At 41.6% G+C, this 144,179-nt stretch overlaps 1 protein-coding gene across 1 annotated transcript; it reads left to right on the forward strand.

The window, feature by feature from the left end:
• Window positions 1–36,260: 36,260 nt before the first annotated feature.
• Window positions 36,261–106,235, forward strand: lpcat2 (lysophosphatidylcholine acyltransferase 2). The gene is made up of 14 exons (XM_060837730.1): window positions 36,261–36,445; window positions 42,986–43,128; window positions 50,697–50,917; window positions 52,552–52,664; window positions 52,778–52,838; window positions 53,958–54,016; window positions 55,008–55,042; window positions 81,968–82,022; window positions 93,827–93,909; window positions 94,544–94,669; window positions 97,841–97,994; window positions 99,709–99,807; window positions 100,970–101,111; window positions 105,779–106,235. The coding sequence occupies exons 1-14, from the start codon at window positions 36,299–36,301 to the stop codon at window positions 105,964–105,966; spliced, it is 1,626 nt and encodes a 541-aa protein (XP_060693713.1). The 5' UTR covers window positions 36,261–36,298; the 3' UTR covers window positions 105,967–106,235.
• The last annotated feature ends 37,944 nt before the right edge of the window (window positions 106,236–144,179 follow it).

Consider the following 144,179-nt stretch of genomic DNA (forward strand, 5'->3'; position numbering starts at 1 on the left):
TATCCCAGAGGATGGTAGCAGTGGGGAATTCAGTGCTGGGAATGCCATTGAATGTCAAGGGATAATGTTTAGATTCTCTGTTGTTGGAGATGGTCATTGTCTGACATTTGTGTAGCTCAGATATTAGTTGTTACTTACCAGCTCAATCCTGGATGTTGTCCAAGTTGCTGCATTTGGACATGGACTGCTTCAAACATCTGAGGAGTCTCAAGTGGTGCTGAATATTGTGCAATAAACAGCAACATCTCCACTTTGCTCCTATTATGGAGGGAAACAGCTGAAGATAGTTTAGCCCAGATCACTACCCTGAGGAGCTCCTGCAGATATGTCCTGGAGCTGAGATGACTGGTCTCCAACAATCTTTGTGCTGGGTACGAGTCCAACCAATGGAGCGATTTCTCCTGATTCCTATGGACTCCAGTGGAGATGATGTTGTCAATGAAACATCTCCCTGTTGTGAATCAGGAAATGTGATTATTTGTACTCAATACATCCTACAAAAGCAATGAGATGCCATGCAGATAACCTGTTTTAATGATGTTGTTACTTATGTTTGTGAAAAGATAAATATTAGCCTACACTCCATACAGAACTTCTATGTTCTCCTTCAAATGGTGGAATTGTATTGCAGGAGTCATAGAGTCAAAGAGATGTACAGCATGGAAACAGACCCCTTGGTTCAAACTGTCCATGCCAACCAGATATCCCAACCCAATCTAGTCTCACCTGCGAGCACCTGGCCCATATACCTCCAAACCCTTCCTATTCATATACCCATCCAAATGCCTTTTAAATGTTGCAAATGCACCAGCCTCCACCACTTCCTTTGGCAGTTCATTCCATACACGTACTACCTTCTACGTGAAAAAGTTGCCCTTTAGGTCTCTTTTATATCTATCCCCTCTCACCCTAAACCTGTGCCCTCTAGTTCTGGACTTTCCCACCCCAGGGAAAAGACTTTTCCTATTTACCCTATCCATGCCTGTCATAATTTTGTAAACCGCTATAAGGTCACCCCTCAGCCTCCAATGCTCCAAAGAAAACAGCCCCAGCCTGTTCAACCTCTCCCTATAACTTAAATCCTCCACCCCTGGCAACATCCTTGTAAATCTTTTTTGAACCCTTTCTGGTTTCACAACATTTTTTCAATAGGAAGGAGACCAGAAATGCATGCAATATTCCAGCAGTGGCCTAACTAATGTCCTGTACAGCCACAACATGACCTCCCAACTCCTGTATTCAATACTCTGACCAATAAAGGAAAGCATACCAAATGCCTTCTTTGCTGTCCTATCTATCTGCGACTCCACTTCCAAGGAGCTATGAATCCACACTCCAAGGTCTCTTTGTTCAGCAACATTAAGTGCAAAGTGCAGCACCTTGCACTTATCTGAATTAAACTCCATCTGCCACTTCATCTCAGCCCATTGGCCCATCTGACGAAGATCTTGTTGTAATCCGAGGTAACCTTCTTTGCTGCTACCTTCTCCCCACGCCCAATCCCTCCCATTAGTCTCTCCAACCTGGAGACTCCCTGCCTTCAGTCTTGATAAAGGACTTTTGCCCAAAACGTCGATTTTCCTGCTCTATGGGTACTGCCTGGCCTGCTGTGCTTTTCCAGCATCACTCTAATCTAGACTCTGATTTCCAGCATCTGCAGTCCTCACGTTTGCCTAACCTTCTTCACTGTCCACTACACATCCAATTTTAGTGTCATCTGCAAACTTACTAACTATACCTCTTATACTCGCATCCAAATCATTTATATAAATGACAAAAAGTAGAGGACCCAGTACCGATCCTTGTGGCACTCCACTGGTCACAGGCCTCCAGTCTGAAAAACAATCCTCCACCACCACCCTTTGTCTTCTACCTTTGAGCCAGTTCTGTATCCAAATTGCTAGTTCTCCCTGTATTCCGTGAGATCTAACCTTGCTAACCAGTCTCCCATGGGGAACCTTGTCGAACGCCTTACTGAAGTCCATATAGATCACATCTACCGCTCTGGCCTCATCAATCCTCTATGTTACTTCTTCAAAAAACTCAAATCAAGTTTGTGAGACATGATTTCCCGCGCACAAAGCCATGTTGAAGCAGATGGGTTTTCATTTAATATCTCAAAGGAAAACAAATAACTTATTCATCACAGTAGAGTCACATTCACACTTTGACAGTACAAGGTAGTGAGCAAATCTTTTATACCTTTAACAATTCCACCCAACGGTATGTGGAAACAATCGCAGTGTTCTCAAAATGAACCTAAATAGAAATTTAGCATGTAATGTTCTCTCCTTGAGTTGCTCAGATACTACTATTCGAGTAACATGAAAACCCTTGACAATTGCAAACACTTATTTTCTGAATAAAAATCTCAAAATTTGCATTGAAATGGTTTTATGGATCTTCTTGAGTGCTGTACTCAATAAGAATCCATAGATCCTGGCAATCACAATAAGATGACTATTCTGACTTTTTACCTTACAGTTAGACAATATTGATGTTTACTCCATAATTATGAGGTATTGCATCATGATAAGTTTGTTAATAAAACTGACAAGCTTTTATACATTGCTCCACTGAAACTTCTGTTAAATTGAAGTTAAAGGCTAACACATCATTAACTCTAAACATAATAATTACAGAAAAATTAACTCTTTGAACTCCAATTGCTCAAGAAGTAGAAGCTGAAAATAAGTTCATTGTTTGCACTACCACAACACTTGTAAATCTTTTCAGAGCGAATTTGGAATGTTGTGATTTCAATTTCTATGTAAGGAGCGGTGCTCCAAAAGCTAGTGTGCTTCCAATTAAACCTGTTGGACTATAACCTGGTGTTGTGTGAGTTTTAACAATGAAAGGATATGCTTTCTTAGGCATTGGAGGGATTCCAGAGGAGGTTTACAAAAATAATCCTGGGGATAAAGAGCTTGTCATAGGAGAGGTGGTTGAGGACCCTGGGTCTGTACTCTATGGAGTTTAGATGGATAAGAAGTGTAGAGCTTATACAACTAATGGTAGGGCCTTGGATAGTATTGTAGAACAGAGGCACGGAGGTACATAATTCTTTGAAATTTGCACAATATGTTGACATGGTAGTTTAAAAGGCATTTGGCACACTTGCCTTCATTGCTCAGCCCTTTGTGGACAGGAATTGGGAAGTCATGTTGAGCTTGTATAGGACATTGGTGAGGCCTCTTTTGCAGTCCCGTGCCCAGTTCTGGTCGCCCAGTTATAGGAGGGATATTATCAAGCTGGACAGTGTCCAGAAGAGACTTATCAGCATGTTGCTGGGTATATAAGGTTTAAGTATAAAGAAAGACTGGATAGGCTAGGACTTTTTCATTAGAGCGTGGGAGGTTGCGAGGTGACATGATAGAACTTTATGAAATAATGAGAGGTATAGACAGAGTTAATGGTGGTTGTCTTTTCCCTAGGATGGGAAATTTCAAGACTAGACGGCATATTTTTAAGATGAGAGGAGACAGATTTAAAAAACATGACAGGCAAATTTTTACACAGAGGATGGTTCATGTGTGGAATGAACTTCCTGAGGAAGTGGTGGATGTGGGGACAGTTACAACATTTAAGAGACATTTGGATTGATACATGGATAAGAATGGTTTGGAGGGGTATGGGCCAGGAGGAGGCAGATGGGAATAGTTTAGCTTGGGATTATGTTGAGAATGGACTGGCTGGACCAAAGGGTCTGTTTCCATGCTGTACGATTCAATGACACTATGAGGAGGAATCTGATTTAAACTAACAGAATACAGACAGGCCTGCACAGAGAGGATGTGGAGAAGATGTTTCAACCAGTAGAAGAGACGAGGGCCTGGGGCACAGCCTCAAGGTGATGGAATGACCCTTTAGAACTGAGATGAGGAGGAATTTCTTCAACTAGAGTGTAGTCACTCTGTAAAACACCTGACACAGATGGCTGTGGAGACCAAAGTCATTGACGGTATTTAAGACAGAGACAGATAGGTTCTTGATTAGTAAGGGGTTGGAGGGTTCAGGAGAAGGCAGGAGAATGGAGTTGAGAAACATATCCACCATGATTGAATGGCGCAGCAGACTTGATTAGCTGAATGGCCAATCTTTTAGTCTTAAAACTGGGACATTCTGGATTATGAAGTCTTTTTGCAAGACAGTGATCGAAAGTTTCCAACTGGCAATAATCCATTGACTATTTTCAGATTCATTTTCTAAGTCCACCATTAAATTGCACATGTTCTATTTAAAACACTGCAATAACAATAACAACCAGGGCATACTGCAAATATAATATTGCTCCAACAGGGGGAGAAAATAAAATCAAACTGTTTCTGCGATTAAACTGTTTATGCCCACAAGGTGGCAGAACAACTCCATAGTATGTACAAAACATTTATTGTTCAAACTCTAGCATCTCTATTCCACGAAGAACATGCTGCTCTGAGGATTTTGTACAGAGATAGGTATTAACAAAGGTGCTTCTCCCAATGGGGTCATTCATAAAATGTTCTAACAATCTCCACTCATAAAAACACATGACAAAATTGCAAGAAGCAAATAAAAACAATGCAGTGAGCCCCATCTACTGCATCACAGTTGTCAATGTTTGTGATTCTCTACTTTTTAATAAACCACATATAAATTTATTATCACTCTCAAAATAGCATAACATTAATGCAATTATTTATATGCTAGATAATAATGAGTGTAACTTATTCCTTGCCTTCCACAATCTTCCCTATGAGTGTGGGTCAGAATTGATGCAGAGTATATTTGGCCTGTTAACATTGATGGAATAATCAATGGACAAACATTTCAGACTTGCTGGTCCTGTGAGAGCTGCTTCTCACTGGGAATGTTGATTATAGAATGAGGCGTAAAACACTCAGTATCCTTTAGTTCTTGAACCTATTGCCTGCTGACGATGAAAGGTCAACAGGAAATCACCAAAAAAGCAAGAAGTGCTCTTCCAGTTATTGCTCGCAAGGTAATATTTGAGCAAAAAAAAAGCTCTTGGAGGCTATGATTCACCAAACAGATGTGCAAAACATCAAAGCAAAGGGAACTGCAGTAAAATTGCAATCAATCCCAACTGTCCTTTCAGGGTCCTGCAGAGAACATATTTGCAATCTCTTGCAATCAAGGGTGCACAGATTCAACCAGAAGCTTTTATCATCAGGCAAGATACCTTCACCCAGACAACCCAAGATTTTCAGGATTCCCAAAATATACATTGAATGCCAAAAGCACTTACTTAGGTTTCAAAATGAGATGTTAAAGGGTTCATAATTCTTTAGGAGTTCCATTATGTCTAAAACCAGGGTGCAGATAGCCAGTTAAGCAGGATCAGATAGGTCAGTATTGAAACAAACATGATTCATTTATGTTGGAAGCTGGATATGGGGAATTGCTTCTCGCAAGCAAAAGGTAGTCTTTGAATATATTGGTGCTTGTTTGATCATACACCAGGAAATCGGATCTATACAGCCTAAAGAAATACATGCCTAAACTAGTAACATATAGAGAGACTGAAATGAGCTGCTGCATTTCCATATTATAGCCTTTTCTGCTGTATGAAACTGTTTCATTTGCTTTCAACCACATTGTGATATTCTGATAAAAGCAAAATAATGTGCTTGCTGGAAATCTGAAATTAAAAAAAACCTAGAGAATTCTCAATGAACTTAGCAGGTCTGGCAAGATTGGTGATGTGAGAGAAATGTTTTTAAGAAGGCTCATTGGGCTTGGAAAATAACTGTTTCTCTCTAGAGATGCTGCCAGGCCTGCTAGGTTTCTCCAGCACTTATTGTTTTTCTTTGTGACAGTCTTAATTGTACAAGATGCTGTATTAAAACGTAACAATGCATTTTTCTCTGTTGCAGCCTGCAGTTGAGAAGTGAATACAATCACAGTGACACTTTTTCTGAGTGACAATAGAGCTCATTATAAACATCTTGAAGCATTGTTTCACTTGTCTAAACTATAAGATCTTGAGGGGGATTTAACAAGGTAAACATGGAGAGGATGTTTCCTCTTATGCCAGAATACAGAATTAGCAATCACAGTTTAAACCTCAGAGACTTCCCATTTCAAACAGAAAGGAGGCAAAACATTTTCTCCCAAAGGGTCATGGTTTGTTGGAACTCTCTTCTTGAAAAGATGGTGGAAGCAGAGTCTTTTAGTATTTTGTTAAGACAGGGGTGAATAGATTCTTGTTAACAAGGGGGTGAAAGGTAGTCAGGTTTAAATGGGAGTGTCAATTTGAGTTTACAATCAGGTCTGCAATGATCTTATTGATGGTGGAGTTAGCTTGACAGCCTTCTCCTGCTGCAATATTTGTATATTTGCATGAACAGATCAGAGGCATTATTGTAAAATCATTGCATGCTGCTAAATAATCCAAAATTCAGTCATCCTTAGACGGTTGACTCAGGGTGACATAGTTGAGGACACTCAACTGAAGCCATCAGCAAAACGTAATGTTCATATTTACCCTGAGAATGCTATGGGCCACCAATAATAGCATGTTTGGAAAACAGTCTCAACTACAAGGCAAGAAAGTGTTATTTTAATTTTCATTGATTAAGGTAGGACTTTCTTGCTCTGTATTGAGGTCTAGTATTTAACATCTGATTGAAGATTTGTAGCTCGGGTATCCGTTGTTGTGGTTCTGCTTGCCGAGCTGGAAGTTTTTGCTGCAAACGTTTCGTTCCCTGGCTAGGGAACATCATCAGTGCTGTTGGAGCCTCGTGTGAAGCGCTGCTTTGATGTTTCTTCCGGTATTTGTATTGGTTTGTTCTTGCCGCTTCCGGGTGTCAGTTTCAACTGCAATGATTTGTATGTGGGGTCCAGGTCGATGTGTCTGTTGATGGATGTTCTTGCCGTTTCCGGGTGTCAGTTTCAGCTGTAGTGGTTTGTATATGGTGTCCAGGTCAATGTGTCTGTTGATGGAGTTTGGGGATGAATGCCATGCTTCTAGGAATTCTCTGGCTGTTCTCTGTCTGGCTTGTCCTATGATAGTGGTGTTTTCCCAGTCAAATTCATGTTGCTGGTTGTCTGAGTGTATGGCTACTAGAGATAGCTGGTCGTGTCGTTTTGTGGCTAGCTGATGTTCATGGATGCGGATTGTTAGCTGTCTTCCTGTTTGTCCTATATAGTGTTTTGTGCAGTCCTTGCATGGTATTTTGTAAACTACGTTAGTTTGGCTCATGCTGGGTATTGGGTCCTTTGTTCTAGTGAGTTGTTGTCTGAGCGTGGATGTTGACTTGTGTGCTGTTATGAGTCCTAAGGGTCGCAGTAGTCTGGCTGTCAGTTCTGAGACGCTCCTGACGTATGGTAGAGTGGCTAGTCCTTTTGGTTGTGGCATGTCCTCGTTCCTCGGTCTATCTCTTAGGCATCTGGTGATAAAGTTGCGTGGGTATCCGTTTTTGGCGAATACCTTGTATAGATGTTCCTCTTCCTCTTTTCGCAGTTCTGGTGTACTGCAGTGTGTTGTGGCCCTTTTGAATAGTGTCCTGATGCAGCTTCGTTTGTGTGTGTTGGGGTGGTTACTTTCATAGTTTAAGACTTGGTCTGTGTGTGTTGGTTTCCTGTGTACCCTTGTGGTGAATTCTCCGTTGGGTGTTCTCTCTACTAACACGTCTAGGAATGGGAGTTGGCTATCCTTTTCCTCTTCTCGTGTGAATCGGATTCCTGTGAGTGTGGCGTTGATGATTCGGTGTGTTTTTTCTATATCTGTGTTTTTGATGATTACAAAGGTGTCATCAACATATCTGATCCAGAGTTTGGGTTGGATTTGTGGTATGGCTGTATGTTCTAACCTTTGCATAACTGCCTCTGCTATGAGTCCCGAGATTGGTGATCCCATGGGTGTACCGTTGATTTGTTCGTATATCTGATTGTAGAATGTAAAGTGTGTGGTGAGGCACAGGTCCAGTAGTTTAAGTATGCCGTCCTTGTTGATAGGTTCGGCCTCCTGTGTTCTGTTATGTATGTCCAGTAGGTTGGCTATTGTTTCTCTGGCTAGGGTTTTGTCAATTGAAGTGAACAGTGCCGTCACGCCGAATGATACCATGGTTTCTTCTTTGTCTATGTGTGTATACACCTGGAAACGGCAAGAACATCCATCAACAGACACATCGACCTGGACCCCACATACAAATCACTGCAGTTGAAACTGACACCCGGAAGCGGCAAGAACAAACCAATACAAATACCGGAAGAAACATCAAAGCAGTGCTTCACACGAGGCTCCAACAGCACTGATGATGATCCCTAGCCAGGGAACGAAACGTTTGCAGCAAAAACTTCCAGCTCGGCGAGCAGAACCACAACAATGAGGTCTAGTACATCAAAAGTGCACACATTTTAAATATCCCAGAAAATTGGTACACAGCTAAAAATAGGAGTGCTGCACTTGAGAGACCCTCACATGATGCAAACTACGCAGTAGATAGAAAAAGACTAATTCACACATTGCTTATAGAAAAAAAATCAGAGATTGAGTAACTGTAAATCAATAAGATCCAAAATTGTTGCAGATTACCAAAATGTGTGTAAGCTTTTGAGAATAATTATTAAACTAACATTGAAATGCCTTATAACCCACTGGTGTGGCTGATCAAATTAAATAATCATTTTGAACAAATCTCAACTCTAATGCAACCAAAGTCAACATATCATTTGGCTGCTTCGCGCATTCTGACCAGAAATTCCTAAAAGTAAACAATAACACGCTTATTTATACTTGACTCCAAGCACCTTCTAGCCTAATAAACTAGGACCATTTCACCACTCATCCATAAATAATCGATCAAACATCTAACTCCTAATTTCCCAGAATAAAGATAATGCTTTGTCACTTTTAAGGAGAGAAATAACAAATATCTTTTTAATTGTTCTTTGGGAAGAATACAATTAATATACTAAAAGTAAAGGAAGATGTGACAGCTGCACAGGGAAATCTGATCATCGTGATGAGAAACAACAGGAAGTGTAAAACTGATTCTCAGTGTTGAAGTACTATAATAATACTATAACTACAGTGAAAGCTTACTTCTGAGGAATTGAAACAAAGTTTAGAGAATGCTGAAGATCAGAAATATAAGCAGTCAGTGCTGGAGAAACTCAGCAGTTCTGGCAGCATAGAGTCATAAAGGTGTACAGCACAGGAACAGACCCTTCGGTCCAACTCGCCCAAGCCAAACAGATATCCTAAATTAATCTAGTCCAATTCACCAGCATTTTGCCCATATCCCTCTAAACTTTTGTGAAACATATACCCATCCAAATACCTTTTAAATGTTTTAATTATACCAGCCTCCATCACTTCCTGTGGCAGCTCATTCCATACACACACTACCCTCTGTGTGAAAAAGTTGCCCATAGGTTGCTTTTAATTCTTTCCCCTCTCACCTTAAACCTATGCCCTCTAGTTTTGGAATCTGCTACCCTGGGTAAAAGATGTTGGCTATTTTTAAAACTTTTATAAGTTCATCCCTCAGCCTCTGATGCTCCAGGGAAAATAACCCCAGCCTATACAGCCTCTCCTTATAGCTCAAACCCTCCAACCCTGGCAACGTCTTGTATATCTTTTCTGAACACTTTCAAGTTTCACAATGTTTGTCCTATAGCAGGGAGACCAGAATTGAATGCAGAATTCCAAAAATGGTCGAATCATTGTCCTGTACAGCCGCAACATGACCACCCAACTCCTATACTCAATCCACTTGCCAATCCGGGCAAGCATACCAACTGCCTTCTCCACTAACCTATCTACCTGCAACTCTACTTTCAAGGAACTATTAACCCGTACTCAAAGGTCTCTTTATTCAGCAACACTCCCCAGGACCTTATCAGTAAGTATATAAGCCCTGCCCTGATTTGCCTTTCCAAAATGCAACACCTCATATTTATCTAAATTAAACTCCATCTGCCACTCCTCAGCCCACCTGCCCATCTGATTAAGGTTTATTGTAATCTGAGATAACCTTCTTTGCTGTCCACTACAATACCAATTTTGATATCATCTACAAGCTTACTAAATATAACTTCTATGTTCATATCCAAATCATTCATATAAATGACAAAAAGTAGTGGACCCAGCACTGATCCTTGTGTCACAGGCCTTCAGTCTGAAAAGCAACCCTCTACCACTACCCTCTGTCTCCTACCTTCAAGCCAATTCTGTATCCAAATGGCTCGTTCTCCCTGTATCCCATGTAATCTTACCTTGCTCACCAGTCTACCATGAGGAACCTTGTTGGACATCTTACTGAAGTCCATATAGACCATATCCTGCTCTGTCTTCATCAATCCTCTGTTATTTCTTCAAAAAAAAACCCAATTAGATTAGTGAGACACGATTTCTCACACTCAAAATCATGTTGACTACCCCTAATAAGTCCTTGCCCTTCCTGTAAATCCTGTCCCTCAGGATTCCCTCCAACAACTTGCCCACCACCAGTGCCAGGTTTACCAGGAGAGCCCTGACATTTCCTTATCACCTTTCTTAAATAGCAGCACCATATTGGCCAAAATCCAGTCTTCTGGCACCTCACCTGTGGCTATCCTAACTTCCCATAAAGTTCTAGGGTACACTTGACCAAGTCCTGGGGTTATCCTCCTTAATTTGTTTTAAGATGTCCAGCATTTCCTCCTCTGTAATATGAACATTTTTAAAAATTTCACTATTTATTTCCTCAAGTCCTCTAGCTCCCATATCTTTTTCCACAGTAAACACTAATGCAAAATAACCAGTTAGTATCTCCCCCATTTCCTGTGGTTCCACACATATGCAGCCTTGCTGATCTTTAAGTGGTCCTATTTTCTCCCTAGTTACCATTTTGTCCTTAAAGTACTTGTAGAATCCCTTTGCATTCTCCTTAACCACATTTGCTAAAGAATCTCATGTCTCCTTCTTTGCCCTCTTGGATTTCCTCTTCACTATACTTCTTCTGCCTTTATACTTTTGTAGGGATTCACTTGATCCCTGCTGTCTACCTCAATTTCTCCAGTCATCCAGCATGTTCCTGTACATACCAGCCCTGACCCTTCATGCTAGTAGGAAGATGCTGTCCCTGGACTCTCATCATCTCATTTTTGATGTCTCTATGGGGAGAGAAGAAAGGGTTAACATTTCGAGTCGAGTATGACTCTGGTTTGGATTCATGATTAATTAATTGAGATTACTAGTGGAAGGATGATGACCTAAAGTAAACATTTTCTCAGGCAAAATGGAAGATCTGTGTCAGTGCACTGAACCAACTCAGTCATATTTAAATGAATGTATCAGGAAGTTCTTTGTCGAATTAGATTGTACCTGAGTTGAACAGGATATGCAAATGAAGCAGTGAAAGCTATGAATAGTTCAAAAATTTTAATCTGCTAATCCAATGTTGGATCTTTTCCAGTATTAGCTGGAAAACCTGTTCCACAAAGTAATCGTTCTGAAGAGTTTAATGTTCATGTTACAGTGGTTCTATCCATTCTACTGATCTGGAGATCAGGAGTTTGGCTCTATCATTTGGGCAGGGCATATGTTTCTGCATGAGCTCAGATGAGTTAACTTTCTGAGATAGAGTGGGGTGGAGGTTTATGGTTGTTTGGTGGTTCACAGACATGACAGGCAACAGTGTAGTTGTTCACTTGCTAATGTATTGCCTGCAAGACGTCTCCCAGATGGAATATGTGCTCTCTCCTCAAATTCTCCATGGTTTCTTCTCAAAAGTATTTCTGGTTGGGGTAGTCATTTTCAGTCAAGATTAGAGTGGTGCTGGAAAAGCAAAGCAAGTCAAGCAGCATCCGAGGAGCAGGAAAATCGAAGTTTTGGGCAGGAGTCCTTCATCAGGAATGACCCTCATTCCTAATGAAGGGCTCCTGCCTGAAACATCAATTTTCCTGCTCCTCAGATGGGCAGGTGGGATGAGGAGTGGCAGGTGGAGTTTAATTTAAATAAATGTGAGATGCTGCATTTTGGAAAGGTAAATCAGGGCAGGACTTATATACTTACTGATAAGGTCCTGGGGAGTGTTGCTGAACAAAGAGACCATTGTGTATGGGTTAATAGTTCCTTGAAAGTAGAGTTGCAGGTAGATAGGTTAGTGGAGAAGGCAGTTGGTATGCTTGCCCTTATTGGTAAGTGGATTGAGTACAGGAGTTGGGTGGTCATGTTGCCGCTGTGCAGGACAATGATTAGGCCATTTTTGGAATTCTGCGTTCAATTCTGGTCTCCCTGCTATAGGACAAATGTTGTGAAACTTGAAAGTGTTCAGAAAAGATACACAAGGCGTTGCCAGGGTTGGAGGGTTTGAGTTACAAGGAGAGGTTGAATAGGCTGGGTTTTTTTCCCCTGCAGCATCAGAGGCTGAGAGGTGAACTTACAGAAGTTTTAAAAATAGCCAATATCTTTTACCCAGGGTAGCAGATTCCAAAACTAAAGGGTTTAAGGTGAGAGGGGAAAGATTTAAAAGTGGCCTATGGGCAACTTTTTCACACAGAGGGTAGTGTGTGTATAGAATGAGCTGCCACAGGAAGTGGAGGAGGCTGATATAATTAAAACATTTAAAAGGTATCTGGATGGGTATATGTATTTTCCACTTCACTGCTACAAATCGCAATATAACTGCCCAGCAACCTCCATGACAGTTATTTACATGTATGTTCCTAAAACAGTGAACCTTTTCTCAATCACAGGATATGGGCATGAGTGGCAGAATTAGCACTTAATCCTCCTGCATCTCTTCAACTTACCCAGCGCACTTGATGGACATTCATCGACTGCTCTGCTTATCCTTGTTTGTTCTAACCTCTCGAGACCTAAATTAGTTAATGATGCCTGCCTAAGGTACAATCCTGAAAATGACTAGGTGAAAGCGAGGACTGCAGATGCTGGAGATTAGAGTCAAGATTAGAGTGGTGCTGGAAAAGCACAGCAGGTCAGGCAACATCCAAGGAGCAGGAAAATCGACATTTCAGGCAGGAGCCCTTCATTAGGAATGAGGGTCATTCCTGATGAAGGGCTCCTGCCCAAAATATTGATTTTCCTACACCTGGGGTGCTGCCTGACTTGCTTTGCTTTTCCAGCACCACTCTAATCTTAACTGAAACTGACTACCCCAACCATAAATACCTTTGAGAAGAAACCATGGAGATTTTGAAGAGAGATTAGTAGGAGGATAAAGATCATTGACTTGAGTCCTATGGCAAGCTGCAGAAGTGACAGCATCAGTGGAAGTCAGATTTTGGAAACAACAATCTGAAAAAAAATGAGCGGGCACTTGGAAAGGCTTCAATTAATTAAGGAAGCTCAGCACTGATTTGTAAAAAGCAACTAATCTTATTAAATTTATTGATGAAGTAACAGATAATGTTAAAAAGTAATAAAAAATGTAGCAGGGAAAAATGTTTTAAAAGATGAAAGAAATTTTAAGGGGAACCTAAACAGCTCAACAAAGAAAAGATGCTTGAATAATTGTGTGTTAACAGTGATAACACTGTGCAGTATGGGCAGTTGAGAAATATGTAAGATACAGAATCAATTCATTTGAATTATGTTGTTACAGAAGAATCTTAAAGTTCTGTTGGCAAAGTGAATCAGAAAGGAGCTTTGGATTGGATTAAAGAAAATCCAAACTTGCTGAAAAGCATTACGGAAAGAAAGTTATTACTTAGACACCTAATAACGGGCAAAATATTGTCATCTTCACACAAACTTCCATTAGAGTGAGAAGGGTGAAAGCAGGGCACATCTTTCCCCAGTGATTGACAGAGGAGGCCATATCACCAGATCCTGCCACTCATGTCAATGTAGTCTTGCCAATCCGGAGAAATGTCCAGCAATGCTGCAAGAGGTCACTTACCTTATCTGCTCTGCCAGGATAAGTGCTGCCATCTTCTTTCTGTTACTTCATGCTCATCTCTGCTAAATGCACCCAGTCCCACCAAGTCTCATGCTTTTTCACTCTCACTATAGCACACAGTATCCTCCATCGCTCAGTGTTACCCATTCCAACCCACCAACCTATTAACACAGTGTGGCTTCTCAGCTAATCACTCAGTCACTCGGGACATCTCATCACCATTCCTCTATGTGCAACAGCATTAACAACTGTACCAGGTAGTTTCATTGCACTCAATCCCTCCATTTGTCACATTCTAGGAGAAAATGGCCCATAATAGAGAGCCAGGATGGTTGGTGGGGTGCCCGAAATTTGGTTCCTTACTCTCTATGAGAGGATATTTGCTTTAGCGTGAAGGGACAGTGACCATTCATGTGGCAAGACTGAACCATCCATGCCCTAACAACCAAATAAGAAACATTGTCCATTACTGTATTGCTGTCCTATTACTGCTATTTTGAAAGTACTCTTAATATGCCCGAACCTCTATCCCTTGCTCAGATCATACTCTCTCTGTTGTCTCCTGCAGTCACCAGTGGCATCTGTATGGTCTCAGCATCCAAGAGGCTGGTCTAGCAAGACATCTCCTCCTCCATCTTTGATGAATGTCCCTCACAAGATAGCTCCTGCTCCTGCCACTGGGTCAGACACTGACACCACAGTGGGTATTCTTTCCAGATTAGAGTCAGGAGCTGCTGCCACTGAGCATATCCCACCACCACATCTCTGCAGCTGGCCAAGGAAAGAACACTCCCAGGCTGCTGGCACTCAGAGAACTGCTGGAGAGTAGGCACATGCTCAGACCCAGGCAGAAGACTCCATGGTGTAATAGAAATGTACAAACAGAGCAACAGACAGATTTACTGGAGGAATGGGCACATCGACAGGTTTGCATGGGCTACATCAACAATTTTTGACCATGTTGCCCCAACATGCCAGTGTTGTGATTTTCAGGGACAGGTTGGCTGCTGCTATGGAGTGCCAGATCCATCACTCTCAGAGTCACCATCTCTCCTTAGCAACCTTCTCCACCAATCCCATTGCCTTGGATCATCACCATGTTCCCACTCTGCCCATCTATCTCAACTCTTCACTGCCCCATCTTACCTGCACCCCAAGCCCAGGCATATCAATTCAACTCGCTAGCTATATTGGCCCACAAAGTGTTACTCACTGTCAATAACCTCTCCTCCTGAATTAACCTGTTCCCTTCCATGCGGTGTTATCTCCCTCTCTTCACAGTTCTAATCCTCTTTGTATCCCAACATGTTGCCTCCAATCCCCACAGTTAAGTTCACCAGCTTCTTTCCCATGGCAGTAGCCCCTGATAACAGACCTACCCTTAACTTTTAGTGAAAGGACCCCCAAAAGTATGACCATGGCCATTCTGTGCACTAACTTGAATAGACAGCCTGGCTGACCAGACCCTTATCTAGTTCAATCATGTTCTTGTCTCAGAAGGTCTGAAAACTAAGATCTGAATGTTGTAATCCATATTATGATGGACTGGAGGTAGAAAGGCTGATAATATGGAGGAGAAGGAGATAAAACTGGCCTTACCAGGCAGCTAATTGAACCAATTAAGAGCCACTTCCTGCCTCTGCTGTTATTTAGCCCCTGTGGTGAGCTTCTGAATGGATAGCTGTGTGATGTGGGCAGTCATGATTTGGAGATGCCGGTGTTGGACTGGGGTGTACAAAGTTAAAAGTCACACAACACCAGGTTATAGTCCAACAGGTTTAATTGGAAGCACACTAGCTTTCAGAGCGCCACTCCTTCATCAGGTGGTTGTGGAGTAAGCAATTGTAAAGCACAGAATTTATAGCAAAAGTTTACAGTGTGATGTAACTGAAATTATACATTGAAAAAAATACCTTGATTGTGTGTTGAGGCTATCTTAATGACTACTCTGCTGTACTGGCTGTTTTGGAGGTGAACACAAGTCCAATGAGAATCATCTTGGATGTCATGTTGCTGAATACAAAATTTAAATTGGAGTTGATGGTGGCTAGAACTCAGAAGCAAGCTGGTAATGTGATATTTAAGGGAGTGGACACAACTGGGATATTTGTTCTTCTTTTTCTGATATCCAGAAGTTCTCTTACACACAACTGAACTTCTTTATTCCCCATCATCAAATTACCTATGGCTTTGAATCCTTATTTTTAACTTATTAATTACTATCCTGAGTGACATGTTATAGCAGGAGCTAGGCCTTTTGTCTTTGATGGGTTAACCAGGTTTTACATGCAAATATCTGATAAGAAGACTGCAGGAGGAAGTTTGTTCAATAGTGATGTAACTGGAAAGCTGTCAGGAAATATTTTACTGCTTTGTTGAAATATCTGGTTTCCTTTCCAAGTAGCTGAAGTGAAATGAGATTGTGACTTTTACACAGCTATGGAGTTCAGAAATAATCTCTGTTTCCACCAGATGTGCTCGTTAGAGCTGTGAGTCACCAGGAAAAGTAAAATCTCTGATTTTTACATTTTGAATAAAGAGAGTTATTAAAAGAGAGTTTAACTGAGTATGAAAAATAAGCAACATTCAACTCGGTGTAAATCTCAACAGAACATGATTCTGGCTGACTGTTATATTTGCTGCTGACATTAAACAATTTGGAAAAGTGTTACATTTCCTTGTTGGTTATTTGAAAATTAATGCAGTTCAATTAGAATTGAATTCACTTTACCATGGCAATTAAAAGAAAGAAAGAGTGGTGCTTAAGAAGTGTGTTGCATGACTTCAGGGCAACCACAGCACTTTCCAGCTGATAAAATAAAATATTCTTGAAGTGCAGCTCCTGTTGCAATGATTAAGTTAACTAGAGGTCCACCAAATTTATTGCTGTAAAAACATGGAGTGTAAAATGGATTGAAAGCATGATACAAATATAAAGACTGTTTACAAAATACTATCTTGGTTTCAAAAAACAGGAAAGTCCTTTGCTTGCTTATGGGATTACTCAACTGTTATCTTGTTCACAGCAGTCAGCAAACAAAATGCTTACACATGTGCTATTCTGCACACCTATTTGTAATCGTAAGTAAATACTTTTATTGGATTGTCAATGATTTCACAAAATATTTCCTTTCCTTCCTACAACACGCCGTGTAATTTATACTATTCAAACTATCAGCATTTCATATTAACAGGTTACATTTTGGTGCCTTGATCAACATGTCTTTGCTGACTGACAAAAAAATGAATGCAAAGGCTCTTCTTTAGTTCACATACACTTCATCAAATAATTACCATCTTACCCAATTTAAACCTACTCAAAATTGATTGGGAATGTACCAGAAATACTAATTTCCTCCTCTTTGCACACTGCCACTGTGACCTCTCTGTTACTTCTTCAAAAGACTCCAGCAAGTTGGTTAAACCACTAGAAATTGAAGTTGCTTTAGAAATTATTAGAAAATTGTTATGACCAGATCTCGAGTGACGTTTCTCATATTTTTTAAGTTCTGGATGGGACACACCAAATTATTAAGATCCTGAATGAGGAGGGATTACCAGCTCCCCTTCTTTATTCTCTATCCCATTGGTTGCCAATGTTTTGTTAGTTTTGAAAGGATCCCTTCCCTTATAGATACCTTTCTCCCAGACCAAATGAATTCATTTTTTAAAGGGAGCCAATTTAAACAGGCACTCTTGAAATAACAAAAATAACAAGTTTATTAATCAGCAAGATTAGATCTCACGGAATACAGAGAGATCTGGTTAGTCATTTGGATATAGAACTGGCTCAAAGGTAGAAGACAGAGGGTGGTGGTGGAGGGTTGTTTTTCAGACTGGAGGCCTGTGACCAGTGGAGTGCCACAAAGATTGGTGCTGGGTCCTCTACCTTTTGTCATTTACATAAATGATTTGGACGCAAGCATAAGAGGTACAGTTAGTAAGTTTGCAGATGATACCAAAATTGGAGGTGTAGTAGATAGCGAAGAGGGTTACCTCAGATTACAACAGAATCTTGATCAGATGGACCAATGGGCTGAGAAGTGGCAGATGGAGTTTAATTCAGATAAATGCGAGGTGCTGCGTTTTGGGAAAGCAAATCTTAAGCAGGACTTATACACTTAATGGTAAGGTCCTAGGGAGTGTTGCTGAACAAAGAGACCTTGGAGTGCAGGCTCATAGCTCTTTGAAAGTGGAGTCACAGGTAGGTAGAATAGTGAAGGCGGCATTTGATATGATTTCCTTTATTGATCAGAGCATTGAGTACAGGAGTTGGGGGGGGGGAATCATGTTTTGGCTGTACAGGACATTGGTTAGGCCACTGTTAGAATGTACTAGGAGCAAGTGAGGACTGCAGATGCTGGACATCAGAGCTGAATTCCTGAAGAAGGGCTTATGCCCGAAACATCGATTCTCTTGCTCCTTGGATGCTGCCTGACCTGCTGCGCTTTTCCAGCAACACATTTTTCAGCACTGTTGGATTATTGCATGCAATTCTGGTCTCGCTCGGAAAGATGTTGTGAAGGATTCAAAAACATTTGAGCTATAGGGAGAGGCTGAACAGGCTGTGGCTGTTTTCCCTGGACCATAGGAGGCTGAGTGATGACCTTAGAGAGGTTTACACAATTATGAGGGGCATGGATAGGATAAATAGGCAAAGTCTTTTCCCTGGGGTCGGGGAGTCCAGAATTAGAGGGCATAGTTTTAGGGTGAGAGCGGAAAGATATAAAAGAGACGTAAGGGACAAGTTTTTCACACAGAGGGTGGTACATGTATGGAATGAACTGCCAGAGGATGTGGTGGAGGCTGAGACAATTGCAACATTTAAAAGGCATTTAGATGGGTATATAAATAGGAAGGGTTTGGAGTGAGATGGGCCGGGTGTTAGCAGGTGGGACTAGATTGGGTTGGGATATCTAGTTGGCATGGACAGGTTGGACTGAAGGGTCTGTTTCCATGCTGTACATCTCTATGACTCTATGATTCTACAGGCTAAAAGGGATACTAATACAACACTTCAGTTAAATATTAAAGTTAGTCCAAAAGGATAAAACTAAATGTTATATTGGTTGGTCTCTTGATTGTTTGTGAAGAACAGGTAATGAGGGATGGACAGGTAGTTGAATGTTGCAGCCATTGAACTGGAGGTTTCTAGTAGCATTGATAATGTTAGTTGAATGGTTTGTTTAAAATTTTTAAGTTTGATTGAGTTTCTGTGGTTCTGATTCTTTTCAATGATGATTGAATTCCAATATTCAGGCTGAGAGAAAATCCTTTTGTTGACCTTATTTCCTTTTGTCTGGCTGCTTGTGTAAGAAAAGATCTTTAGCTGCAATAGCAGGGTGATAAGGGGGTAATTCTTTGGGACTGTGACCTTCACAATAATCTAATGTTGGAGCCAGGCTGATGTACATAACAACATCAGTCCCACTACTAAATTCCAGTAATGTTAAAATTGGCTGTTCATTCCTTGTCCTTCTGTATACTTTAACGCGATAAACACAAAATATATTTGCAGTTTGGGTCATGATCTACATAGAGTGACCTCCTTTTGAGCAGGGTCATAACCCTTTGTTATGTTTGTATCCATAAGTGACCACAGTCCAATCTGTTGATTTGCCTGTTGCCCCCATTTGAAGAGTTGTTGTTTGAAGTTCCTTTCACCTCCATTGGCGTGACATCCTATGGTTCTCTCTTTTCAGATAGCCAGTTAAATTGCACTGTTAGCCATATTTGGCTGTAACAGTGCTCTTTCAAAAACATACTTTGGAATTACATTTAAAACTGCTCACTGTACATGCTGGGTCTTCCCAATAACTGAACTGTTTTCATAGAATGTTAAATTGATCTTAAATAATTGTCTCAAAAACCTTCCTCACCATTAAGATTAAACTTTTATTTTAATTGCTAAACCTAGCTTTACATTATTCTTTGAACAAGGCTGTAAGGTTTGCAATTCTCCAGTCTTCTGGTACCTCCCCAAGCCAAGGGAAGATTGAAAGATTATGGCAAGTGGTCCTGCAATTTCCACTCTCACCTCCAATATCTTTAGGTGCACCTCACCTGGTCTTGGTTCTCTTGTCAACTTTAAATATTGGCACTCTATCTAACATAGGGATTTGCAAGACCAGTGTGTTCCGTTATTCTTTCGTGTCACGTGGGATTAATTGAATTGTCTGATGACTAACGTTGTAATGGTGTGTGAATCAGAAGGAGACTGAGATGGGTTATCCATGTGACATGCCTGGTTGAAGATGGTTGCAAATTCTTCAGCCTTGTCTTATACTCTGATCATTGAGGATGGACTTATTTTTGGAACATTTAAATATCTACATCTGGATGCAGCAAGCCTGCAGAACTTTATCTGATCCTCTGGTTTTGGGACTGCCTAGAATGCTCCTTCTAATTTTTGGCATATTAGCACTGCAGGCAAGACACAAAGAAAAGCAAGCAAACTGTGGTAAGTACAGTCTATCACAGTCACCATGAAGATGACCTGCACTCCAAGATCTGTGCAAGTGTACAGTACAGCACTGAGCCCACCTGTGCAAGAAATATATCTCCAAAGATGCAGCCAGAGGCTACATCAGGTGACAACCAAACAGAGGACAGTCACAATGATATGATAACAACAAGAAGTGCACCAGAATCCTTTGTCATGTAAAATTCACAGCAATTCAGACTCAAGACAAGATCCAAATGGAACAACTTCCAACCAGAGGACTAACAGACTTTCCACATTTTAGAAGTAACCTGTTCTGTGAATGAAGTCAGCCAACTAGAACGTTTTGCCACAATCAACATAAAGTACCCAAAAGGACTAGCACCAGATATTTAAGAACTAGTACGTGTCCAAACAATTCAAATTCTGAATGTTGAGATTATTAGAATTCAATTGTACAACTGACAACTGACGCACTAACTGCAAACAATGGGTCACCCATTCTTACATCGGCACATTGACAAACTAGTGCAGCTGCGGCATTTCAACTTGGAAACTACCAGTACTTCACCTGACAGATTCAGATACAGATCGACCAGCAGTGACTGGAATGTACTGACCTCAACATTGTGACTATCCACAAGATCACCAATGTACCATGACAGCAGAAGGTAGCAAGAATACTTCCATTGAATCAGTCCAGGATTTAGAATTGTACACGGTCAGTTTCAATCCCACTGTGTGTTTTAAAGGCAATGATGTGTTGCACCTCAGAGAAGATGCAGTTCTGACATTGACTCTCTAAGAGCATTCAGTTCACTTTTCTAAAAAATCTTGAGTGCAAGCTGGCTGACATGTAATACAATTGCATCGTCTGTCATGTCCTTTACCGCACAGACTGGTGGTAGTTCAATTATAATATGGGATGTCAGCCATGATCACGTTATACCCAGATCTGAGACATTTAAACCACTGCCCACAAAAAATTTCCAATACGAAAGAAATGAAAAACCAAGTTCATAGAGCTCGATTCTTGTCGAAGCTGGATGCCAAACACGGATAATAATTGGTACTTTTAGTTAATGATTCTCAGGAAGTCACTACCTTCAGAACATGTTTGAAAGACATTGCTTCCAGAGATTATTTTTGGTTTATCAGTCAGTCAAAGATTTGTTCCAGCAGCATAGGATAGAATTATAGGAAGTGTGCCCAGATGCACTTATCTTCTGGTCATAGGGAAAATGAAAGAAGAACATGATCAGAATTCTTACTCACCGGTAGCGATAGCTCACCATGAAAGGCTTGTAAACAACACCGAGTACAAGATGAATGTAAGCTAGGTCAAGGTGTAAGACACATGGCTATCTCTTAGGACAAAGAATACGTACAGAAATGTCTCAGATTCTTCACCTTCTCATCATCACCCATGCTGAATTTTTCCCTCAATGCCTCACCATTGAGTGAGCTTCAAAAGAAAGACATATCATGATCAAATGTCTCAAACTAACATTGTCAGCACAAACTGCACACAACAGTACTACAGCCCATGGAAGAAAACAATCCTGAACATCAACACATCACAGAAAGAGCTAGTATCATGTGAATATTGTGCATCAGACAAGAAGGCAAACTGATTGTGTTCAGATCCAAATGCCTACCTCAATTACAACCCAATTACTCCTATATACAGCATGACATACTTGCTTTGGTAGTTAGGATCACATGCCTGTTCTGTAAATGGCTCACTGACTGCAAGCCACTAGAGATGACTTGATGCAAACAGGTGCAGTACCCCACCATCAACAACAAAAATTCAGGGGACGAATTCAATCTCTGCTATAGATCCGGTACAAAATTGGTCACCTCGGATACATTGAGCAGGTTGACAAATCTGAACAAGGATGTAGACTTTCCTGTTATTAGATTAGATTAGATTCCCTACAGTGAGGAAACAGGCTCTTCAGCCCAACCAGTCCACACCGACCCTCTGAAGAGCAACCCACCCAGACCCATTTCCCTCGGACGAATGCACCTAACACTATGGGCAATTTAGCATGGCCAATTCACCTGACCTGCACATCTTTGGACAGTGGGAGGAAACCGGAGCACCCGAAAGAAACCCACGCAGGCACAGGGAGAATGTGCAAACTCCATACAGATAGTTGCCCGAGGTGGGAATTTAACCCAGGTCCCTGGCGCTGTGAGGCAGCAGTGCTAACCACTGAGCCACCATTCCTTTGGATCAATAAATAGATGGCCTGAACATTGAATTAGAAGGTGTGCTCAAAATCGATCTATTGCATTTTGATTAATATAAATGTGATCACCTCTCATCAGCTAATGGCTCACAAAAAGTTAGTGTTCCTGAAATAAAGAAATTTATTTCATGGTGACTTAATGGTATAAAGCACTTTACAGCCAATGAAGAATTGCTGAAGTTATAATGCAAGAAATACAGCAGATAAATTGCACACTGCAAACTTTCACAAACTGCAAAGTAATAATTACTAAGTAATCTGTTTTGTTGATGTTGAATGTGCAATAAATATTGGTCAGGATATATTTATATTGAAACATTTAGTGAATCCACATACATTGTAGCAAAGTAGGTTGAGGACAAGGGTGTGGCCAAAGTGAAACCTGTGTCCATCCTGTCACCCAGACTAGATAGTACCTATATCTCAAATAGCTAAATAAGAATTTAAAATGGGAATGGGGTTAGGGAGGAAATGAAAGAGCTACGTGTTTCAAATATTTGGCGAAGTACTATACTTGAGATGGCATCATAGCTATTTGCAAGAGAAGCACTCCCTCTGGACATGGGGATACCAACAGGGATGTGGCATATGTGTGACTCCTACAATCATGATCTCATTCTCTTCCAATTCGGAATGCTCTGACATTTGGACAATCCAAAGTTCTCTCAAACATCAACAAAAATTTCAACATCACTAAATATAAGAATACCTCCCTGAATATCAATTAAGGTAAAAAAAAATCTTCCTTAAGAAAGGATAAGCAGAAATGACCTTCCTGCAGTAGATCCCAGGGATACAGGGAGAAAATTAGAGCATCTTCTCAATCAACTACAAACAGCAAATACTGAGCATCGAGTCATAGAGATGTACAGCACAGAAACAGACCCTTTGGTCCAACCCCACCATGCCAACCAGATATCCCAACCCAATCTAGTCCGACCTGTCAGCACCCGGCTCTTATCCCTCCAAACCCTTTCTATTCATACACTCATCCAAATGCCTTTTAAATGTTGCAGTTGTACTAACCTCCACCGTTTCCTCTGGCAGCTCATTCCATATATCTACCATCCTCTGCATGAAAAAGTTGACCCTTAGGTCTCTTTTATATCTTTCCCCTCTCACCCTAAACCTATGCTGTCTAGTTACCCCAGGGAAGAGACTTTGTCTATTTATCCTATCTATGCCCTTCATGATTTTGTAAACTTCTATAAGGTTATCCCTTAGCCTCCGACACTCCAGGGAAAACAGCGCCACCTAGTCACCCTCCCCATTTAGCTCAAATCATCTAACCCTGGCAACATCCTTGTAAATCATTTCTGAACCCTTTCAAGTATCACATCATCTTTCCGATAGGAAGGAGACCAGAATTGCAAGCAATTTTCCAACAGTGGCCTAACCAATGTCCTGTATAGCTGCAACATGACCCCCCCCCAACTCCTGTACTCAATACTCTGACCAATAAAGGAAATCATACCAAATGCCGCCTTCACTATCCTACCTACCTGTGACTCCACTTTCAAAGAGCCAAGAACCTGCACTCTAAGGTCTCTTTCTTCAGCAACACTCCCTATAGAACCTTACCATTAAGTGTATAAGTCCTGCTAAGATTTGTTTTCCCAAAATGCAGCACCTCACATTTATCTAAATTAAACTCCACCTGCCATTTCTCAGCCCATTGACCCACCTGATCAAGATCCTATTGTAATCTGAGGTAACCTTCTTTGCTGTCCACTACACCTTCAATTTTGGTATCATCTTCAAACTTACTAAATATATCTGTTATGCACACATCCAAATGATTTATATAAATGATGAAAAGTAGAGGACTCAGCACCGATCCTTGTGGCACTCCACTGTTCACAGGCCTCCAGTCTGGAAAACAACCCTCCACCATCACCCTTTGTCTACTACCTTTGAACCAGTTCTGTCTCCAAATGGTGAGCTTTCCCTGTATTCAGTGAGATCTAACCTTGCTCTCCAGTCTCCCATGGCGAACCTTGTCGAAGGCCTTACTGAAATCCATATAGATCACATCTACTGCTCTGCCCTCATCAATCCTCTTTGTTACTTCCTCAAAAAACTCAATCAAGTTTATGAGACATGATTTCCCATGCATAAAGTCATGTTGACTATCCCTAATCAGTCCTTGCCTTTCCAAATACATGTACATCCTGTCTCTCAGGATTCCCTCCAACAACTTGCCCACCACCGACGTCAGGCTCACCGGTCTATAGTTCCCTGGCTTGTCCTTACCACCTTTCTTAAATAGTGGCACCACGTTAGCTAATCTCCAGTCTTCCGGCACCTCACCTGTGACTATCAATGATACAAATATTTCAGTAAGAGTCCCAGCAATCACTTCCTTAGTTTCCCACAGAGTTCTAGAGTACACCTGATCAAGTCCTGGGGATTTATCCACTTTTATGCATTTCAAGACATCCAGCACTTCCTCCTCTGAAATATGGACATTTTTTCAAGATGCCACCATCTATTTCCCTACATTCTATATCTTCCATGTTCTTTTCCACTGTAAATACTGATGCAAAATACTCATTTAGTATCTCCCCCTTTTCTGCGGCTCCACACAAAGGCTGCCTTACTGATCTTTGAGGGGCCCTATTCTTTCCCTCATTACCCTTTTACCCTTAATGTATTTGTAAAAACCCTTTGGATTCTCCTGAATTCTATTTGCCAAAGCTATCCCATGTCCCCTTTTTGCCCTCCAGATTTCCCTGTTAAATATATTCCTACTGCCTTTATACTCTTTTAAGGATTCACTTGAGCTATCCTGTCTATACATGACAGTTGCTTCCTTCTTTTTCTTAACCAAAACCTTAATTTCTTTAGTCTTCCTTTCCAACTGCTGAACACTACCACAGGAAAGTATGGAACAGTGGGCTAGATGACAGTATATCCACTATAAATGATCCATACAGGTCATTCTGTTCTAATGTGTGCTTCATAAACATGAGTTCACTGTAACACGATTGATAAATTGGGAATGCTGTTTCTAAAGTGTGAAGTTTCAAAACATGTGTTGGCTGTAACACAAGTACATTGCCAAGACTTTAAACGCTGTTTCTAAAGCGCAAACTTTCTACAACGCGGGGTTGCACAAGAACACAACCATCACATTATGAAAGAGCTGACTGTACATAGATTCACCCACAATAGTATCTCTCATACTTACTTGTACATGGTGCCTTTAATATTGCAAAATGTCCCAAGGCATCTGATAAGTCAGTGAAATGAATTTGACACTAAAACATGGAGGAACATATTAGTGCCAGCATCCTGGAGCTTCGTCATAATGAAATGTGTTTTAAGGAGCATCTGAAGGAAGAGAGGGTTACAACATTAATTACAATTATTTACCTCTGGTGGTGATAATGTGGAGGAGCTGGTGTTGGACTGGGGTGGACAAAATTAAAAATCTCACAACACCAGGTTATAGTTGAGCAGGTTTATTTGGAAGCAGTAGCTTCTGGAGCACTGCTCCATCATCAGGTAGCTGTGGAGCAGGATTATAAAAACACAGAATTTGAAGCAAAAGATTACAGTGTCTTGCAACTGTAATGATGTATTGAACAAACCTATATTGCCGTTAAGTCTTTCATTATTTAGAAAGGGTTGCAAGCTTCAGTTCATTAACATGTAAATCCCAGAACTTGTTTTAAGTCACATTCTCGAGATAACTTCAGGTTTTATAACAAAAAGCTGACATCTGAGTCTAGACAATGCATTAAAGATGTGAGGTTAGAGTCCGTCTGTATCCCAATTTTGAGTCAAACTGCTTCCATTTTCAAAGTGGAACTTGTGAAATATTACGTGGATTGACTGCCTGCAGATTGTGCACTTTTTGAGCAAAATAGAATGTATCTGTGAATATAATTGTGGGCGGCACGGTGGCACAGTGGTTAGCACTGCTGCCTCACAGCGCCTGAGACCCGGGTTCAATTCCCGACTTAGGCGACTGACTGGGTGGAGTTTGCATGTTCTCCCCGTGTCTGCGTGGGTTTCCTCCGGGTGCTCCGGTTTCCTCCCACAGTCCAAAGATGTGCGGGTCAGGTGAATTGGCCATGCTAAATTGCCCCTAGTGTTAGGTAAGGGGTAAATATAGGGGTATGGGTGGGCTGCGCTTCGGCGGGTCGGTGTGGACTTGTTGGGCCGAAGGGCCTGTTTCCACACTGTAAGTAATCTAATCATAATTCTGCAAATGCAAATTCACCCCATAGACTTATGTGTATGACAGAGTGTGAGTGTGAGTGTCTGCATGTGAGGGTGAGTGCACACTTGCATGTTTGCTTGGTAAATTATGTGTGAATGTGATGGAGTATAAGCATGTGAAAGGGTGTGAATGTGGGGGGTGTATGTGTATGTGTATGCAAGAGAGTCTGTGTGAGTGTGTAAGTATGTAAGAGTGTGGGTGGAGGTGTGCATGTGCTAGAGAGAGAGAAAGGGAGAGAGAAAGAGAGAGAGAGAGGGGAAGAGAGTAAGAGAATAGTGTAGTGGGGTCACTTGTAGTGTGACATGAACCCATGTACCTGCCAGGTACATGGTGGGTGGTGTCCCCACGTGTAATGCTGGTATCCACGTCGACATTCTGACACGCTTCACAGTGATTGCCATGACAGGGGTGTACGGTGTTGTGGTTGATGTTGTCCTGAAGGCTGGGCAGTTTGCTGTGAATAATGGTCTGTTTAAGGTTTGGTGGTTGTTTAAAGGTGAGAAGTAGAGGCATAGTGAAGGCTAGTGCTGCCAAATAAACTTGTTGGACTATACCCTGATGTTATATGATTTTTAACTTTATCTCTGGTAAGTGAAGTTACCACAACTTTGACGGCCTTGTTGGAGAGATGTAGAGATGGAATTTCATAGCCTAGATGTGCAGCAACTCATTAGCACAATCATGTCAGACAACAAATCTTTGCTGAAAAGAGAATCCTTCTGGCCATAACCTATTAGGTTTAAACCATGGATCAAGAATCAACAGGCTATGATCTCATTTACATAACTGGTCAGTTGGTTGGGGGAGGATGAACCTACTAGCACTTTTTTGTGTTACAAGTGACTGATTTTCTCTAGGCTGGTCAGAAAATATCAGATCAGAAGAAGACAGACATAGAAGGAAGGGGATCAAGAGTGGGTTACAGAGAACATAGAACAATACAGCACAGAACAGGCCCTTCGGCCCACGATGTTGTGCCGAACATTTCTCCTAGCTTAAGCACCTATCCATGCACCGATCCAAAGGTCACCAATGATTCTGGATCTGCCACTCCCACAGGCAAAGTTTGTGAGAAGATTTGTAGCTCGGGTGCTCGTTGTTGTGGTTCTGTTCGCCGAGCTGGGAGTTTTTGTTGCAAACGTTTCGTCCCCTTTCTAGGTGACAGCTTCAGTGCTTGGGAGCCTCCTGTGAAGCGCTTCTGTGCTGATTCCTCCGGCATTTATACTGGTTTGAATCTGCTGCTTCTGGTTGTCAGTTGCTGTCCGCTGCAGTGGTCGGTATATAGGGTCTAGGTCGATGTGTCTGTTGATAGAATTTGTGGATGAGTGCCATGCCTCTAGGAATTCCCTGTCTGTTCTCTGTTTGGCCTGCCCTATAATAGTGGTGTTGTCCCAATCGAATTCGTGTTGTTTGTCATCTGAGTGTATGGCTATTAGGGATAGCTGGTCGTGTCGTTTCATGGCTAGTTGGTGTTCATGGATGCGGGTTGTTAGCTGTCTTCCTGTTTGTCCTACGTAGTGTTTTGTGCAGTCTTACGGCATACTTAAACTACTGGACCTGTGCCTCACAACACACTTCACATTCAATCAACGGAACACCCATGGGCTCACCGATCTCCGGACTCATAGCAGAAGCAGTAATGCAAAGGTTAGAAAAAACAATTTTAACGCAATTACAACCCAAACTCTGGGTCAGATACGTGGACGACACCTTTGTAATCATTAAAAACACAGAAATAGAGAACACACACCGGATCATCAACGCCACACTCACAGGAATCCGTTCACGAGAGAGGAAGAAAAGGACAACCAGCTCCCATTCCTAGACGTGATGGTACAAAGAACACCGAACGGAGAATTCACCATGAAAGTATACAGGAAAGCCACACACACAGACCAAGTCCTGAACTATGAAAGCAACCACCCCAACACACACAAACGAAGTTGCATCAGGACATTATTCAAAAGGGCCACAACACACTGCAGCACACCTGAACTACAAAAGGAGAAAGAAGAACACCTATACAAGGTATTCACCAAAAACGGATACCCGCACAATTTCATCAACAGATGCCTTAGGGAAAGACAACGAAATGAGGACATGCCACAACCCAAAGGACTGGCCACACTCCCATACATCAGGAGCATTTCTGAACTGACAGCCAGACTGCTGCAACCACTAGGATTCATAACAGCACACAAACCAACAGCCACCCTCAGACATCAACTCACCAGGACAAAGGACCTGATACCCAGCATGAGCAAAACCAACGTAGTGTACAAAATCCCATGCAAGGACTGCACAAAACACTACATAGGACAAACAGGAAGACAGCTAACAACCCGCATCCATGAACACCAACTAGCCACGAAACGACACTACCAGCTATCCCTAGTAGCCATACACTCAGATGACAAACAACACGAATTCGATTGGGACAACACCACTATTATAGGGCAGGCCAAAAAGAGAACAGCCAGAGAATTCCTAGAGGCATGGCACTCATCCACAAATTCTATCAACAGACACATCGACCTAGACCCTATATACCGACCACTGCAGCGGACAGCAACTGACAACCAGAAGCGGCAGATTCAAACCAGTATAAATGCCGGAGGAATCAGCACAGAAGCACTTCACAGGAGGCTCCCAAGCACTGAAGATGTCACCTAGAAAAGGGACGAAACGTTTGCAACAAAAACTCCCAGCTCGGCGAACAGAACCACAACTACTCCCACAGGCAGCGCATTCCACGCCCCGACCACTCTCCGGGTAAAGAACCTACCCCCGACATCCCCCCTATACCCTCCACCCTTCACCTTAAATTTATGTCCCCTTGAAACACACTGTCGTATACGGGGAAAAAGTCTCTGACTGTCTACTCTATCTATTCCCCTGGTCATCTTATAAACCTCTTTCAAGTCACCCCTCATCCTTCGCCGTTCCAATGAGAAAAGGCCCAGCACTCTCAACCTATCCTTGTACGACCTATTCTCCATTCAAGGCAACATCCTGACAAACCTCCTCTGCACCCTCTCTAAAGCCTCCACATCCTTCCTAAAACGAGGCAACCAGAGCTGCACACAGTACTCCAAATGTGGCCCCACCATGGTCCTATACAGCTGCAACATCACCTCACAACTCCTGAATTCAATCCCTCTGCTAATGAACACTAATACCCCGTAGGCCTTCTTACAAGCTCTATCCACCTGAGTGGCAACTTTCAAAGAGCTATGAACATAGACCCCAAGATCCCTCTGCTCCTCCACCTTACTAAGAACCCTACCGTTAACCCTGTATTCCGCATTCTTATTTGTCCTTCCAAAATGGACAACCTCACACTTGACAGGGTTGAACTCCATCTGCCACGGGTTCTCCATCTCGTACCTATCATCCTTTAAATTTAATCCTTTCCTGTTGTTTGATTATCCCAGGCAGCATTTTAAAAATCAAGCTAATAGCTACTGCGCTCGGAAAAATAATTATACATTGCCCATCCACACTTCTAAACCATCTCAACCTATTTCAGAAAGAGCTTTGAGTCTAGCCTGAAATCACTCAAGTCATCAGTCGACAAGACTAATCTACCATTGATTTTCATTGGACTTTAAAACTACGTAATCTATCCTTCACAATGTAATGTACATTTGTGTGTATGAGCTCTTGAATATGTTTGCGTCTGTGTGATTGAGAGTGTTTTATTATTTTTATTCAGCTAGGGTATAAGGTATAAGAAATACTAGTTTAAAAAAAAATCTTTTATAAAGATATAAGAGAAGCTGTTATGTGCAAACTTTACAATCAGAGCATTTTGTTATGATCAAATCTGAAGAGGTGATCAAATTCCTCTCATCATTCCTGAAGTCAATATAAAAATTCTGAACTCTTAAAGAGGTGTGTTTTGCTCAATTCAATATGGACTTCAACATGCATTAAAGCTATGAAGAACATGACAGATAGTTCTCCTTGATCTAGTTAAAAACCTGAACTGAATTCCACAACACACACACACACACACACACGCAAATAGGTCAAAGTTACAGTGTTACAGTTCTCCTCAATGTAGTTGTTGGAGCAGGTTTCCACATTTTAAAAGGTCACAATCAGTTTTCCTTGGAGCTGTTTGTTTTTGCAGAAGGGGCTCACCATTTCCAAAGGGAGAAAATTGTTCTTCTTGAGGTTCTCGGATGTTACTTTATGTCACTGCTTTTGCAGCTATCTCTGCAAGTTTATATTCATAGCTTCTCTAAAGAGATGTTGGGAACAATCCATTTTTGACAAAAAGTTTCAATTGTCCACTTTTAGAGTTCCACTGTTAACCTTTGTCAAGGTGGGGGCTAGTTTTCATCCCCTTCTTTGCATAAGAAGCTTCAGATTTCAGTCTTTGTTCCAGCAATACCTATAGGCAAAATGTCTCATCCCTCAGCCATATTTGAAAAACATTTTGTGATCTATTTTAATTTTAATTTTCAGCACAGCTATTTAAAGGTGAACAAGACCATTTCAGCCATATTATTTATACATTCCTTTGTAATTTCTCGTTGAGCATGGCTTGACTTTCATATCAAGTGACTTTGGAAGCCAGTTTAAAGTGTCTAGCTCATTTTTTTTTACTGTTTTCTTTGAAACCAAACTCCAAAGTTTTACTACATTAGTCAATGAGATTTAAAGAGTAATAGCATTTACGTTAAATTATCTAACTCTTCTTGTCAACACTGAATGTTTCTGATTATAAGATAGGAGAAGAAATAATAACAATGAGGCAATAGGCACACATTCATGTTCACTATATCATATTTTCTTTCAGTGGCCATGAAGAGCTTATATTGTATCAATTGCAATACCTGTTCTTTTGTTGCGTAGTCCCAGTTCGGCAGTGTTACAATGTGATAAACACAGACCACCAATATTCAATTTCAGTCATCTGATTTTTAATACCTGAGAGCTCATGGAGTGAACTGACTTACAAAAAAGACAAAGACTGATCTAAAAAAATTGCCATGATCACCAGACTGCAGGCTGATGCAAACATTTGTGAAACTAGGATGAAATGTACAATAAACAGCTGCACTGAGATTATTATACCAAAGATATTGAAATCAAATAATCAAGTTAACATCAAGAAATTTGTATCTTCTGTTTACTCAAACATGCATGATAAATTGCACATGTTGGATGATAAAGGATTCCTTGCAACGTAAAAGGACAATGGAGTGAGACTCGGGAATGTACAAATCGGCACAATATCAATTGCTGCCTTGAACAGCAGAAAGAAAAATATGAACTCTTAACAAGAGAACCTGGAAAATTTACTCTCTCTCTCTCTTTCTCCTTATTTCTTTTAAGCTATAAAGTCAGCGATTGTCAGTAGGAACCAACAATTTTATTTTAAATCTGCTGGCTACTACTTTGGAAGCATTTAGGGTCCCTCCCCATTTGTGTTCTGTAAATATCTTTTTTCAGGTTCAGGGACATTTCTGCTTTGCTCTTCTTTTTCTCTGGGCTATTTACTTCTCCTTTAACATTTCTGGTCTGCGCAAGGTTCCAGACCCCAGTCAACTTGAGTTCATGGGGCAGTACATTAACTCATAACCATCATCCAGGATTTTACTGTTTTTCTACAATGGTCTTGGCAGAGAGAGGTAGTGAGTGTTTGAACTCTTCAAAGAGAATTATTTCTCAGAAATTCCTATGCGGCATTGATTTGAAGCACTTGTATCTAGCAGTCAAAAGCAAATTGATTAAATCATTCAATGTATACTGCTTTGTTTTCTGAGGATAGAGAACTTCTGACAGTACACCTCCAGCACCAGTTTGTATTGATTTCCCATTTTGCCATCTCATTATTTGCCAAACTCTTATGAGGTAACAATGAGAAAATATCCTTTGCTAGTTTGTAGTAGTGTTCAGCGATCCTCTGGTCACTTTAATTATTTTGTACACCTTTCAATGGAAATGTAGAAGGCCTTTGCCATTTCCTCATCTAATTTAGAGATTTAAGTAATCATCAGCAAATAATCTGACATTGTATACAAAACTATTGGATGTATTCCTTTATCAGAATGCCTTCAGTGAGCACAATTTGTGGACCAATTCAAGAATGTTTAACTCTCTTTCCTAATATTTCTTTTCACAAATTCATTCTCTTTTCCTTCCCTGGAATTTTTCCTCCTCTCTCCATTTTTCTTTCTTTGTCTTTTATTTTCTCCCTCATTCTCATGTTTCTTTCCTGGAATTATCTTCCCTTGATTCTGAAAATAACAAATGCTGGAGGGTTTGAACTATAGGGAGAGGCTGAAGAGGCTGGGGCTGTTTTCCCTTGTGCATCTGAGGCTGAGGGGTGACCTTTTAGATGTTTATAAAATTATGAGGGGCATGGATAGGATAAATAGACAAGGTCTTTTCACTGGAGTGGGGGAGTCCAAAACTAGAGGGCACGGGTTTAGGGTGAGAAGAGAAAGTTGTTAAAGGGACCTAAGAGGCAACTTTTTCAGGCAAAGAGTGGTGCATGTATGGAATGAGCTGCCAGAGGAAATGGTGGAGACTGGTATAATTGTAACGTTTAAAAGGCATCTGAATGAGTATGTGAATAGGAAGAGTTTAGAAGGATATGGGCCAAGTACTGGCAAACAGGACTCGATTAGTTTAGGATACTTAGTTGGCATGGCAGAGTTGGACTGAAGCTTCTATTTCTGTGCTGTACATCTCTATTACTGTAAGACAGCAGGTCAGATAGCATTCTGTCTGGAATTCCCTGAATTCCAGCTTGAATCTCTGCTGCTCTATTTGGGCTTTCTCTAACAGTATCCTGACTATTCCAGTTTCTAGAATGCAAGAACTTCCTACTCAGAAGTTAATTTCTGTGGCATGAAAAGGCAGAGCAGAACTGCTTGAAGCCAATTCCTTTCTCATTCTGGAAAAGCACGGCAGGTCAGAGAGCATCTGTGGAGAGCAAAGCCAATGTTTCAGGCCAAAATCCTTCTAACCTGTTGTGCTTTTCCAGCCTCAAATCTACTGACTCTGACATGCAGCATCTGTAATCCTTACTGTCTCCCATTGTCTTCTTCCTCTGATTTTTCAGAAGGAATGTCCCACTCACCAAATTATTTCAATTTTAAGTTCATCTTTCAGTTTGTTTAAAATACTTTTATAGAATAAGTGTTAGATCCTGTGCCCATTTTGTTGCTTTTCTATAAACATCAATTTTACTTAGAACATTTTTAAAGTACTGCAATCACTTGCTTCATTATTTCTTGTAAACAAGCTTCCTTCTGAAGTAAAGAATAAGCAGTTGCTAATAATTTTGATTCATTACTTATGTCAACATGTCCTCCTTCTGTACTGTAACTTTTCTATGTTTCACATGTTGGAAGAGGAGATGCAAATATAGATCAACAAGAGAATGCTCATGGCTGATCAGGACTTGGTGTAGCTTAGATTAGAATAGCCAAAGTTTTCTCACCTGCTGAAAATGTGTTGCTGGTTAAAGCGCAGCAGGTCAGGCAGCATCCAAGGAACAGGAAATTCGATGTTTCGGGCAAAAGCCCTTCATCAGGAAGGGCTTTTGCCCGAAACGTCGAATTTCCTGTTCCTTGGATGCTGCCTGACCTGCTGCGCTTTAACCAGCAACACATTTTCAGCTCTGATCTCCAGCATCTGCAGACCTCACTTTTTATTCGAAAGTTTTCTCACCATCTGGTATCAGTCCATGGCCACACATGAGTTTCAACAGAGAGGGATCTGCCTACTACACTACTTGCAGATAAGAAAACAATGCACAGTCATGGCATTGGGTCCTGTTAACACCTTTGCCCTGCACTATCCTTCATCCCTAATGTTTGCTTCCTCCTGTGTACAAAGATTTCGCTGTCAGTGAGCTGTCCAGTGGTATCTCTGTAAGGAGGTGCAACACACAGGGAGGGTTGGTGCTGTAGTATGGCCAACGGCTGGGTAGCCCTGCATGCCCAAGTCCTCTAAATTGTATGAGCATATGACCAATTAATCTTCCCTTTTCCCTTGCTCACTATGCCAATCATCCTTAAACATTTAAAGTTATTTTACAAATATTGTGCACACTACTTCCTTTTTAAAAGCGACGATGGTTTTGATTCTGACTTGTTCGTGATGTGACGTAGCTTGTTCAAACAGCTGTCTGCACAAAAGATTTCTCTAAACCTCTTTCATGATGATCTTTTTCTGTCAAATCACTGACTCATCAACTCATGGTCTTAGCTGTTCCCATTTTACTGAATTAAAACTTTTTTTATGATGTCAACATTCCTTTTACAGCTTCTCTCTATTCCAGTGAAATACCTTTCATTTATGTCGTCTTTGGTCTGTTTCAAGTTCACGCTGTTATGTTCTGGTCTCTTACAAATGGTAAGTCAGTAGAGCAGAGGCAAACTTGAACAGAGTGAACTTCCATCTCCGTAAAGAGTTTTATAGATTGTTTTCATTCAATATAAATTGTTTTGCGACAACACTGTTCCCTTCTTTCTGATAAATGACTTTTTATGCATTCTTCATTTTGTGCTGGTACCCTCCAGGGCTTGAGAATTAATGAAAAACAATCATTTGACTGAGAAAATCGCCTCTTTATTGTTGCGAAATCAATCTTCAATGAAAAATGATTGCCCCACTTTAAATCTTTGCCTGATATGGTGACCTTACAGTTAATTTTCAATTTAAAGTGGGTGTTGAACAATTTTCAGATTTACAAACTGACTTTCCTCTTCACGGAAGGCTGCATGTAAAACAGAACTTCTAAAAAAAAAGTGAAGCAAAGAAAAGACATGTTTTTAGGACCTCATGGAATTGAAATTGACCATGTACTAAAATAAACAAATCTGAAACATTCCCTCCCTAACTGCATTCGGACGAGAAGGCAGCTCACCCCCACCGCCTCAACGGCAGGTGGAGAATGGAGATAAATACTCGTTCAGCCAACTACGCTCACGTTCCCTAACTGAAAACCAAAAAAAACACCTCTAAGTATTTTTATTCTGTTCAGACATGTTATAACACATTCTAGAGGAGGGAGGAGTTGAAACCTTGTAGCCCAGAAGTGGTGGCAAAACCACAGCACAACAAGAGCCCTTTGTGTGTGTCTGTGATGAGATAAATGAACCACATTTCACCTAAAGATCTTGCAGTGACTTGTTGTGGAGAGGAATGCCTCTGCACTATCAGACCCAAAAAATTGAAACTATAACATTTTGTTTTCGTTGCTGCATTATACAACAGGTACGGCTTCACATAGCTAATCCGATTAGGGTTGAATAAAGTCAGTCAATTTAATCCTCTGTCAAAGTCACTACTTAAACTCCGCATGTCGCTGGGCAGGGCATGAAAGGCGGGGCTTGGTCACAGGGTCGCTCTGCGCATGCTCGCAGTGGGGCGGAGCTACAGGGACGGCTCTGCGCATGCTCGTGGCGGGGCAGAGGCGTCGCTTTGGCCGTCCTGCGCATGCTCCGGGCTGAGCCGGGTGCAGTCGGCGGTGAAGTCGATCTTCTGTGCTATGTCGGGCTCTTGTGCCATGAATACCGGCAGGATCCGGTCCGTCAACAGGGTATTCCCGGTGCCCAGGCAGAACTCGCTCTTTCAGCCACCCATTATCAACCCGTTCATTTATCACGTCCACCTCAGCGTGACCGACAAACTCAAGGTACGCGAAGAATTGGGAGGCGACTGTGCGAGAGTGGGATAGCCGTTACTGGGCAACAGGGTCAGCACGGGGTGGATAGGTGAGGGTCAACCGGGTCCGAGTGATGGGTCAGCATGGGGTGAGGGGTCAACAGGGTCAGAGTGATGGGTCAGCATGGGGTGAGGGGTCAACAGGGTCAGAGTGATGGGTCAGCATGGGGTGAGGGATCAACAGGGTCAGAGTGATGGGTCAGCATGGGGTGAGGGATCAACAGGGTCAGAGTGATGGGTCAGCATGGGGTGAGGGGTCAACAGGGTCAGAGTGAGGGGTCAGCATGGGGTGGGTGGGGGGTCAACAGTGTTAGAGAGATGGGTCAGCATGGGGTGGATAGGTGGGGGTCAACAGGGTCCGAGTGAGGGGTCAGCATGGGGTGGGTGGGTGGGTGGTCAACAGGGTCAGAGAGATGGGTCAGCACGAGGAGGGTGGGTGGGGGGTCAATAGGGTCAGAGTGATGGGTCAGCACGTGGAGGGTGGGTGTGGGGGTCACTGGGGTCAGAGTGATGGGTCAACACTGGGTGGGGGTCACCAGGGTGAGAGTGATGGGTCAACACTGGGTGGGGGTCACCAGGGTGAGAGTGGTGGGTCAACACTGGGTGGGGATCACCAGGGTGAGAGTGGTGGGTCAACACTGGGTGGGGATCACCAGGGTGAGAGTGGTGGGTCAACACTGGGTGGGGATCACCAGGGTGAGAGTGGTGGGTCAACACTGGGTGGGGATCACCAGGGTGAGAGTGGTGGGTCAACACTGGGTGGGGGTCACCAGGGTGAGAGTGGTGGGTCAACACTGGGTGGGTGGGGGTCACCAGGGTGAGAGTGGTGGGTCAACACTGGGTGGGTGGGGGAGAGTCCATAGGGTCAGAGTGAGAAGTCAGCACAAGGTGAGTGGGGGTCAACCGGGTCAGAGTGAGGTGTCAGCACAGAGTGGGGGGGGGGGGCTCAACAGGGTCAGTGAGGGGTCAGCACTGGGAGAGTCAACAGGGTCAGAGTGAGGGGGTAAAAACAATGACTGCAGATGCTGGAAACCAGATTCTGGATCAGTGGTGCTGGAAGAGCACAGCAGTTCAGGAAGCATCCAACGAGCAGCGAAATCGACGTTTCGGGCAAAAGCCCTTCATCAGGAATAAAGCTAGTGAGCTGGAAGCATGGAGAGATAAGCTAGAGGAGGGTGGGGTGGGGAGAGAGTAGCATAGAGTATAGTGGGGGAGGAGATGAAGGTGATAGGTTAGGGAGGAGAGGGTGGAGTGGATAGGTGGAAAAGATGATAGGCAGATCGGACAATTCCGGACAAGTCATGGGGACAGTGCTGAACTGGAAGTTTGAAACTAGGATGAGGTGGGGGAAGGGGAAATGAAGAAACTGTTGAAGTCCACATTGATGCCCTGGGGTTGAAGTGTTCAGAGGCGGAAGATGAGGCGTTCTTCCTCCAGGCGTCTGGTGGTGAGAGAGCAGCAGTGAAGGAGGCCCAGGACCTCCATGTCCTCGGCAGAGTGGGAGGGGGAGTTGAAATGTTGGGCCACGGGGCGGTGTGGTTGATTGGTGCGGGTATCTCGGAGACGTTCCCTAAAGCGCTCTACTAGGAGGCGTCCCGTCTCCCCAATGTAGAGGAGACCGCATCGGGAGCAACGGATACAATAAATGATATTAGTGGATGTGCAGGTAAAACTTTGATGGATGTGGAAGGCTCCTTTAGGGCCTTGGATAGAGGTGAGGGAGGAGGTATGGGCGCAGGTTTTACAGTTTCTGCGGTGGCAGGGGAAAGTGCCAGGATGGGAGGGTGGGTCGTAGGGGGGGCGTGGACCTGACCAGGTAGTCACGGAGGGAATGGTCTTTGCGGAAGGCGGAAAGGGGTGGGGAGGGAATTATATCCCTGGTGGTGGGGTCTTTTTGGAAGTGGTGGAAATGTCGGCGGATGATTTGGTTTATGCGAAGGTTGGTAGGGTGGAAGGTGAGCATTGGAAGCGTTCTGTCCTTGTTACGGTTGGAGGGGTGTGGTCTGAGGGCAGAGGTGCGGAATGTGGACGAGATGTGTTGGAGGGCACCTTTAACCACGTGGGATGAAAATTGCAGATACGGCGGAGGCGGAGGAATTGGGAATACGGGATGGCATTTTTGCAAGAGATAGGGTGGGAAGAGGTGTAATCCAGGTAGCTGTGGGAGTCGGTGGGTTTGTAAAAAAAAAAGTCACTGTCAACTCGGTCATCATTAATGGAGATGGAGAGGTCCAGGAAGGGGAGGGAGGTGTCAGAGATGGTCCAGGTAAATTTAAGGTCAGGGTGGAATGGGTTGGTGAAGTTGATGAATTGCTCAACCTCCTCGCGGGAGCACGAGGTGGCGCCAATGTAGTCATCAGTGTAGCGGAGGAAGAGGTGGGGAGTGGTGCTGGTGTAATTACGGACGATCAACTGTTCTACGTAGCCAACAAACATAGCTGGGGCCCATACGTCTGCCCATGGCTACCCCTTTGGTCTGGAGGAAGTGGGAGGATTCAAATAAGAAATTATTAAGGGCGAGGACCAGTTCGGCCAAACGAATGAGAGTGTCGGTGGAAGGGTACTGTTGGGACGTCTGGAGAGGAAAAAACGGGGGGCTTGGAGGCCCTGGTCATGGCGGATGGAGGTGTCGAGGGATTGGATATTCATGGTGAAGATGAGGCATTGTGGGCTGGGGAAATGGAAGTCTTGGAGGAGGTGGAGGGTGTGGGTGGTGTCTCGAACGTATGTTGGGAGTTCCTGGACTAGGGGGGATAGGACAGTGTCAAGATAGGTAGAGATGAGTTCAGTGGGGCAGGAGCATTCTGAGACAATGGGTCGGCCAGGGTGGTCAGGCTTGTGGATCTTGGGAAGGAGGTAGAACCGGGCAGTGCGGGGTTCCCGGACTATGAGGTTGGAAGCTGTGGGTGGGAGATCTCCTGAGGTGATGAGGTTCTGTATGGTCTGGGAGATGATGGTTGGTGATGGGGGTGGGGTCATGGTCTAGGAGGCAGTAGGAAGAGGTGTCCTTGAGCTGGTGTTTAGCTTCAGCGGTGTAGAGGTCATGCGCCAGACTACCACTGCACCCCCTTTATCCGCTGGCTTAATGGTGAGGTTGGGATTGGAGCAGAGGGATTGGAGGGCTGCGCGTTGTGAGGGTGAGAGGTTAGAGTGGGGGAGGGTGGGTAGACAGGTTGAGGCGGTTAATGTCCCGGCCTCAGTTGGAAATGAAGAGGTCGAGGGCAGGTAATAGGCCAGCGCGGGGTATCCAGGTGGATGCAGTGTGTTGGAGGTGGGCGAAGGGGTCCTTGGAAGGTGGGCGGGAATCCTGGTTGTGAAAGTAAGCTCGGAGTCGGAGGCGACGCAAGAATTGTTCGATGTCGCGGAGTGTATTAAATTCATTGATGCGTGGACGGAGGGGGATGAAGGTGAGTCCTTTGCTGAGGACTGATCGTTCGTCCTCAGTGAGGGAGAGGTCTGGAGGGATGGTGAAAACTTGGCAGGGCTGGGAGCTGGGATCTGGTGTGGGTGTGGAGCTGGGAGTGGGGTCGGAGCCAGTACCTGGAGTGGGTGTGATGATGGGGGGAATGGGGGTGGAGTCATGAGCAGGGGTAATGTGCCCCTCAGGGTTCTGGGGGGTGGGGATAGTGACAGTGGGGTCTGTGGGGGGCATGTCAGCAGACTGCAGGTGAGTGGCGCTGGTGGGGGCGGAAGTGGTGGGTCAACAGGGTCAGATTGAGGAATCCGTGCTGGGAGGATTCCAACAGGGTCAGAGTGAGTGGTCAACACAGGATGGGTGGGGATCAACAGGGTCAGATTGAGGGGGTCGACACTAGGAAGTCAACGGTCAGAGTGAGGGGTCAGCACAGGGTGGTGGTCAACAGGGTCAGAATGAAGGGTCGGCACTTGGGTCAACGGTCAGAGTGAGGGGTCAACACATGGGGAGTCAACAAGGTCAAAGTGAGGGATCATCAGGGTCAGTGAGGGTTTGATATTGAAGGAGGGGGTCAACAGAGTCAGATTGAGGGGTTGGCACTGGGGGTTGAATAGGGTAAGACTGAGGGGTTGGTATTGAGGGTAGTCCAAGAGGGTCAGAGTGAGGGGTTAGCACTTTGTGTCGGGGGGAGGGGGGGGTCAAAAGATGTGGAGATGCTAGTGTTGGACTGGGGTGAACAAAGTTTAAAAATCACAATGCCAGATTATAGTCCAACAGGTTTATTGGGAAGTACTAGTTTTCAGAGCACTGTTCCATAAGGTAAATGGTGGGGCAGGATCATAAAGCACAGAATTTAGAGCAAAACATTAGTGTGATGCAATTAAATAGATATATTCAACGAACCTAGATTGCTGTTAAGATTTTTATCTTTTAGAATGTGTTGCAAGTTCTGGTTCATTTAATATGTAAATTCCAGAACTACTTTTAAGTCACATTCTCAAGATAACTTTATTTTAAAAAGTGGCATCTCAGCTAAGACAATGCATTAAAGTTGTGAGGTTAGAGTCTGTCTATATCCCAATCTTGAGTCAGACTGGTTTTATTTCCAATGTAGGAATTTATAAAATGTGTTATGGATTGACTGCCTGCAGGTTGTGTTTTTTGAGCAAATATAGAATGTACAGTAGTCCCCCTGTACCTTTGGGGGATCCGTTCTAAGACCTACCGAAGAAGCCCGAAACTATGGATAGTAGTGAGTCCATTCATTTAAATGAGAAATTTACCTCCCTAGTGGCCCCCAGTCCATGGTTCTGGAGCATTCGGGCTGCAGTAACTGGATCTGCAGATACGACAGTCCCCCTGTATCTGTAAATACAATTCTGAAATTCCAAATTCACCCCATAGACTTTGTGTGTTTGTGTGTGTATGTCGGTGCAAGTGAGGGAGAAAGAGCATGAGTGTGTGTGCATGCTTGGAGTCTGTGTGTGAATGTGATGGAGTATAATCCTGAGAGGGTGTGGGAGTGAGTGTGGGGGAATGTACGTGTGTCTGGAGAGATCATGTGTATGAGAGAGGGTCTGCGTGAGAGTATGTAAATGTGTTTATAGTGTAGTGGGGTCACCTGTAGTGTGACATGAAGTCGAAGTCCCAGTTGAGGCCATCCTCATGGGTACCACACTCTCTCCCCCACACACCCTTTTTCAAGCACTTGCACATGCAAACACACACTCTCATAAGCACTCTCACTCACGTGCACATGAGCTCTTTCACTTGCGTGTGGTGCACACACCCAAGTCTATGGGGTGAATTTGCATTTGCCAAATTATCTTTGCAGATGCATTCTATTTTTGCTCGAAAAGAACACAACCTGTAAATAGAGTATGGTTGACACTATGCCTAAATTCAGGAGGAAGGGCAAATGATGGTTAGCTAAGTGTGGAGTCAGGGATGTAGGGGGTCATCAGAGGTTAGGATTTGCCTTTGCCGAATTATCTTTGCAGATGCATTCTGTTTTTGCTCAAAAAGAACACAACCTGTAGGCAGTCAATCCATATAACATTTTATAAATTCCTACTTTGGAAATAGAACCAGTCTGACTCAAGATTGGGATACAGACAAACTCTGACCTCACACCTGTAATACATTGTCTTAACTTTATTTTTAAAAGTGGTATCTCAGCTATCTCGAGAATGTGACTTGAAGAATTTCTGGGATTTACATATAATGAACCAAAACCTGCAACCATTCTAACAGATGAAAGACTTAACAGTAATCTAGGTTTGTTTGGTATATCATTTTAACTGCATGACCCTGTGATCTTTTGCTATAAATTGTCTTATGATCCTGCCCCACTAATTATCTGACAAAGGAGCAGCGCTCTGAAAGGTAGTACTTCCAAATAAATCTGTTGCAGTATAATCTGGTGATGTGATTTTCAACAGGATCGTCAGAGTGAGGGGTCAGCACTGAATGGAGTCAATGGGGTCAAAGTGAGGGGTCAGCAATGATGAGGGTCAGTGAGGGATTAGCACTGAAGAGTCAGCAGGGTCAGAGTGAGGGATTAGCACTCGTGGACAACAATGGTCGGAATGCAGTGTTAACATTGAGATGCCAGCAGGGTAAGTTTATAAAAATTGCACTTAATTGTACTGGTGTTCAATAAGGTGCATGGTGAGTGTGTGGGCAACATCTTTATTATGCATAGGTAATGAGATCAGGAGAAAGTATGGCCAATACTGTGTAGTCAGTATAGTATATGAATATTGTAAATAGAGGATTTAGTATGGTTGACACTATGCCTAAATTCAGGAGGAAGGGCAAATGATGGTTGGCTAAGTGTGGAGTCAGGGATGTAGGGGGTCATCAGAGATTAGGATTTGCCTTTGCTATGGTCATCATTTGTTTTTGTATCTCTTTGTCTATATGCAGTTCTGTAGTTTGTGGGGCTCAGTTCTTTGTCTTATTGGGTGAGTTAACTTTACCCTGAGTGCAGTACTTAAAAATTGAAGATTGATTTATTACCTTTTTTAATGGAAATTATTTTTCTGCTATTACTGCAATTAGTTGACAATCATTTAACTTACTTTGTGTCTTTAGGTAGCTGTGGCTAGCATCACCCTTGTACCTCTGCGTCTTCTCTGTATTTTCTTTGTTGCCCTCGTCGCTTGGCCGTGTGCACTTTTAGGACGGGTGTGCTGCCCAGTATGTGCAAATTCAGACCCAATTCCAAACTGGAAACGGTAAGTTCTGGTCATTTTTGGTTAGAAATAGATATTCACTGTCAAGACAGGATAGCAATCGTTATCTCACTGGAGGATGTCCTTAAGTCGTATCTCTCTTCCATATCAAGAAGCTGACACGAGTTGGCCGGATGCTATATGCAGTTTGCAGTCCCTTGTATCTGAAGTGTAGATGGGAAATAGTGTTAAGATAAAAGATCAGCCATGACTATATAGAATGGAGCAGGCTCAAGAGGTTTGTGGTCTACTCCAGTTCTTGTTTCTTGAGCCTCGTTTGTATCCAGTGTGTGATAATAACTGAACTCTGCATGTTCTTCTAACATATGGCATCTAATCAAAGTTTGCTTAGTGGTTTGTTAATCTCTGGCCACTTTTCATTTCAGGCTGTTGTCACATGATATGGTTGCAGAGCTCATCCCTGAGGGATCACACAACTTGTGCTTTCTTTGGGACATAAAGCACTGTTGCATTTGTTTTTCAAGTTAATCTGTCACCAAACCTGTATTGGCACTAATGGAAACAAAATGCAAGGGGCTTTTGTGGTGTAATCATCTTGTCCCCATTGGGCCAGAAGGTCTAGGTTCAAGTCCCAACTCCCGTTGAGATGTGTCATAATATGTACACACGGTTAATTTAAGAAAATGCACTGTCACCCAGATACTTCTAGTATATATATTTTGTTGTCTCATTTTCTGAAGGGAGTATTTTACATTGGCAATGGCAGCAGGATTTCAGTGTCTCTTGCGAATAAATATTTTTCCTCACCATCTAAATGGAAAATGTCAGTAAATTGTGTGTCAGAGTGGAACCTGTAAACAATCAATGTGTGACTTAGATAGGATAAACATTGAAAGAACAGGAAAGAACTGATTTCAGATGATCTTTTCAAATAAATTAAAATATGATATGGTTGATATCTATTTGTTTACTTGCTGCAAATTTTTGATTTCTGTAAATTCATCTAGCTAATGTAGCTATTGAGCTCAGATTATTCACTTTGTCAGTAAACCTTGTCCCAGTCAGCCATGCTAGGGTGATAAGTTGTGCACTGATTTACATTGCCAATTGTGTTTTTATGTCCCATTCTATTTTTACTTCTGTAGAGGTTGAACTCAAGTTGTTTTTGTAGAGCTTTTGTTTGCAATTTTAGGGAATTTGAGGTAAGATCTAGGATACTGAGAAATGTCAACATCAATTGTAAACTAGTCTACAATATGTCGAGAGCACAGAGTGGCTTTCTCTGCCACTTTATTTTCTCATTTTTAGAGAACAAGCTCTTCCCTTTTAGCTGTTGCCCATTTCTTGCAATTTATGCATCAACAGGAAGTTAAGTTCTGATGTAATCATTTTGCCTAATTTTGGATTTCCCATATCTAGTCTTCTAATTTCACAATGGAGAAAGTGAATTTTACATTTTTGTAATTGCTGACATCGCTTGTAAAGATGAAGGTGGTGTGGGATGGGCAATGACAGTAGTCCTGAATGTGGTTATAGATAATTCTCCTCTTTCATATCACCTGATTTCATTTATGCTTTGTAACTTCACAGCTAAATTGTTGTCAGCATATTTCAGCAAGTGTCTATTAAAGATTTATTGCTAATAATTTTTCTGATTTTTGTTGTAACCTGAAGTAAATAATTTTCCATTTCTTTGTTCCCCTCAACATCTCCCACTCACCCACACTTGTACCCACCCATCTACATCTGAATGAGCCTGCACCCCTAAACCTTACGTATGTGTGGATATTTTCTAATTAACCTGGTCAGAGATGTTATGATGCACCTCTGGAGCAGGCGAGACTGATACTTGACCTCCTGACTCAGTGGTAGTAGTAGCACTGCCATTGTGCTATAAGAGCTCTTCCTATGTATGCATATTAATGCTCTGTCTCAATTGGGTATTTCAATAAATTAAATCTTGGACAATACCAAGCAACCTTTTAGTCCTACAAGGAATAATAGATTGCATAAAACCAAAAGGGCTGTAGATGCTGGAAATCAGAAATGAAAGCAGAAACTGCTGGGAAAACTCAGCAGGTCTGGCAGAGAGAAAGCAGATTTACTGTTTTGGGTCTAGTGACCCTTCAGAAATAATTATACCTAGGAAAAGGTACATTGCACAGATACTGCCGTAATAGATTGCATGTTGTTTAGACTTACAAATTGGATTTGAATAATTGTCAACATCCTTGTATATAAAGCTGCAGTTCCAAACAAAATCACTTTTTAAATGGTTTTACCCCATAATGCATTTTGGTGTATGAAGACTGTACATGAGCTAACTTGTTAATTCTTGAATAAGATTTCCAATATAAATGAGTGTTTTCTTCCATGTTTATTCCATCCCTCCCACTGACCCTTCAAGCTTTTGCTAAAAACTGCAAATGAAAACTTTATCAGTATAAGGAGTAATTTGCTTTGCCTGAGGCCATAATGGAGCATGAGTGTAATATAATTTTGCTGTGATTAACTTAATTTGACTGTGAAAAAGCATGTAGCCATTGACAAGTACAATCACATTGTTACAACATTTCTTATACACCACAATAGAAACATAAGTAATCTGTAGCATAATCATTGTAACAGCAGGAAAGTAGTATAATAGGCAGGTTCACATGCCTGCTAGAATATAATAAACATAGTCTCTTTGCACCAGGATGTCCAGCAAAATCCTGCACACTTGCTGCAGCAGAGGCACATAGACAAGAATGCCACTAATAACATTACATAACACATTTATTGGATTTGATTCATCAAAATATTTTGGGTGAAACAGCAACTATTTAGTTTCAAGCAAACTTGTAAAAATGCAGTTCAGTTTTTAGTTACAATAAATTTAAATCTGATAGTCACAAAGGCAATATTAGTGTCGACAGCCGAAAACCTTAGTAAATCAAGTAGATTTTAAGGAGCATTAAAGGAAGGAGGTGATGTAGAGAATTGGAGAGATGTCGAAAGGGAGCTTAGAATCCAAGTAGTCCAAAGTAGGGCCACCAGCTATAGAACAATTAAATCAGGAGGATGTTGGAAACCAAAAATCTGATGAGAGCAGATATCCTGGAGCGTTATTAGTTTGTTGGCGATAAGGAAATAGGGAAGGCAAGGTCATGGAATCAAGCTGTCCCTTGAACAGGAAGCAGTGTTGGCCAGCAAGCACTCTTTTTTTTGATGCCAGGTAAGCTTTGATTCCAGTTATTTTCAGAATGAGCGTGTTGGTTTCAGTTCGTTTTATAGAATGAACTGAAACCAATATGTTCATTCTAAAGGATGAGAGACTTAAACAATCCAGGTCTTTTTCAATGTATAATTTCAGTTGCATAACACTAAACTTTTGCTATAAATTCTGTCTTATGATCTTTTACTCTACAACCACCTGATGAAGGAGCAGTTCTCTGAAATCTAGTGCTTCCAATTAAACCTGTTGGACTATAACCTGGTGTTGTGTGATTTTTAACTTTATTATTTTAAGAAGTCATGTTCTAATGGACACTATTAAGGTTCATGGTGATTTTTATGGTCTGATGGGAATTTTTGATTGGCTAGATGTGGATCAGAGCAGATTATGAAATGCCAGGTGAAATTTATTAATTTAACCCTCAAGAAATTGATGCATCGAAAATTATGAATAATTGTTAATGCAAAGATTAAAGGATGGTAGTATAAAAGGATGATAATGTTGTAAATTGTAGTACAATGTTTTAGAGTTGAAGCATTTGTTTCAGAAGTACTCCACTGTGAATGCAGCATCACCAGTCAGCCTACTTTTTTCAGTAACTTTTTGATTTGTAATATACTTTTTAGTTTCACTGATTTCTATATTTTGTCTGTTCTAAAATTGCTGTACAAATTCTGGATTGCTTTATGTTGGTATGTAATTTTGGAATCGTCCAAGAGATTTTATCAGGGCTTTTGATCTGCTATGCATCTGTTTTCTTGCTAAGTATTCATTACTTTTTAAGTTGAATTCATTAACTCAAACTAAAATCATTTTATTGGAATAATCTCTCATAGCATTTCTTCAAGCTGTTGCAAACATGTCAAATTTAAGGAGGCAGTTTCAGGATTTTAGGAATGTGACTACGTTATCTTTTTTGAGAGTCTGATGTATGATTGTTTGTCCAATAGTATTCCTGGAATTTAATAAAAAATGTTTTTGTCTAATTTAGTGAATTTGAATTTTATTGGAAAGAAATTATCAAATCATATCAAGCATTCCTTTAAAAACACAGATCCCCTCAGGCTTCTGCTGAAAGAAGTGTAGTTCAATACTAATCCACGAGTTGCACCAGATGGCTACAGAATTAATCTGTTAAGCATATTCATTGCATTAAAATGACGGACGGGCAGATTTTATTTAGCTGTGTCTACATAATTTGATTATTTATTGCCTTGACCAATCATTGGTCGCTCTTTTCATCCACACTCCTATTTAATTAACTTTACCTTTAAGATACACTGCCAATCTTCTGGAACAATGTGGTGGGCAACGTTTAGCAATGGCACCATATATCTATGCGGCATGTCTAACAAAGCAAAATGGCCCAAAGCACATCGGGGGCATTGTAAAACAAAAAAATAGACAGCGAGTGGGTGGCCAGAAATCAGGTCAAAGAGTCAGGTTTTGAAGTGAGGGACAACATTTCTCGTAAGGGGATGTATCAACCATCATTAGCCAAAGAAGTTAAACATTGAATGGTTTCCTTTCAATTCAATTCTATGTTCCAAAGAGTAACTTTAAACCAAAAGACTAGTAATGTTTGACAAAAAAAATTAAAATTTGAAAAGAATGAGGGAGAAACTGCACTTTGAGAATACCAGCAAATAACATCAAAACATTTAGGGTGTAGGTTTGCTTGCTGAGCTGTAGATTTGATATCCAGACGTTTCATTACCTGGCTAGGTAACATCAGTGGTGACCTCCAAGTGAAGCGAAGCTGTTGTCTCCTGCTTTCTATTTATATCTTTCTCCTGGATTGGGTTCCTGGGGTTTGTGGTGAAGCAGGTGACAACAGCTTTGCTTCACTTGGAGGTCACCACTGATGATGCTACCTAGCCAGGTAATGAAACATCTGGATGTCAAACCTACAGCTCAGCGAGCAATCCTACACCCTAAATCTCAATCTGAGCTACAAACCTTCACAAACTTTGCAAAAACATCAAAACAGACAGTAAGAGCTTCTATCCTTACAGGGAACAGATGCTGACGCAAACATAGATCCCTTTGAGACTGCAAACTAAGGAAATAGTGGAGAGCTAGAGAATAGCAGAGATGGTGAATAGATATTTTACATTGTTCTTGACAGTAAAAGGCATCTAGATTAGAGTGATGCTTTAAAAGCACAGCAGGTCAGGCAGCTTCCGAGGAGCAGGAAAATCGACGTTTCGGTAAAAGCCATTCATCAGGAATATAGGCATGGAGCGTCCAGCGTGGAGAGATAAGTGGGAGGGGGATGGGGCTGGGGTGAAGGTAGCAAAGAATACAGTAGGTGGATGGGAGTGGGGGTGAAGGTGATAGGTCAGAGAGGAGGGTGGAGCGGGTAGTGGGAAGGAAAATTGGTGGGTAGGACAGGTCATGAGGATGGTGCTGAGCTGGAAGGTTGGAACTGGGTAAGGTGGGAGAGGGGAAATGAGGAAACTGGTAAAGTCCACATTGATGCCCTGGGATGAAGGGTTCCAAGGCAGAAGATGAGGTGTTCTTCCTCCAGGCATCAGGTGGTGAGGGAGTGGTGGTGGAGGCGGCGGCCCAGGTCCTGCATGTCCTCTGTACAGTGGGAGGGGATGTTGGGCCACGGGGCGGTGGGATTGATTGATGTGGGTGTCTTGGAAATGCTCCCTAAAGCGTTCTGCGAGAAGGTGTCCAATCTCCAGTGTAGAGGAGACCACACCAGGAGCAATGGATACAATAAATGACATTGGTGGATGTGCAGGTGAAACTTTGGATGTGGAAGGCTCCTTTGGGGCCTTGGATGGAGGAAAGGGGCGAAGTGTGGACGCAGGTTTTGCAATTCCTGCGGTGGCAGAGGATGGTGGGTTGTTGGGGGGCATGGTAGTCACGGAGGGAACGGTCTTTGCGGAAAGTGGAAATTGTTGGGATGGGAAATATATCTCTGATGGTGGGGTCTGTTTAGAGGTGGCGGAAATATTGGCGGATGATGAGGTTTATATGAAGGTTGATAGGGCGGAAGGTGAGGATTCAGAAGGGGTTCTGTCCTTGTTACGGTTGGAGGGGTGGGGTTTGAGTGCGGAGGTGCGAGATGTGGATGAGATGCGTCAGAAGGCAACTTGAACCACATGGGAGGAGAAATTGTGGTCTTTAAAGAAGGAGGCCATCTGGTGTGTTCTGTGGTGGAACTGGTCCTCCTGGGAGCAGATACGGGGGAGGTGGAGGAATCGGGAATACGGGATAGCATTTTTGCAGGAGGTAGGATGGGAGGTGATGTATTCCAGGTAACTGTGGGAGTCAGTGGGTTTGTTTTTAATAAAAAAAAGTCACTGTCAACTCAGTCATCATTGATGGAGATGGAGAGGTCCAGGAAGGGGAGGGAGGTGTCAGAGATCGTCCTGGTGAATATAAGGTCGGGATGGAATGTGTTGGTGAAGTTGATGAACTGCTCAGCCTCCTCGCGGGAGCACGAGGTGGCTCCTAGTAAAAGGCACCAGTAGCATTCTAAATATACAATGTAATAAAGATGCAAAATGTGGGAAAGAAATACAGGGCGATCATCGTATCTGCGGGTCCACTTCCCATGGTTTGTTACCCATGGTTTACTGTGGCCTGAACATATCACATGGATCATTCCAGAACCAGGGATCAGGGAGTTGCAGGGGAAGTATGTTTCCCATTTAAATGAATGGGTTCACTGCTATCTGCTGTTTCAAGCATTCGTGGTAGGTCTTGGAAAATATCCCCCTTGGGTAAGGGGGTCCACTGTAAACACAATGGCAATCACTGGGGAAATTTATAAGTCTCCTGGACCTGATAGTTTGCAATCTAGGATATTAATGCAAGTAGCTAAGAGATAGTGGATGCACGAACAGTAATGGTTGTGGTATAGGTGCTCTCTTCCTAATGGGGACCCTATCATGTTGTATAAGTGCAAATGACACTGTCCTCAGGTGCCAGGCTATTGGTCTTTTTCAAAAGTAACCAGAAGCTCATTTTTCAATTCCTAGCACCTGACTTTATTAGCTGCCCTTTCTGATCAGACAGTGCATACAACTACCTATGTATCTAAAATCAAGTTTGTTTTAAAATTGGACTCCCAGCATTTGAATACACCTTTGAGAGAATCGCAAATCTTCTCAAAACTTGCTAACACTTGAGAGAAGTTTTGATATTTTCCTTGTCACTAAGGTTATTTAAGATCATCTCTTTGATACCAATCTTGCAAAGGAAGCATAAATACAAATCTTCAAACTATATGGTTTTGAATTTAGTTTAAAAATTATTTTCTGGCAGGAAGGGCTTTCCATTTTCTTCCTTTTCCGAATAAAAGTAATCAGATTTGTTTTCATTGTCTAAGTTGAAAGAAGTACTAAGTTTTCATATCATTGAACTTCACTTACAGCCGTGCTTCACGATTTGTGTTGAAGTCCTTGGGTCGTGCATTTTTGTTCTGTATGGGCTTCATGGAAATTAAGGTGAAGGGAAAAAAGGCCGATGCAACAGAGGCACCGATTCTTGTCGTTGCTCCCCACTCAAGCTTCTTTGATGCAGCTGTGAATATCGTTGCTGATATGCCATCAACTGTCTCAAGAGCTGAGAATGCTGACATTCCGTTGTTTGGATGTGAGTTCTTTAAGAATTTAATCGTTGTTTCTAATGCATTGTTTGCATTAAGAGTCTCAAAATGTTGCTAAGTGCTTAACTTGATATGTGATAAGGTTGTTAAAATGTAACATTTTGTGAGTATTTTTCATGGAGTACAATATCTATGTAAACAAAAAATCAGTAAATAGCTTCAAAGAGACATTTTTCCTTTCTTGATCCATTTCAAGCATTTCACTGCCTGAAGGACAGCGGAAAAGGATTTACAAATATTAAAGTAGTGGAAATTGCGATCATAAGTAATATAATGCTCATTAGGCTTATTTAACAATCTTGCATTCTTATAAAGCTAACTAACCTCACAAACGAGATCTTTACCATGATATTTATCATTGATATTTATCAGTGCTATGATATTTTGCTTGTAACTATTGCGCACCTCAGTGAGCTATTATACATATTTGTTTCTTTTGATTCCCACCACCACTGTCGCAATGTAACTTTTTCTTTGCAACTCTCAGTGAAATGGATTGCATTTTAGTAAAATTTAAGTTTTGTTTGATAAACTAATGGTCACTCAAGACAGTAAAGGTTATGTATTCAGGTATGTAATCAGTGTCAAAACTAAGAAAGGGATCTGGTTTTTCAACTTGGTGATCAACTGTACCAGCAAGTGAGTTTTGGCTGTGAACAGACACCAATCTGGAGGTGTGGCTAGGTTGTCTGCATCTCAGCTAATAAGGACAGCAGGTGATCAAGAAGGCAGCAGACCACCACCTTCCCCAGGGCAATCTGGGTTGCCAATAAATGCCTGCTGAACCAGTGAAGCATGCATCCCGTGAGTTTAAAAGAAACAACCTTGGTCTAAGACAAAATGCAATAACTCCAGGACATACTTTACTCATTAAAGATATTTCTTAAAACTACCGTTCTGATCAACATTTGGGTACCTGACCTAGAAATTCTCTCACACGGATTAATGTCATAATTTGTTTTACTGTGACCTTGTAAAATGCCTTGGAATGCTTTGTTATATAGATGCTATATTAGTATAAATGATTGGAATGCATTTCCAATTACCAGCAATAAATGATGCCTGGTGGTAGAAGTGAAGACAAAATCAGATTTCTGCATTAAAAGTCCTTTCGAAGGAAAAGTTTTGGTACATTGTTAGCCTGGAGCAGAAAAAGCTTTATTCTACACCAATCTGATGATATTCCCAACCAGAATTGCTTAATGTTTAAAGTGACTGTTCAAAGTGGAAACTTGATCCCTTACTGAGAATTTTATTCCTTCATGTCAAGTATTTTTTTTTAAATTAGGTCTTTACCGAAGAACTCAATTACAACCACTGAAAAAAGAATTTCTAAGTAGCTTAACAGAGGCAGAGCATAAAGTACTAAGTAAAATATATCATAAAAAACAGTGTGTAACATGGGACTGAATAAAACTATTGTAGTCAAAATTATATCAATGCCTTATTAACTGAGGTTTTCAGTTTGAATAGGTGAACTTTTATTCTTTAACTTTAATTTGCGCTTCTACCTTCCACTTACTATGTTGTTCTTCAAGTTTTTTTTCAGGTAATATGACTGATTTAAAATAGTGTAATGAGAGAAGAAATAGTTTGTAAGGCCTTCTGTTTTGTGCTTTAGTATTACTGCAGTGTTCTCAACCTGTGTTGGTATCACGCCATGAGACAAATTCTCGAAGGAAAACTGTTGAAGAGATTACAAAGCGTGCACAATCGAAAGGAAAATGGCCTCAGGTATTTTAAACAAACATAACTAAATATGATTGTCTAAACTCTGACAGTTTATTTTAAAGACCTGGGACATTTTTAAGTATGCATCTTTGAAATACTACTCTTTTTCTTTCAAGCTGATGATTTTTCCAGAAGGTACCTGTACAAATCGTACCTGCCTCATCACTTTTAAATCAGGTGAGCTCATTGTTCTGTCAAATTTTTATGCTCATATCCTTGTGCACATATACCTTTTATACAGAGACTTTAAAATTTGAAGAGTAATCAGAGTTCAATTGTTCCACCTAAGAATATCCTATTTCGTTAGTAAAGAAAGAGTTAAAACTACAAAGGAGCAATTGATGGAATTTGAATTTGTACTTTTTTTGCTATTTGACTTTTTTAATATCACTTGAGCAAATTAGTAGAAGGACCTACTTTTTTTAAAAAATTATTTTATTGAGCGTTTACAAAATACAGTTCACAAAAAACAGTTAACATTTACAGCTGTATACAACAGCAATTTTACAAGGGAGAGAAGCAGCAAAACCAGGCCCCAAACCCTACCGTTCAACCAGTCTACAAGGAGATGAGGACAAACCTCAAATCCCAGTTTCAAACATGAAAAGACATCAACAATGACATTTGTACATAAAGAGCCAATCCAGTTAAATGAAAACAGTGCATACAATACAGAATCAGCAAGCCCCTGTCCCTCCCACCTTCCGGCCACTCTAAGGCAGCCCGCCCCTACACACCTTCTGGCTCTCGGTCCACCCCATGCCCCTTCCAGTTCTCGGTCCGCCCTTACACCTTTCAACCACCTCTAAGACTGCCCACCCTGGTACCCGCCCAGGTGAAAGGATCTACTTTATAAAGATATCAAACCTCATTTCTTTCCACATATATGTGGTGAGAATTCATTTCTTTCAAAGCCCTGAGCAAATGTAATTCACAAATCAACTTATTTTCACTGGGATTTCTGATGCCTTTAATTGATCTATTACTAGTAATTGGAAAACCTATTTTACTTATGGGCACATATTAATTATTACCCTCCTAAAACTGCCTTTTGAAGCAGGTTACTGGATAGGGATAGGATAAACTTAACGAATGCCAAAAGGTCCAAATATTTCATCTCAAATTTTCAAAGATCACATTCATGTTACACTGAATAATATGGCAAGATATAATCTTTGGTCTCTCCAGTCACGACATTTAATACTTGCAAAATTTTAAATCAAGAATTATTAAAACTTTCAATATTTTCTAGCTTCAAATAATTATTAGAATCTTAACTATTTCTGATGTTTGCAGGTGCTTTTATTCCTGGAGTCCCTGTTCAGCCTGTAATTATTCGATATCCAAACAGACTGGTGAGTTTTTATGTGTATAATGTTGTTTTATTTCATCTTCCATCTCTTCTGGTCCCTAAATCTCTTGTAACAATAGATACAATATGGGTGCAACTTTTACCTTCTGTAGTGGGCCACTGTCAGAGAGTGTAATTTTATTTTTAAAAAAACTAATGAGTCTTTTTTTTCACTATTGGCTGAAACTGTGCCAGTTCGGTCAGTCTCTTTTTAAGTTAAGGGACTAGTTAGCTTCTCCTGAGTTGCTCGAGGCAATTGCTCAAAAACACCAAGATTTTAAGCTCAGCATTTTAATGTTGAGGACTTTCAAATAGCATTTCTTAAGGAAACAGTCTATCTAAGATTTATGTTCTGATTTGTTTATTATATCTTAAACGTGTAAGTTTAATATTTATACAAGTCAAATAAAGTGTTCAAAATAATAGATTGAAATAAATAGCTCCAGTTACAGTTAATCTGAATAGAACATGTGGAACATCAATCATGTCACAAGATGTGACTTTAAAAAGTTGACATATTACAGTAAAAATATCAATGTGACTGTCAGAAGTATGACCAGATCATAACCTGTGAAGTCTAAGTAATGTAATTACAAATGCACAACCATTTGTCAACCATGTGCCACATTATCTCAAATGTTACTTTGTCTAAAGACTCCCAAGAGTATTTACTTATGGATATAGAAGAGATTTGGAACTTGGGCAGTTTTCCACATTGCTGTATGAATGTTAGTGTTGTAGTTGAACTGGAATAACTTCATTATTTGATTGAGGAAGTGCTTCTAAAGTCATGTGACTTGCTCTGTATAGTATCTACACTCTTTATAGCAAGCTGCAAACTATTCTTAGATTTTCCTCACCAATTTCACAACAATTAAGTTGTGATTTCAATATGTGACTCCATTAGATTTTGATTAGCGTTCACAAGTGTTTAATATTTCGCAAGCATTAAGTTGTAAGTGGCTAAACTGATTATTAAAAATATTTTCCAACAGGACACAGTTACATGGACTTGGCAAGGACCTAATGCGTAAGTTTTGTAGTGTAATTTAGAAAAGTTGAATAATGGCTGGTAATAAACCAGCTTGAGGGTTTATATCAAGATTCTGTTAAAAGCTGTGTAAAATTATAGGAGCATGTAAAATATATCTTTACAAAATAAATAAAGTTGAAGATGAATGAAATGTTGTGGAAGTTGTAATAGGGGAAGAAGCTGAGCAAAATCAATGCAGTGATGTTTCCACAACAAACAAAATGTCTTTCCAAATTGTTAGAAAGCTGCTTGGCCATTTAGTACTTATGACTGTGGCACCATATTTAGGAATAAGGTCACCTGGCACTAAGCAGATATGGGAAGTGCTTTTCTATTTTGGTGCCAACTACTTTAAGTAAAATGTGATCATTCATAGTGCTTAAATTCCTGTGTGTTAATTTCTGTCTCAGTTAATCTTCATAGTCAAACTAGACGCAAGAGAACGTGTGAGTCATTTTGTTCGGGGATATTGTAGCTTTTCCTTTCTTGTCATCCATCTTCCAGAAAAATACTAAAGTGAAATAGGCATAGGGCTAAGAATTTTTTCTTTTCAATTTTATTCTTTTCGTTTTTCCTATTTTCGTACTTTCCTCCCTCTGTGATGCATTATTACTTGACATCATAACTAGGCCCCAAACTACTTTGTGTCATTCTTCAATCATTGTTTCCATATCATGTTTTAATGCTGATTTATTATTTAATTTTGTATTTCCTCTGAAAACTTTGGTGAAATCATGAACTCATCATGCATTTTGACCTACGTTAATCACAAAAGATACTCAACAAAAAGAAAAGTGCTGCATGTGTGCAAATATTTTGGCTATTTGAAGTGACCACAGTAGAATAGCTGATAAAAATGTCTTCCGGCTCTGAGTTTGGAACAACAATTTTGTGGAGTTTTACCCCTTGTGTCCTTTAGTAGAGCCCGTTACAGTTAAGGGATCAGATGGTGGATCTCATGGAAGATCTGAGTTTGAGGTTGGGAGGAAAGAGGGGCTAGCCAAATAGGAGATTAGGTGGTGGAGAGAAGGGGTAAAGCTGCAGAGAGAGCTGCATGTATGAATTGAAGAGTAGAGAATTCGTGTGAATTAACAAGCACATTAGGCTTTGACAGAATAGGAGTTGAACAAGGGTTTTGCATGAGTTAGTTTGTGGAAGGCTGATAATGGAGCCAACATAGAGAATGCTTTTGGTAATACTTCAGAGAAACTCAGCCTTGATAGATAGCAACTTGAAGTTGCAACCGATCTCTAAAAGCCCTTCCTTATGAAATCTTTGAAGATGTTATCAACTCCTTGAATAAATGCTCACTCCTCTGAAGGTTTCTATTTCAAATCTACCTATTGTGATCCCTGTAGACACAACTTTAAACAGAGATTTTAATTGCCAACTTGAACATCTTGTTCAATTCCTTTTAATGTTTTAAACTTTATACTGTGACAATCAGCATTAACTAAGCATTACTTAGGTAACTAATACTGTAAATTACAGAAAAGACAAATCCTTGTTAATGTTCTATCACCACTGATAAACTACAATACATGTATATACTTGACAGCCGCCTTTCCACACAATTACTGCTTTGATAGGAAACAGTTCACTGTAGCTTCAAGATTCCAAAGGGTTCATTTTTCCATAGGTTCACTTGAGTTTTAACATCACTTAATTGGTAAAGTTTCTCTCCTTCAGGCTCATAATTGTTCTCAAACGACTTTCAACAGAAGACTGATTCTTTGTTCTCCTGGTTTTGTCAAGGCAAATCTCCTCGAGATTTTAGTTAGCCACAGGATATGTTTATTGGATCATAGACTGACCTTCCATCATGTCCTGCTTAGTAGGATACCAAAGAGCCCCTGTTTTCTCTCCTAGCCGCATCAGCATGCAAACTCTCCTGTATCACATGCGGCTGTGTAAATTAATATTGATATCTTTCCATTTTTAAGTTTTTTTTTCCCTGCATGCTTTCCTTGCTGATTTAAAACATGAAAACTATGTGGATTTTTTTAAACTGATTCATGGGATGGAGGTATCACTGGATGAGCCAACATTTATTATTCATTCCTAGTTGCCCCTTGAGAAGGTAAGTTGTCTCTTGAACTGCTGAAGTCCATTTGGAATGTACAAGCTCTCAATGCTATCAAGGAAGGGATGCCAGGAATTTGGGACAGTGATATTTTCCCAAGTCAGGATAATGATTGGCTTAAAGAGGAACTTACGGGTGTTGGTGTTCCCATGTATCTGCTTCTGTTGTGTTATTGGTTATTGCTTGGAAAGGTACTGTCCAAGGAGCTTTGTTTAATTTTGGCAGTGCATCTTTTAAATGGTACACACTGCTTCTATTCAGCAGTGTTGAAGTGAACAGATGGTTATGGATGTGGTACCAGTTCAACAGACTGCTTTGTTCTGGATGATGTCAAGCTTCTTATGTTGTTGGAGCTGCACTCATCCAGGCAAATGTGAAATATTCCATCATACCCCTGAATTGTGCCTTCTAAATGGTAGAATTGGAAGAGAGTAATGTGCTACAGAATCTCCAGCCTTTAACCTGCTCTTCACCACTGTACTGATATGGCTAGTCCAGTTCAGTTTCTGGTTGCTACAAACCCCCAGGGTGTTAGTGAGGTGTTCAGTGATGGTAATGCCATTGAATGTTGAGGTGCAATGTTTAACTTCTTTCCCGGTTAAGATTGTCATTGCATTTGCATGGCTCAGATATTACTTGCCACTTTTCAGCCTGAATCTGGGTATGTCTAAATTTTGCTGCAATTAAATGTGGACTGCTTCAGTCTCTGGGAATTCATGAATAGTGCTAAATGTTGTGCATTCATTGGCAAACATCATCACTTCTGACCATATAATGAGGGAAAGTCATTAGTGAAGCAAAGGAAGATGGTTGGTCTTAGGATACTGCCTCCCACAGAGATGGTCGAGAGCTCAAATGTCTGAACTCCCAACAACCAAAACCATTGTCCTTTGTGCCAGGTATGTCTCTAACCAGCAGAGAAGTTTTCCCTTAATTTCCATTGACTTATATTTTCAGGGCTCCTTGAAGCTGGATCCAGATGAATCTCTCCCCCTCCACCCCCAACCCCCCCTCCCCGGACTCAAGACCAGAACTTTCTTTTTTCCAGTTTTGAACGAAGGTTTTTATTGAGGTCAGGAGTTGATTATCACTGGTGGAACCCAAACTGTGCGACATTGAGTAGGTTATAGCTAAGCAAGTTCAGCTTGATAGTGGTGACACTGTCCATCACTTTACTGGTGATCAAGTGTAGACTGGGGTAGTAACTGGCCTGGTTGAACTTGTCCTCCCATTTGTGTATGGGATAAAACATAAGAACTAGGAGCAGGAGTAGGTCATCTGCCCTCTTGAGCCTGTCCCACCATTCAATAAGATCATGGCTGATCTTTTCGTGGACTCAGCTCCACTTACCCACACTCTTACCGTATCCCTTAATTCCTTAATTGTTAAAAAAAAATCTATCTTTAAAAACGTTCACTGAAGTAGTGTCAATTACTTCACTGGGCAACGAATTCCATAGATCTTACAACCCTCTGGGTGAAGAAATTCCTTCTCAATTCAGTCCTAAATCTGCTCCCTCTAGTCTTGAGGCAATGCCGTCTTGTCTTTTCTACATTTATCTTATTTATTCCCTTCATAATTTTATGTTTTTATTAGAACCTCCTCATTCTCCTAAATTCCAGTGAATATAATCCCGGTCTACTCAATCTATCCTCATAAACCAACCTCCTCCACTCCAGAATCAACCTAGTCAACCTCCTCTGCACCCCCTCTAGTGCCAGTACATCCTTTCTTAAGTAAGTAGACCAAAACTGCACACAGCACTCCAGGTGTGGCCTCACCAGCACTCTATACAGCTGCAACATAATCTCCCTGCTTTTAAAAATCCAATCCCTTTAGAAATGAAGGACAAAATTCCATTTGCCTACTGAATTACTTGTACCTGCAGACCAACCTTCTGTGATTCATGCACAAGGACACAGAGGTCCCTCTGCATAGCAGCATACTGCAACTTTTTACTATTCAAGTATTAATCCTTTTTACTGTTAGTCCTACCAAAATAGATGACTTCACATTTATTAATATTGTATTCCATCTGCCCCATCTTTGCCCACTCAATTAAAGTATCTCTGTTCCTCTGCAAAGTTTCACAGTCCTCTGTACACTTTGCTCTGCCACTCATTTTAGTGTCGTGCAAACTTTGACACACTACATGTGATCCCCAACTCCATATATTCTATATAAATTGTGAATAATTGCACTCCTAACACTGATCCCTGAGGCACACCCATTAGTTACTAATTGTCAACCAGAATAGCACTCATTTATTCTCACTCTTTGCTTCCTGTTAGTCAACCAATCCTCTATCCATGCTAATACTTTGTCCATAATGCCATATGTCTTTAGCTTATGTAGCACCTTTTTGAAGGTCTTTTGCAAATCCAGGTGCACCACATCCACCTTGTTCGTAATGTCTTCATAGAATTCCAATAGATTATTTAAGCATGACCTGCCTTTCATGAACCTATGCTGCATCTGCATTTCTATCTAGATGCCTTGCTATTTCTTCCTTAATAAAATTCGAGCATCTTCCCCATTACAGAGGTTAAGGTAACCAGTCTATAAATTCCCCATTGTCTACCTCACTTATTAAACAATGGACACGGTTGATGTTTTCCAATCTGTTGGAACTGCCCGGAGTCCAGTGAATTTTGGAAAATTACCACCAGTGTGGTTGCTGGTTCTCCCATCATCTCTTTTAGTACCCTGGGATACATTCCATCAGGGCCAGGAGACTTGTCTATCCTTAGCTCCGTTAGCTTGTCCAACGCTACTACTTCTGTACTACTAATAATAATAGTTTCCAGGTCCTCACCTACCTTCTTCTCTTTGTCAATTGCTGGCATGTTATTCATGTCCTCCACAGTGAAGACCATTAGAAAATACCTATAAAATGCCTCAGCCATTTCATCACATCCCATAACTAAATGCTCCTTCTCATCCTCTAAAGGACCAATCTTTATTTTAACCACTCATTTTCATTTTATATATTTATAGAAATGTTTGCTGTCTGTCTTTATATTCTGTGCTAGTTTATTCTCATGTTCTATCTTAGTTCTCTTTATAACTCATTTTGTGGCTTTCTGTTGACCTGTAAGGTCATTTCCCAATCTTCTAGTTTCCTGCTATTCTTAGCCACTTTGTATGCCTTCTCTTTCAGTTTGATAGCCTTCCTTATTTCCTTAGACACCCATGGCAGATTACCCCTTTTCTTATAATCCTTCCTTTTTACTTGAATATACTTTTGCTCAGCACTTTGAAAAATTGCTTTGAAAGCCTTCCACTGCTGGTCAATACTGCCACCATAAAATCTTTGTTTCCAGTCTACTTTAGCCAAGTCCTTCCTCATTCTATTGTAGTCTCCCATGTTTAAGCACAGGACTCTGATTTTGGATTTTATCTTCATGCTGTCCAGCTGTATTTTAAATTCAATCATACTGTGATCACTCCTTCCAAGAGCATCCCTAACTATGAGGACATTAATTATTCCTGTCTCATTACACAGGAGAAAGTGAGGACTGCAGATGCTGGAGATCAGAGCTGAAAATGTGTTGCTGGAAATGCGCAGCAGGTCAGGCAGCATCTAAGGAGCAGGAGAATCGACGTTTCGGGCATGAGCCGAAGAATGGCTCATGCCCGAAACGTCGATTCTCCTGCTCCTTGGATGCTGCCTGACCTGCTGCGCTTTTCCAGCAACACGTTTTCAGCTCCTTACACAGGACCAGATCGAAGATATCTTGCTCCCTCATCGGTTCCATTACATACTGTTCAAGAAAACTATCGGGGGTACACTGAATGAACTCCTTCTCAAGACTACCCTGATCGAGCTGGTTCGACTAATCGGAATGCAGATTAAAATCCCCCATGATAGTTGCTTACCATTTTTACAGGCAATAGTTATTTCTTTGATTATTGCCTGCCCCAATGTAATGTTACTATTTGGTGACCAAAGACTATGCCTATTAGTGATTTTTTTTTCCTCTTAGAATTTCTAATTTCCACCCAAATGGATTAAACCTTATTCTCCATAGAACCGATATAATTTCTCACTACTGCCCTGATGTTGTCCTTGAATATCAGAGCTACGCCACCTGCCTTACCTTCCTGTCTGTCCTTCCGAATAGTCTGATACCCCTGGATATTTAACTCCCAGTTGTGACCGTGTGTCTGTAATGGCTACTGACTCATAATCATTTATGATGATTTGTGCCATTAACTCATCGATCTTGTTACGAATACTACAAGCATTCAGCTAAAATGCCCTTATGCTAGTTTTCTTACCTTCGTGATTTCCAACATCTCTAATAGTATTGGGTTGGCATGGTGGCTCAGTGGTTAACACTGCTGCCTCACAGTGCAAGGGCGTTCGTTCGATTCCAGCCTGGGGCAACTGTGTGTGGAGTTTGGATAGTCTCCCCTTGTCTGCGTGGGTTTCCTCCCAAGACTCAAAGATGTGCAGGTTAGGTGAATCGGCCATTCTAAATTGTCTATAGTGGTCAGATATGTAGGCTTGGTGCATTAGTTAGGGGAAATGTAGAATAATAAGAATGGGTATGGGTGGGATTCTCTTCTGATGTACAAAGTTAAAAAACACGCAACACCAGGTTATAGTCCAACGGGTTTATTTGTCATCTTATTCTCCACAACCACCTGATGAAGAAGCAGCACTCTGAAAGCTATTGCTTCCAAATAAATTTGTTGAACTATAACCCTGATTTTTAACTTTGTACACCCCAGTCCAACACCAACTTCTCCAAATCACTCTTCAGATGGTCAGTGTAGACTTGTTGGACCAAGTGGCCTGTTTCCACACTGTAGGGATTCTAATCTCCTGTTTTATCCTTCCTTTTTTGTTTCTTTCATAGTCTGCTTTGTACTTGAACCCTCCTGCACACATGCTAACCTGGTACTTGCTCCCACGAGGAGGTTGAACAGTTCATCAACTTTACTAACACCTTCCATCCCGACCTGAAATTCACCTGGACTGTCTCAGACTCCTCCCTCCCCTTCCTAGACCTTTCCATTTCTATCTCGGGCGACCGACTCAACACAGACATCTATTATAAACCGACTGACTCCCACAGCTACCTGGACTACACCTCCTCCCACCCTGCCCCCTGTAAAAACGCCATCCCATATTCCCAATTCCTTCGTCTCCGCCGCATCTGCTCCCAGGAGGACCAATTCCAACACCGCACAACCCAGATGGCCTCCTTCTTCAAGGACCGCAGATTCCCCCCAGACGTGATCGACGATGCCCTCCACCGCATCTCCTCCACTTCCCGCTCCTCCGCCCTTGAGCCCCGCTCCTCCAACCGCCACCAAGACAGAACCCCACTGGTTCTCACCTACCACCCCACCAACCTGCGCATACAACGTATTATCCGCCGCCATTTCCGCCACCTCCAAACGGACCCCACCACCAAGGATATATTTCCCTCCCCTCCCCTATCAGCGTTCCGCAAGGACCACTCCCTTCGTGACTCCCTTGTCAGATCCACACCCCCCACCAACCCAACCTCCACCCCCGGCACCTTCCCCTGCAACCGCAGGAAATGTAAAACTTGCGCCCACACCTCCACACTCACTTCCCTCCAAGGCCCCAAGGGATCCTTCCATATCCGCCACAAGTTCACCTGTACCTCCACACACATCATCTATTGCATCCGCTGCACCCGATGTGGCCTCCTCTATATTGGTGAGACAGGCCGCTTACTTGCGGAACGCTTCAGAGAACACCTCTGGGCCGCCCGAACCAACCAACCCAATCACCCCGTGGCTCAACACTTTAACTCCCCCTCCCACTCCACCGAGGACATGCAGGTCCTTGGACTCCTCCACCGGCAGAACACAACTACACGACGGCTGGAGGAGGAGCGCCTCATCTTCCGCCTGGGAACCCTCCAACCACAAGGTATGAATTCAGATTTCTCCAGCTTCCTCATTTCCCCTCCCCCCACCTTGTCTCAGTCGGTTCCCTCAACTCAGCACCGCCCTCCTAACCTGCAATCCTCTTCCTGACCTCTCCGCCCCCACCCCACTCCGGCCTATCACCCTCACCTTGACCTCCTTCCACCTATCCCACCTCCATCGCCCCTCCCCCTAGTCCCTCCTCCCTACCTTTTATCTCAGCCTGCTTGGCTCTCTCTCTCTTATTCCTGATGAAGGGCTTATGCTCGAAACGTCGAATTCTCTATTCCTGAGATGCTGCCTAACCTGCTGTGCTTTGACCAGCAACACATTTGCAGCTGTGATCTCCAGCATCTGCAGACCTCATTTTTTACTTAACTTTTATTTACCATTGTACTTCCTGTCACTCTCCCCGCTCACCGACTCACTGGTTTAAAGTCCTAGTGACCAGCCTATTTATCCTTTTCTCTAGAACACCTGTTTTACATCAGTTCAGGTGGAGATTGTCCCATTAGTACAGATCCTCCTGTTCCAAAACTGATGCCATTTCACCATGAAATGGAACCCCGCATTCGCACACCACTCCCTTCGCATGTGTTTACTTTCCTAATTTTCTTATCCCTAAGCCAATTTGCACCTGGCTCGGGCAGTAATCCAGCGATTATGACCCTTGCAGACCTGTTCCTTAATTGTATTCCTAGGGATCTCCCTGGACAGTAGTTTTCTGAATTGTCTGAGAAGTGCCATTGTAAAAGCAGTACTGGGACAGCTTGGCCAGGGACATAACAAATTCTGGAGTACACAACTTCAAGGTTACTGGAACTTATCAGGACCCATAGCCTTTGCTGTGTCCAATGTAATGAACTGTTTCTTGATATCATGTTGAGTGAATTAATTTGGTTGAAGCCAAATGCTAACAACCTTACCATAAGGCCAAAATAGATCTTTTAATTAGCACTTCTGACAGAAGATTGTTGCAAGTTCCTCAGCCTTGTATTTTGTGATGATGCATTATTGAGGAATGGGCTATTTTTGGATCCTCCTGCTCCTCCATTAATTTGTAATTGTCCATCTCCTTGAATGTTGGATGTGGTAAAACTGCAGAGCTTAGATTTGATTCATGTCTTCTGGAATTACTTAGTTCTGTCCATTACTTGCTGCTTATGATGTTTGCACATAAGTATCCATGTTTGATAGCTTCCAGTTAAAACTTCTGTTAAGGTTTGGTCTGCTCTTGACGTACCCTCCTGTGCTGTGTATTGAACCAGGGTTAATCCCTGGCTTGATAGTAATGATAGAGTGGAGGATATTCTGGACCATGAAGTGCAGGTTATTTAGGACTAAATTCTGCTGCAGGTGGCCCACCATGTCTCATGAATGCCTAGCCTTGTTTGCTGGATATACTGAAGTCTACATCATTTAGCACTGTAATAGTGCCACATAACACAATGACCGGTATTCTCAATATGAAGGTGGGACTTCATCTCCATAAGGGCTATGTATTTGTTGGTCACTCAAATGAAACAGTCATGGACAGCTGCATTCGTGGCAGGCTTTGTCAGCATCTTGTGGTTATTATCAACTAGAACCTGAACTGGACTAACCATTTAGATACAATGGCTGCAAGAGCAGGTCAGAGACTAAAGGTCCTGCAAGTGATTAACTGACCTCCTGACTCCCCACAGCCTGTCCACCATCTACAAGGCACAAGTCAGCTGTGTGATTAAATACTCCTCTCTTGCCTGGATGTGTGCATCTCTAACAGCACTCGAGAAAGTTAACACTGTCAAGGGCAAGGCATTTCACTTGTAACCACAACCACAAATATCCACCCCCTCCACCACCAATGCTCATTAGCAGCAGAGAATGACATCCATAAGATGCATAGCAGAAATTCACAAAGGCTACTCAGACAGTACCTTCCAAATCTATCAGCAGCACCATCCGGAAAGGCAAGGACATGAATACATTGGAACCATCCAAGCCAATCATCATTCTGACTTGAAAATACATCATCATTCCTTTAGTGTCATTAAGTCAAAATCCTGGAATTCCCTCTTTAATGGAGCAATTCAAGAAGGCAGCTCACCACCATCTCAAGGGCAACTAGAGTTCAGGAATAAATGCATGCCCAGGTAGTAGCGCCAAAAACTGATGAGTGAAAATTAAAAAAAATAAGAGGTGGAGGTTAACTTTTCTTTTCTTGGTTTCATCACCATTTGCCACAGACCCATCTAGTAGCTACGTTGTTCAGACTTGACCAGCCCAGTCTGTACTGATACTACTAAGCCATCACTGGTGGTGGTCATTGGAAGCCCTCACCATGAACACATTTTACACTCCTGCTACTTGTGCTACTTCCTCCAAGTAGTGTTTAACATGCAGTATGCTGATTTATTAGCCAAGAGAGCAAAGTGGTAATCAGCCAGAGGTTTCTTTGTCTATGTCTGACCTAATGTGTGACATCATGAGGGCCTGGATCAATGTTGAGTAATCCCAGGGCACCTCCCTCCCAGCTATGATAATGTTCTGCAATCTTTGCTGCGTCTATGCTGTCTCTGGGATAAGACTTTCCCAATGATGGTAAGAAGGATTTTGCAACTTTAACAGGGTTGAGATCGTGGTTCTTTATTCTCATGCTTTAGTGAATGTCTGGTAGTATATTCTGGTTTTGCAACATTTTAAGTTGTGTCTTTCACTCTTTAAAATGCAGATTCTATTGATGGTCAAACACATCATTTTGGACCTTCAGTTTTCTCTCAGCAATTTTTGTGACAGGGATCAGAATGCTTTTCGCTTGTCCTGGAAATATTTTCATTGATTTTGAGGACTTGAACGAAATTCCACTTTGGGTGTTGCTACATACTAAATTAATAATGATGGGTTTTCTCTATTGTTATAAAACGGCATAGTCTGCATGAGGCTAACATTATTGCACACAATGTATGTACAACTTGTGTGTACAATACATTGTGCAGGCATGTCATTATTAATAACAATAATCTGCATGTCCTTGTTCACTCCAGTCTGCATTTTTTGATAGAATAGGGGATGAATATGCATCCATCACTTTCCACAAACTTCAAATGAGTGGAATCGTACAACCTTACATTTTCCTTGCTGAAGTACTGTACATAAGAGAACCCTGTGGGACTGTAGGGATTGTTTAAGTCCTTTTGTTCTCACCATTATTAAGGGTTGTGTTGTTTGCCACAAAGAAACCATCCTTGCCAGTACCATGTCGTCCTATATTGAGTAGTATTGGTTCAAATGTAATTCTTAAGGATTCACAGGAAAGCCCAGTACAGGTTAGAACATAGAAAAATACAGCGCAGTACAGGCCCTTCGGCCCTCGATGTTGCGCCGACCAAAGTCTACCTAACCTACACTAGCCCAATAACGTCCATATGCTTATCCAATGCCCGCTTAAATGACCATAAAGAGGGAGAGTTCACCACTGCTACTGGCAGGGCATTCCATGAACTCGCAACCCGCTGAGTAAAGAATCTACCCCTAACATCTGTCCTATACCTACCACCCCTTAATTTAAAGCTGTGTCCCCTGGTAACAGCTGACTCCATTAGCGGAAAAAGGTTCTCACTGTCAACCCTATCTAAACCCCTAATCATCTTGTACACCTCTATCAAATCTCCCCTAAACCTTCTTTTCTCCAATGAGAACAGCCCCAAGTGCCTCAGCCTTTCCTCATACGATCTTCCTACCATGCCAGGCAACATCCTGGTAAACCACCTCTGCACTCGTTCCAATGCCTCCACATCCTTCCTATAGTATGGCGACCAAAACTGCACACAATACTCCAGATGAGGCCGCACCAGAGTCTTATACAACTGCAACATGACCTCAGGACTCTGGAACTCAATTCCTCTACCAATAAAGCCCATATGCCTTCTTCACAGCACTATTTACCTGGGTGGCAACTTTCAGAGATCTGTGTACATGGACACCAAGATCCCTCTGCTCGTCCACACTAGCAAGTAGCCTACCATTAGCCCAGTAATCCAACTTCTTGTTACTCCTACCAAAGTGAATGACTTCACACTTAGCTACATTGAACTCCATTTGCCACCTTTCTGCCCAGCTCTGCAACTTATCTATATCCCGCTGTAACCTGCCACATCCTTCTTCGCTGTCCACAACTCCACCGACTTTCGTGTCATCCGCAAACTTGCTCACCCAGCTTTCAAGCCCCTCCTCTAGGTCATTTATAAAGGTTGTAGTTGGTTTTCACAATTTCATAAAAGTTACTTGCAAATGCTGAAAATGAGAAGTGAAATGAACAAGTTTTCCATCTCCCTGTATGTCTAGAAATAAATCCTTACTTCAACATGAAGATTAAAAAATTGAGTTTCACAATGCCACTGGTGTCAATACTTAGGGGCTGACAGGAGTTAAAAATGGCACTGTCAACTTCTGCAGGTCTCTGAAGCTCACCACACTTGGATGGACCATTCTTGTTTTTGAATCATGCAGGATGGGCAGAACATAGTGACATTGTCTCTAATGCTGATTTGGTGCTAAACTGCCACTTTAGAACCTGTAGATCCACTCCCCGAGGGCACTATGAAAGAATTTTAGGAAGCTCCTTTTGACTTCCTGTTACTGCTGCAGTTAGTGGAAATACTGTGCTTATGGTGTTGGAACTCTCAGTTGTGGAGAGTCAGAACAGAGAAGTGTTCTACTTTTCCAAAGACTAGGGTGGAGTTTGAAGTCTTCTGTGTAGAAAATACTTAGAAGTACAGGTCAATTTTTGTCATTTTCTCTCCTGTCCTCAAGAATGAAAGTACTGTGTTCAAATAATAGTGGTTATTTGTTTACTTTGTAAGCCACATGGCCACTGTTCTGAGGAATAGAAGGTGACTCTAGGGATTAAGACCATCCTTGTGTGGTGAGATTCTGTCCTAATGTCTGACAGAACTTTCTGTAATTTATCTCTGATTAGATAGAGAACAATGCCATAATTTTTACTAAAGTCAAAAATAGGACTGGAACATTTTTAAGGAATTTCCTTCCAACATTGGTCTTTCTAGTAGATCTTCTAATGGTATTCTGAAGTTTCTTGCGAGAAAATGGAGTCTTTAGTGCTCTCTAGTTTATCAATATATTAATCTATTAATAGTATTTGGTGTCTGCTTAATGTTTGTTTGGTGACATGGTTGAGATTCACCTATCCCTATGGTTTACCACATATTTATTTGCCATTCCATAACACAATATTTGGTGGCCTGTAAAATAACTGATACTGTTGAACCTTTCTTAATGGCAGACTGTCTTGTAAGTGTACTGAGAACATCTTAGTTGTATTTCTTAAACTAGCCCATCTGAAATTTGACTTTGACTTGAGGTTTCCCAATTCTCATCTAATATAGTGTAAATGCATGTCTTGCTCATAGATCGGAAATCTTGCTAAAAGACTTCTGCTAATTGAGGTCAGTGGAAAATATTTAGTTTTTTTGGAAAGATAGTAAGACATGATTTGAAGGTATTAAGAGTGCAAACGTGGTCAGGAGTAGTTTTAATGATCATGAGAACTGCATGTGATGTGATGTCCTTTTTACTTTAAGAAAAAATACCAAATATATTCTTTAGGAGATGGCAAAAATGATTAATGGAAAAAATATAACAAGATTTTATTTTAAATGGATGCATTTTCTTAAACAGCAGTATTTTGTTTTAATTTTCTAGTTCAAGTTTTTTTTTAAGTATCCTGTCTCTTAGATTAATCAGCAGTAAAGGAAGTTACCACTAATCTAAAGTTTTAATCAGTTTCCTGTTCATACTAAAGGTTTGGTTGCTAAGTGTGGTTTTTCTTTTCTAAAAGTAGAGAATATGCTACATTTTGGTGTTATACAAGTGTTCGTCGAAAAGAATGTAGGTTTTGTTTTTATGGTATTTTGTGCAGTAACTAATAGTTTATAAGGTTGAAGATAAATAGGTAACAAGCCATTACTTTTTAATTCATCTATCCAGGAAGATCCTGAGTGGAGAGAGCAGAGTAAAGCATGATGGTAATGTTTCTGGAGAGATAACCTAAAGACGTGTACATGAATTTAGATTCCAACATGCCAGTTGGAGGAATTTTCATTCATTTAAAAAATGACATTGGAATAAAAAGCTTGTAATGATCATTCAGAAACTCCTGGGCCTATTCCTATGCCATCAGGACTGTAGTTACTACTCTGACTCTTATGATATGATTAGATTAGATTCCCTACAGTGTGGAAACAGGCCCTTCGGCCCAACAAGTCCATACCGAACCTCCGAAGAGTAGCCCACCCAGATCAATTCCCCATATTCACCCCTGACTATGGGCAATTTAGCATGACCAATTCACCTAATCTGCGCATCTTTGGATTGTGGGAGGAAACCCGAGCACCCGGAGGAAACCCATGCAGACATTGGGAGAATGTGTAAACTCCACACAGACAATTACCCAAGGAAGGGATCGATCCTGGGTCCCTGGAGTTTGAGGTAGCAGCACTAACCACTGAGCCACTGTGCCGCCCCTCAAAAATGACCTGAGAAGCCAGCCACTCAGTTATCTCAAGCTGCTAAAGAAAAGTCACGTAAAAGAACTGAAATGAACACTTAGCATTAACCCAAACAACAGAAGTGATAACATATCCTGCCCAGCTGTCCTTACAAAGTCCTCATCATTGTCTGGGAATCGGTGCCAAATTTGGGAGATTTGCCCCACAGATTAGTCAAGCAATAACCTGACAGTCAAATTTACATAATAATATCTTCCATGTAATGTCCCAATCCTAATGATCCATGGGTATAGCCCATCTCAGCAACCGATCAAATCCACTAGAGGTGCCATCAATGTTATGGACCGGAGGGAGTTGTCCTAGAAGTCTTCAACATTGATCTTTAGATCCTATAATTTCTCATAGTATCAGGTAAATAAGGAAACCTCCTGATTGCTACTCAGGACTGTACCTCAGCTGATAAATTTACTTCATGTTAAATCTCACTTGGGAGAGGTATTGAGTAGTAAGGCCGCAGAACATGCTCTGGGTGGCACTTCCAATGTCCATCACAAAGATTAACTCAGTAGCAACACTACTGATGGATTGGACTCAGGACTGAAGGTCATGTCTACCAGACTCTGACAAGTGGTGAAAGAAACGAGCATGGAAAATCTAGAGTCTCCTCTTTCATCAGTCTACCAGATGCCAATGGCATCTGTTCTTGACAGTTTTAGTAGAAGTGGCCATATCACGTCCTTGCACAGGCGAGGTTACGCACCTCACCGTGTTAAGTGGCACTATCACTGTGACCATCTGCAGAATTGCACTCAGCAACAATCTAACCTCATTATTATGAATCGACTCTTAAAGTCTCATTTGTCATCGCCTCCCAACCCACACGCTATACCACAGAGAAGTGCAGGGTAGCAGAACGTGTTGGACCAACACCAGTGTTTACTTTAAGTTGTGCAGCAGCTCTGAGGACCCACAAATGACGATATGCATGTTGATGCATTGACTTCCAGTTTTGGAAGTTACAGCCGTGCATGGATCTCAGAGATTCAAGAAAAATAATTTGAGGGAATATTGAACTACTTGCAAGTTTTCCTCCAGACTGGGAAATATATTTCTGTTTCTTCATTGTCCCTGGTGTGGGATAGTGTTCAAATAACGAGCGGAATCAGTGAGTGGCGAAAATAGCCTCTTGTTCAGCAACTACAGCACAAGTTCAAGGTGGCAATAGAATCATAAAATATAGTTCTTACAAGAATCTCTTTATATGCAGTTCTTACCTACATTAAAATTCCATTACTTGACATAACATTTTTTTATCTATAGTACAGAGGAACCTCGATTATCCGAAGGACGTGGGTGGGGAGTATTTCATTCAGTTAATCGAATTCTGGATAATCAAATGTCGGATAACATAATTTTGCCAAGCATCAGGACCTTGCAATGTTGTCGGGTAATCTGATATTCAGATAGTCAAATTCTGGATAATCGATGTTCCTCTGTACACAGCGTTTTGAAGAGCCTCTATCCCAGTAGACAGGAGGTAGGTTGGCTGCTACTTCTGATAGGATTGAGTTTCTGTCCAGTCTGCTTGCATAATTAGGAGGTATTAGTCCTCTTGTCTTTTAAGTTAGTAAATGTTAGTAAAAAATACTGGGCTTATATGCTCTAAATAAGTTAGAAATTGTACCTGTATATAATAAAGAATATTAAAAGGATTGCTGTAGCTGGGTTGTGAGATTTAGACAATACACAACAGGAGTAGGCCATTCTGCCCTTCGAGCCTGCATCATCATTCATTATGATCATGGCTGACCATCCACAATCCGTATCCTGTTCCTGACTTACCTACATAACCCTTGATTCCACTATCTTTAAGAGCCCTGTCCATCTCTTTCTTGAAAGTATCCAGAGACTTGGCCTCCACTGCCTTCTGAGGCAGGGCATTCGTACACCCACCACTCTTGGGTGAAGAAGTTTCTCCTCCACTCTAAATGGCCTACCCCTTATTTTTAAACTGTCTCCTCTGGTTCTGGGCTCACCCATCAGCGGAAAAATGCTTCCTGCCTCCAGAGTGTCTAATCCTTTAATAATCTTGTACGTCTCAATCAGATCCCCTCTCATCCTTCTAAACTAGTGTGTATAAAGCTCAAATCTTTCAACATATGATAGTCCCGCTATTCCGGGAATTGACCTCATGAACCTACACTGCACTTCCTCAATAGCCAGCATGTCTTTCCTCAAATTTGGAGACCCAAACTGCACACACTACTCCAGGTTCGGTCTGATTAGGGCCCTGTACAGCTGTAGAAGGACCTCTTTGCTCTTATACTCAATTCCTCTTGTTATGAAGGCCAGCATGCCATTAGCTTTCTTCACTGCCTGCTGTATCTGCATGCTTGCTTTCATTGACTGATGTACAAAAACACTTCAATCTCATTGTACTTCCCCTTTACCTCGCTTGACTCCATTTAGATAGTAATCTGGCTTCCTGTCCGTGCCACCAAAGTGGATAACCAGGTATTTATCCACATTAACTGCATCTGTCCTGCATCTGTCCACTCATCTAGCCACTCATTTAGCCTGTCCAAGTCACCCTGTATTCTCATAACATCCTTCCTTCTCATATTTTACCCTGCCACCCAGCTTTGTGTCATCAGCAAATTTGCTAATATTACTTTTAATGCCTTCATCTACCTCATTAATGTATATTGTAAACAGCTACAGTCCCAGCATCGAACCTTGTGGTACTCCACTGGTCACCGTCTGCCATTCCGAAAGGGACCCATTTATCACTACTCTTTGCTTTCTGTCAGCCAGCCAATTTTCAATCCAAGTCAGTATTTTGCCCTTAATCCATTGTGCCCTAATTTTGCTCACTAATCTCCTATGTGGGACTTTATCAAAGGCTTTCTGAAAGTCCAGGTGCACTACATCCACTGGCTCTCCCTTGTTCATCATCACAGTTACATCCTCAAAAAATTCCAGAAGATTAGTCATGCACGATTTCCCTTCATACATCCATGCTGACTCTGACCTATCCTGTTACTGCTATCCCAATGAGTCGTAATTTCATCTTTTATAATTGACTCCAGCATCTTTCCCACCACTAACGTCAGGCTAGCCGGTCTATAATTCCCTGTTTTTTCTCTCCCTGCCTTCTTGAAAAGTGGGACAACATATTAGCCACCCTCCAATCCGTAGGAGCTGATCCTGAATCTAAAGAACATTGGAAAATGATTTCCAATGCATCCACGATTTCCAGAGCCACCTCCTTAAGTATCCTGCGATTCAGACCATCAGGTCCTGGGCACTTATCAGCCTTCAGACCTAACAGGGTAAAAATGAGGACTGCAGATGCTAGAGATCAGTCAAGATTAGAATGGTGCTGGAAAAGCATCCGAGGAGCAGGAAAATTGACGTTCCTGATGAAGGGCTTTTGCCTGAAATGCCGATTTTCCTGCTTCAGACCTAATAGTCTATCCAACACCTTATCCTGTCTAATATATATTCCCTTCAGTTTCTCCATTACCCTAGGTCCTTCAGCCACTATTACATTTGGGAGATTGCTAGTGTCTTCCCCATTGAATACAGATCCAAAGTACCTTTTCAACTCTTCTGTCATTTCCTTGTTCTCCATAATACATTCACCTGTTTCTGAATGGAAGGGCCCAATTTTAGTCTTAGCCATTTTTTTTCCCACATACATCCCAAAAAAAAAGCTTTTACTGTCCTCCTTTATATTTTAGGCCAGTTTGCCTTTGTACCTCATTTTATCTCTACGTATTACCTTTTCAGTTATCCTCTGTTGCTCTTTAAAATTTTCCCAGTCCTCTGGCTTCCTGCTCATCTTTGCTATGTTATACTTTTTATCTTTGTGCAGTCCTTAACTTCCCTTTATTTAATGTTAGTCAGTATGAGTTTCATTCATTCATACAATTTCATGGAAGCACTGTTTTGTCAGTTAGTTTCTTAAAGGGATAATGGCCCAGTTAAAAGATATTTAACAGGTAGTTACTAATTGAGGAATCTATTCAGGTCCAGGAGATGGTTGGTAAGGGCTGATTAATATTATAATGTTTAGTGGAGACTTGATGGGGATATTGGTGTTCTGTATGTGACACTTATTTACAGGTAAACATTGCCTGCAGCTAGGGCTGATAAGATATGAAAATGCAGTACTGGGTGTGAAAAGGCTGTTTTGATTAGAAAGGTTTGTTTTAAATTTGGTCCATCTTATGAAGCAGTGTTATAGTACAAATAATGGGTTAGTGAAGGGTTATGAATGAATGAACGGAAACCTAGTAGTAATGAATAAAGCTAGCTGATGAGTTAATAAAGATGATATGGAGGAGCCAGTGTTGTACTGGGGTGGACAGAGTTAAAATTCTCAGCACCAAGTTTTAGTCCAGCAGATTTATTTGAAAGCACTAGCTTTCGAAGCGCTGCTCCTTCTTCAGATAGCTGTGGAGCAGGACCATAAGACAGAATTTATAGCAAAAGATTAGTATCATGCAACTGAAATGATGTATTGAACAAACCTAGATTGCTGTTAAGTCTTTCATCTTTTAGAATGGGTTGCGGTTTTTGGTTTATTAATATGTAAATCCCAGAACTACTTTCAAGTCGCATTCTTGATTACTTCAGGTTTTATATATAAAAAAAGTGACATCTCAGCTCAGGCAATGCATTAAAGGTGTGATGGTAGAGTCTGTCTGTGTCCCAATCTTGAGTCAGACTGGTTCTCTTTCCAAAGTGGCATTTATAAAATATTACATGGATTAGCTGCCTGCAGATTATATGCTTTTTAAGGAAAATAGAATGTATCTGCAAATAAAGTTCGGCAAATGCAAATTCACAAATAACTGTGCTCTCATATTGCGAAATATACTGGAAAACATGGCAGTGCATGGAGCAGGAGTGAGCCATTTGGCCCTTTTATTGATAGGTGGGCTGTCAGTCAGATCATGACTAATCTCAGCATGATTTTAATTCCACTTCACTACTTGTGCAGCAACCTTACCTCATACCCTTAATACTGTCAATGGTCAAGAATTTGTATAATTCAGTGTTTAATAAACTTAGCCTTTCAGTTTATTCAGATCACCTAATTCTTCCAATGAATGTAGACCAAACATTTTCAATCTTTCCTTATAAGACAACTCCTTCATCCCAGTAATTGATCTGGTGAATCTTTCTGAACTGCCTCTAAGGCAGGTTTATTTTCCTTTTTAAAAAAAAAAGTGATACCATAGGTGTAGTCATGCTAGTGCCCTGTAAAGTTGTAGCAAGGCTTCCCTTTTTTTTTGCTGTGCCCACTTTGTAATAAAGGTTGTGGCATCTGTATGCTAACTTGTTGAAACTCATACAGAAGAGGATTTGGATTACTTTGCACTGTAGCAATCTGTGGTGTCTCTCTATTCTGTCTTTTATTCTTCTTAACAAAGTGGACAAACTCCAATTTTCCCAGACTTGGTTACTTGGCTTTACTAATAGGGAGAATGAATGGACACGGCTGCTAGGATTTGATCTCTTTGTCCCTCCAATCCAGTTTTTAATCTGTTTCAGTATTTTTTTTATCGTCAGTCCGATGATCCTCTTCTCATCCTGAGGAATTTGAGGAATTCCTCTCCATCTCACTTTGTTAATCAAGTTAAAGTGGAATATTCATTTAGTGTGAATTTTAGCTTTCATGTTGTATTTGTTCTGCATAATGTAAATTTTCCCTTTAAAAATGTTCTTATTGTCTACTAAAACATTAGCCAACATCCTCAATCTAGATAACTTGCTTCTCTCAATGCAAAGCAACGAAGCTATTGATCCTACTGTTTGAAACAACTAACTCCTTGATTAGGTTAACTTTTATTATTCTGTGGGTGCTGTCCTCTGGTGGAAGGTTTGTGGGAATCGTCATGGTATTGTGGCTCCTATTACATATATTTTGAGTCTTTATAATAAATTAATTACTTACTATAAGTAACCCAATTTAAAGCTGGGACTGTTACTGTCATACATTAATGAGCAGATTACTTTATTTATAATTTAGTTCAATATATTAGATTAGATTAGATTACTTACAGTGTGGAAACAGGCCCTTCGGCCCAACAAGTCCACACCGACCCGCCGAAGCGCCACCCACCCATACCCCTACATTTACCCCTTACTTAACACTTGGGCAATTTAGCATGGCCAATTCACCTGACCCGCACATCTTTGTGACTGTGGGAGGAAACCGGAGCACCCGGAGGAAACCCACGCAGACACGGGGAGAACGTGCAAACTCCACACAGTCAGTCACCTGAGGCAGGAATTGAACCCAGGTCCCTGGCGCTGTGAGGCAGCAGTGCTAACCACTGTGCCACCGTGCCACATATAGTTTCCTGCTAGATGGTGCATTTGCATGAGTTACTTTTGAATTAAAATAAAGAATATCAGCTAAGTTTAGGTTGTGGATGTTTATGTTTGAAAGACTTTATTTTTTCCTCAACACACAGTTTTTAAAAATCTTCGCACGTATAGAATGGTACCTTGCAACCGGAGAGAACACTTTTTTTTTCAAAGATCCATGTAATCTGCTAACGTATATTTACTGCCTATGTTCCCATGTAAATAAAATAATGGTAATTAGAATAAGATAAATACTTAAAGGAAAATTGAGATGGTTAAATCATTGCTAACTAATATAAGACAATAGGAAGAAGCATAACAAAAGAAATAAATTTGAAGTAACAAACTATTTCTTCCATGCTGAATTTAGTTTGTTTCTTTTCAAATGCTTTTTATTCGGAGGGTGTAATCTGTTTAACCTTTTCATAGATACTTTCCAGACGTTGAATTAACTGTAATAGGCGAAAGTGGGTACTGCAGATGCTGGAGTTTAGAGTCAAGATTAGAGTGGTGCTGGAAAAACACAGCAGATCAAGCTGACGTTCCTGAAATGATGACGGGCTTTTTCCTGAAACATTGATTTTCCAGCTCCTCGGATGCTGCCTGACCTGCTGTGCTTTTCCAGCACCACTCTAGCAATTAGCTGTAATAGTCCAATTTGATTTCATTTAAGATTTATATGTTGGTGTTTACTTTTATCTGAATTACCATTAAGAACTTATTTAAATGATGAAGGTTATTTCTATGTGGATGTTCACAGAACCCCTACAGTGTGGAAACAGGCCCTTCGGCCCAACAAATCCACCATTCCCCTCTTTTATTATCCTACATTTACCCCTGACTAATGCACCTAACCTACACATGCCTGATACACTATGGACAATTTAACATGGTCAATTCACCTAACCTGCACATCTTTGGATTGTGGGAGGAAACCGGAGCACCCAGAGGAAACATGCGCAAACACGGGGAGAATGTGCAAACTCCACACAGACAGTTGCCCGAAGCAGGAATTGAACCCTGGTGCTGTGAGGCAGCAGTGCTAACTACTGAGCCATTGTGTCGTTCCAGTGTTAAGCAGAGACTTGAAACTAATCCTCTGGAAATGTTTTTATAAAAATTTATTTCATTCACAAAAATCTATAATTGTGTTACAAAATAATTAAATTAGGATAGTATATAACATAAAATATCACACTCCTCAGTTGTGTACAATCTCAATTGTCTCAATCCAATTGCAGAAAATATGCTGTTAACTATATACATTCCATTACGGCATACACTCCAATCTATTCCATAAGCTACCAGCCCCTTGCTACTTGTGACAGAAAGTGGCTGACCTTCCAACACTATTTTCTTGATAGCGAAAATATGCTGGTCTTCATAGAATATTGCGAATATTGCGAAGTACATTACAGAGCATACATTGGAATCCCGCTTTTCTGAATTGAATAAGTTACATTATTAAGTGTTTCAGTCCAATTTCAAATACGTATATTATGACAGTGACCTTTACAGTAGCTACCCTAAGGCTCAGATCAGAGTGGTGCTGGAAAAGCACACATTACACCCCGACCTTAAATTCACCTGGACCATCTCTGTACCTCCCTCCCCTTCCTGGACATCTCCACCTCCATTAATGACAACCAACTTGACATTGACATTTTTTTACCAACCCACAGACTTCCACAGCTACCTGGATTACACCTCTTCCCACCCTACCTCCTGCAAAAATGCCATCCCGTATTCCCAATTCCTCCTCCTCCACAGTCCCACCACAGAACACATCAGATGGCCTCCTCCTTTAGAGACTGCAATTTCCCTTCTCATGTGGTTGAAGATGCCCTCCAATGCATCTCACCTACATCCTGCACCTTCACCCTCAAACCCCCACCCCTCCAACATAACAAAGACAGACCCCCCCCCCGCCCCCGGTCCTCACTTTCCACCTACCAACCTTCGCATTAACCATATCATCCATCGACATTTCCGTCACCTCCAAACTGACCCCACCACCAGAGGTATAATTCTCTCCCCACCACTTTCTGCAAAGACCGTTCCCTCCGTGACTACCTGGTCAGGTCCACGCCTCCCAACAACCCACCCTCCCATCCTGGTACCCTCCCCTGCCACCGCAGGAATTGCAAAACCTGCGCTCACACCTCCTCCCTCACCTCCATCCAAGGCCGCAAAGGAGCCTTCCACATCCATCAAAGTTTCACCTGCACATCCACCAATGTAATTTATTATATCCGCTGCTCCTGATGCGGTCTCCTCTACATTGCGGAGACTGAACACCTCCTAGCAGAGCACCAATCAACCCCACCGCCCCATGGCCCAACATTTCAACACCCCATCCCACTCTGCCAAGGACATGCAGGTCCTGGGCCGCCTCCACCACTGTTTCCTCACTACTCGACGCCTGGAGGAGGAATGCCTCATCTTCCGCCTCGGAACACTTCAACCCTACGGCATCAATGTGGACTTCGCTAGTTTCCTCATTTCCCCCCCCCCCCCCACCTTACCTCAGTTTCAACCTTCCAACTCAGCACCGTCCCCATGACCTGTCCTACCTGACAATCTCCCTTCCTACCTATCCGCTCCACCCTCCCCTCTGACCTACCACCTCCATCCCCACCCCCCACTCATCTATTGTACTCTTTGCTACCTTCTCCCCAGTCCCCCTCCTCCCCGCATTTATCTTTCCCAGAAGCTTCCTGCCTCTCTTCCTGATGAAGCGCTTTTGCCCGAAGCGTCGATTTTCCTGCTCTTTGGATGCTGCCTGACCTGTTGTGCTTTTCCAGCACCACTCTGATTTAAATTCTGGTTTGCAACATCTGCAGTCCTCACTTTTACCCTTAGGCTTCGTGTGAATCTAAGCACGTAATCCTGAAACTTGAAATGTGCCAGTCTCTTAGCCAGCCAAGAAGATGACTTTAAAACAAGATGACCAACAAATTTTGAGAAGACCAAAGAGCATCTTAAACCAAGTTGATGGTCCAGGCATAGTTATTGGTTGACTCCGTGTGTGTTACTGGGAACAGTCAGTTTGATTTGGGCAGCTTGAATGGATAAAGGAAAATCTTGTTGTGTATAGTGAAACCTGATTGCTGTAAAAACAAAAAGGCAGCTGTTGAAAGTAAGGTGAACGTGATCTGAATAAATGGTATTATCCTGTAGCAAATTCAAATGAACATAATTTTTTTTAAGTTGTGAATAATAAATAGGATGAAAATGTTTCTGGGATCAAAGTGGTAAATGCACTCCTATTAAACAAATGAGGAACTGTAAAAGCAGAAGCTGTGGTGCGAATGTCCTCCAATTTATACATCAGTGGTGAAACACTCATGAAAGTATGTTCTCATTCTTCAGAACGGTATTTATTATCCAGTTTCTGGTTGCAAATATTTCCACCTCTAAGTTGAGATTAAACTTTAAATGTAATCATTTTTTCACGTGATAAAATCACATGCTTAATTATGTAAGCTACATTATCAAGTAAAAACTGTTCCCTTAAACCGTGAACAGACCCTTGAAAAGTCAGCTTCCTGATAATTTACAGTTTAACATTTAGGTAGCGTTGTGGGCTGTAATAGAGGGTTTGGCATGGCTGCCAGCTGAGTTACTACTTCAGAATCAGAATATCCTTTGTTATCACTTGTACTCTGGTACGGAAGTACAGTGAAAAGTCTTTACAATGATGGTCTTTTTTTGGCGTCAGCTTAGGTATAAGTACCTGGGTATTAATCTTAGTGAAAAAACATAGTCGTGTTATACAAAAGAGAATTAAAAGGAAAACAGTAGGATTACTTAGAGTCTGAGAATGAGAGTTAGAAATGAGATGGTTATAATATTGTGAAAAGGATTTTTATTGCAGTCAGTAGAGCATTCCAAACAGTAGTTCAGCACGTGGTGCCAGGGTCAAGTCCAACAATTGTACCAGGATTTGCTTCATTATGTGCTGCTCTGGTCCCTGGTTTCTCCTGTTGCTGTCACTCCGGGGACTCTCCCTGGCCCATGTTCCTTTTGCTACCATTGCAGGACATGGCCCATGTGCTCAGCTCCTGCCAAGTCTCCGGTCGCAACGACTCCTCTAGGTAGGGATAGTTAAACGTTGGGGGCAAGGGAAGAAAAAAGTACTGCAAGAGGAGAAGAGAAAGAACTGGCAAGGAGAGGAACTCCAACCGGAATGTCTTACCCTGCTGCTATCTTGACCAAGCAAGCTTGGCAATGTAAAAGAGTTCATACATAACATAGACTGTACCCATAACAGTGAGGCTCATGGTTACTCTCAACAGCGCATCATCTATCACATTACCATTTAAATAGACTGGCATCACATCGTTTGCCTGTAATATCTTCTGCTTCTTGGAAGTTTTAATCTCCTCTTGCTCATTGGCTGCTTACTGAAGGTTTGCTTTAAAAGCTTTCAAGAGCCCTCACAGCAATTCTCTTTCTCTCTCAGTTGCTTTACCACAGCTACATTAGCAGTTTTTCAATCCTCTGGAATTTTTCTAGAATCCCACTCTGTAGCTATTTCCTGGATTATCCCAGAATGCAATCCATTAGTTCCAGGCCTTATTAGCTTTTAGCCCCATCAGTTTTCAGGGGGGAGATTGGTGCAGAGGATCCTGTTTGTATTGAATAATGCCCATTGTTATATTTCAGTCTGAACTTGAGATGAGATGCAGTGAAAAGGGTACTAATTGCTTGATTACATTCTTTCAGCTTTGTGCTTATGTGATGGGGATATGTTAGCTGAGACCTCGCCAGACACAGCAAGGTGTGGTGAGGGTGATAATTGTTTTTGTATGTGTGCAAGCACATGCATGCCAGTTACTTTGAAAAAAAGCTCTTGGTAACGTATGCTTGTTGTCTCATACCAACTTAAATACAATTGTCTAGGAAATTATTGCTTTCTCCCTGTGTTATATCTTTAAGTTTACTTGAGGGTTAATAATTCTTAGTGATTTTAATTCTGTGCGAGTTCAAATATCCTATAAGTCATATAAATACAGAAGGTATAATTACTACATGATTGCGTTATCTAAAAATAATGAGTTATTAAGGAGAGTCAAAAAATTGTCCTCAAATGCAAAATGTAGCTTTCAAATTTCAAAAACAGCCTTTGTTTCATTTTTGTATGAAGAGGGAGGTATCGTGATATCTTTCAAAAGTAAAACAGTTTTGAGAGAATTTTCAATCTTTCAGTCTGATTTTTTAAAATTAAATCTGTCTCCAACTGAGATTTTAAAATAACAACAAAGTCCTGGGGAAACTCATCAAAGTTAATGTTTTTAGTCCAAACTTTCTCCTCCTTTCACTGTCATGACTCAACATTAACTCTCTTCCCTCTCCATAGGTGTTGCCAGACTTGAGATTTCCCAGCCCTTCCTACTTTTCTATCAGATTTCCAGCATTTAGCTTTTATTTGTGTGATTCCATGTAGGAAAGCCATATCTTGACTTTCAATCCACCACCAACTCTCCATAGATTCAGTTTCACATTAATGAAAACTAAATGTAGGTTTGACTTCAAAGATTTTACACAACATGTGATTTTGTGGGATGCTACTTGAAAAAGTAGTGGAAATGAAAATCCTGAAATTATTTAAGCATCAATAATTTGCTGCATTAGGGTGAGCTTCTGGTGTAACTAGAGGTGAACCAAATAACCTACCTTGCCTGCAATTATTGATGATCAAAAGTCTTTAACACCAGTGGATATGTGCATGGATTAGCTGTTACATATTCACTTGCTGTCCTTTACTAGGAAATGTCTTTAGTATCCCCAATAGCTCATGTAAGCTGGTGGAAATGATTCATTGTGAATATAGAATCCCAAAACTGCATGGTAGTGTGTTCAAATATACACATGTGCTGTTGATGAATTATTTTTAAGTGACCTGTTAAATGAACAGTCTTGGTAATCTCGTTAGGTTTACAGTACAGTGGACTTTGTCATCTTTGGTAAAAACATGCACAGTTTGCTCTCAGAATTCTCTATTTTGTTTTTCAAATATTTCTGTTTGTTTTTCAGGATGACACTTATGTTTTTAACATTATGTCAACCCTATTCAAAAGTGGAAGTTGAGGTAAGGATATAAATGATAGTTCTTGGCCTCTGCAGTTGAATATATCTTTCCATTCACTTGGACCTCATGATTATAGGAAATTTGGAATGAATGTTTTATTGAGGAAAAGAAAAAATAGGAGGAGACGTGATCAAGATGTTCTAAATGGAGTGGATAATTCGAATGCGAAGAATGATTAATTGTTTTTTGGATTGAACATGAATCACAGCATAAGCATTAGAAGAGCAGGCCATTCAGCCCTTTGTGCCTCCTTACCAATCGATGCAATCATTGTGAACTCCATTTATTGCCTGCCCCAACTCACTCCATGCCTGCGATTCCCTTGATCCAACATCTATCTAATTTAGCCTTGAATGTGTTCAATGACTCAGCCTTCACAGCATTCAGGTGTTGAGAGTTCTGTCGACTTAACAGCACAAAAGAAAATTCTCCCTACCCCTCCCTCTTAAAAAGGAGACTTCTCATGTTTTAGACTCTGTCCCATAGTTCGAGACCCCAACATGGAGGCAGCGATAACATCCTCTCTGTCAGCATCCCTCCTGTCAAGTCCCCTCAAGTCACATATTTCAGTAAGAATACCCAGCTTTTTTTCTTAACTCCAATGGAACCAGATCTGTCCTGTTCAACCTTTCATTACAAAATGCTTATAAAATGAGTAGACCTTTTTTGATCTGTTTCAACTACAGCTATGCCTTTTGTTATGGAGACCAAGAGTGTACACACTACACCAGGATCTCACTATGGTCCTGTACAGATGTAGCATTACTTCCCTATGTTTATTCTTGATCTTATTTGCAAAAAACGCTTTTTGTTTGCCTTCCTTCACTTGTGCCCTTGCATATCAGCTTTATGTAATTTATATATATAAGGACACCCAGATCCCTGTGACTTGTAGAATTCTGCTGTCTCTCCATTTGCACAATATATTGCTTTTCTATTCTTCTGGCTAAAGTAGTCAAGCTTTTCCCATGCTTTACTGGCCGATTTTTTTTTTAGCTGCTCAGTTACAGTCTACAGAGATTTGCATAGGCTCTGACCTTTGGACAATTTACTTTCCGCAAACACTCAGTCTCTTCACCCATTTCGTTGATTGAAATTGTAAATAGTTGAGGCACCAGCACTAATCCCTGTGACACTCCACTCATAATTGCTTGCAGCTCAAAAACTATCAATTTTTGCCTCCTGCCTGTTTCATCATATTATCTTATTAGTGTATTTTCCCTATGGCAGACATCAAAACTGCCCTATAATTCTTTAATTTCCTCTGAGCAGAGATGTTACATTGGCTGGAATTGGCTGTTGAAGCCTTATACTCTACAGAAAAGAAATCCCTCATTAGCTGACACGTTTTCCCAAGTATGAACCCTTAGAATGCAACAAGGAAACTTCTCTTGCAAGTTTTATCTATCAGGCGTAAATAACTATACTTTATTTCTTTTTGCAAGAGATCCTGTTGAAGTTAAATAGATCTTTATTCCTGACGGCTGAAGGAAAGCCATGCCTGCAAGGCCTGGAAGGAGATCATACTGTCCTTTCTAAAACAAAAGGCTATACTGTCTCATTCAAATGAACTCTTGCCAGTTTTAAAATGTCTATTATTAAATGCAGGTTAGCACAATGGCTACTTCTAAAAATTTTCAGCAATTGCCAAGGCAAAAACTAACTCGTGACTCTCTGGAATTTTGCACCTCTCATTTATTTGACAAACATTACGCAAAGGAGCAATAGACCCTGTCTACCACGACCACTTCTGAATGTAGGGCAGCATTGAAACTCATAGCTGACCTGATACTGACAGCCCCAGCCACCTAGTTTGGTTGAATTGCCTTGTCCATATTATTTGAAAGTCCGATGTTTTGGTTGCTTTTTAATATACAGCTCTGAATTTCATTTTTGAGAATGCTTTTTAACATTGAAACAGAGAATAAGCAGTTTGACTCAGGCCAGTGAGGAATTAGGATTCTAGAACCTAACCAGCCGTGGTTAGCTAACAAATTGGAGGATAGTATAAAATTGAAAGAAAAAATATGATATGGCAAAGATTAGACTTAAATCAGAGAACTGGGAATGTTTTAAAAGCCAACAAAAGACTAAAACAGTGCAGAAAATAAACCGTGGGCAAACTAACAAGTAACAAAAACAGGCAGGAGGAGCTCCTCTAAATATGAAGAGAGACCCCACAGTGAACACAGGTCCCTTAGATAACAAGGCTCTCTTAGAACCCATGGTATTGGGAATAATGTATGAGTGCAGATAGAGGAATGAGTAGCTAATAGAAGGCAGAGTTGGAATGAATGGGGCATTTTCAGGATTGCAGTCTGTAACTACTGGAGTGCCACAGGGAAAAATGCTGGGGCATCAGTTATTTACAATATATATTATTGACATGAATGACAAAGTGAATGTATTATCGCCAAGCTTGCAGATGACACAAATGGGTGGGCAGCTGAGTAGTGCGGGTGAGGCAATAACACTTAAAGGTATAGACTGGTTAAGTGAGTGGGCGAAAACTTGGCAAATGGAATAAAATGTAGGAAATGTGAGGTTATGTGCATTGCAAGATAAATAGAAGAGTTGAATATTATTTAAATAAGGAGAGAAAGTGAGGACTGTAGATGCTGGAGATCAGAGCTGAAAATGTGTTGCTGGAATTCCTGAAGAAGGGCTTATGCCCGAAACATTGATTCTCCTGTTCCTTGGATGCTGCCTGACCTGCTGCGCTTTTCCAGCAACACATTTTCAGCTATTATTTAAATAAGGAAGGCTGCAACACGGATTTGGCATGAATCAGATGCAGCTAACATCCAATTCAGTGGATAATAGGGAACACAGGTGGATACTGGCCTTTATTTCAAAAGAAATGGGGTATAAAAATACTAGGGAGGCCTTGCTAATGCTATACAAGGTACTAGTCAGACCAGCTGGAAAACGACGTTTTGGTCCCTTTATCAGAGGAAAGATGTACCAGCTTTGGAGGCAGTCCAGATAAGGCTTATTAGGTTGATTGCAGGTATACAAGGATTTTCTTGAGGTAAGGTTGAGTCGTTGGGCTTGTACTCATTGGAGTTTAAAAGAATGAGAGACTTTATTGCAGTATATAAGATTCTTAGAGGAATTGACAGTGTAGATACATAGATACCAAGAGTCTCTCACTAATGAGAGAATGGAGTCTGTTAAGACTGTAGCGACTTCTTAAATGGTGTGAGACATTGAATTCCAAATTCCCACCATCTGGATTTTCAAAAAAAAGCTTTTCTCATGTTCCTTCTAAACCTCCTGCCCCTCACTTCAAACCAATAATCCCTGGTCATTGATCCCTCCACCAACGGGAAAGTTTTTCCTGTCTACTGTGTTTGTCACCTGAGAATTTAATCTTGCGATAAGGGATCACCAATTTAAGACAGATGAGGCGGTTTTCCTTTCTGTCTGAGGAGAGTGAATGTGTGAAATTCTTTATCACAGGGCTGTTGAGTCTGAGATAGACACCTTCTAATCAGTAAAGGAACCAAGTGTTATGCGGATAAGGTGGCAAAGTGGAGTTGAAGATTATAAGATCAGCCCCAATTACATTTAAGAGATGGTGAACCTATGGAACACATTGCCACAGAAGGCTGTCGAGGCCAAGAGTTGAAAACAGACTTGTGATTGGGGGAGCAAGGATTACAGGGAGAAGGTGGGAGAAAGATTTCTCAATACCAATCAACTGTGATCGAATAGCAGAACAGGCCTGATGGGCTGAACAACCTGCTTCTGCTCCCATATCTTATGATCTGAAACTTGCCCCCAGTCTCACATTCATTCCTTTTGAAGCCTGTCTCCGAGGAAGAGTCTTGTATTTTGCACGGAATGTAAATTAGTTCACAGCCTTAAAGGGCCACATTGTTGTCTTCATTTGCATCTGAGCTTCTATGAAAATGATTTCTGGCCAACTGTAAACATCTTCACCTGATTTTGACCGACTGGATTTTGACTTTGACCGACACATGAATTAATAACCATATCATTAATAAATCAAGAATGATAACTAATTTTCTTTTTTCCCTCTTTCTTTACATGCTTTTGTGAGTGTGTCACGAAAATATTAAATCTCAACTTGCTGAAAAGGCATCAGGACAGAATCATAGAATTGAAAACTTCAGCAAAGAGTCCGTTGTATCTAAATATGTCGGGATAGGCATCGGGAGACAGTCATCAGAGGCTGTACAAACTAATCAATTAACCACAGCTCTGCACAGTTGATGAAGGCTGGAGTATGTGCCAGAAGCTTTGCAGGGGGTGCAACACTCATTGGGAATAAGCTGGTTTGGGGAAGCTATAGGTTGAGAGCAGACCAGTAAAATTAAGTGGTCAAGAACGGACCTATATATTTCATGAAAAGAAGGAAATGAGCAAGGAATCAAATTGACATACTTTCCTTGCTAGGTTGGAATGAGGCATAGCATGGTTCTAATGCAGATGAACTGACAGTAAAAGTGAATAACCAGGGTATGCTAAAAGACATAGTGTAGAATATGGACCAGTCCATTCCACGTTACTAAATTGGGTAGTTAATTACCTCGTAAGCAATAGGTACCCTCTTTAGGATCCTCTCTTGCAGCTTTATCAACCATTTTGTGGCTGGGATGTGCTTACTTTCACCCAAAAGTCAGTTCAGAGGCTGCTAACTCCGAAGTTTCCAGAACTGGTGCACAGTACTCAGTTGAGCTAGAGAGAAGCAAAAAAGGCTGAGATGAGAGTAAGAAAGGTTGAAGGAGATGCAGCCAAAGTGTGGCTCGTCAAATCTCTCTCCTAGCTTTAAATACAGGCACAGAACGTTCCCAAACCTAGATGGCAAATGTATTGTAAGGGATGGACGTGTGATTGAGACCTCCTTTTCCTATTTAATGTGAGACCAGAGAGGTTTCCAATTCCAGATGAGAAAGCTACCTACCTCCTATTATACAAGGAAGGAAACCCAGGCCCCTGCTGAATAGGGGCTGGCTGTCTGAATTCCGCGTTCTGCAGTTCGGGACAGACACCGGGAAAGTCGTGCAAACACATCCTAACAGCCTCCCATTGCTTTGCATGAAAAATAGCTCATACCCCTGCCTGATGAGCAGGATGTCTGTGTTCTAAGGCAGAAGATGAAGCGTTCTTCCTCCAGGCATCGGGTGGTGAGGGAGCGGCAGTGGAGGAGGCCCAGGACCTGCATGTCCTCGGCAGAGTGGGAGAGGGAGTTGAAATATTGGGCCACACGGCAGTGCGGTTGATTGGTGCGGATGTCCCAGAGATGTTCCCTAAAGCGCTCTGCTAGGAGGTGTCCAGTCTCCCAAATGGAGAGAAGACTGCATCAGGAGCAACGGATATAATAAATGACATTGGTGGATGTGGAAGGCTCCTTTGGGACCTTGGATGGAGGTGAAGGAGAAGGTGTGGGCGCAGGTTTTGCAATTCCTGCGGTGGCAGGGGAGGGTGCCAGGGTGGGTGGGTGGGTTTTGGGGGGTCGTGGACCTGACCAGGTAGTCACGGAGGGAACGGTCTTTGCGGAAAGGGGTGGGGAGGGAAATATATCCCTGGTGGTGGGGTCTGTTTGGAGGTGACAGAAGTGTCTTCAGATGATGTGGTTTATGCGATTTTCCTGCTCCTCAGATGCTGCCTAACCTGCTGTGCTTTTTCAGCACTGCTCTAATCTAGACTTTGGTTTCCAGCATCTGCAGTCCTTGTTTGTACCTGGATGCCCTGTTAAACCACAGTGCAAATAAAACAAAATTTCAGAATGTGAAAAGAAGTGTGCCCAGAAGTTTTTACAAAATTTGCAAACCACCCTACTAAGTGTGCAAGCCATGAGGCTTTTGATAATTTCTGAAGTGCAAAGCATCAACATGACATTGTTAGATTGGAGTTGGTTCTTACAGCCTTAAAAGCTACAGAAAAAAAAAAGAACATTGGTTGACACAGCATCCTGTTTTGAGTATGAACCCACAGAATTCAACAGAGAAAGATATTCTCCTGCTAGTTATATGTTTAACTGTCAGGAATTAATTCCCGAATGCATGTGTAGATTTTTAAAAAATTCTTCAAGAAAATCCTTTTTAAAAATGATATAGAATTAATTTTCTTCCTGATAGCCGTTAGAATATTATACCTGCAAGACATGCAAAGAAATCTCAATTTTTTTAAATTTTGCAATTGTACTCTCGTTTATTTTATAAAATTGATTCAAGCATAAAATAGCCACTATCAGGCATAGACTGGGCAACTTGATTGCTTTTAGAAATTTCCAGCAATTACCTAGAAAGATCCAAATCATCATCCCTCTATAATTTTACTCTTCCACTTTAAGTGTTGCAATAAAACCCAAAGGAGCAACAGACAGTGTCTACCCTTCCTAATTTTGTACAAAGGGAAAACATTGAAACTTATTATGATTGAAATGGTGCTACCAGCCCCACAATTATCTCCCACCACACAATGGTTGAAGGAGTAAAATGCCCCATTTCAGAAACTCTTATCACATGACATATTTTAAAACTAGATTTAAGTGTACAACTCTAACTCTCTATTGAGACCTTTTTTAAAAAACAAAAGTTGAAATAGACAAAAGGGCACTTGAGGCCTAACCAAAGTCTACCTCTACTTTTGACTTCTCTTGAAGTCTCATTTTCGAAGGAAATCTGGACAAAAAGCTGAACTAGTTCCTAAACTGCCTGAACAGCCAACTATAAGAACCTTTCACTGGGTATTGACCTGCTGGACTCTGACACACAAGAATCTTTCTCTTCATTTGTTTGGAATCATGACTTTTCCTTTGTTTTATTTTTCTTCCTTGTGTGTTTATGCCTATATGCATGCTGAAAATTTAGCCCTGGGTTTGGACACTGAATAAACTATCCTTTTAAAACCCTAGGATTAGTTTGCTTCAGATCATTTAAAAAATGGGCTTCATAAGCAGAGGCTTTGGGGAAACCAGTCATGCCTCTTTTAAGATGGCAAAGAAACAGAAATGATGTTTTAAAAGTAATTCAGTATCATAATTTACAAACAAAAGAGGAGGAGAATAAACTAAACTCCCTGTTGCCTATTATCCTTGTGGAGATGCTTATTGCTATCCGTTTAGAAATTTGAGTTTGACTTTTGTCATAGTTAAAGTTTCCTCCTTTTTAAATAGTGCTTTTTTTTTTACAGATTTTATAAATTAACAATTTTCTAACTCACCACTAATCTTTACAGTGAAGGATGCTTTCTTTCAGTTTGATGCTATCTTTAATTTTATTAGTCAACCAGGGATGGCACATCCTTCTCTCAATCATGTTTTCCCAGTGAAATATGGCTGAGAGGTTTGCAATATCTCATTGTCTTCCACTGTTTCTCTGCTTTCTTACCTGTTGACCTATTTTCTCAGTTCACTTTAGCTATTCTGATCTTGTACTTTATACAAATATACTTGTATCACACCCCCCCCCCCCCCCCCCCCCCCCCAACAACCGATAATCAGTACTTCTCCATGTTGAACAGCACTTGAACAAAGTACTGTGGGTGACAAAGGTGCAGAATGTGCTGTGTGTGAGGGGATTTCAATGTCTACCATCAAGAATGACTCTGCAGCTATATTACTGACTAAGCTGGTCAAGACTAAAAGGACATTGTTGCTAGATAGAGTCTGTGGCACAGAGTGAAGCAACCAACTGGAGACAAAAATAATGCTTAACCTTTTGCTTCTCTTCATGCCATAGATACATCTACTCATGTCTGTATCAGTAGGGGTGACCACTGTACAGTTCTCATGACCTGGCATATTCCCCTCTTTGCCAATACTATTATGATTGATCAGGATTGTCCCCTTGGTTCAATGAAGAGTGCAAGAGGGTGTGCAGAGACCAACACCAGATGCAAAAATGAGTAGTTAAAGCAACAGCATTGGTCTATTTGCACGCCTGTCAGTGTAAACAGCAAATGACAAATCAAGCAAATTGATTCCAGAATCAATGGACCTGGTCAAACTCTGCAGTCCTACTAGATCCAGTTGTGAGCGTTGGTGAACAATTAAATAACTCACTGGAAGAAGACCTCTACACATGTCCCCATCCTCAATAATGGAGAAACCTAAACCATTATTAGAAAGGATAATGCTGAAGCATTTGCAACAATCTTCAACCAGAAATGCTATGTGTCTGATTTAGCTTGGCAACTTACAAAAGTTAGAGTGGGGTACTGGAAAAAGGCACAGCAGGTCAAGTAGTATCTGAGAAGCAAGAGAGTTGATGTTTTGGCCAGTCCTGATGAAGGGTCCTGCCCAAAATGTCAACTCTCCTCCTCAGATGCTGCTTGACCTGCTGTGGTTTTTCCAATGCCGCACTTCATCTACTCTGAAAATCTCCAGCATCTGCAGTCCTCACTATCTCGAACTTCTAGAAGAACCCAGCATCACTGATGCCAATCTTCAACCAGTTTGATTCAGCCATAGATATATATAACACAGAAACAGACCTTTTAGTGCAGCTCATTCATGCTGACTAGATATTCTAAATTAAATGTGGCCGATATGCCTCTAAACCCTTTCTATTCATATACCCATCCAGATGCCTTTTAATTGTTGTGATTGTACCAGCCTCTACCACTTTCTCTGGCAGTTGATTCCCGTACATGCACCACCCTCTGCTTGAAAGCGTTGCGATTTAAAAGGTCCCTTTTAAATCATTCCTTTCTCACCTTAAACATATGCCTTCTAGTTTTGGTCTCCTGCACCCTAGGGAAAAGACCTTGTCTATATATCCTATCTGTGCACCTCATGATTTTCTAAATCTCTATAAGGTCACCCCTCCAGCTCTGAAGCTCCAGGGAAAATAACCTCAGCCTTTTCAGCCTCTCCCTGTAGCTCAAATCCTCCAAATCCTGGTGACATCCTTGTAAATCTTTTCTGAAACGTTTCAAGTTTTACAACATTCTTCCTAAAGCAGGTATTCCAATAGTAGCCCAACCAATGTCTTGTACAGCTGCAACATGACCTCCCATCTGCTATACTCAATGCCCTAACCAATGAAGACATTCATATCAAATGCCGCCTTCACTCTCTTATCTACTTGCAACTCCACTTTCAAGGAACTATGAACCTGCATTCCAAGGTCTCTTTGTTCAGCAACATTCCCCAGGATCTTACCATTAAGTGTATAAGTCCTACTGTGAAAGGCCTTTCCAAAATTCAGCACTTCATGTTACCCATGTAATATCAAGAAATAGCTAAAAGAAATTGCAAAGGCTATGGTCCCTGACAATACACCAGCATTTATGCTGAAGACTTGTGCTCCAGAACTTGCCCCTCCCCTGGCTAGGCTGTTCCAATGCAGCTGTGACACTGGCATCTACCTGGCAATGTGGGAAATTGCCCTGGCATGTCTTGTACAAAATATAGTATATTGCAACCTGCCAATTATTGTCAATTTAAGTGATAAAAGGGATCATCAACAGTGCTATCATGCAGAGCTTGCCTCGCAATAACCTGCTTCACTAACATTCAGTTTGGGTTCAGCCAGGGCCACTTGGCTCCTGACCTCATTACAGACTTGCTTCAAACTTGGATAAAAAAGTTGAACTCCAGAAGTGCATTGAGAGTGACTGCCCTTGACATCAAAGTTGCATTTGATCAAGTATGCTGTCAAAGAGCACTAAAAAATCTGGAGTCGGGGGGGATCAGGTAGAAAACTTTCTACTGATTGGAATAACCACCAGCACGAAGGAAAATATTTGTATTTGTTGGAGATCAGTTATCTGAGCTCCAAAATATCTGTACAGAAGTTCCTGAGTGTAGTGTCTTAAGTCCAAACATTTTCAACTGTTTCATCAATGACCATCCTACATCACAAAGTTAGAAGTGGAGATGTTCGCTGATGATTTCACAATGTTTGGCACCATCAGATATTGAAATAATCCATGACCAAATGCAGCACGACCCAGGCTTGAGCAGACTAGTGGCTAGTAATGTTTGGATCACTAAAGTGCCCGGTAATGGCCATCTCAATAAGAAATTATCTTTCATGCAATTCCACCACTAGTAGAAGTCACAAAATCTACCTTGTCAAGTTCCCTAAGAACCTTATGTGTTTCAAAAAGATTGCCCCTCATTCTTCGAAATTCTAATTTTTAAAGACATAACCTGCTTAGCCATTCTCAATAAGTCAACTCCTTTATTCTAGGAATTAGTTTAGTGAATTTCTTGAATTTCCCTCAGTCAGTTTATCTTTCTCAAATTAGGGACCAAAACTGTACACTTGGCATAGTCTCACCATCACCACCCTATACAGTTATAACCCTCCAATCTCATCGCAATAAAGGTCAAACGTCCATTTGTCATCTTAAATAATTGCTGTACCTGCGTGCAAACATCTTATGTTTCATGCACAAGAACACTCAGAACCCTCTGTACAGCATTTTCCTGGACACTCTCTTCACTTAAATCGTTGTCTGCCTTTTCATTCTTCATATCAAAAAATGCATCACCTCACTTTCCTGCAATAAACTTCATCTACCAGGCTTTTGCTTGTTCACTCAACTGACCTTTCTTACCTTGCAGATTCTCCATGTCCTCACCACAACATGCCCTTCCATCTATTTATTTTTATTTCATTGGCAAGTTTGGATATATTACGCTGCCCTCTCCTCCAAGTCTTAATATTGATAGTAAATAATTGAGCTTCTAAGATCCTGGTGGCAGTCCACATCTTCCCAAGCTGAAAATACCCATCAATCGCAATTCTAACTTCTGTGTGTTAAACAATCCTCACTTCAAGCAGATACATTATCCCCAGTAGCATGAGCTCTTATCTTGTGCAAAAACCTTTTCTGCGACACCTTATTGAAATCCTTCTGGAAATGCAATATATTACATTTGCTGGTTTCCCGTTATCAACTCTGCTTGTTATATCCTCAAAAAACTCTAGCAAATCTGTCAAACATTATTTCTCTTCACAAAACCATGTTGATTTTGGTTGCATTAAGCTCACCTAAATGTCCTGCTATTTCTTCTTTAATGGCATTTGTTCCAAAGACAAATGCTAAGCTGACTTGCCTATACTTTCCTGCTTTCTGGGCTCCCTCCTTTCTTGAAAGAGGGGCATCATATTGGCAATTTTCCAATTCATTGGAAATTTCCAGAATCCAGTGAGTTCTGGAATATTTCAAAAATGCATCCCGCCCAACCCTCACATCTTTGCATCCACAGCCACTTCCTTTTAAATCTTTAGATGTAGGCCGTCAGGTCCTGAGAACTTGTCTGCCTTCAGTCCCATTAGTTTGTCAAATACTTTTCACTCATGATAGAGACGAATCTTTGACCTTTTCTCCCATTTTGCCCCTTGGTTATCTGATATCTTTTAAGAGGAACCTTGTGAAATGCTTTCTGGCAGTCCGAATACATGACATGTATTGATTCTCTTTTTATCAACTCTGCTCGTTATCCTCAAAAAACTCCAGCAAATTTGTCAAACATGATTTAACTTTCACAAAATGTCGCTTTTGATTGTGTTAAATTTTTCTAAATCCTATTGTTGTCTTCCTTATTAATGGATTCTAGCATTTTCTCAAAGACTGTGAAGTCAAGCTGATTAAGGTTCATTCAATAGTTTGGTTTGTAGTTTTCATGTCAGTTTTACATAATGTAACCTTACCAGCCATTTCTGTGTTGGTGTTGTGAATAATTGGCATAAAGTGAAACAGATTTGGTTTGTTTTAATGTTGCTAGTTAGCTTCTTCATTTTTGTGCTTTAGATATTTCATACCTCTGTGTGAATTGAATAAAACTGTGGTAATAAAATTTTACTTAACAATTTCAGTTTTTGCCTGTGTATGTACCAAGTGAAGAAGAAAAATGTGATCCTCTCCTCTATGGTAATAGAGTTCGTAGTGTTATGGCCATGTAAGTAACTTGAAACAAGTTTTATTTGTTTTGCATAAAAGATTTTGTAGATTTTTTTATTTTCATTTACAAAATTCCTTGTCAAACTGATCATTTCACTTTGTTTGTAAATAGAAAGCTATAAGATGACAAAAAAGATTAATTGTTTTCAATAATTACTCCACTTCACTCCTATTATCACATTTCGGGGATGGCTTTTTGTAACAATTTGAGAATTTAATAGAATATCATTAATACACATCTATTATGCTGGCAAAATAAATTGGCTATTAAATATGACTTGCTAATATAAATAACTTGAGTATTGTTCAATTAATGTCACAATTTACCGAAAACAAATGCTGGAGCTCACAGCAGATCAGACAGTATCCTTGGAGAGAGATCAAGCTCATGTTTCGAGTTTAAATGACTCTTCGTCAGAGCTGGGCAACTCTGTTGTCAGCTCTGACGAAGAGTCATCTAGACTTGAAACATTAGCTTGCTGTCTCTCCATGGATGCTGTCTGACCGGCTGTGATCTCCTTTTGTTGTTTTTTGTACAGATTCCAGCATCTGCAGTTATTTGAAGCTACATAATGTGATTTATTTTGGTCATAGCAAAATGTCTGCTTTGATGTATTTTGTCATTTTTGTAGAGCTTTGGATGTGCCAGTTACGGATCACACGTTTGAAGATTGCAGACTGATGATTTCAGCCGGTGAACTGACTTTGCCCATGGAAGCTGGCCTGGTGGAGTTTACCAAAATTAACAAAAAGCTCAAGTATGCTAATCTGACTATATGGAATAGTTTTAAATCTTGTTTTTGGCTGAAAGTTTGAATATTTAAATGATAGAATAAATACTTAGATGTCAAATGCATTTTTTCCAAAATTAGTTGGATCAAATGACTACAAGTGTATCTCAAAACAGTGTCAAATCAGCCTTTTGCTGTATCTGATGCACTTTGAAAGGCACTGACCTCTGCTGGTGATCAAAGGTTAAGCATTTTAAATATCTCCTCAATGCTCTTATAAAGAGAAAGATAGGGACTAACCGCTTTGATTTTTTTTCATATCCAAATGGAAGACGTATGCATCTTCATTATTAAAGCATTCTGAAAATGCCTTTTGTAAGGTATTTGCAGCTTTCTAACCTGGTATTTGATTAGTCTGACTCTTTGTATTCCAATGTCCTAACCTATAGGCTTCAGTTTTCTTTTTTCACAGTGCTGCAAAGCTTTCTTTTTCAAACTGTTTTCTTCTTCAAGGTACAAATTTTAATTGCTTCAACTTAAGGAAGACTTGAAGAAAAACTCAGTCTTATTAATTTGCTACAAAATCATAAATTGCTGGAAAAATATTAATTTGCTCATTAATTTCTTGCCGCACTTCCAATTAAAATTAGCAGGCGCCAAAACATTTGTCTTTGTTTTTAGTACTGATTTCCTCTCAGAAAGAAGCCCAAAAGAAACAAGCAGGGCAGGAATAATATATAAATAAATCTCAGTAGTGGTGCAAATGGCTGCTGAATGCAGATTCTCAGCTGAAATTATGCATCTTTATTTGCACACATCTTCATTTAATGTGGTTGTGCAACAGAAGCATTTTGTGCAAATCCACATACAAAACTGGGAAGTACAAGAAGTCTGACTTTGTGCTTTTTGTTTCAGAAGCTTAGCGCTGGAGAAACTCAGTTGGTGTGGCAGCACCTACAGAGAGAGAAATAGAGTTGATGCTTCAAGTCAAATGATTCCTCTTTAGCATTCAGCAGGGCAGTTCAGAAGATGACATTGGACTTGAAGCATTAACTCTGAGGAGATACCCCATTGAGAAGGGTAGGAACTCTTAGTTGAAGATGTTGGAAGGAACTTAAGAGGTGATGTGACTCTGTGTGAGGGTGTGCCTCTGATGGACCAATAGATCTGTAAAGGAGGTTCCCACCCCATTCCTCACTGGTCCAAAGCCAATCAATCGAGCTCAAGTTGCTGAGCTTCCTGCATATCATTGATCTCCCCGTCATGATTAAGGTACAGATGGAAACAGAACATGGCCCCTGAGTGACCATTAATTGTCCACTTTTAGCCCCAATGAACCCATCAGTAGGTGAACCATTCAATATTTCCCTCTCCTCCAGAAAAGTTTAGAGAAGTCAGAGACTGGTAAGCAGGTGGCTGCAAGATCACCTGTTAGATCTTATGAATCTTTTTGTCTTTGAACCTGTAAGCAGGAAGAATAAAATCAGCTCGGTGACTACTCTGTCATGGCTGGTTTTCAGCCGAAACTGGTGGCCAAGAAGACCAGTTATGGACAAGCGGTTGTTTGGTATAGTGAGCTGTTTTGAAAGTCAGTTGATGAGTTTAAGAAAAAAAATCAAATGGTTATCTTTAGAAACGCATTCAAAGAGAACCAGTTTCCATTTAATGCACCAAATGCAGAGAAAGAATATTGTAACCTCCTTGCAGCTATCCTGCTGGAGCTTTAATGAATTAAACAACAAATAAAACATTATACAACCATGATCAAATCATGACCATGCACTATTGTTACAAATGCCAACACTTCATAACACATATTAAAGTGCATCTTTTAATTTGAGGTAGAACAAAATGACCTGGACAGATGGTATGGTCACTAAATCACTAATGCCCATAGATGGACCCATGTGACCTGTGAGCAAAATCTGTAGAAAATCAAGTGAAGTTTTCTTACCTTGTTACAAAAGAAGGTTTTCTGAACACAACCCTGTACCTGGAGAAATGGAAAGGGGAATTGCTGCTGCTGCTACTGCTGCTGTGAATAGCAGTGGGCAAGACATTATTTTTGTTCAGCTATTAGCTGTTTAGTGCTAGTTCTCTGTTTGAAGATACAAGACATTCGGAAAGAAATCTCCAGAATAGATTTAGCTGCTAGGAGCTGTTTTGGAGATACTCAAATAATGGGTTAACTTTCAAAGGATGCTGAAAGATTCACCCTGATGTGGCAGGGAGAAGGAAAACTACTGGAAAGCTAGGAAGTTGAAACTTAACTTTTGATGTTATATACGTATGGAGAGCTTGGCATAAAATTAAGATGTACTGTAATGTGTTTTAATTGCTGAAGCAATGTATAGCATCAGTTTATTTTAGTTTATTCATTATAGAAAATGTCTTGCAATGAAATCCTGAATTGATTCTTTCCAACAGTGGATGGAAAATTCAACCTTTTAAAATTTATTGATCCGTATGAATATCATACACTAAACCCATCACCAAATGTTCTAATTACTTAGAATATAATTTAAATGGTAGGATCTGGCTAGGGTTAGTAATCTGAAGCTGAATAGTGATTGTTCCAATAACCTTTCCCTGCATAAAAAAAATTTGCAGCTTTGATTTGTACGTTCAAGTTCTGATGTGGTCTGGATTTTGAATCCAGAACCTTTTAACTCCAAGACAAGAGCACTGCCAATTGAGTCATGGCTGACATGACTATTTTGTTTATTTATATATCGTATTCTATGTAAATCTGATTTTCCACAGTAACACCGGTTTATTTTGCACGTCAAGATCAGTTTTCCATTTCAGCATTGATTGGTTTGTTTTCTGGATCGGTTCTTGTCAGGTTTTCTGTTATGTGTTCTTCAATCAAATAATGATTATTAAAATGTAAATCAATCCCCAGGTTTTGCTCTGGATTATTTTGTGGAAGCATTTTGAATTTGGCCTCCTAACCATCTTGTAGTTGTCAATAGAAAACATAAAATTTCAGAGACAGAACTTGTAGTAAATTTTAATTTCATTCTCTCTTTCCATTTTATCTACCTATTGCATGTGATATAATAATTCCTCAAGTAAGAACGTTACCAGTGATAAACCAACCCAGCTTTTATCGAAAGTGGGAAGTTTTAGTTAAAAAGTATGTAATTAAACTAGCAAACGTGGAACTATTTCCAATTACTTGGTTTATTCTTACAGTTTAAACTGGGACAATGTAAGGAGCCAACTGGACAATTTTGCCGCAATTGCCAGTGTGTCCAAGGGTGGAAGGATTGGTATTGAAGAATTTGCCAATCACTTGAAACTGCCAATTACACCTCCACTTAGGGATGTGTTTTCTCTTTTTGATCGGGTAGGTTATTTATATATTTTATTCAAAGCAAAATTTTTCATAGGGAAATGTATATTCAGGAAGGAAGAAATACAAATTTCCCCACATTTTTTGTCAGAATTCAATATGTTTGAAGAATTTTATCCATGATTGAGTAATTGAGCAATTTTAGCCATGAGCCAAGTTACTGTTTGCCGCAGGGGTAAATCTAGAAATGGAATTTTCGATTTGATTCAGTCCAGATGAAAAATTATTTCTAAATTGAGCACTTAAAGTAATATTATATCAGGTTTTCAATGCAATACTATAGTTTCAAACACAATTTCACAGAAATAACAAATCACAGAATTGTTACTGCATTGAAGGAGGCTCACTGGCCCTGTTCATTAACTTGTGCTAAACTCCTGCCTTTTCAACATATCTTTGCACACCATTTCTATCAAATAATCATCCAAAGCCCTCTTAAATGCCTCAATTGAACTTGCCTCCACCACAATTCCAAGCATGCAGTCCATGTACTAACTACTTGCTGTGTGAAAATGTTTTTACTCACTTCACTCTTGCTTCATTTGCACATCACTTTAAATCTATGCCCTCCTTTTCTTTACCTTTCCTTTACGAGGATGAACAACTTTTTCCTATCTACTCTATCCAGCTCACTCATGATTCCAAAAACCTAAACAAATCTCCTCTCCGTTTTCTCTCCAAGGCGAACAGTCCCAATTTCTTTAATCTATCCTCAACTGAAATTTCTCATTGCTGGAACTATTCTTGTAAATTGCTTTAGCACTGTCTGCACTGTTTTCCATCTCACACTCAGACGGTGTTTACACAATACATAATACTCAGCCTGAGATCTAACCAGTGTATTGTATAAGTTCAAATCACCTCCCTGCTCTTGTACTCTAATGGTAAACCTCCCTAATAATAGATTTGAGAGCTCTGTACACTTCTGTGACTGCTCTCTCCACCTGTCTTGCCATCCTCAATGATCAATGCAGATAAATACCCAGGCCCTTCTGTTCCTGCACCCTCTTTAGAATTGTTCCCTCTATTTTATGTTGTCTTTCAATATTCTTCTGACCAAAGTGTAGTACCTCACACTTCTTTGCATTGAACCTCATTTGCCACCTGTATGCCCTCTACACCAATTTGTCAATGATCTTTTGGAGTTCCACATGTTCTCCTTACAGTTTACAATTCTTCCAAATTTAATGTCATCTGCAAACTTAGCAATTGTTCCTGCACATGAAAAGCAGATCATTAATATAGGTCAGGACAAACAAGGGTCCAAATACTGACCCCCTGGGGATCTCCAACCTTCCACCAACCCATGATCTATAATTTTCCTAATAGGTCTATTGTGCGGCCCTGGATTAAAAGCCTTCTGGAAATCCATGTAAATCACATCAACAGCTTTGCCGTCACTGATTCTTTTTGTTACCTCATCAATATATTGTGCAGCTCCTTGTGAGTTACTCGTAGTTGTGTAAAATGATGTGATAGCTGTTGATTAGTGGATGTGAGAACAGGAAGTAGTTATTCAACCCACTGAGTCCATGCCAGTTCCCTGCAGATCATTCTAATCATTCCCACTCCCTTGCACTGTCCAATAGCCTTGCAAGTTTGTCATTGAAATATCCATTTAATTGCCTCTTAAAGTTACTTGAAGTTTAACAAACAGTTGTAGTGAAGATTGATATAAAGATAACCAACTGATGTTTTGTCTTCTTAGAATGGCGATGGCACCATTGACTTCAGAGAATATATAATTGGTTTGGTGGTTCTTTGTAGTCCTGCCAACACAGAGGAAACTATTCAGTTTGCATTTAAGGTAAAAATAGTAAAATATTGCCACAAGGAGAGTTTGAGCTGTTGATTTTGCTATCTCCTGTGTGTTTTCCAAATTGAATGAAACATTTATATATGCTTACATTTGATGTTAAAGTAACTGAACGGAGAGTTAACATATCCTTGAAGTAAACTGTTAAAAGTAATTACTTGCCATTTTTCCTGGTTTAGGATCTCACTATCATTAAGCTGTTCTGTGGGGAAAATGAAATGCTTGTCTTCCTTTTAAGATGCTTTTGATTTGGGGGGCATTTACTCCATCATTCCTCCTGTTAGTGAAATATAAGAACAACAAAAGACAAGAAAACAACCTTTAGGCTGGCTGAACAATCTGTTAGTGCCAAGAGTTTGTCTGTCTTCTTCATAGTCTATTTTATCATCCTGGAGCTGGATTAGTTTGAGAACCTTGATTAATTCTCTATTGAATAATGTGACAGCTGCTGATCCGTGGATGTGAGAACAAGAAATAGTCACTTATGGCACTGAAGGGAGCTATTCAACCTATCGAATCCTGCCAGATTATTTCTTTGAAGTGCCCGTTCAATGTTCCTTTGAAATTATTAACTACTTCCACCATTCTCATGGGCAGCAACTTCTAGATTATTACCACTTGCTATGTGAAAATGTTCTCATATGCTTGCTGCAAGTCTTTCCCAAAATCTGTACCTGACACCAGATTCCATTTCTTTCCTCTGGCCATCCCAGAACTTTCTTGCTTCTTTTTTAGCTGGTGCTGTGAAACATAAAATTGTTAGGATCCCATGATGTAAAAAGGAAGTCGGCGTCCCTGCCATTACAGTGACTGAGTGTGGAACTTTTTACCTAATTGCTTTTGAATCAGTTAGTTTCTTGATACAAAGAATCTGTATCTATAAATTAGCTGTCTGTGCTTAAACCATCAACAAATTTAAGTCAATCAAGGATGAGAAAGAGTATTTATTATTTGAAGAGAGTTGACTTTGACTTTAAAATTTAAGAAGTTGGCAAATAGTTTGGGTATCAAGAAAGTCATGCTATTTTCCAAACATTTGCAAATTTTTCATAATGTTTTGTCTTTTACATTGAGTAAAGTTACTTGATCAAACTATAGTATTTAATAAATAATATACAAATATTTTATGTTGATTCTCTCTCTGCCTGTGCAGTTATTTGACTTGGATAAAGATGGATATATAAGTGAAGAGGAGTTTGCTGCTCTCCTGAGATCCTCTTTGGGTGTGCATGATCTTGATGTTTCCACATTATTCTCTGATATCGACGTGGAAGGTGCAGGAAAGATCTCATACGGTGAGTAAATTTAGTTATGCAATTTCAAGTCACATCTTCTCTGCAGTTAATGGAATTGCAAAAACATTTTTAAAAAGTAGTTTTAATAATCTCCCCTCTGATTTTTTTTTTCACCTTGTAAAGATGGGAGTAAGGGACCACTGCTCCTCATTGATTGTCATTTGTATATCCTTTCAAGATCAATGAGTAAACATTAGAGAATCATTACAACCATTAGTTGTTCTGTCTTTAACCGGTGTGTATATGTAATATGGTACTGAATAGTGATTAGAAGCAAGTTCCGTGAAAGCTAAATCCTTGCATCTTCTGTATCTGTGCCTGGGAAAAAAAAAACTTCTATTCACATCCTCCACCACCCTGCTACACACTGTCAAGCAAATTACAATGGTCCAGATTTGGCTCTCCATTTTCCAAAATCCTTGAGCTATCCATTTTTCAAAATTACACCCTTGCCTCTATTTGGAATCTCTTGCTGCCAATAAAACATTTAAAGTCTCTGATTTGTTGATTTCCCTTCATTAAGTCACTGAAATGCAAATTTGAATGTTTGTAATGAGCAACTGGGTGAGGTGTTCATTACTAGATCTGACTGGACGCATTAAGCACTAACTCAGAGGTGGGGAACCTTTTCACGTTGGAAGGCCGCATTATGTTAGTTGTAATCTAATAAGGCCGCATCCAAGAAACTTCAATTATATATTCTTCAAAATTCACATTATTTTGTAAAAATCTAACTAGAGTCGCATTATAACTAAATCATGAGCATAGCAGGTGTCAAAATAGCCCTTATGACTTACCAATGTTTTAATTGTGGCGGCCAGTCTGTGAGGATGATTTCGTTGAATTTTCTTTTACTCTCTGGTACTTTAAATACATTCATTTTAAGATTAAAATAAAAATAATAAAGGACGAAAAAAACATATTAATAAAAAATAAAAGACTTGTTCTGCAAAATTTGATTTCATTCAAAAAGCCACACACAATGGCGTAGAAGGCTTAAGGCCGCAGGTTCCCCACCCCTGCACTAACTGGTTTGTAAAACCAAAGTGCAGATACTCAACAGCTCTTGCAATATCTCTGGATTGGGAATAAACATTCAGGTCAATTGTCTTTCATCTTGGTTAAAGGCCTGCTGAATATTTTGTTCTAATTTCAGATTTATAGCATCCACGGTATTTTTCTTGAAGCACAATGGGGTTCTGCTGTTTTATGCCAAAACTGCTGATTGTTCCAGGGTCATCCTTTTAACCACTAACTTTCTTCCCTTCATCAGAAAAGGTCTTCTTGAATCCCTTTGATGTGCAATGATCAGGGAAGGCAGTGCTGTAGTGGTAATGTCACTGGACGAGTAATCCAGAGGGCTAAACTAATGCTCTGGGAACGTAGATTGAAAGCCCATCAGTTGGCAGTTGGTGGAATTTAAAACTCCGTTCATAAGCCTGGGATTAATAGTCTAATGATGACCATGGAAGCCTTGCTGATGAACCTCTGTCGATTGTGTAAAATCCCATCCAGCAGCATGGTGGAGTTGAAAAGCTTTTCCCTAACTGTAGTTAATCAATCTGTCTGGGTTCAGAACTAAAACCAGCCACTTTTGGAGTACTGTTCTGGTCGCTATTCAAGAGGAACGATTTATTAAATTGGATAGGGTTCAGAAAAGAAACAAGTGAATAGCGGGGGCATATTTTTAAGGTGAGGGGAAAAAGATTTTTAACCTAAGGGGCATGTTTCTAACACACAGGGTGGTTCGTATGTGGGATGCACTGCCAGAGGAAGTGGTAGATGCAGGTACAGTTACAACATTTAAAAGACATTTGGATAGGTACATGAATAGGAAAGGCTTAGAGGGATGTGAGTCAGATGCTGGCAAGTGGGACTAGTTTAGTTTGGGATTATGTTCGGCACTGGGCTGGTTGGACCAAAGAGTTTGTTTCTGTGCTGTATGGCTCTATGATCATCTCTCTGAACTCCTCCACTGTCTTTGTTATCATGCTGCTTTTCCAGATCCAATACCGGATCAACAACATTTCTCTTAGTTAGATATTGGGAAAACTAAAGCCATTTTCTCTTTGCCAAATTTCATTCCCTAGTCACTTACTCCTTATGATTCTATGACTGCCCTCTCCGATCCAACCATATTACTGTTACCTTAGCATCCTATTTGACCTTGAGCAACGTTTCTGAAGCCAGATCCTTGCTATCACTCAGACTGTCTAATCCTGGTGCCATAGAATTAACCTTACGAACACTTGCCTCAACTCACCCACTGCTTAAACTCGCAACATACTCTTCTACCACTCGACCTATTCAGATACTATCCTGGTTATGTCACTGACCCTCATCAGAACTTTAAGCAAAGATGAATGTGGAAAAAAGAACGAAAGAGAAGAGACCTGTGATCAGCTAGAAAGCAAGGAAAATTAAATGTCAAAGAGGATGAGAGTGTTCAGCAAAAAATGGGACAATTAAGATGAACAGATGTGTCGAGAGGAGATGAAAATGAGACAAGCAGAATTGTCACCAATAGCTGTCATCCAAATGCAAAATTAGAAGTGGGGCTCTGATCTGAAGGTATTGAACTTATTCTTATGCTTGGAAGGCTGGAAAGTGGACAGCCAAGAAGTGTGATGCTCAACCTTAAAGATGCATTGAGCTTTATTAAAATAGTGGGAGGCCAAGGACACGTATGTCAGTGAGCGTTTGATAGGGAGTTTGAATGGCAACTATCCAGAAGCTTGGGTCATGCTTGTAGGTCAGGAAGGGCTTATGCCCTAAACATCGATTCTCCTGCTTCTCCGATGCTGCTTGACCGGCTGTGCTTTTCCAGCACCACACCCTTCGACTCTGATCTCCAGCAACTGCAGTCCTCAATCCCTCATGCTTGTAGATGAATGGCAATGTCTGCAAAGCAGTCAGAAGTTTGTATTGGTCTTGCCAAAGTAGAGGAGATGCTCTTGTGTGCAGCAAATGCAAGTAAATTAATGCTTCACCTAGAACGAATGTTTGTAATCTTGGACTTCAAAAAGGGTGGGGGTACAAGGGCAGGTGATACAGGAGTTTTCCAGGGTATCACAAGGTGAAGCTTCTTATGGAATGTTGAAAGAGGGAAAGAAGAAATCTTTGGTAATTGCATGCTAGAGATTGCAGAATTGTCGGAGAATGATTTCCTTCGTAGACTGCTTGGTGAGATGCCCAGGGAGTACAAAGTAAATCCTACCAGGGTTCTGAGTCTGACAGATGCGGGTGAGGGCTGCAGAAGAGCAGGTAATGAAATGGACATGAATGAATACCCTCTCAAACACTCTGGTAGCCTTGACTGATGAAAGAGGCTGGTATGGAACGATGCTTAAAGCAAACTAGTTGTGAGGAAGGTTGTCAAAATAGCTGCCATTTCACTCGTATAAAGTTAGTTATTTTTAAGTAATTATTATATTTTAAAAACCTAGTTACACCTCATTCAACAAGGTTGAATTTTTTCAGGTTTTTTAATGTGCCATACTAAGAGTGGAATGTACCATTAATTAAATAAATTTCCAATTGAGTGCTCGTCTCTCCCTAGTCCCTCACTGGTCCCCATATGTCATCTCTGCTAACCTACTTGCTGCCTCTTCTGAACACCTTGTTTCCAAATACTTCCCACATTTCCTGCTGGATGTCTTCATGCTGTCTGATGCTCTCACTGCTTCTGTGTCTGCCATTCTTGCTATCTCACTTGCCACCTCTCCTGAGCCCTTTATCACAGTGTTGAAAGGAGCAGCAAGTGGGTGGAAGGGACAGCAATTGTGAGGGAGCCAAGAGATGTGGTGAGCAAGAATGAGAGAGATGGTGGGAGGGAGTGAGAGGTATGGGAGAGAGAGAGAGCAAGCATAAGTACGTTGCAGGAGGTAGTAAGTGAGCAGTAAACAGGAAAAAATAGTAAGTAATAAGAGTATTAGTTAGTTAGGTAATAAGTAGAAAAAACATGTTTGGATCAATTACAATCAAGTCAGTCAATACATGTTTTACTTTAATTATTAAAAGTCAGCCTTTACATTTTTTTTGTAAACAAGGAAGTGATTTTCATTTAGAACATTTTTATTAAGCCTGCCATTTCTTAGGAATGTGATAAGAGTATTAAGTGAGGTATAGCTGTACTGGAGAGTCCATTTGGCAGTGTTCATGGATTTAGTTGGGCTCTTCACATTCATATCAGAAATCATTTCTCACCCTCTGCTTGGAGATATTGTCACCAATCTTTGATGCCCCCGACCCACCCAATTTAAGGTATAGTAGTGTTCCTGTTCAGAGTTGATGCCTTGAAGGAATTGTTCTGAAGAAATCATGTTATCCAAGACCTCCAGGAATGTCCCATCATTTTGTTGGTTTGACCATTCCACCGTCATGTTTTAGAAACAGCTCTTTCTGGACATGAGTTTCAAGGATGTTGAATTATACATTTGGAGTTGCTGGCTACAATCAGGTTTCTTTATTTCTCCTTTTTGTTGAAGACGCCCTGTCTTAGTGGCACGATTCACATGAGGCAATGCAGCAACAGTAGCATTATTGGTCTCTAACATTTTGCAATTTCTTGAAATGAAATGTTGTGAAACACCTTCAGGGGAAACATAAAAATGGAAGTCTGAAGTATGAGAAATGAATTCTGATGAAGCATTTCTTTTCATTCCTAGAAATATTCCGTGAATTTGCTCTGGCGCATCCAGAGTACGCCAAGTTGTTTACCACCTACCTTGAACTTCAGCGGTACAAAGTATTGCAGACAAAAGATGACAGTGATGATGAGGAAACACTTAAAAAGGCACAGTCAGCTAACACCGCTGAAGAAAGTTTGAGTAGCTCAGACAAGAAGGCTGACTGAGTTCAAATTGCTTGTTTTATGTTGTGAATAGAAATTACCAAAATATCTTTGAGGTCCAAACAGGATTCAGATCTTCCTGTTGTAAGATCTGCTCGCTGTTCTTTTATTATGGTGTAAATATATATTGTCTGTCATTTTTATGATGCTTCATCCTGTAAATAATATTCAACTTTTTTATTGTAACTGCTCATAAAAAAACTCAAAATATAGTTTGGTCATTTTCATTTTTTCCAGCTTTTTAAAAAAAATTAAAAATCAATCAAAATTTATTTGTGTATTTTCATTCATGACAACGGCAACATGCATTTATATAGTTATCTTAGCATTTTTAAAAAGCCAAGATACTTCTCATAAGAGAAATAAATGAATGATATGGCAGGAAAAAAGAGACTCGAAATGATGATGAAATGTTTGGCCATAAAATTGGGTATTGAAAAACCTTGGACATTGAGAGGTAAAAGAACAATTTTCAGAGGAATTCCGAAGTCCAGGGCTGTGGCAACTTGAAGGCTTTGTTATCAAGGAACCCATGAAAATATTTGAACTTGTCTCTTCCTGAGCTATTGAGTGTGTCTTTCTGGTCCCAAAAGAGATGAAAAGATGGTAGGGTGGGTAAGCCTAATGGGTCGAGAGTCAAAAGATCAGATTCTCATCAGATGTTAGGGCTAATGTTGTGTCACCATAGTCTTACCACGCCATAGGGCTGCTCTCTCATTAGAGAGAAGTGACTGTTGGTGATTTAACCTGAGGGTCACCAGATCTTTAGGCGAGGGAAGAGGTTGAGAAGGAGAGCGGATAATGAAATGGACATGAATGCATACCCTCTCAACCACTTCATGGTAACCTCAAACGGTGATGGGAACTGAACCCACACTGTTAGCATCACACTGCTCTGTAAACCAAAAACCCAGCCAACTGAGCTAAACCAATTCACTGTTAGGGTAATGATTAGCGATTAAGTTCTCCCACTTCTTTCTGAGAAAGACAAATTAATAGATCTTATTTAAAAACAGTGTAGCTAAATGTATGCAGTATTCGGAATAAGTGGAGAAGCTGGTGGCACGTGTAGAGATAAATAGTACGACCTGGTCAGGTTAAATGAAATGTGATTTCAGGAAAATCAGGACTTGGAGTCAGATGTCCAATGGGACTCAGTATTCCAAAAAGACAGACAAGAAGAAGCACGGAGTGAAGTTGTCTTATTGGTTAACGATGCTATCAAGGATGTATTAAGAAATTATATTGGCATTTGGGACCAAAATGTTGAGTCAACCTGGGTGGAAATAAAAGCAAGGAAAAAAAATCCCTTGCTCGGAGTAATTTACAAGCCCCTGAACAGTACTTCCAAATTAGGGCATAGTATAAACCAGGATATAATGAAGAGCACAACAATAATAAGGGTAATTGTAACGTGTACGTTAACTGGGAAACCTTCAGAAATGAGATAACAAGAGTCCAGAGAGAGTATATTCCTGTTAGAGTGAAAGGTAAGGATGGTAGGTATGAGGAATGCTGGATGACTAAAGAAATTGAAGGTTTGGTTTAGAAAAAGAAGGAAGCATATGACAAGTATCAACAAGATAAATCGAATGAATCCTTAGAAGAGTATAAATGCAGTAGGAGTATACTTAAGAGGGAAATCAGGACGGCAAGAGGGGGTCATAACATAGCTTTGGCTAGGGTGTCCTTGAGGAAAGATTCATGGAGTGTATGAGGGATTGCTTTAGAGAACTGGCTACTTTAGATTTGGTATTATGTAATGAAGAAGGATTGATCATAGTAGAGTTTCAAGTTCAGATTAAAAGAGTGGACACAGAGTTGCTTACTAGAGTTTTAACATTGGGAAAAAGTAATTATTCAGGCCTGAAGGAGGAGTTAGCCCTCATTGACTGGGAAAAGATATTAAAGGACAAGATAGTTTAAGAGCAATGGTAAATGCTTAGGGAGATGATAAATATTTCTATGTTAAAGTACATTGCTAAGAAGAAGCGGAATTGTAAAAAGGATGAAAAATTATGATGAGATTAAATTAGGATATCGGGTGGGCATGGACAAGTTGGAATGAATGTTTCCATGCTATAGATTGTTATGATTGTATGGCTGGATGACTTAACAAGGATGTCAGTAATAACAAAGACAAAAATGAGGGCATACCATATTGAGAAAGCTTGTGGCCTTACATGTGACACATTTGCTACAGGAGATGTGGGAAAGCGCTTGACCACGGGGGCAGGGGGTAGAGGTGGGGGTCATTTGTTCAAAAGAATTGGGGACATCTGTTAGTGTCAGTGGATCTGTGTAAATAAGGTGATAACATTTGTGGAATGTTATGCCAGCCTCATGCCAGGGGCTGGAAGACTGCACATAATTTCACTGTAGGGTGTCGGGTAACTAAATTTCTGTTTATATATCAAAGACTTTTAACAAAATTCATACTTAATAGGAAAAGATCTTGTAATTTAATAAGCTGAGTGGAATATGTACATAACCGAACAATCCTGATACGTTTTCATGTATAGCACTGAACAGATTTGAATTTAAAAGGCTCAGCTCCCTCACCTTGACTGTTCTGGAATGTGAATGTCTCATTATCCTTATAGTCTAAAACAAATGAAGGCTGAAACTGACATAGTAAAGAAGTTGAAAGATATTCATGTGTGAGTGAGTGGGAGAAAACATTCTTCTGTAAATTACATTTACTGACTGAAGGGTTCAGGGGACACCGAGAGAGAGAGAGACAGACAGACAAGACAGAAGCTGGTAGAAAGATGAACTCTTTGTGGTCTGAGTTGAGTGAACACTGACTTGTCATGGATTGAATGTTTGTGTGTTCTTCCGTGGAGCTTGAGATCCAGGAATGTTATGAATTTAATTTGCATTCTGGGAATCCAAAATGATTTTAAAAGAAAAAGCCATTTTGTAGGACTATGATACTGGACATGTTAGCTGAGCGAGGTTACCTCATGACCTTTCCACATAGTTTAGACTAGTTCCTCATTATAATGAATTGTTAAAAGGGAAGGTTATCTAGGCAAAACAATCAGCCATTTGGGACCTGACTGGATCAAGGTTTCCCACTTTGATGTGTATGTCGCTTAATCAGTCAGGTATACACAGACTTGTTAATGAGTTTCTATTGCTCTGCAAAATTTGCCACTTTATTGCTGATTATCTGATTAAGGACATGTGGCGTTTTTGTAATTTTAATACATATTTCTGTTTGAAGAGAGCTTGTTTACAGCACTAAGGGGAGTAGCCTGAGAGAGCCCTTGGGGTAAGAGCTGGCACCACTACTCTGCTAATGGTTTTAGAACCTTAACTCAAGCCTGGCTTGTAAGGATCAATGTTATTGTGTAACATTGATGCCATTGGTAAATAAAGGTAATAATTTAAACTAAAATGTCTGTAAGAGTTTTATATTCCAGATTACACAGAGTATGATATTTGAGACACAGTAAGAGAGGCTTACAGGTCAAGTCCATTACGGATTCCCTGAGCTGTCTCAAATAGGTACTTCAACAATATTAATGTCACTCTGGAAGATTGCGAGAACTTTAAACAAAGTTCAACGGTTAGCAAAAGGTTACAAGAAAATCAAAAGTGCTAAGATAAACTATAAAAGGAAAGTAGCAGGGAACATAAGCACTGGTACCAAAGCTTAGAGTAAGAAAGTCATAGAAATGTATAGCATGGAAACAGACTCTTTGATCCAACTGGTCCATGCTGACCAGATATCTCAACCCAATCTAGTCTCACCTGCCAGCACCCAGCCCATATCCCTCCAAACTCTTCCTATTCATATACCCATCCAGATGCCTTTTAAATGTTGCGATTGTACTAGCCTCCACCACTTCCTTTGGCAGCTCCTTCCATACACATACCACCCTCTGCGTGAAAAAGGTGCCCCTTAGGTATCTTTTATAGCTTTCCCCTCTCACTCTAAACCTATGCCCTGTAGTTCTGGACTCCCCCACCCCAGGGAAGAGACATCGTCTATTTATCCTATCCATGCCCCTTATATGATTTTATAAACCTCTATAAGGTTACCCCTCAGCCTCTGATGCTCCAGGGAGAACAGCTCCAGCCTATTCAACATCTCCTTATAGCTCAAATCCTCCAACCCTGGCAACATCTTTGTAAATCTTTTCTGAACCTTTCAAGTTTCCGAACATCTTTCCAATAGGAAGGAGACCAGAATTGCACGCAATATTCCAAAAGCGACCTAACCAATGTCCCATACAGCCACAACATGACCTCCCAGTCCCTGTACTCATTACTCTGACCAATAAAGGAAAGTGTACCAAACGTCTTCACTATCCTATCTACCTGTGACTCCACTTTCAAGGGCCTGCATTCCAAGGTCTCTTTGTTCAGCAGCATTTCCAAACACCTTACCATTATGTGTCTAAGTCCTGCTAAGATTTGCTTTCCCAAAATGCAGCATTTTGCATTTATCTAAATAAACTCCATCCGCCACTTCTCGGCCCTTTGGCATCTAATCAAGATCCTCTTATAATCTGAGGTAACTTTCTTTGCTTTCCACTGCACCCTCCAATTTTGGTATCATTTGCAAACTTACTAACTATACCTCTTATGCCCATATCCAAATCATTTATATAAATGACAAAAAGTAGTGAACTCAGCGCCAATCCTTGTGGCACTCCAATGGTCACAGGCCTCCAGTCTGAAAAACAATAGTCCACCACCACCCTCTGTCTTCTAACGTTGAGCCAGTTCTGCATCCAAATGGCTAGTTCTCCCTGTAATCCATGAGATCTAACCTTGCTAACCCGTCTCCCATGGGAACCTTGTTGAAAGTCTTACTGAAGTCCATATAGATCACATCTAATGCTCTGCCCTCATCAATCCTCCTTGTTACTTCTTCAAAATACTCAAACAAGTTTGTGAGACATGATTTCCCACGTACAAAGCCATGTTGACTATCCCTAATCAGTCCTTGCCTTTCCAAATGCATGTACACCCTCTCCCTCAGGATTCCCTCCAACAACTTGCCCACTACTGACATCAGGCTCACTGGTCTCTAGTTCCCTAGCTTTTCCTTACCACCTTTCTTAAGCAGTGGCACCACGTTAGCCAACCTCCAGTCTTCCGCCACCTCACTTGTGACTATCGATGATACAAATATCTCAGCAAGATGCCCAGAAATCACTTTCCTAGCTTCCCACAGAGTTCTAGGGTACACCTGATCAGGTCCTGGGGATTTATCCACTTTTATGTGTTTCAAGACATCCAGCTCTTCCTCCTCTGTAATATAGACATTTTTCAAGATGTGACAATCTATTTCTCTATATTCTGTTTTCCATGCCCTTTCCCACAGTAAACACTGATGCAAAATACTAATTTAATATCTCCTGCAGCTCCATACAATGGCTGCCTTGCTGATCTTTGAAGTGCCCTATTCTCTCCGTAGTTACCCTTTTGTCCTCAATGTATTTGTAAAAACCCTTTGGATTATCCTGAACTCTATTTGCTAAAGCTATCTCATGTCCCCTTCTTGCCCTCCTGATGTCTCTCTTAAGTATATTCCTACTGCATTTATACTTTTCTAAGGATTCATTCAATCTATCTTGTCAATACCTGACATATGCTTCCTTCATTTTCTTAACCAAACCCTCAATTTCTTTAGTCATCCAGCTTTCCCTACACCTACCAGCCTCACCTTTCACTCTAACAGGAATATACATCACTGGACTCTCGTTATCTCATTCCTGAAAGCTTCATATTTTCCAGCCGTACCTCTACCTGCAAACAGCTGTCCCCAGTCAGCTTTTGAAAGTTCTTGCCTAAAACTGTCAAAATTAACCTACATCCAATTTAGAACTTCAGCTTTTAGATCTGATCTATCCTTTTTCATCACTATTTTAAAACTAATAGAATTATGGTCGCTGGCCCCAAAGTGCTCCCCCACTGACACCTCAGTAACCTGCCTTGCCTTATTTCTCAAGGGTAGGTCAAGTGTCTGAGAAGAAAGTTAGTGATGAAATTAAGTGTTGGTCCTTTCAAGGACTAAAATAGTGAAGCAATAATGAAAAACTCAGAATTGCAGAGGCACTAAACCAATATTTTGTCTCACTGAGGCAGATCATTTCTTCCCAAAAACTGCAGTTGCTACAGAGGATGTTGGTGAAATTATTATAGTTAGGGAGAAAGTTTTAAGTAAAGTGATGAAATTAAATGCAGATAAATCCTGGCACTGATGGCATGTACCATAGGGTATTAAAGGAGAAGGCAATAGATGCATTAATTGTTATGTTCCAAACTTCACTGCATTCTGGAAAGATACTACTGGATTGGAAAGACTCTAATATTGACAAACATTCAAAAAAGGAAATAAGTGGGAAACTATAGACTAGTTAGTTTCACCTCCATAGTGAGGTACCTGCTAATCAATCATAAAGGAGATAAGTGAACATATGGAAAAATGAAGCTCAATTCACCAGGGTTAGCGTGGTTTCATGAAGGATAAGTCATGCTTGATAAACTTGCTGAAGTTCTTTGAGGATTTAACCAACAAGGTGGGTTATGGGGATCCAATGGATGTGGTATATCTAGACTTTCAGAAGGCATTTGACAAGTTACCACATAAAAGACTGATCCTGAAGGTTAGATCTTAGGGGGCTAAGGGGTAGAGGATTAGCTTGGATACAGGATTTATTGACTGACAGAAAGCAGAGGGTCAGGATAAGTGGGTCCTCCTCTGGATGGCGAACTGGGGTGCAGCAGGGTTCAGTTCTCAGACCTTAACTATTTCCTACCTATGTAAATGAACAAGCAGGAACATAGCAAAATAGGGGGGGAAACAGGCTGTGATAAGGAGATTTAAAGATGGATATTAATAAGCCAGGAGAATGGCTTAGAATCTGGTGGATGGAGTTTAATCTGGATAAGTGCAGGATTATCTATTTTGTTTGAAAAAACTAAAAGGGCATATTATTATTGAAATGGGAATCAGATTTAAAGTGCTTCAAATGCAGAGGGATCCTAATGTATGAATCACAGAAAGTGGGTGTGCAGGTGCAGCATATAATGAGAAAGGCAAATTGAATCTTGGTATTTATTGCAAAAGGACTTGATTGTAAAAGTAACGAAATGTTGTTACAATTATATAAGCTATTGGTGAGCCATATCTGCAGTATTGTGTCCAGTTTTGATCTCCTTACTTGAAGGAGGACCTGGTGGCCCTGGCTGCAGTTCAGAGGAGGTTCTCCAGGTTGATTTCAGGGATTATAGACCTGTCGTACAAGGAGCAGTTGACTAGTTTGGCTTTTTACTTGCTGGATTTTAGAAAAATGAGAGGGAATCTGATTGAGGTTTATAAAATGCTCAAGGGGATTGATAAGGTGAACATTGCAAAGAGGTTCCCCCTTGTAGGACAGTCTAGACCAAGAGGTCATTGATATAGAGTGAGAAGAGGTAGGTTCAGAACTGAAATGAGAAAAAAAAACTAATTCTCTCAGAATGTTGTGAATCTGTGGAACTCTAACCCAGAGTGCAATGGTGGCAGAATCAATCAACACATTTAAGAAAGAAATAGACATGTTTTTGATGAAAAGTGGGATAAAGGTCCTTGGGGAGCAGGCTGGAAAGTGGAGTTTAGACCAGGATAAGATCAACCATGATCATGTTTAATGGCAGAGCAGGCTTGAATGGTTAAATTGCCTCCTTCTGAATCTAATTCCTATGTTCCTGTACCTCAGATGATGGGTTAATGTTTCTGCCATTGAGTGATGAAATGAGTGAAAGAGAAGGTTTGAGTGTGATGGCAATGTATCCACAGGTGCTTTGAGGATGTATATGTCAGGTAGTAAGCCCTTCAGTGAGTCGGAAGCACAATACCTGCAGCGTTAGGACATTGGCGGTATAAGATAGATGAGCAGTCACATGATGCATGTGATGCTGAGACTTGCAAGTCAATGTGATATGATTACATTGTGGCGCAGACTGATTGATGCCCCTGTGACAGAATTTGCAGTGAGAACACAGATCAATCAATTTCTTCCTGCATCAGGTCTGAGCTCTTATGTGAGGCCCATAGATGCTGACTTCGAGATGATCTTCTCCCTGATGACCCAAACTCTGCTGGGAGTACTCCCAGGTGCCATCACAGAAGAAGAGAACATCCCTTCTTTTCTGGACAGCCTGGAGCATGACATCTGGTAAGATCTCACTAAATCTAGGACCCAGTTTTTTTCATGAACACCTAATGAGCTAAAAACTGTGTGCACTTATAAGAAAAGTTGCCCTAGACCATGGTGGAAATTATACCTTCTAAGAAACCCCTGATTGTACTTTAATCGGAAAATAGGTAAAAACAATGACTGCAGGTGCTGGAAACCAGAGTCTAGATTAGAGTGGTGCTGGAAAAGCACAGCAGATCAGGCAGCATCCGAGGAGCAGGAAAATTGACGTTTCGGGCAAAAGCCTGTCATCAGGAATACAGGCAGAGAGGCTGAAGGGTGGAGAGATAAATGAGAGGAAGGTGGGGGTGGGGAGAAAGTAGCATAGAGTACAATAGGTGAATGGGGGTGGGGATGAAGATCAGAGGCCAGGTGTAAGGGGGGTGGAGTGGATAGGTGAACAAAAAGGTAAGCAGGGAGGACAAGTCATGGGGATAGTGCCGAGCTGGAAGTTTGGAACTGGGATGAGGTGGGAGAAGGGAAAATGAGGACACTGTTGAAGTCCACATTGATACCTGGAGTTGTGATGTTCCGAGGCAGAAGATGAGGCGTTCTTCCTCCAGGCGTCTGGTGGTGAGGGAGCGGTGGTGAAGGAGGCCCAGGACTCCATGTCCTCGGCAGAGTGGGAGGGGGAATTGAAATGTTGGGCCACAGGGTGGTGTGGTTGATTGGTGTGGGTGTCCCAGAGATGTTCCCTAAAGCGCTCTGCTGGGAGGCGTCCGGTCTCCTCAATGTAGAGGAGACCGAACAGGAGCAACGGCTACAATAAATGATATTGGTGGATGTGCAGGTAAAACTTTGATGGATGTGGAAGGCGCCGTTAGGGCCTTGGATGGAGGTGAGGGAGGACGTGTGGGCGCAGGTTTTGCAATTCCTGCGGTGGCAGGGGAAGGTGCCAGGATGGGAGGTGGGTTGTAGGGGGGCGTGGACCTGACCAGGTAGCCACAGAGGGAACGGTCTTTGCGGAAGGAGGAAAAGGGTGGGGAGGGAAATATATCCCTGGTTCTGGAGTCCGTTTGGAAGTGGCGGAAATGTCGGCGGATGATTTGGTTTATGCGAAGGTTGGTAGGGTAGTAGGTGAGCACCAGGGTCGTTCTGTCCTTGTTACGGTTGGAGGGGTGGAGTCTGAGGGCGGAGGTGCGTGATGTGGACGAGATGCATTGGAGGGCCTCTTTAACCACGTGGGAAGGGAAATTGCAGTCTCTAAAGAAGGAGGCCATCTGGTGTGTTCTGTGGTGGAATTGGTCCTCCTGGGAGCAGATACGGCGGAGGCGGAGGAATTGGGAATACGGGTTGGCATTTTTGCAGGTGGTAGGGTGGGAAGCGGTGTAATCCGAATAGCTGTGGGAGTCGGTGAGTTTGTAAAAAATGTCGGTGTCAAGTCGGTCATCATTAATGGAGATGGAGAGGTCCAGGAAGGGGAGGGAGGTATCAGAGATGGTCCAGGTAAATTTAAGGTCAGGGAGGAATGTGTTGGTGAAGTTGATGAATTGCTCAACCTTCTCACGGGAGCACGAGGTGGTGCCAATGCAGTCATCAATGTAGCGGAGGAAGAGGTGGGGAGTGGTGCCGGTGTAATTACGGAAGATGGACTGTTCTACGTAGCCAACAAAGAGACAGGCGTAGCTGGGCCCATAAGGGTGCCCATGGCTACCTCTTTGGTCTGGAGGAAGTGGGAGGATTCGAAGGAGAAATTGTTAAGGGTGAGGACCAGTTCGGCCAAACGAATGAGAGTGTTGGGGACGTCGGGAAAGGAAGAAAAGGAGGGCTTGGAGGCCCTGGTAATGGCGGATGGAGGTGTAGAGGGATTGGATATCCATGGTGAAGATGAGGTGTTGAGGGCCGGGGAAACGGAAGTCTTGGAGGAGGTGGAGGGTATGGGTGGTGTCTCGAAATTTTGTGGGGAGTTCCTGGACTAGGGGGTATCGGACAGTGTCGAGGTAGGTAGAAATGAGTTCAGAGGGGCAGGAGCATGCTGAGACAATGGGTCGGCCAGGGTGGTCATGCTTGTGGATCTTGGGAAGGAGGTAGAACCGGGCAGTGCGGGGTTCTTGGACTATGAGTTGGAAGCTGTGGGTGGGAGATCTCCTGAGGTGATGAGGTTCTGTATGGTCTGGGAGATGATGTTTTGATGATGGGGGTTGGGGTCATGGTCGAGGGGGCAATAGGAAGAGGTGTCCTCGAGTTGGCGTTTAGCTTCAGCAGTGAAGCTAAACACCAACTCGAGGACACCTCTTCCTACTGCCCCCTCGACCATGACCCCAACCCCCATCACCAAAACATCATCTCCCAGACCATACAGAACCTCATCACTTCAGGAGCTCTCCCACCCATAGCTTCCAACCTCATAGTCCGGGAACCCTGCACTGCCCGGTTCTACCTCCTTCCCAAGATACACATGCCTGACCACCCTGGCCGACCCATTGTTTCAGCATGCTCCTGCCCCACTGAATGCATTTCTACCTACCTCTACACTGTCCTATCCCCCCAAGTCCAGGAACTCCCCACATGCGTTCGAAACATCACCCACACCCTCCACCTCCTCCAAGACTTCTGTTTCCCCGGCCCCCAGCGACTCATCTTCACCATGGATATCCAATCCCTCTACACCTCCATCTGCCATGACTAGGGCCTCCAAGCCCTCCATTTTTTCCTCTCCCGACGTCCCCAACAGTACCCTTCCACCGACACTCTCATTCGTTTGGCCGAACTGGTACTCACCCTTAACAATTTCTCCTTTGAATCCTCCACTTCCTCCAGACCAAAGGGATAGCCATGGGCACCCTTATGGGCCCAGCTATGCCTGTCTCTTTGTTGGCTACGTAGAACAGTCCATCTTCCGTAATTACACCGGCACCACTCCCCACCTCTTCCTCCGCTACATTGATGAATGCATTGGCACCACCTCGTGCTCCCGTGAGAAGGTTGAGCAATTCATCAACTTCACCAACACATTCCTCCCTGACCTTAAATTTACCTGGACCATCTCTGACACCTCCCTCCCGTTCCTGGACCTCTCCATCTCCATTAATGATGACCGACTTGACACCGACATTTTTTACAAACCCACCAACTCCCACAGCTATCTGGATTACACCTCTTCCCACCCTACCACCTGCAAAAATGCCAACCCGTATTCCCAATTCCTCCGCCTCCACCATATCTGCTCCCAGGAGGACCAATTCCACCACAGAACACACCAGATGGCCTCCTTCTTTAGAGACTGCAGTTTCCCTTCCCACGTGGTTAAAGATGCCCTCCAATGCATTCGCCCACATCCCGCACCTCCGCCCTCAGACCCCACCCCTCCAACCGTAACAAGGACAGAACCACCCTGGTGCTCACCTACCACCCTACCAACCTTCGCATAAACCAAGTCATCCGCTGACATTTCCGTCACTTCCAAACGGACTCCAGAACCAGGGATATATTTTCCACCCCACACCTTTCCTCCTTCCGCAAAGACCATTCCCTCCGTGGCTGCCTGGTCAGGTCCACACCCCCCTACAACCCACCCTCCCATCCTGGCACCTTCCCCTGCCACCGCAGGAATTGCAAAACCTGCGCCCACATCTCCTCCCTCACCTCCATCCAAGGCCCTAAAGGAGCCTTCCATATCCATCAAAGTTTTACCTGCACATCCACCAATATCATTTATTGTAGCCGTTGCTCCCGATTGGTCTCCTCTACATTGGGGAGACTGGACGCTTCCTAACAGAGCGCTTTAGGGAACATCTCTGGGACACCCGCACCAAGCAACCACACCGCCCTGTGGCCCAATATTTCAACTCCCCCTCCCACTCTGCCGAGGACACGGAGGTCCTGCGCCACCTTCACCGCCGCTCCCTCACCACCAGACGCCTGGAGGAAGAACGCTTCATCTTCCGCCTCGAAACACTTCAACCCCAGGGCATCAATGTGGACTTCAACAGTGTCCTCATTTCCCCTTCTCTCACCTCACCCCAGTTCCAAACTTCCAGCTCAGCACCGTCCCCATGACTTGTCCTACCTGCCTATCTCCTTTTCCACCTATCCACTCCAACCCCTTCCCACCTGACCTATCACTTTCATCCCCTCCCCCACTCACCTATTGTACTCTATGCTACTTTCTCCCCACCCCCATCCTCCTCTCATTTATCTCTCCACCCTTCAGGCTCTCTGCCCATATTCCTGATGAAGGGCTTTTGCCTGAAACATCGATCTTACTACTCCTTGGATGCTGCCTGAACTGCTGTGCTTTTCCTGCATCACTCTAATCTAGACTTTAATCAGAAAATTCCAGCCATAGTATAGAATTTAGAATGTTTTATAATGATTCAGATTGGATTTTTGAATGAAGGTAGCCTAGACCAGATAAATTTGTTATTTAATAATTCAGCTGGAGAGACATTATTGTGCCTTCCACTACGCAAAAACATATAACCAAATTAAGGCAAATAAACTATATGAAGGAACATCAACTAATATCCATGAGATAAGAACAATCCTTAGAAATGCAATTTTACATTTATTTTTAGTCACTTGTTAAAGTCAATGCATAAAGTGATTTGTAACTTTAATGATGTCGAAGAAACATTGTTGCTGCTGAGCTGTGTTTGATTTGTTTTGAGTTTTATCCCATATTTTGCTATATTGAAAATAAAAATGGCAAACTGTGACTACCCTTCGTCTTGAAGCACAGCTAAACATCGCTTAGCGTCGAGGGTTTGGTGCTGGAAAAGCACAGCACATTCCTGATGAAGGGCGTATGGCCGGAACATCGATTCTCTTGCTCCTCAGATGCTGCCTGACCTGCTGTGATTTTCCAGCATCACACTCCCAACTCTGATCTCCAGCATCACTTTGTGCTAAACATTGCTAAAGTAGTACAGTGGCATTTGATGTTCTTTCATACATAACAATGACCAGAATTAGGGGCATCCAGAGGGAACATAATAATCCCAGAATGCAGTTAGGAGAGAAGGGCTTGCCTACCAGAGTACAACACAATTGAACCAGTGCTAACTAGATGCTCATAGTTGCATATTTCCAAACAAGGTTGCTGACTAGCAATCAGTCATAAAGACTCTGCCTGATGACTTATGTGTTTTTTTTCCTCCTCTTCTCACAAACCTAACTGGGTTGCCAAAGGAAATTGCTGCCCTTGTTAACTTTGGTTAACTCAGTGGAGACTGGGAATTTCACCTGAAGCCTGGTGGTTGCTGTGAATTATCAGTTTATCAGTGCACTGCCTTTACCACTGGGCTATGTTTGAACCTGAGCTTCCTCTTTTGCATTTGTGTTTATGAATGTTATTTTTATTATTTTATTTCTCATGCCATTTCTTTCCTCAGCGCAAGGCCATTTTTGGGGTTTCCCATAAATTAGCACTTAAGGACACAAACAGCAGTAGGAAGTGCAGCTGATTCGTATATGAGTAGTCTAACTGACAGATGTCTAAAAGAGATCTAAACATTTAGAATTTCTCATTCAAAATAAATATATTTGCTCTCGGGCTATGGGCATTCTTTTCTTTTTACACAGTACTTGAAACTGCAGAAATCAGATAGTTCCGCAAGGCATTACTACAGTTTATTTTTTGAACATTGTTAAAACCAATTTTCTTTCACATTAGATCATTGAATAAATGCTTCAATAAAAGTCACCCAACCACATTTAATGCCACCTTGCATTTTTGCTGTGAGCCCAAGAAGAAATCTTTAAACACACCTTCTATTAAAAGCAAAGGAATTATAACAATTGACGCTTAATAATTCCTTTCCTGGATAACTGTTCTGGACTCTCATCTAATAATTTCTTTGAAAAACACAACTGATTGAAAGCTGATTTTTAAAAAAATCCTAATTATGAAAGAAAATGGCCTAGATTTTGTTGTGGTAACAATAGTAAAATCAATAATATTCACTGTCATCAATCCACTGAAATTTACAATAAATTAATGAGTCTCAACATGTATAGAAATTTGGAAATTTGCTGTTAATGAACCTAATTTTTAGAGGAACCAAATGTTTATTTTAGTCATGAACAGACAGGAACTTCCACTTCTATGTTATTGCTGTAAAATCCCTTGAAAAAGCTCGACCTTGTTGAATGAGTAATAACTGAGTTTGCAGTGGCATATTAAAGTCATAATTATTTCTAAACATCCTCACTGACCTGAACAAAGAATTCTATATGAAATGTGAAATTCCAACTTTTTAAAAAAAATTTTCAATATCCTTAAAGACTGACACATTTTAAATCAGTGGTTTATTTTGCCTCAACTTTAATCCAATCAGTTTTGTTTTGCTATCTGTAAACGTAAAACTAAAAAATTTAAAGTGTTTTTATCCTTGTGCTTTGCTTGTTGCGAAAACTTCATTTTATTGGTTTCCCTTCTGATTGTTGACATTAATGCTATTCCATACTAAGATATCCTCTTGACTCGGAACTGATATAAACCAGAAAAGGAAGAGTTTCCTACTGGAGGGTTTGCTAGATCTTTAGGGGTAATTTTCTTCAAAAACAGTAGCAACCTCCTTTTCTTCATCAAATAACTTAAAATCCTGGCCCATCGTATCTTGGGAATATATTAGACCCCCATTTTCACCACAACAGAAAGCCCCTCCATTCTGGTGAAAATGCTGGAAGAAGTCAAGAATCTTAAGCCCTCCTGCCAAACCAAGGTTCATTCTCAATGGATTTATGTTGGATGGCAAGTGATTCCTTTCAAAGAGAGTACTATTGTGGAAATGGTCATAAGACACCTTGGTGCTGGGGGTCAGGAGTCATTTGGAGAGGGTCAGATGCCCTTTTAGAATATTAACAGAGAGAAACAAACGTAAAAGTGAGTAAACCTGATGAAATTGTCCAACTTGTCAAGCTGTGTCAAGAAATATCAACAAGCACAAATCTGTTGGGAAGTGTCAATATGTGTGTTTGATGAGTTCTTTTCTCAATAGAGTGTCATCTGCAATGTAGAAATTTGAGGAATAGAATTACAGTTTTTCTCCAATATGCATGGGGATATTTGTAGTTATTCAATTAGCATAGAGGTGAAGGGGACAAAGGTAGTGGGTGGAAATAAGCACTGGGTTGGTGGGAGCATACGTCTGTGTGGATGGGTAAAGGAGATGGTATTGGGTTGCACAGGTTGTCGTAGGAGGGGCATGAGAATTTTGCAGGGGGTATGAGAGTTGGAGGATTTTCTTTTCTATTTCTCTGGTTTTGCAAGGTACTCCTTTGGTGCAGCCAGGGCATTGTTTAGGACTGTGAAAAAGCATGTTTATCTATAAAACATGCCTGAGCTCAATGGATATCACTTAGCTGTCAGGGAAGTGTTCCAAGATGTAAAGTTGGAAAAAAGTGTTCGCAATTTCAAAGTTGCTAACTTTCTAGCAACTGCTCATTTGGTGGAATGTTTAAGCATTGATTATTTGAATAAAATGCTTTTCATAAGATATTGAGCATTGGGCTATTTTTGACTCAAAAGTTATTTTAGAAGACATTGAGAAAGTAGAGCTGAATAGATTATTTTCATCATTCCACCATATTTCCTACTAGAAAAGTCATCAGCCATAAAAACTTTTCAGAGACCTTTTCTAACTTAACGTTTGGCCAATATTGACTTATACTTATGGTATTGCCAGGTTCTGAAATTTCTGTAAGAGTTAAATGCAGATGAATCCTGTGGTGATTTTACTTTTAAGTGTTAAGGTTTTTGCGTGTGCAATTCCTGCATTTGAATTTATAAATTAACTGAGAATCATACACAGAATCCATCATGTACAATATGATTGTTAAATGTGGAATTTACAAACTTTAGTGTATTTTCTGATATAACATAGAATCCCTACAGTGTGAAAAGAGGCCATCCAACCCATCAAGTCTGCACCAACACTCCAAAGTGCATCCCACCCAAACCCAGCCCCTTACCCTATCTCTGTAACCCTGTACTTACCATGACTAATCCATCTAGCATGCACATCCCTGAACAATGCAGAGAATTTAGCATGGCTAGTCCATCTAACCAGTGCATATTGGGAGGAAACTGGAGCAACCAGTAGAAACCCATGCAGACACAGGGAGAACGTGCAAACACCACACAAATAGTCAACCAAGGCTGGAATCAGCCCCAGGTTCCTGGTGCCGTGAGACAACAGTACTAACCACTAAGCCATCGTGCCACCCATCAGAAAGGCAACTACTGAATCTTGAAGTATGATGTAAATTAAAGTTCAAGATTTGTGTTCCAAATTTGGATGTACAGTTTATTATGTACCTAGACCTTCTTACCTGTTGTACATTTTTGAACCTGTTAAAATGTGGCTATTGTGTAATCTGTTGAATTGAATTTTCTCCTCAAAGACTTTAGTAAATTGCAGTATGCATCAGTTGATTATGTGAAAGTGAGGACTGCAGATGCTGGAGATCAGAGTCAAGATTAGTGTGGTGCTGGAAAAGTACAGCAGGTCAGGCAGCATCCGAGGAGCAAGAAAATCGATGTTTCAAGCAGGAATCTGTCGATTATGTCTGTCTTTGGATCAGAAGAGTAAAATAAAATTTCTGACATATTCCATTTTTTAGCTCCATGAATGTGAAGTATGTTGGATTTGTTGATTACTGCTCTGCAGTGGTTGAACATACATTGAGCCATGTCTGTCATGTTTGTCAGATCTCTCAGCTTCATCTTTGATCTATCTCTGTAAAAAATTGGATTGGTGAAGGTTGTCTTTTACTTTTAAAACTTCCTCCATATCGAATTTTCCATGAGAGAGGAGCAGGGACAAAGCTATTGTCTTGTCTCATTTTCATTACTTCTACTATTTTATAAAATTAGGATAAAATTACATCCTCTTGGACCCTTTAAAGTTGTTCCAAATTAATGCTATATTGGTAACAGTGATAACTTTTATAAAATACAAAGAACAATTGATCAGCAGTTTATCACACACATTGGCAGTTATACAATCCTAGTGCTCCTTGGGGAGGAGTTGCAATTTCCTGTTCTATTTTACCTCCAGATGCTGTCTTCCATTGCAAGTTGTTGTAAGTTTCCTAGTTATATCCCAAAACCAGAAATTTGGAGCAGATTGCACCCAATTAGATTTTTCTCCCACAATTTCCAAAGTGAGAGCTTCACAGAGGTAGGTGCTGTTGTTAGTTCTTGTTGATGATTTTTTTCTCTGGACAGTTTACACCACTGATACCTTTATATATCACCTGTGCATCACTGCTTCAAGCAAGTGAACCATCATCAACCTAGCCATAAAAAATGCCAGCAACCTAAAATAATCCTGGATTACTTGTGATCCCAGAGTACCAAAATATAAATTTTCAAATAATACATCAAATTTATGTTATTTATGGACAAATAGCATAGCTTGATAGCAATTTGAAAAGCAAAAATGTAGTCAGCTGATAATTGATCATTGTCTCTCTGGAGATTGGTGGAAGTGCAAACCCCAGGATTGGCAGTAATACCAGTGTTGGAATGGTGTTGTCAGCAGTCCTCAGAATCAAGATGATGGCTGCCGAGATGGATGAGACTTCAGATAACTGAAGAGCCCAATTTTGGGTCTACATGTTCTTCTGCAGTGAAGGCATTGATGCTTTATGTTGGTGTTATCAGCACATGACATGTTTACATCGCCAGTTTTTGTTATAAATGTGGACATGCATAAGAGACTTAGAATGTGTATAAAACACCTCATCAAAAAGCTCAAGCACAGTGATATGAACTGCCTTCAGAAATTTATGAAGAGAGATGGCAGAACAAAATACCAGACACTGATGTGCTTACCTGAGTGGACATCAAACTCCCACAGCATAGAGAGGCAGTCACAACTAAGTCAGTCTGGGTCGTGTAGTCAGACTTAAGACTTGATTAACGAAAGACATCTTCTGTGCAAAGCTTGAATCTGGAGTACTTTCATGACAGTCAGAAGAATCATCACAAGAATACTCTGAAAGAACTTTTGATACCAACTTTGAACCATTATGGAGACTTGGCCAAGATGACTGCACTTAGTGCAACTAAATATAAAAACAACATAGCCAACTTTGTAAGCAAGCACATATCCGAGGCAGAAGGAAAACATAAGGAGAAAAAAAAAATCCCGAGCCAGCAGTTGGTCCACAATTCAATCCTGGTATCCTGATCAAAATGGAGCAAAACCTTCTGGCTGCAAAGTACATGACTATCAGAATCCAAACAAACACTCTAGATGATAAACATCGTTATCTTCTTCTCAAATAATGGCAAGACAGACTACTGATTTATAATGGAAAAGTTAGTTGTACATAACACTATGCAAGCATGACACACCATGATTGAATATTATCTCAAGCCTCCAATTGTAAATATATTTTTAAGATTAACTTCAACTTACAAATTGTCCAGAAGATGGTGCTAGTCAGGTATGTTACTGTTCTGGCTGTTTGCAGTATGAAACTTTGCAAAAGATACTATTCTTGGTAAGGATACTTAAACATATTACAACAAAATAAGCCCATAGAATTTTTTTTAACTTGAAAATTTGACTTATTATGTGTATTTAAAGAAAATTGATTTTGTTTTATTGCTACGGAATGGTTAATCCTGCAGGAAAAATAGATTAATTATATAGCTTTTTTAAAAAAAAGAATTGTTACCATGCTTCCCATGTTTGAAAATTTCATTTGTTGTAGAAAGATTTATTATCCAAAGTTCATTTCTAAATTGACAAAAATCTCAACATCAAAACCGTCCACATTTTACACGCTGTGTTTGGTTATATCTAGCTGATAGATAATGCATAGTGATGAACTCTGTGGAAAAATGAAAAAATGATTGAGTTGAGTTCTACAAAATAAGTCAATAAAAATTATTGTGATGTCATTTAATGACCATTTAGTTCCTATTATCTTCTTGTTGCAATCATCCAGGGTGTTGTTCCAGCTGATGACATTTTAAATGTTTAAAAGATAACCAGCAAAATCATGGGTTGACATGAAAGTTAACATCGAGTCTTTTGCAAAAGTGATTTGTTTTTCCAGTTAATCCATTGTGAGATTTCCAATTTAAATGGGTTAAACTCTGCCTGTAATTAAGACAATTGTCTGAAAAAAACTCTAAATGCAATTAAAACTGTGTTTCATTTTACAACAATGTTTAAGTTGTGAAAGTCTGCAAATAGAGTTTAACACTCCAATATGATCACACCCTGCTGTGTTCTGAAAATAAATGCAAAGTCAGGCTTACAATGCCACAGTATTTATTAAAAAGAAAGTAATCACTCATAGGATTACCTATGCAATTTAGTTTTCATCAAATTGAAAACTGGTCAGGACCAAGAATCAACTCAGACCTAAGAGAGATTTGCAAAACCAGAACACAGCCCCTTTTCTACAGTATTCTTTTGCCTACATTTTTTCAGTGTTTGCTTCTGAGGACACTGACTCATTACTTTTGTCCAATGCCCCATCCAATACATCTGATTTAGTGCAGCAGTCCAGATTAGATTATATTCCCTACAGTGTGGAATCAGGCTCCTTTACACAACAAGTCTACAACAACCGTCTAAAGAGTAAGTAACTCACCCAGACCAATTTTCCTACATTTACCCCTGACTAATACACCTAACACTATGGGCAATTTAACATAGCCGATTCACCCGACCTGCACATCTTTTGGAATGTGGGAGGAAATCAGAGCACATGTAGATACAGGGAGAACATGCAAACTCCACATGGACACTTCCCTGAGGCCAGAATTGAACCCTGGTCCCTGGGGCTTTTAGTAGCAGTAAAAAATGAGGTCTGCAGATGCTGGAGATCACAGCTGCAAATGTGTTGCTGGTCAAAGCACAGCAGGCCAGGCAGCATCTCAGGAATAGAGAATTCGACGTTTCGAGCATAAGCCCTTCATCAGGAATAAGAGAGAGAGAGCCAAGCAGGCTAAGATAAAAGGTAGGGAGGAGGGACTAGGGGGAGGGGCGATGGAGGTGGGATAGGTGGAAGGAGGTCAAGGTGAGGGTGATAGGCCGGAGTGGGGTGGGGGCGGCGAGGTCAGGAAGAGGATTGCAGGTTAGGAGGGCAGTGCTGAGTTGAGGAAACCGACTGAGACAAGGTGGGGGGAGGGGAAATGAGGAAACTGGAGAAATCTGAATTCATACCTTGTGGTTGGAGGGTTCCCAGGCGGAAGATGAGGCGCTCCTCCTCCAGCCGTCGTGTTGTTATGTTCTGCCGGTGGAGGAGTCCAAGGACCTGCATGTCCTCGGTGGAGTGGGAGGGAGAGTTAAAGTGTTGAGCCACGGGGTGGTTGGGTTGGTTGGTTCGGGCGGCCCGGAGGTGTTCTCTGAAGCGTTCCGCAAGTAAGCGGCCTGTCTCACCAATATAGAGGAGGCCACATCGGGTGCAGCGGATGCAATAGATGATGTGTGTGGAGGTACAGGTGAACTTGTGGCGGATATGGAAGGATCCCTTGGGGCCTTGGAGGGAAGTGAGTGTGGAGGTGTGGGTGCAAGTTTTACATTTCCTGCGGTTGCAGGGGAAGGTGCCGGGGGTGGAGGTTGGGTTGGTGGGGGGTGTGGATCTGACGAGGGAGTCACGAAGGGAGTGGTCCTTGCGGAACGCTGATAGGGGAGGGGAGGGAAATATATCCTTGGTGGTGGGGTCCGTTTGGAGGTGGCGGAAATGGCGACGGATGATACGTTGTATGCGGAGGTTGGTGGGGTGGTAGGTGAGAACCAGTGGGGTTCTGTCTTGGTGGCGATTGGAGGAGCGGGGCTCAAGGGCGGTGGAGCGGGAAGTAGAGGAGATGCGGTGGAGGGCATCGTCGATCACGTCTGGGGGGAATCTGCGGTCCTTGAAGAAGGAGGCCATCTGGGCTGTGCGGTGTTGGAATTGGTCCTCCTGGGAGCAGATGCGGCGGAGACGAAGGAATTGGGAATATGGGATGGCGTTTTTACAGGGGGCAGGGTTTCATACCTTGTGGTTGGAGGGTTCCCAGGCGGAAGATCATCCGTCGCCATTTCCGCCACCTCCAAACGGACCCCACCACCAAGGATATATTTCCCTCCCCTCCCCTATCAGTGTTCCGCAAGGACCACTCCCTTCGTGACTCCCTCGTCAGATCCACACCCCCCACCAACCCAACCTCCACCCCCGGCACCTTCCCCTGCAACCGCAGGAAATGTAAAACTTGCACCCACACCTCCACACTCACTTCCCTCCAAGGCCCCAAGGGATCCTTCCATATCCGCCACAAGTTCACCTGTACCTCCACACACATCATCTATTGCATCCGCTGCACCCGATGTGGCCTCCTCTATATTGGTGAGACAGGCCGCTTACTTGCGGAACGCTTCAGAGAACACCTCCGGGCCGCCCGAACCAACCAACCCAATCACCCCGTGGCTCAACACTTTAACTCTCCCTCCCACTCCACCGAGGACATGCAGGTCCTTGGACTCCTCCACCGGCAAAACATAACAACACGACGGCTGGAGGAGGAGCGCCTCATCTTCCGCCTGGGAACCCTCCAACCACAAGGTATGAATTCAGATTTCTCCAGTTTCCTCATTTCCCCTCCCCCCACCTTGTCTCAGTCGGTTCCCTCAACTCAGCACCGCCCTCCTAACCTGCAATCCTCTTCCTGACCTCGCCGCCCCCACCCCACTCCGGCCTATCACCCTCACCTTGACCTCCTTCCACCTATCCCACCTCCATCGCCCCTCCCCCTAGTCCCTCCTCCCTACCTTTTATCTTAGCCTGCTTGGCTCTCTCTCTCTTATTCCTGATGAAGGGCTTATGCTCGAAACGTCGAATTCTCTATTCCTGAGATGCTGCCTGGCCTGCTGTGCTTTGACCAGCAACACATTTGCATCTTTTAGTAGCAGTGCTAACCACTGAGCCACTGTGCCACTCTAGAGATGAGAGCTTGTCTATGATAGGCCATAATGAGTTGACAAAGTCTGTATTTTCATTTTGGAGATGAGAAACAGAAGTGAGGATTGTTTTTATGTTCAAATTCACCCTCATGGGAGAGACAGTTAGGATTTTGACCAGGTTATCTTCAATTGGTATGGAGAGGGGTTCCCTTCATAATTAAATGTAATTGATATGTTGTTGTCTTATGCCAATTTAATAAGTTAGCAACAAAAATTATTTTTGTTTTCAAAATAACTGATACACTCTTCTGCCTAAATAGACCTTCCACAGCTTGGCAAGCCCACAGTTAATACTTCCTTCATCTATTCACAAAGCTAGAACATTATAACCAGGCAGTGACTACACTTTTCACTGTATCAATCTCAAACTTAAGTTTAATGGAGACAGTATTTATTTCTGCAGAAGCAGCTACTGCATTTCCCCTTATCAAAGCTCCTGAAAATATGCAGCCTTGAGCTAGAGATTCGGTATCATAAGCAAAAAATGAAATACTTAATTGATTTCAAGTTTTTCTGGCTCATTAATTGACTATTCGTTTTTAACAGGATTTAACCCATTCTTTCTTCCTGACCCCTGAAACCTCCTCTTCCCCACCCAACACTATTGCAGGTATTTCCTCCTTCCCTTCCTACCCCATCCCTTTCATAACCATCCCCTTTCTTGAAGTAGGTAAAAACAATGACTGCAGATGCTGGAAACCAGATTCTGGATTAGTGGTGCTGGAAGAGCACAGCAGTTCAGACAGCAGCCGAGGAGCAGGAAAATCAATGTTTCGGGCAAAAGCTCTTCATCAGGAATCCCCCCTGTATTCCATCCTTCTCCTTCCTCACCACTTGTAACTCACTATTTCTGTGCCACCCCTCTCAGCTTATCCATCTCCACAACCTCTGGACAGCCACCCCTTTTGCATCTTGCAGCTTCTCTTTCTTTCCTCAGATATTCTGTCCAATTCTACTATGGCGGCATTTTGTCTCTGAATGGTCATCCCCATGACTGAATTCTCCTGGTCACTTTGGGGATTATGGGTGTAACTTCATCCACTGCCCCTCTGTATTTTAAGTGTTGATGTGAGCATCATTTTGACTCCATGACAGTGAAGGAATGGCAATATAGTTCTAAGTCAGGACAGAGTGTCTTAACGGTATGTTTGCAAATGGCAGTGATCCCATGTAACAGCTGTCTTTGCCCTTCTAGGTGGTAAACTTAAGGGTTGTAAGGAGCTGATAAAGGACACCTGGTATAGTGCGTATTGTAGATGTTGCATTCTTTTGCCATACATTGCACAGGAAATGAAAGTAGTGAACACTTGAGGTGGCAGAGGGGGCTTCTGATCAAGTGGCCTGCTTTGTCCTGGATGTTGTCAAGCTTCTTGAATGTTGTTGGAGATACTCTCATTAGGGAAAATAAGGATTGTTCCATTGTACTTCTGACTTGTGTCTTGTAAATGATTGGTTCTGGGAAGTTTGGATATGACTTACCTAATCCAAAATTCCTAGCCTTTTGTCTGCTCTGATAACTACTATAGTTATATGATTGGTCCTGTTCATTTTCCATTTAATGGTAACCTGCTAGATTTCAGTAATGGGACTTCAGTGATAGTAATTCCAATGAATATCAAGAATAGATGTTTAGATTCTGACTTGTTACCTGGTAGTTGTGGTGCAAATGTAACTTGCAATTTATCAGCCCAAGCCTGAATATTGTCCAGGTTTAGCTGCAAAATGGCATGCACTGCTCCAATATTTCAGGATCCCAAGATGGTACTGAACATTGTGCAATCATCCTCACTTCTGACCTAATGATGGAGGGAAGATCATTGAAGCAGCTGACTATGGGTTAGACCAAGCACACCACTCTGAATAATTTTGGTAAAGATGTACTGAGGCTGGGATGATTGACCTCCAATAAAAATAGCCATTTCTCTTGTTTTCAGTATAACTTCAAGCAGTGAGAAACACTTCTGATAAACATCAACTGGTTTGATTGTTCTAGGATTTCCTGATGTTAAGGAACCTCACCTTGCCTAATTGTACCAGAACTGCAATGATATCTGGAGCCAAGTGCACTTCGATTTGAGCTGTTTATTGCTTGAGCAATTGTAGCTTGATCGTAGTATTAATAACTTCCATCACTTTACTGGCGATTCTCGAATAAACTAGAATAATACAGTAGTAAGTTGGGTTGGCTGTGTTAGGGCAGGGCCTGGCTGGCTGATCTCAATAATAATTGGGGATGGCTAGTAAAATCCTGACTTAGCCCAGCTGGAAATAAATGTTTCTAGTTATGGAAATTCGGACGATAATCTGCGTAACCAATATTTCGTCTCAGGAAAAGAACCAAAAGCGAAACACCCCGTTTCAAAAATAATGGATTTCAGTGAATGAACCATTTAATGTCTGTTGTGTTGTAGTGAAAAGTGGGGTGGGGTGGGGTGGGGTGGGGGAAGCGGTTGTAGTTCGTAAGAATGTCCACTTGGAGGGGCAACGGTATCGGGAAGAATGAACAGCAACACGTTTCAAACCCAGTTTCCCATTTTACAATGCGATGCGCTATATTGCTCTTTTTTTCAAAAAAGCGAGACACCGTTCTGGGGTGTTTTCTTCACATTGAATGACTGAATTTGTTGAGCACGTATCTTCCGACCTGCAGCAGACCTGTGAGGTTCTCAGCTGGAAAGAGAGAACGTTTCCAATAAGAAGGCTGTGTTAGGAAAGCATGCGTTTAATTTTTTAAGCAGTTATGTTTGATCATGAATATGTTACAGGTCATTGTTAATCCGCAGTAAAAGCGAAACAGTCCCAAATCTCTCACCCATTCCAACTGGACAAGACTACCGAAATATTAAACCGCTGCATATATTAGATCTAGACGATACATTTAGATAGTTGGGATGATACCAAAGCTGTTAGGTATGATCTTTAAGATTCCCTTATTAAAGGAGGATCCCTGCATGTGGCGTTAGCTCCAAAATATCAAAGCATTCCTTCTTGTGTTTGTACCACAAACCTCCTTCAAGGGATAGACTTTTTTCTTCTTATCATTAGAACGGGGGAAGTTTAATGCCACTGTATTTAGCAATCAGCTGACCCAATGCACACCATGAGCTCTAATTATATGTAGCCGGTGACCAAACTTTAGTGCAGCCTCTGGTTGACAAACGGGTTTGCGAAAAATCCTTTAATTTGTGCCGGAGCCTGTTGCATTCGTTCGCTCTTATTCGATCGGAAGAAGAACACAACAACCACTAACGACATACAGATGTCCCCGTGGGTTGTTCAAATTGGAGTTGAGTTATGATGATGTGTGTTTAAGTCAGATGAAAGGGGCAGGTGATTAAAGTTCGTCTAGAAATGATTAAATAGCCAGTAAACGAAGCCTTTTCCAAAAGTAGTCAATCTTCCAAATGACAGGAATGATTTAGAGTTGGCGGTGTTGGACTGGGGTGTACAAAGTTAAAAATCACACAACACCAGGTTATAGTCCAACACGTTTATTCAGAAGCACTCCGAAAGTTAATGTGTCCAAATAAACCTGTTGGACTATAATCTGGTGTTGTGTGATTTATAACCCCCAACTGGTGAATGACAGCTATGTATAATTTGTCCCCTCTTTTCCATAAGTAAATTCATTTACACTGTGGTCAGCGGTGCGGAAGAAAATAGCTGGAAGTTCCTTATCACTGACTTAATATCTTTGTTGGAATTAAATGCTTAGTAATAAAGATAAAAGAAAGTTATGTAAGATGTACTTGATATTTTGTTTAATTGTTGTTGGGTAACTTATTTATAGCAAAGGAGTTTTTCTTTTGAAATGTTAAGTTTTTAACAATCACTTTACTTGACTTTTTTGAACATGGTGTGACGCATTTTTTTGACCAGGATATCGCCATGTTATTAAGTGTCAATGAGGCTATGTGAAGCACTACAGAGCATTAGTCAGAGTAATTGAAGCTAAGATGAGGCAGTTCTAGATAAAGAATACCACAAAGTGGATACCAAGAAAGAAATGGTGCTAGGAGAGTATGCTTTTAAAGCAGGAAAATAAGGAAGACTCAAATGGGAAGTACTGAGGGACCTTGGTATATGTGTACATTGGTCCCTTAATGTATCAAGATTGGTGGATAAAGTGGTTCAGAAGGTATATAATTACCTTTATTAGTCAAGGCATGAGCTTAAAGAACAGGCAGTTCATACTGGAACAGTTTAAAACATTGGTTAGTCCATTGCTAGAGTATTGTATGTAACTCTAGAATCCAAGTTATAGTAGGGATGTGATAGCACTGGAATGGGTGCTTGTTACCAGGGGTTAGAGAGTTTGTTATGAAGAAAGATTAGACAAACCTGGAGTTGCTTTCCTTGAAGCAGAGGAGATTGAGTGGATGTGATTGAGATGCATAAGATTGAGAGGGATATGTAAGATGGTCAGGAAGCAACCCTCCTCTTCACGGAGGGATCGGGGCATAGATATAAGGGAAGGAGGCAAAAACTTTAGAAGGGATGTGGAAAGATTTCTAAGCTGTGGTGGCAGCTTGTATAATCTACAATTTTAAAAACCATACTGGAGAAACTGAGCAGGTCTGGCAGCATCAGCAAAGAGAAACGCTTGAGTCCAATGTGGCTTTTTGTAACTCCTTTTAGATTCAAATAAGTCATAACTGGGTTTAATGTTAACTATTTCTCTTTCCCCAGATACTGCTAGATCTGAGTTTCCCCAGCATTTTCTGCTATTATCTCAAATTTTCAGTATCTGTAGTACAGTATTTTGCTTTTATTTGACTGCATTGTCTACAAGATGGCTTACAGCTGATCAAGGCTCCTTCAACAGTGCTGAGCAAATCGGTGAGCTTTACCAATTAGAAAGGCAAGGAGAGCAAATATGTGGGAATAAGGCCACCTACGATTTCCCTTGCAAACTATGAACCATCCTGATTGGAAGTGTATTCCTGTTCCATCATTGTTGCTGCATCAAAATTCTGGAATTCCCAACATTCTGTCATCCCTACAGCCTAAGGACTGCAATGGTTCAAAAAGGCAGTCCTGAAACATCGACTTCTGTACCTCCTGGTGCTGCCTGGCTTGCTGTGTTCTTCTAGCCTCCTGCCTGTCTACTACTATCTTGAGGGCAGTTAGAAATAGGGAATAATTGCTGGTGATAAATGTATACCATGAGCAGAGTTTTGAAGTGCCTTTTCTGTTGTTCAATAACTCCTTTTTTGATCCTAGTATGTCATTGTGGAGAGATTGATAATCTACCTGGTGTACATGGTTTTTATTTTCCTGATCACCAGATAAGGAATAATATTCCAGCTTAATATTGCATTTGCTTTAAGAATCTAATTGACTGCCTAGCATCCTAAAACTATTTCTATTTTCTTAAGTGAATTCTCAAAACTAGCTGGGAAAGAAAAACATTTTATTGAAGCATGAACTGCAATATTCCTGTTGACATAGAAGTTATTTATCTGGTCTTTTGACTGCATTGTCTCTTAACTCCTGCAAATTTTCTCTTTTTATCCTGATTGTTTAGGAGAAATAACAATCCAATCAGAAAACATCTGAACCATATCTAAGCCCTTGACGAATCAGGTAAAGATCATTAGAAACTTGCATCACAGAAGAAGGTTAGTCACTGAGCTGGCTCTTTGGAACGCTGCTTTGTCCCTCAACACCACTTTTTCTTTAACTTCATAAATTCCCGTTCTCAAATGTCGTCCTACACCTCAAGTTATTTTTTCCAAAATGACCTGTGGAATTTGCTTCTGCAATCTTTTTGGGAGAAAGCATTCCTGATCCCTACATGATTTGGAGATGCTGGTGTTAGACTGGGGTGTACACAGTTAAAAATCACTCAACACCAGGTTCTAGTCCAACAGGTTTAATTGGAAGCACACTAGCTTTCGGAGCGACACTCCTTCATCAGGTGATTGTGGAGGGCTCGATCGTAATTCAGAATTTATAGCAAAAATTTGCAGTGTGATGTATCTGAAATTATACATTGAAAAATTGATTGTCTATTAAGCCTTTCATCTGTTAGATACAGTGATAGTTCATCCGTTGTCGTAGCCTTTGCTCGGTTTCCCCAATGTACCATGCCTCCGGGCATCCTTGCCTGCAACGTATAAGATAGACGCACAACAAGCAACAGACAGGAGGGTTCCCTCCCAGTTGGGGAACACTTCAGTGGTCCAGGACATTCAGCCTCGGACCTTCGGGTGACCATCCTCCAAGGTGAACTTCGGGACAGGCAGCAGAGGAAAGTGGCCGAGCAGAGGCTGATAGCTAAGTTCGGTACCCATAGGGAGGGCCTCAACCGGGACTTTGGGTTCATGTCACATTACAGGTGATCACCATTGCACTAAACTCACACACACACACACACACACACATATTCCTACATACACACACTCTCACATACACACAAACACAGGTACACACAGACGCGCACACAGACACCCACGCACACACTCCCACACTCACACATGCACCCCCTCACAGACACTCTGCACTCACCACACACACACATACACACGCACACACACACACAGATATTCCTACACACACACACTCACATACACACGCACACAGGTACACACAGACGCACACACAGACACCCACACACATCTTTATAGACATACACAGTCCCACGCTCACACATGTACCCCCTCACAGACTTAAGACACTCTGCACCCACTACACACACACATACACACACACACACACACTTTCTCACACTCACAACCCCCACCCCAGACAAATAGACACACACACACCGACAAAGACCCACATGCACACATATATTTTGTGCGGTGAATTTGTACTTGCAGAGTTACATTGCACTCTGCTCAAAAACTGCATACATTCATGTAGAACTCTGAGCTCAAAAACTGCAGGAATTTATGTAAAACTCTGTTATCTTACTTATTAGATTAGAATCAATCTAAACATCAGGTCATAGACAGAGAACACTGGGGGCTAACACCTTCAACATATTGTCCAGCTATCACCATTGTTAGCAGCTAACCCGAGAATGCAACTTTAAAAAGAAGGGTTTTGTGATTTACACATGAAAGAAGTAAACTATCATTGTATTCTAACAGATGAAAGGCTTAACAGACAATCAATTTTTCAATGTATAATTTCAGTTACATCACACTGTAAATTTTTGCGATAAATTCTGTGTTAGGATTGAGCCCTCCACTACCACCTGATGAAGGAGCGTCGCTCCGAAAGCTAGTGTGCTTCCAATTAAACCTGTTGAACTATAACCTGGTGCTGTGTGATTTTTAACTGATCCCTACAGTTTTCTTTGAAAAAGATGTTCCCTGCATACCTCTCTCCAGAGACTTGGTCCAGGCCTTGAATCTGATTAGATGATTTTTGTAACACTCACCCCAGCTCTTAAACCACATGCCGAAGAGAATAGAATAGATAGAGAAAAATAAAACTATCAAACCTCTAATCATCTTAAATTGGGTCACCCTTGACCTTTACTGCTCCAAAGAGGTACTTAATTTTTGTTTACCCTCACCTTCATTACTATATTCTGTTCTGTCCCTAAAATTTTGTACTTCCTGTTTTACTAGACATTTCTTACTTAGAAGAATTCCTCTAAACTGATACTGATCTTAAGACATGTCCTCATTCTCACTTAAACTTATCCTCTGTTCCTTCCCATTGGAAATTTGCTTGTTTTGTAAAGGGCTGCTATATATATTATTCTTAAACGTAACATTTTTACTTCCAAATGTTACAGAAAGTAATCACTACTCTCCATTTAAAATTAAGATGACCATTCTTTCAGTGATAATCCTATTCTTGTTACATCCCTTTTAAATTGTACACTTGAACATTTATTTTTGTTTATCATCAGTTATGACATTTCTACAGCCTTTCATACATCTTGACATTGTACACTTCTGAACAAATTGTCCTTGTGAAAGTTACATTCAGAACTATTTTGTTTCCTCCAAGACACTATCTTGTGTAGATAATGGTTTTTCCGTTGATTCTTCTTTCATCTGTACACTTTGAAGTTCCTGTTCCTCTCCCATTCCATCTGTTCCTCCGATCAATTAACTCCTCTATTTAATGAATTGCTTGTGCTTTCAGCTGAAATTCTATCAGTACAAGCTCCTTATTTCCTTCATCATGCAGTGGTTCAATTTTACAACTTCTTACTATTATAGAGCATGAAATATGCAATGATATCCTTGCTTCTCTCATTTCTTTACAGCGACCATTATTTTGTGTTTCATAAATCTGAACAGCTGCCATCACCTCTTGTATTTTATGGCTTGGGGGAGATGTTAATTTGCCTCCTTTACTTACCTTCCAGCTGACTGCTACAAAACACTTTTTAGTGTTTTAACCTCTTGAGTGCTATCATCTTAAATAAGACATGAAACAGGCTTTTGTTCAAGAAAAAAAGGTAGATGTTTATTTCCCAACTCCCAAAATGAACAATAAATGTTCAATCTACACCGATAATAGATCCAAGCAAGGACAGGTGATTTCTAAAGATGTGACATGCATGTAAATTGCTTACAAAGATGAAAACAACAGGTCACGTGTTTGCACAATCCAATGGTGGGTGAAATATTGCAGACCTAAAGGATTCTTTCAGTTCATCAAAAATAAACATTAAAAGGTTTTGGCTGTTTCAGAAAAAAAATGTGGCTGAGTTCCTGTGGTGAAGTAATACATAATCTTGCAGAAGGAACTTTTTGCTTCTGCCTAAAGTATCATCTGAAGTAGGTTCCTGTCTTCTGCCAGGCAAGCGATGGCTTCCCTCCAGTTGCCATATCCCAGATTGACACAAGGCTACCCTCGAATTAATAAAGTGCTGGTTCTCCCGCCTGCCTGTTCCTATCATGTGATAGCGGTAGCGAGGATTGTCCATACAATGGTTTGAATTTTGATGTAATCAACACAGAGTGGGGTGAGGTGAAGAGGGAGGAGAATGTTTGTTTGATATTTCATCACTCAAGCTATGATTATCCTCCTGAGTGAATTACAAATATAAGTCAGTGTTTATGGAGGAGAAAGTAAGGACTGCAGGTGCTGGAGATCAGAGCTGAAAAATGTGTTGCTGGAAATGTCAATTCTCCTGCTCCTTGGGTGCTGCCTGACCTGCTGTGCTTTCCAGCAACACATTTTTCAGTCAGTGTTCATGGGCCTGGCAAGTCCAGCAATTGTTGATAGTTTCAGATCTTTTGTTGAAATGGTGAATGATTAGATTAGATTAGATTAGATTACTTACAGTGTGGAAACAGGCCCTTCGGCCCAACAAGTCCACACCGACCTGCCGAAGCGCAACCCACCCATACCCCTGTTGAAAAGATCAATCAGCACCAGAGATATATTGAAGCATGCCTGTTTCTGGAGGAAACCATAAGTCATCTGACTGTATGGGATCCATTTGCAGTCAGTCATACAGCACAGAAATAGACCCTTTGGTCCAACCCATCCGCACTGAACACACATCCCAATCTGACCAGGCTCATTTGCCAGCATTTGGGCCATTTCATGCTCAACACTTGCCATTCATATGCCCATCCATTTTGTAAAGATACAACACAAATATTCCATTTTGCTTTTGTAAAAGGTAAAGATGAACACTTCCCAAAATATTTACAAGAATATAATGTAACCTTGTTACTCTGACAATCTTCAGTCATCATTCTTTTGCTAAAATTGGGACTCAACTATTTCTGTAGCTAAACGACTCCCTAAAAGCCTAATTTATTTTATCCTTGCATTTTGTATAAAACCATCTGTCTCCTCCCTAAGATCAGGACGAGTCTATCTCCTATTCAAAATTCGCCTGTATGAAACTTGTAAACTGTAAAATCCAGAAATTTGATTTTAGTGAACCTTTCCTTATAAAATATATATATTTTTAAAAATCCAATTGTGGTGTAACATACCACTTGAATTACTTGTATGATGAATCTTGGCTCCATGTTTAGTCTTTTTTTAAAAAAGGCAACAAAACTGAAACATATTTTGAAGCAGTCTGTTCAGAGATGTCCATACCCACACTCTGGAAGAGGTGGGACTTGAAATTGAGTTGCTTGTTGGAGGAGAACAAACACTATCTCTGGGCCACAAGATGGCACTGCATAGGATCTGACATCCAAATATGATTCTATGTAGAGTAATAAGGGAATGGGTCTGGGTGGCATACTTTTTGGAGGGTTAGTGTGAACTTGCTGGGCCGAATAGCTTGTTTCCACATTCAATGAAAAGAACATCAGCTGCTGCAGTGGGTGAGGCATGATTTTTTTCTGTGGTGGGAGTGGAGGGGTGGTAAATGAGACGTTCAGAAAAAAAATTGAAACACTAACTACAAATGTACAAATATTAGTGATGGTGTCTTCTACCACATGTAATTTCACAAATATTTTGGGTGTGGCATCAGAATGCCTCATTTTTAAACAGAGTCAAATCAAAAGATTATCAATTGGAAAAAGGGGGGAAAGATACTGAAAGCGTCTTTCCGTCCATACCTCGGAACACCATTTAACCCACTTTCTGTCCTTGCCTCTAACCCACCAAAACCACTTTCCGTCCATGCCTCTGACCCACAAACGCACTTTCTGACCTGGACTCTGATCCATAAAACCTACTTTGTGTCCTTACCTCTGACCCACCTAACCCACGTTCCGTCCTGGCCTCAGAACCACCTAACCCACTTTACATCCTTGCCTCTGACCCACAAACCACTTTCTGTCCTGGCCTCTGACACACCTAACCCACTTTCTGTGCTTGTCTCTGACCCACCTAACCCACTTTCTGTCCTTGCCCCTGAGCCACAACCCAACTTTCTGTCCTAACCTTTGACCCATCTAAGCTACTTTAGGTTCTTGCCTCTGACCCACCCAACCCACTTTCTGTCCTTATCTCTTACCCACCCAACCCAGTTTCTGTCCTTTCCTCTGACCCACCTAACCCAGTTTCTGTCCTTTCCTCTGACCCACCTAACCGACTTTCTGTCCTTGCCTTTGACCCACAACCCACTTCCTGTCCTTGCATCTGACCCACCGAACCCACTTTCTGTCGTCTCTGACTCATCTAACCCAACTCCTGTCTTTGCCTCTGACACACCTAACCCACTTTCTGTCCTCGCCTCTGACCCACAAACTCACTTTCTGTCCGTGCCTCTGACCCACCTAACCTACTTTCTGTCCTTGACTCTGACCCAGGTCGCACACTTTCTGTCCATGACTCTGAGACACGCAACACACTTTCTGTCCTTGCCTATGACCCAACTAACTCACTTTCTGTCCTTGCCTCTGACCCACCTAACCCACTTTCTGTCCATGCCTCAGACCCATCTAACGCACTTTCTACCCTTGCCTCTGACCCACTAACCCCCTTTCCGTCCTGGCCTCTGACTGTCACCTAACCCACTTTCTGTCCGTGCCTCTGACACACCTAACCTACTTTCTGTCCATGACTCTGACCCACCTCAGCCACTTCCTGTCCTTGCCTATGACCCACGCAACACACTTTCTGTCCTTGCCTCTGACCCACAAACTCACTTTCTGTCCTTGCCTCTGACCCACCTAACCTACTTTCTGTCCTTGCCTCTGACCCACCTAACCCACTTCCTGTCCTTGCCTCTGACCCACATAACCCATTTTTTGTCCTTGCCTCTGACCCACCTAACTCACTTTCCATCATTGCCTCTGGCCCACCCAACCCACTTTCTGTCCTTGCCTCTGACCCAACAAACTCACTTTCTTTCCTTGCCTCTGACCCACCTAACCTACTTTCAGACCTTGCCTCTGACCAAGCTAACTTACTTTCTGTTCTTGCCTCTGACTCACAAACCCACTTTCCACCCTTGCCTCTGACCAACCTAACCCACTTTCTGTCCTTACATCTGACTGCCAGCTAACCCATTTTCTGTCCTTGCCTCTGACCCACCTAACCCACTTTCCGTCCATGCCTCAGACCCATCTAACGCACTTTCTTCCCTTGCCTCTGACCCACTAACCCCCTTTCCGTCCTGGCCTCTGACTGTCACCTAACCCACTTTCTGTCCTTGCATCTGACCCACCGAACCCACTTTCTGTCGTTCTCTCTGACTCATCTAACCCAACTGCTGTCTTTGCCTCTGACACACCTAACCCACTTTCTGTCCTCGCCTCTGACCCACAAACCCACTTTCTGTCCTTGCCTCTGACCCACATAACCCATTTTTTGTCCTCACCTCTGACCCACCTAATTCACTTTCCATCATTGCCTCTGGCCCACCCAACCCACTTTCTGACCTTGCCTCTGATCCAACTAACTCACTTTCTGTCCTTGCCTCTGACCCACCTAACCCACTTTATGTCCATGCCTCAGACCCATCTAACGCACTTTCTACCCTTGCCTCTGACCCACTAACCCCCTTTCTGTCCTTGCCTCTAACTCACAAACTTACTTTCTGTCCGTGCCTCTGACCCACCTAACCTACTTTCTGTCCTTGACTCTGACCCAGGTCACACACTTTTTATCCATGACTCTGACCCACCTCACCCACTTTCTGTCCTTGCCTCTGACCCACGCAACACACTTTCTGTCCTTGCCTCTGACCCTCCTAACCCACTTTCTGTCCTTGCCTCTGACTCACAAACCCACTTTCTGTCCTTGCCTCTGACCCACCTTAACCCACTTCCTGTCCTTGCCTCTGACCCACCTAACCTACTATCCACCCTTGCCTCTGACCAACCTAACCCACTTCCTGTCCTTGCATCTGACCCACATAACCCATTTTTTGTCCTTGCCTCTGACCCACCTAATTCACTTTCCATCATTGCCGCTGGCCCACCCAACCCACTTTCTGTCCTTGCCTCTGACCCAACTAACTCACTTTCTGTCCTTGCCTCCGACCCATCTAACGCACTTTCCACCCTTGCCTCTGACCCACTAACCCCCTTTCCGTCCTGGCCTCTGACCAAGCTAACTTACTTTCTGTTCTTGCCTCTGACTCACAAACCTACTTTCCACCCTTGCCTCTGACCAACCTAACCCACTTTCTGTCCTTACATCTGACTGCCAGCTAACCCATTTTCTGTCCATGCCTCAGACCCATCTAACACACTTTCTACCCTTGCCTCTGATCCACTAACCCCCTTTCCGTCCTGGCCTCTGACTGTCACCTAACCCACTTTCCGTCCTTGCCTCTGACACACCTAATCACTTTCAATCATTGCGTCTGGCCCACCCAACCCACTTTCTGTCCTTGCCTCTGACCCACCTAACGCACTTTCTGTCCTTGCCTCTGACCCACCTAACGCACTTCCTGTCCTTGCCTCTGAACCACCTAACCTACTATCCACCCTTGCCTCAGACCACCCTATCCGACTTTCTGTCCTTGCCTTTGACCCCAACCCACTTCCTGTCCTTGCATCTGACCCAACTAACTCACTTTCCATCATTGCCGCTGGCCCACCCAACCCACTTTCTGTCCTTGCCTCTGACCCAACTAACTCACTTTCTGTCCTTGCCTCTGGCCCACCCAACCAACTTTCTGACCTTGACTCTGACCCAGGTCGCACACTTTCTGTCCGTGCCTCTGAGACACGCAACACACTTTCTGTCCTTGCCTCTGACCCACCTAACCCACTTTCTGTCCATGCCTCAGACCCATCTAACGCACTTTCTACCCTTGCCTCTGACCCACTAACCCCCTTTCCGTCCTGGCCTCTGACTGTCACCTAACCCACTTTCTGTCCTTGCCTCCGACACACCTAACCCACTTTCTGTCCTTGCATCTGACCCACCGAACCCACTTTCTGTTGTCTCTGACTCATCTAACCCAACTCCTGTCTTTGCCTCTGACACACCTAACCCACTTTCTGTCCTCGCCTCTGACCCACAAACTTACTTTCTGTCCGTGCCTCTGACCCACCTCACCCACTTCCTGTCCTTGCCTCTGACCCATGCAACACACTTTCTGTCCTTGCCTCTGACCCCCCTAACCCACTTTCTGTCCTCGCCTCTGACCCACAAACTCACTTTCTGTCCGTGCCTCTGACCCACCTAACGCACTTTCCATCATTGCGTCTGGCCCACCCAACCCACTTTCTGTCCTTGCCTCTGATCCAACTAACTCACTTTCTGTCCTTGCCTCTGACCCACCTAACGCACTTTCTGTCCTTGCCTCTGACCCACCTCAACCACTTCCTGTCCTTGCCTCTGATCCACCTAACCTACTATCCACCCTTGCCTCTGACCAACCTATCCGACTTTCTGTCCTTGCCTTTGACCCACAACTCACTCCCTGTCCTTGCCTCTGACCCAACTAACTCACTTTCTGTCCTTGCCTCTGACCCACCTAATTCACTTTCCATCATTGCCTCTGGCCCACCCAACCCACTTTCTGTCCTTGCCTCTGACCCAACTAACTCACTTTCTGTCCTTGCCTCTGACCCACCTAACCCACTTTCTGTCCATGCCTCAGACCCATCTAATGCACTTTCTACCCTTGCCTCTGACCCACTAACTCACTTTCCGTCCTGGCCTCTGACTGTCACCTAACCCACTTTCCATCCTTGCCTCCGACCCACCTAACCCACTTTCTGTCCTTGCATCTGACCCACCAAACCCATTTTCTGTCGTCTCTGACTGATCTAACCCAACTCCTGTCTTTGCCTCTGACACACCTAACCCACTTTCTGTCCTCGCCTCTGACCCACAAACTCACTTTCTGTCCGTGCCTCTGACCCACCTAACCTACTTTCTGTCCTTGACTCTGACCCAGGTCGCACACTTTCTGTCCATGACTCTGACCCACCTCACCCACTTTCTGTCCTTGCCTCTGAGACACGCAACACACTTTCTGTCCTTGCCTCTGACCCACGCAACACACTTTCTGTCCTTGCCTCTGACCCATCTAACGCACTTTCTACCCTTGCCTCTGACCCACTAACCCCCTTTCCATCCTGGCCTCTGACTGTCACCTAACCCACTTTCCATCCTTGCCTCTGACACACTTCACCCACTTTCTGTCCTTGCCTCTGAGCAATGCAACACACTTTCTGTCCTTGCCTCTGACCCACGCAACACACTTTCTGTCCTTGCCTCTGACCCACAAACTCACTTTCTGTCCGTGCCTCTGACCCACCTAACCTGCTTTCTGTCCTTGACTCTGACCCACCTAACACACTCTCTGTCCTTGCCTCTGACTGCCACCTACCCCACTTTCTGTCCTTTCCTCTGTCCCACAAACCCACTTTCTGTCCTTATCTCTGCCTCACCTAACCCACTTTCCATCCTTGCCTCTGATCCTCAAATCCACTTTCTGTCCTGGCCTCTGACCCACTAACCCCCTTTCCGTCCTTGCCTCTGACTGTCACCTACTTTTCATCCTTGCCTCTGACCCACCTAACATCATTTCTGTCCTTGCCTCTGACCCACCTAACCCACTCTCTGTACTTGCATCTGACCCAAAAACCCACTTTCTCCCCTTGCCTCTGACCCACCTAACCTACTTTTCATCCTTGCCTCTGACCCACCTAATCCACTTTCTGTCCTCGCCTCTGACCCACTAATCCCCTTTCCGTCCTGGCCTCTGAATGTTACCTAACCCACTTTCCATCCTTGCCTCTGACCCACCCAACGCACTTTCTGTTGCTGTCTTTGACTCATCTAACCCAATTTCTGTCATTGTCTCTGACACACCTAACCCACTTTCTGTCCTCGCCTCTGAACCACAAACCCACTTTCTGTCCTTGCCTCTGACTCACTTTAACCCAATTTCTGTCTTTGCCTCTGACCCATAAACCCACTCTCTGTCCTTGCCTCTGACCCATGCAACACACTTTCTCTCCTTGCCTCTGACCCACCAAACCCACTGTCTGTCTTTGCCTCTGACCCACCTAACCAACGTTCCGTCCTTTCCTCTGACCCACAAACTACTTTCTATCGTTGCCTCTGACCCACCTAACACACTTTCTGTCCTTGCCTCTGACTGCCACCTAACCCACTTTCTGTCCTTGTTTCTGACTCACCTAACCCACTTTCTGTCCATGCCTCTGTCCCACAAACCCACTTTCAATGTTGCGTCTGACCCACCCAACCCACTTTCTATCCTTGCCTCTGACCCACATAA

Source organism: Hemiscyllium ocellatum, chromosome 17 (genome assembly GCF_020745735.1).
Source record: "Hemiscyllium ocellatum isolate sHemOce1 chromosome 17, sHemOce1.pat.X.cur, whole genome shotgun sequence".
Classification (NCBI taxonomy): domain Eukaryota; kingdom Metazoa; phylum Chordata; class Chondrichthyes; order Orectolobiformes; family Hemiscylliidae; genus Hemiscyllium; species Hemiscyllium ocellatum.

Bases quoted from the DNA above. Each gene is read 5' to 3' on its own strand.
- lpcat2 (XM_060837730.1), top strand. From the start codon at position 36,299: ATGTCGGGCTCTTGTGCCATGAATACCGGCAGGATCCGGTCCGTCAAC. The intron at 52,839-53,957 runs GTGAGCTCATTG...TGATGTTTGCAG, and splicing joins CCTCATCACTTTTAAATCAG to GTGCTTTTATTCCTGGAGTC. The intron at 99,808-100,969 runs GTAAAAATAGTA...CTGCCTGTGCAG, and splicing joins CTATTCAGTTTGCATTTAAG to TTATTTGACTTGGATAAAGA.